The sequence below is a fragment of the Sturnira hondurensis genome, unplaced genomic scaffold (assembly GCF_014824575.4).
Source record: "Sturnira hondurensis isolate 20B ecotype Veracruz unplaced genomic scaffold, ASM1482457v3 Scaffold0006413, whole genome shotgun sequence".
Classification (NCBI taxonomy): Eukaryota; Metazoa; Chordata; class Mammalia; order Chiroptera; family Phyllostomidae; genus Sturnira; species Sturnira hondurensis.
Window position 1 is genome coordinate 38,109,016 of NW_028079044.1, and position 144,179 is coordinate 38,253,194.

The 144,179-nt window shown below is 41.7% G+C and overlaps 2 protein-coding genes across 2 annotated transcripts; one reads left to right on the forward strand and one right to left on the reverse strand.

Moving 5' to 3' along the window:
* Positions 1 to 27,171: 27,171 nt before the first annotated feature.
* On the reverse strand, positions 27,172 to 104,620 carry EIF3H (eukaryotic translation initiation factor 3 subunit H). Its single transcript, XM_037048428.1, has 8 exons — positions 104,460 to 104,620; positions 91,675 to 91,831; positions 39,504 to 39,671; positions 37,982 to 38,081; positions 36,584 to 36,733; positions 31,042 to 31,162; positions 28,764 to 28,896; positions 27,172 to 27,396 (listed from the first exon to the last, which is right to left on the reverse strand). The coding sequence occupies exons 1-8, from the start codon at positions 104,589 to 104,591 to the stop codon at positions 27,299 to 27,301; spliced, it is 1,059 nt and encodes a 352-aa protein (XP_036904323.1). The 5' UTR covers positions 104,592 to 104,620; the 3' UTR covers positions 27,172 to 27,298.
* Positions 104,621 to 124,709: 20,089 nt separating this feature from the next.
* UTP23 (UTP23 small subunit processome component) lies at positions 124,710 to 130,692 on the forward strand. The gene is made up of 3 exons (XM_037048429.1): positions 124,710 to 125,005; positions 128,609 to 128,783; positions 130,153 to 130,692. The coding sequence occupies exons 1-3, from the start codon at positions 124,818 to 124,820 to the stop codon at positions 130,534 to 130,536; spliced, it is 747 nt and encodes a 248-aa protein (XP_036904324.1). The 5' UTR covers positions 124,710 to 124,817; the 3' UTR covers positions 130,537 to 130,692.
* The last annotated feature ends 13,487 nt before the right edge of the window (positions 130,693 to 144,179 follow it).

The window sequence follows — 144,179 nt, forward strand, 5'->3', positions numbered from 1 at the left end:
TCCAGCAAAGCAGAGTAAAACTTAAGAGGAATTCACAGAAAAATGAAAAGCTGTTTCAGACCCCGTAGAAAGACAAACAGTATTATTTTTGCAGAAATTTAAATCTATATTTTCGCAGATGAGCTTAAGATCCATCTAGGATTCAGTGAAAGGGATCAAAGGGATTAAGAGACATGGGGAGATGAGAAAAAAAAGTAATGGATGTCCCAGGAGTGAACAGAAAGAGAACTCGAATATGGTACAATGCTAGTAAAGCTTCCCTGATACGGAGAAAGGCCTGACTTTGAATATCAAAATGACCTGCAGCTTATAAGGGGGGAAAAAAAGAGCAGATTGCCGGAGAAAAGTCCTGAGGTTAAAAAGTAAAGAACAGATCATACAAGAATCTAGGAAGAAAAAGCATATTTTCACATTGGAACAACACATCAAAATGCTCTTCGCTATCTGTTTTACAATACTGAATGCCAGAATACTATGAACAAAAATAATTAAAACAACTTAAGTGCACATGAATAGGGAATCAGCCAAGTAAAAATTGTATATCCACATGATAAAACGCCTTGTGACTGTTAAAGAAATAATACAACTTATCGCATTAAACAAAGATAGAATAAATAAGTAATGTTGAGGATTCCGAGGTCCTAGTGTTTAGATGAATTGTGTCTAACCATGCATTGTTCTATTAAAAATTTAAACTGAGAATTTAAAAATAGAGTTTATTAATTGGTTTTAAACTAATAATGATGAGCCCCTTATGTGTTAAATAAACAACATACTTTTATAAAAAATAACTATATTTTCTGAAACAAAAAGGTAGTGGAAAGCATGGAATTGTTTTACATGGAGGCAAACCTCTTCATTATTTGGCTAAACAGCAAACAACTAGATTCTCAACTCTGCTTCTGCATTTAATCTGCTACAGTAGCCACTTCATATCAGCATTTGGAAAACTCCTTTGGAAATGCATGAGACAATGAGACATCACCAAGGCCTGGACAAGGTCTCAGAGACCCCCAGGGGTCCCAGGACCACGCTTTGAGAATTGCTGTTCCAGCAACACAGACCGCCTGTGACTGACTGCGCACAGCAACGGGCCGTTCACAAGCCTGGGAGTCACCCCTCCCAGCCCCCAATCCTTCGGTAGTGAATTTATGCTTTTAAGACACGGACATGGCTTCTTGCAGAAAGTCTCTCCCAGGCCATGCAGGCTGCGAGATGCTCGTCCTCTGGCTTCTGGGACCACATCCTGGCTCTCACTGACTTGCTCTCACCACCAACCCACCACATGGTGAGTTAGTTGCCTGAGGTTGAAAGTCATGTGCTGCTCCTCTTGGTGGCCCCACAGGAGTGGTGGGCTATAAACATTTACTGAATGTAAAGTAAATGAGTCCCTCCTTCTGGCAATACGAGCATCGGCATGAGGGCACAGCACACAGGGAGCCAGGTAGGCAGTGCCTGCTGGTACAGGGGCCTCTTTCCATCCAGCCCAGTCCCCATCTCAGACCCTTACAACTTCCTGGGGCGCACACGCGCAACCTGCGGGGTTTCTGGCTCCGCAGAATGCCGCGCAGTCACTGAGTAGCAGAAATGCTGGAGCCTCCGAGTCTTGCCGGGTGCTCTGTCGTGCCCTGTGGGTCGCATGTGAGGCGAGAGTCCACAGCACACAACCCGTGTTCATGTCCTCCATCTGCCCTACGGCCCTGACCAGAGGGAGCAAGCACAGAAACGTATGGAGATTCAGTGATGAGGATTAGCCACGTGCCTGCAGTTGGGCTTTGCCGAAGGTCTCACTTTGTACAATTTTCTAGAAAAATGTCAGTGAGCTTCACCAGCGATCCTGTTGACTCGCCCCTAAACAAGCATGGAAAAGACAGGCAACGCGGTTGCTCTGATTCCATGGCTTGTATCTAGGGCCATGCCTATCAGCTTCAATGATTGGGTCTCTCCCCGTCAAAGGGCACCTTGATTGCTCCAACTGCCATGCCAGTTTCTACACAAAGACGTATCTATCTTGCCTACCTGCCTATAAAAACACTGAATTGGGCCCTGGTTGCTATAGCTCTGTGAACTGAGTCCTGGCCTGTGAACCAAAGGGTCACTGGTTCAATTCCCAGTCAGGGCACATGCCTGAGTTGCAGGCCAGTTCCCAGCAGGTGACGCACAAGAGGCAACCATACATTGATATTTCTCTCTCTCTGTCCTTCCCTTTCACTCTAAAGATAAATAAATAAAAAACCTTTTAAAAAATCCTTTAAAAATAAATAAATAAGAAAAATAATAAAATCTTAAAAAAATAAAAACACACGTCATTGTCTGCGTTCCCTTTCTAGTAGGGTCGATCCACTTCTAAAAACCGCATTTTCTCATCTGCCCAGTGAATTAACTGGATTAGAAATCCGTCAGCTCTCTTCTGAATTCAACACCTTGGATCCCATAGCTCCCGTCCTGTTATGTATGACCACAGGGTTAGTGACATCCTAGGAGACAGTGCCCCCAGAGGAGTGATAGCTCAGAGGAGGAATCGCATTGCGATCCATCCCCGGATCCCATCTGGGACGGTGTGTTCCGAAACCCACCAGTTGCTGTGTCAGCTTCCCGAGTCCCCAGCCACTGAGGTGGCAGCTCCCCAGATGGGCTGCGTCTGTAGTGCTGTTCAGGAAGTCACTCCGAAGGCTCAGCCCACTCTTCCAGCCACCTAAGAATTTTATGAGCACCTCATTCCCTTTCTGATTAAAAATAGCCGGAGTGGTTTGTGTCAGCTGCGACATAGGCCTGCCTGATAATAGAAAACATTCAGAGGCATCAATGGTTCAGCCAAAGTCTCATCTCTGAGTTGAACTGGTTGGCAAGGCTGGGACTGTTCTTTCGATACTAGTCCTTCGTTGGGAGCCCACTCGGCTCCATCTGCACAGGACTGGAAAGAGGGAATTGCGTTTAGACCAAGGAAAGGGCTTATGTTTGGGGTGTGGCTCGATGTCCAAGCCTTCCTCCCACCTCCTCCTCTCATGTAATGTTCTTGGCTAAGAAAGCAGTCACACAGGAAAAAATGTGTCAAATAAGCAAAATTATCCTTCTTTTAAAAGCAGAACAAATCCCTAACACTCCCATGAAGTGGAATTCTAAGATGACTTGGGGGAGAGCGTGAGGTTTAGGCTTCTCCCCATTCCAACTGAGACGGTGAGACCTGTGAGCAGACCCCAAGCTTCTGGCACAAGCAGCCACATGGATGCGGACGGTCAGCTTTCAACAGGGGAGAGCCAACTGAGAGAACACGGAGCACGAGTTCCATCCATGTCTCAGGCTCTAACTGCCCAGATCAGTGTCTGTCTCTCGTGTCAGGGTCTGGGAAAGGAAGCGAGAAAATGGAAAGCAATGGAAGGACAGGCAGAACTCCTCACTCCCTTGGGCAGAGGTGAAGCTATGGGCAGGAGGGCCTCAGCATTCCCCTGCCCCCCACAGAAAGTAGGGCTGATGGGAAGCTCCAGGTCTGAGGGCCCAGGGGTTCTGGACAGCCATGAGGGGACCGTGTCCTGAAGAACTGGAAAAAGATTTGAGGGGAGAAGGGTTAACAGAAAAACGTGGGACATCGCAGAGGTCCCTTGGGCCCCTTCACCATCTTGCTCAGGGTCTTTCAGAACCCAGAGCCTGTACATCTGCATGTAAGGCCTAGGTGAGCATCTTGTCCAGATGGATGTTGAGAGATACAAAACTCTTATGCCTCCTGCTGGGCCAGCTTGGCTCCACGCCCTTCTAAGTGACACTTGTTAATAAGTTGACATTCATCTTACTCTGGTGAGTTTATTTTATCACAGACTCACTGAGGAAGGGAAAAAACATTACAACTTACCACAATAAAGTAAATTATCTCAAGATAAATGACAATGTTGGAAGGGAAACCACTTAAGGGACTCAGAACGGTCAGAAGCAAACAGTTTCTAGACAATTCACTGTTGAAGGTTATGCCTTATGTCACCCAAAAGGGGTTTCCCCTCGATTTAAAGTCTGATCTCGAGGAAAGATTTATTGTCATCTTATTTCCAACCCCCACACCCCCATTTTAAGTTCATGAGCCATCAGCCTGGAATTCTTCGTAAGTTATTTAGGAGTGAGAAGTTGCTAGTTTTTAAGAAACGCTTGTGGTACCTTTTCTGCAATGTTAATATCCTTATTACGAATCAGATTATAATGCCCTTGAGTAGGAACCAAATCACCTTCTACCTGCCTCCCCAGATTTACTCTCTAATGTTTTCCGCCTGGCCCTCTGGCCCTAGAAACTGAGCTGTGAAGACACAGAATAAGCTCTCTTGCCTGTGGCTTCTGGTTGGAGGTGGCACAGAGAGAACTGACCAGGATTGGGGGAGGGAGGAGTTGGGCTGGGGGCATGGAGTCCCCCAGACGTTAAGTGCTCTGTACTCCAGGGTGACCATACCCCTGATGCAGAATCGCAGCTTGGGCAGAGCAGACCACCCCTCACAGCACTGTCTCCCGGTCCCAGTTGCCACTCCCTCCCTGTCATAGACTGTACCATTAGCTCCAAGGCAGAGTACAGCCCCCACCCCACTGACTGCGGACTTGGCCATTGGACTTACTCTGGTGCATGGACCCCAAGCAGCTGTGACGTTCGTCTCAGCAGAGCAGGCGCCGTGTATGGGCCCTTGCACAGTCTGGCTCTGCCCTCTGCTGTGAGAAGAGCATGTCCCCACCTGAGACTGGGGTAGCCTGGGCTCTCAGACGACCTAGCCAAGCCAGCCAAGCAAAGCTCAGCGCCACGGAGCCCAACTGAATCCAGTGGGACCCAGAAGATTCCAGCAGAACCACAGCCAGCCTCCAACCTTTGGGTAACATGCCCAAGAAATGAGTGTTTGTTTGTTTGCTGAGAATGATGCAAAGCCTAAGGAAAGGGCTTAGATTTGGGGCAAGACTTAATGCTCAAATCTCCCTCCTAAGCACTTCTTCTCCTGTAAGGTTCTTGGCTAAGGAAGTAGTCACACAGGAAAAAAATAAAATAAAATAAAAATATCATTCCTTTAGAAGCAGAACCAACCCCTAACACTCCCACAAAGTGGAACTCTAAGATAACTTGGGGAGGAGCATGAAGTTTAGGCTTCTCCCCATTCCAACCGAGATGGTGAGATGCATGTGAGCAGGCCCCAAGCTTCTGGGCTGAGGCGCCACATGGATGAGGATGGCCAGCCTGTAGCGGGACCCTTGGATGTCGTTACCACATGGTCGTTTGGTATCACAGCAAAAGTCAACTGCTACACACTTACTGACCCTTCGGACCTAGGGGTATCACGGGCATCTACTGCTCCTAGGTTCTGCTGTAACCCTGTGGTTTCCCCACATCCTTCCCAAGGCTTTACAAACAGTTTCTTTACTCAAGACCCCTCAATTTACCCAATATGGTGATGTCACCCCTTTCTGGTTGAAATGCTGACTACACACGTCATCCTTGGAGCTGAGACTTAGAAAGCTGCAAAGAGGCTTGAAATAACATTTTCCAAACTCTAAGAACAGATCGTAATAAAGAAAAAGAAGGGTGGGAGGGAGGAGGAAAAGAAGGAGGAATAAAAAGAGAAGGTGATAAAGGAGGAAAGAGAAGAAGGAGAAGAGAAGGAGGAGGAGAAATGATGGAGGAAAGAAAGGAGAGCTGCAGGAAGGGGGGTGGGGGGAGGAGAAAGCGGCCGTCGAGGGTTTGTTCAGACACTGCGCGGAGAACTTGAAGGGAGTCTCAGTGTATGATAAATCCTAGAGCGGACCAAGGGTCTACATTCAGGTTGAGGTGGTTTTGAACCCTGACTTTACCACTGACGACCTTGTCACATGTCACCTTGGCAGGCTTCCTAACCATTCCGAGTCTTCATTTCCCCATCAGTAAAAATGTGGGTGATAACGCCCACACATACAACTGGAGGGGGCGTCTCAATGAGATGACAGAGGTAGAGGCCCTCGCTCTGTGTCCGGAGCTCCATAAACACCCATCCCACCTCCCTAAGTGCAACCCCAACACACAAACACGTGTGCACACGCCCACAAGTACACCTCCCACCTCTCATCACGTCTCCCCATTCCCTGAGGGCCCACTGTCCCCGTCCTGTCTGAATGAGCAGCGTTGACACCGTCCCCCGCTCTTCCCAGCACCTCTCCACTCTCTCCCCTGTTGTCCTTCTCCTTCACCAGCACCCGCCGCCCCAGACGCACACCCAGACATTCATCTGCCCTCCGACCCCTTCCCTTCCTCCCTCCTCCAGCACCGAGAGCGTCCAGCTCCTTGCCTGCATCTGTGATCATCAATGAGATGCTGAGCACAGCAGGATTTTCAGAGCCCGAGCTTGGTGGCAGGGAGTTGAGGGTGACCCAGTGGCAATTGCAAGTATTTGGAGTGTGAAATAATGAAGATGCCGGTGAACAGCCCCCCTGAACCCCTTCCAAGGGTTTTGAGGAAAGTGCCTCTCCCTAGCCAGTGAGGCTTGTTCTTGAGTTGGAAGGCAGACGAGAGCCAGAGGTCCCCCCAGAGAGAGGCAGGCGGGGAGAGCACATCCTCAGACCTGCAGAAGGATTGTGACAACTTCCCAGTTACCATGGCAGCTGGACTAGAAACAATTACACAGGAGCTAAGCAGCAAAATCTTTAACGCGGTGGTAACCTTGAGGGCCTAGGTCTCTCCTCACCAGCAACAGTGGCCCCCGATCCTCATCACCATTCCCGAATGACCCCCCCCAACACCCTTCTCCCCCAAACCACAGGCCTTACTGCCCTATGGATGAGAAGGGACCCTGATCAAATACGCCAGAACCTTGACTCCATGCTCTGAAATCATAAGCACACTCAGTCCATGGCCTCATTCCTCTCTGTGCCCCATCCACAATCCAGGCATGTGGTTACGTAAATACCCAAGGAGACCACTCTGCAGACCGACCTTCATGTGGCTCCATGGATTAGAAGTTTCTCGAAGAGTGTTCGAGACTCTTCCAAAATGAAGCATTTTCTTTTTCAGCGCTTACTCAGTGCCAACACTGGGGACAAAGCAATGAAAACACAAGGCCCTGCTCTCAGGGAGTTTATAGTCCACGGGGAAGAAACACACACACACACAAACTCAGGCACTTTTAACAGTGATGCAAGCAAGGTTGTGTGTAGAGGCGAAAACGTTTATCACATGACAATTGTTTCATAAAATAATTTAGTGTAAATTAGCTTGTTAATGGTGGACATAATCAGTAAGTGGAATCAATACACCAGGCGCCCTCCTACCCTCCTACTGCAGGACCCGTGTACCTGCTGTTCCTCTGTCTGGAACACGCTTCCCCTGGTTACGTGTGTATGAGCCTCCTGTTGCTGCTATAACAAATTACCATTAAGCAGCTTAAACCCACAAAAACGTTCTCACCGTTCTGGAGGTCAGAGGTCTAGACGCAAGGCCTCCACAGAGTCATGTTCCTTCTGGAGCTTCAGAGGAGACGCCACCTCCTCACCTTCACCAGCTCCTAGAGGCCACATGTAACCCGCAACAGTTGGCTCTTCCTTGTCATTTCTCCATCATAGCCTTGCTCATCATTTCTTCTCCTACTGGCTCTGAACTTTTTATCTCCTTCTTATAAGGCTCCATGTGATGACGTTGGGTCCGCCAAGAAAATCTGATGTAATTGGCCCAGCTCAAACCTTGAATTTAATCACATCTGTAAGATTCCATTCCCATGTAAGGTCATTTGTCACAGGTTCTGGGGATCAGGATGTAAATATATTTTGTGTGGGGCATTATTCAGCCCATCACAGCCCTGAGGAGGCTCACCCCTGTTCTTAAATTCTCTGCTCAGATACCACAGAAGGCCCTCAAACAACAGGGGTTTGAAGTGCAGAGTTTTTCAATAAATATTATGAATGTATTTTCCTTATGATTTTCTTAATACATTTTTCCTCTAGCTTATATTATTGTAAGAAAACAGTATTTAATAAATATAACTTTATAAAACATGAGGGGACCCCCAAAATGGAATTGACTTATAAAAAATTGCATATTTGTTCTTACATGTTTAAACTCCAATCACCTTCAAAGTGCTCTCCATTTGCTGCAGTGCACCTACCATCCAAGATGCCTTTTCCCACTGCTCAGAACAGTGTCTGAACTCATTGATTTTGATGCCTTTTAGTGTGTCTGCCATTTTTTGTTTAACCTCTTCCACATTAGCAAAACATTTCCTTTTGAGGATATTTTTCACCCAGGGAAACAACAAAAAAAGTCACTCAGGGTGAGATCAGTTGAATAGAGAGGGTGGGGCATGGGGGTCATGCTGTTTTTGGCCTAAAACTGCTGAACTCTCAGCATGGTGTGGGCAGGTGTGCTCATAAATCACCCATCATGCAATGGGCAAACACGTTGAGTCTTCAAAAAAAATTCACTGAAACTGAATGCAGCCTCTCACAACAATGCCAGTTGGTCCACTGCCATAGAACATTCACCCAGCAGGGGGAGCCTGTACTACAAGGCGCCTGCCCTTCAGAAGATAATTCTGGGTTTTGCGGGGTCCCCCCTTGTATGTGTTAGTAGACTATTCATGTTATCGGTACGGCTCCAGGTCAAAAGAAGGCTATTGATAGTTAATTTGGGGGGAGTAAAAAGTTACACATGGACTTTCAACTGTGGGGGCAACCTGCACCCCCAACTCCACATTGTTCCATGGTCCACTGTCCTTACTTCTGAGGTCTTCTTGGCCAATCTGACATAAAATAGACCTATTGCTGTACCTCAGACACTCCTGTCTTCCTTACCCTGACTTATTTTTCTCCACTTTTCTTATATCCCCATCTGAAACACTATCACTTGTTTATTTATCGCCACCCACCCCCGCAACTGGAAGGCCAACTCCACAAAGGCAGGTACTTGGTTGGTTCTTCTGTCACCAGCGCCCAGAAACAGCCTAGTACTTAAAAATGAAAGACTCGAATCTGTAGATGAGGTGGCATTGATGATGAGAACACAGCTGGGCCAAGGGGTTGTAACGGGCAAGCAGGGTCGGTGGGGCAGGGCCCCAGGCAAAGAGAAAACACGAACCAGGCAAGAAACCAAAGAGAAAACATGAACGGTTAGTTCCAGAAACAGAGATTCAGTGTCAGGCCCCAGGTACATGCTTTGGGCTGTCCACCAGCATCCGTTCCCCCATTCCCTGCTAACAGAACCCCAGTTCTGAGCACATCCCCACCACTTACAGACAAATACCCAATATGACTCAGCACACACTGACCCCAAGCCTGGTTCCGTATCACATAGGTCTGGATCCCAGTAGGCCTCATTTCTCCAGTTCCCATGGTAGACGTTGGCTGGACCCATGGGAGGCCCTGATAGGAGACAGGGAGTGTTATGGGCTTAAATGTGTCCCCTTAAAATTCACAGTTGAAGCCCTCACCCCCAATGTGACCATATTTGAAGATACGGCCTTGAAGGAGGTAATACAGGTTAAATGAGGTCAAGAGGGCAGGATCCTGTTCTGACAGCATTGGCGTCCCTATAAGAAGAGAAAGAGATACTACATCCAGCCTCTCTCTCTCTCTCTCTCTACACACACACACACACACACACACACACACACAGCAAAGGCTCTGTGGAAAAGACACAGCAAGAAGGTGGCTACCTGCAAGCCAGGAAGAGAGGCCACACCAGGAACCAGCCCTGACCGCATCCTGATCTTAGACTTCCAGCTTCCAGGCTGCGGCGAGCAAATAAACGTGTGTCATTTGCGCTGCCTAGTCCACGGCCTTCTGTTATGACAGCCGGAGCCGACTAAGACAGTTTGGAAGGAGGAAAATAAAGCAAGACCATTTTTCTCCCTCCTTCCCTGACTCAGAAAGCTCTGTGTTGTCAGCGGCTCTGGCTGGACAGGCCTGTGTGGCCCCTGCTTCTGCCAGGTAACAGAAGCCCTGCCTGTGACCTCAGTCCCTCCACCTGTGCCTTTCTGCTCGCTGACCTCTGGGCGGCCCCAGCGGTGGGTGGCTTCTCAGCTCTTCTTCACCTGCCTGACCAAGTCCCTGCATTCCGCCCCTTCTGCTTTAAAAACTCACAGGGGTTTTGTCCTGGCAGGGTGGGTCGGAGCTCCAGCCCCATGCAACAAGTTTGCAGGTTCGATCCCTTGTCAGGGCACATATAAGAATCAACTAATGAATGCACAATGAAGCACCAAATCAGTGTCTCTCTCTCCCCCTCCTTCTCCCTCTCCCCACTCTCTCTCACCCTCTCGTCAATAAGTAAGCATTTTAAAATTTAAAAATAAAAAACCTCACAAGCGATTTTCTGTTCGGACCCTGCTTGACACCTCCCGGGGCACATAAGGTGTGTGGGAAGGAAGCATCACCTGAAGGGCAGTGAAGGGCCTCGCCAGGGCCAGCTCCCAAACGCCCTTGCCCGTCAGGTTGCAGGGGGCAGTGGGAGCCAACACGCAGGCCTTCGCAGCAGCGGGAGGGCCCCTTTCAGAGTCCGTTTCAGAAAGATCGGGGCATGAAAGGCATCTGCCTGCAGCACCTGGAAAATTATCCTGCGCCGTTTATTATTCTCACACGGGTTCTCTAATGCTGTGCAGACAATGCCTAAGACTTTTCTCTCCCCAAAAGAAGGAGGAGAGAGACAATCGCTCGAACCAAAGGTGAGGGTGCCCCCCCCAATCGCTCGAACCAAAGGTGAGGGTGCCCCCCCCAATTGCTCGAACCAAAGGTGAGGGTGCCCCCCCCGCCCCCCCCAGCCTGTCTGGGTCCAGGCACGCTGCCCCCTAAATCCTGTCGAAACCACAGTTTGCAGGGTGGGGTGTGTTCCGGAAACCCCAGCGACCTCTCATCTACCCCGCTTCCCTTTGTAAGCCCCTGAGATTCTCGTGCTGGGAAGCCAAGAACACGGGGGCTGAAGAATGCAAGCCAGAAACACCCCAGTCAGCACGTTGAATACAGAACGTCGTCTGGGTTCCAAGGAGTGTCATGTGGGCGATACAGCGAAGGCCAGCCAGTGGCTGGGACTCAAAGGGCCAGCAGCTTGGGCTGCGCAGTCACAATGGACAAGCAGAGGTCTAGTCGCTCCTCGTCACGCTTCTGCAAAACTTCTCTGCTTTCGTCTCTTTATTTTCAATCGGTTTGCTTTTCTCCCTCTCTTTCTTCTTCCCTTTCTTTTTCAATAAAAAAAAAGAAATTCTTGGAAACATCCTCTGCCAGTCACTGTCAGCGGCTCCTCAGGCCCCGGCGGAGCTGCGGCAGATGCGCAGTGAGATGCAGACTTGCCGCTGAGCGCGGAGGGGGCCTGGGCGGGAGCGCGCCTCTCTGCAGAAAGAGCAGCTCCAACGCTCGATGCGAACACAGCCGAAGACAAATCTAATCTAATAAGCATCGTTCCTCAGGCACACGGATGGGCGAAAACAGAATGGAACGCTTCATCACGCAGAACTGATTCCTTTTAAGTAATATTAGAAACGTTATTCTCCTCCAAGAGCCGGCCGCTGAGGATTTATACATATTGCTAATATATTGAAGGCAGAAGAGGAAAAGGCAACAGAGTCCAGCAGGGGCAAGGGAGCTAAATAGAAACAGACAGTGTCAGAGCTAAAGGTGGGAGCCTCCTGTCTCCAGAGGCCAGGAATCATCTGAGATGCGAATGACAGGTGTCCTTGCTTATTCAGGTCAGGGGCCCTTCTGGGGGCCAGTGGAGGGGGGTTGTTAGGTGAAAGGAAACAGGTTTTAAGGACACTGATATATTTTAAAAATCAGCTAAGGTGTCTAGGGTTTAAGAAAAGCCACGGATTTCAGAAAAGGGCTCATAGGAAATTCAGAAGCTCGCTCTCTCTCCTGGCCCCTCTGACTCAGCAACCCCCTGCAAGAATCTGTTTGTCTCTGCATTAGTCAGTGTGCAGGGGCGGGTCTCGGCCTCCCCCGTGGCCTGCAGGGAGCTGCCCGCACACACTGCAGACTCAGCAGGGTACCTGGCTGGGAGGCACGGGGCTGGGTGGACGGGACATAAGCAGCTGCAAGCTTAGATTCTTACTGTCAGTCTCCGAACATTAAAGTGACATACGGTGTCCTTGAGGTACACTCGCAGGACTAATTTTATAGCCTGTTTGGTGTTTCATCATTTTTTAATGCAGTGCAGATGATTGGGACCGCTCCTCCACACGGAGAGGCCCTTGGTATCCATGACTGATAAAGTCTTCATCAATAAGGCCAGCATTTCCCAATTTTCCTCAAGGAACAGATTAATCCAGACTTCCTTGATATTTTAAGCACAAGGGCTCAATTGGATCTTCTTCGAGTGTATACTTGAGGGAGTTAGGGGCGGGTGTGTTTGTTTTCTCATGGGGAAAAGTGCATCCACGGAATTTCAAAGAACAGAAATGATCCCTTTTTAAGGACCCAGAATTTCTATATTTCTATGGCAATTTGTCAGACGTCAACCCTGCTGTGTCTCCTCTCCCTCTCTCTTCCTCTCCTTCTCCTTCTTCCTCTCCTCCTCTTCCTCCTCCTTCTGTTTCTCTCTTAAATGGCCCTAACTCCAGCCTCCCACTTTCTCTGGAATACTCCTCCAGCCCATCTTCACCTGGCCAACTCTGGCCTGTCTTTCTAACCTCAGCCCCAGGAAACCCCTTCCTCCAGGAAGGCTTCCCAACCTCCCCTACTAGCAGGCTCTCCGCACTACCACCTCCTGGCCTCCTGTACTTCTGCACGGCTCTAATCACAATAGCAGAGCACTGATTACCTAGGCGATGATTTGTTTCAAGCCCTTCCAGACTGAAAACTCCCTGAAGGCAGAGTGGCAGCCCCGAAACTGTGCTGCTTGGGTCCCCAGCTGCAGGGAGGGTCAGTGGCAACGGGGCCCAGCTGCTGTGCTCTGCATCCACGACCGTGTGGTGCCAAGGCCCTTCCTTCCCATGGGCTGTTCCCAGCCACTGAGTGAGGACCAGCACTGACTGATGCCACTCCTGCCAGTGGGGACTTCTGCCGAGCTCCCTCACATCAGGATAAAACTTTCTTAGCACTGGGCTGCAGCCTGAGACTCTGGTTGCCCAACGCTCCATCCTGCCCCCTCCCCTTCCCCGGGTCATCTGAAGGCCCTCCCCAGCCCTCCAGCTCCCTTGCCATTTTTCTCTCAAAGGGCATCTGCTTCCCTGAGGACCCAGAGGATGCACACTGGTAGAGGCAGTAATTCTTGTTTATTCCCCGCTGTTTGCCCAGGGCTTGCATAAGGCCCCCATGCAGAACAGGGGCTCAAAGGATATGCAAAAAATGAATAAAGGCAGGCATGGTGAAGACCGGGTAAGAGAGTATGGATGAATCAGAGCAAATCCAACTCATCCTGTGGGACCAACTCCAGAGACGTGTCCCGCCCACAGAATCTATACCAATCCCCTTGCTCAGAGCCTCTTCACTGTAAGAGTGACCACACTGACGGTGGCAGAAAAAACTTGTTCTCAACACCAGCATCAGCATAGTCACCTTTATCAAGCCCCTCCCAAGTGTTAGCTATTGACGACACAATCTGTAAACATCAATTTGTTAAATTCTCACAGCAGCAGAAGGCTAGTCTTACACCCATTTTACAGATCAGAAAGTTGAGGCTTAATAAATCAGGACAAGCTTAAGTTGTGCTGTGGTGACAAACAGCCCCCCCAAACCTTAGCGGCTGAAAACTATTCTACATAAGTTCAAGTCCTGTTCCTGACATCCTGTGCCTCCTTCTCACCTTCCAAAGAAGGAGTGAATAAACCTCGGAACAGTTCCAGGTGCTGCGTTCGGCCTCCGCATCCTGAGGTGGTGAGATTCTGCTTAGCTTGGACCTCATGTCACTTGGGGACTTCATCTATGACTCACATGGTGGAGACGAGCTTCAGGGACCTGTGGTCACAGCGACAGACCTGCTCTTGTGCTGGCACTTGGCTCTCACCCGTCCCAGCAAACCCTGGTCAGCTGGCCTTCCAGGTGCAGCGTTAAGCCCACTCGCTAACCATCCTTGCCCGTGTTGGAAGCCGGCCTTCGACCCTCGTGAACACACGGCACTTGAGTATGTTTAGTCCCGATGTTATTGCTGCGACCGTGTCCACACGCCCCCAGCTCTGGGCCTGCTGTTTCAGCCAGGCAGCTAGAAAAGAGCCTATTTTTATTTCTGATTACCTCTTTTTTAAAGGAAAATAAATACTCAAATCTTCTTTTGATTAACATGAAAATCACCCAGTCTCCCAATAAGCTTTAGAATGACGGGTGATCCCAAGTGTCAAGGAAATTTGACTGAGTGTCACTCTTGGTAGTTCACTTTCAGCAAGTGCCAAGAGGGGCAAATTTCAAAGCCGACAGATTCTCTTTTTTAGTTCCCCAGCTACAAAATTAAACCATACTATTAAACAAGCATAATATTCAAACAACACCTAACACTCCCACTATCCGAAACCCCTGGGCCTTTTGGGAGGTTCTGATCAGCCCCCCTGGTTGGTGACCACTGCCACAGACTGGGAAGAAGGGATAAGATATTTTGCTCCAACTCCAGATGTGGCTGGTAAAAATGAAAGTGAGAAATGATATTATGGGATCCATTCCTACACAGGAATCCATTTGGGTTCCAGGATGTTCCTCCGCTGAGAGACCACCTCAGTACGGGCCACTTACAGGACAGAGGAAACCAGCCGGCGAAAGGCAGGGGGGAGACCGTTTCCACGCTGTCCCTCTCGTCTCTAACACGTGCAGCCTCCGCCTCACAGCAGATGCTGCCAAAGCCTTCGCCCTGACCCAACATCTGGTTTCTTGATTTAAGCCTCTCCTTTGTCAGAACGGGTTCTCTCCCAGAAGGATCCCGAGGCCCTCTAATACTTCTTAAGCCTAATTGGAGTCGGGGTCCTGAGAAGTCTCGGGCGCTCTGGAGAGTCAGGCAGTCCCAGGGAGGAGGCCCTAGGACCTGCCAGTTGTGTTGGCCAGAGTCCTGCAGCCAGCGAGCTGTGATCGGAGCCAATCCCATTACCACTTTCAGTACCTCAGTTTCCCCACCCATAAAACTTACCTCTGGGACTTGGGAGTCTTAATGAGCATTGGCCGTTCTTGGAAAAATTAACCAGGTGCCGGAAACATCTGTGGCTGGAAGCGGTGCCTGCTGTATAAACAGAATGTAGCATTCTTCCAAGAGTGTAGCAAACGCTCAAATACCAACAGAGCCTGACTTCATCCTAAGTCCTGTGCAGTCAGCATCTGCGGAAAAGTCCCTCTCTTCTCCTCTGGGCTAGCTTGGATTTAAACTCACTTTCTCATTTCCTTTGCTCTGTTCTACTCAGGACAAAGGGTTTTCTGTAGAAAGTGGAGGGATCGATAATCGTATAGCACCGCTTTTCATGTAAATCATGTAACAATGCTCCAAAAATAAATGCCCCCAAGAGAATGTATGAGCCATATGGTCCAGGGCGCTGTCTTGTTCATCGCTGTGCCCCCAAAGTACTGAACCACTGGGGATGCTGAGACGGAATGTGGTGAACGAAAGAGAAAAAGAACAGGTAATAGCCCTTGGAAAGTAATACTATTTGAGCGGGAATCCCCCCAAAACCCAGAATTTTTAATAAAAATTGTGTATTTTTCTTAAAAAATCGTATTTAAACTCCAGTCACCTTCAAAGTACTCTCCATCGGATACAATACACCAATTGAGATGTTTTTCCCTCTGCTCAAAACGGTTTTTGGACTCATCAGTTTTGATGCCTTTAGTGCTTCCATCACTTTTTGTTTTGCTTTGTTTCACCTCTTCCACATTGGCAAAACTGTTTCCCTTTGAGAAATTTTTTCAGCTTGGAAACAACAACAAAAAAAAGGTCACTCAGGGCAAGATGGAAAGAATAGGCAGGATTGGGGGTGGGAACCAGGGGCCATGCTGGTTTTGGTCAAAAACTGATGGACACTGCCCTGGCTGGTGTAGCTCAGTGGATTGAGCGCGGGCCTGTGAACCAGAGGATCGCGGTTCGATTCCCAGTCCAGGCACATGCCTGGGTTGCAGGCCAATTCCCAGGAGGGGACGCATGAGAGGCAACCATACATTGATATTTCTCTCCCTCTCTCCTTCCCTTCCCCTCCAAAGATAAATAAATAAAATCTAAAAAAAAATGATGGACACTCAGTGTGGTATGGGCAAGTGCACTCACGAAATCACCCACCATGCAATGGGCAAACATGTTGAGTCTTCAAAAAACTTTTACTGAAAAGCTGAAGGCAGCCTCTCACAACGCCAGCTGGTGCACTGATACAGACGGGTTCCTAGAATAGTCACCTAGTGGGGGAACCTGTACTGTAAGGGGCCTGCCCTTCAGAAGATAATTCCGGTCTTCTGGGGGGTGGTCCTCCCTCATATGTGTGTATAGGTTTGTGTTTTGTTTTAATTATCCTCATGTGAGGACATCTTCTTAACAACCCCAGAAAGAGGTAGAGAAAGAAACATTAATTCAAGAGAGAAGCACCAACCGGCTGTCTCCCACACATGCCTGGACTGTGAATTGAACCCACAACCTAGACACGTGCCTCAATCAGTAATTGAACCTGCAACCTTTCAGTCATGAGACGATGCTCCAACCAACCGAGCCACACCAGCCAGGGTGGCATAGGTTTTAGACTGCTTTAAAACACCTTCTTCCCAGGATGGGTGTAGCTGAGTGGATTGAGCGCAGGCCTGTGAACCAAAGGATTGCGGTTTGATTCCCACTCAGGGCACATGCCTGGGTTGAAGGCCAGTTCCTAGCAGGGGACGCATGAGAGGCAACCATACAATATTTCTCTCCCTCTCTCCTTCCCTTCCCCTCTAAATAAATAATAATTAAAGAAAAACACCTTCTTCCATGTTGTTCTCAGTTCAAGTTTATTAGGGCAGAAAATACCAAGTCCCTTGATAAACTGGTAAGGCCTGAAGTCAACTTAGTGAAGATCTGGAAACACAACCTAGATCTCCAAATACCCAGTTCACTCTTCTCACCTCTACAGCTTGCTGCTTTCTTCATCTAAAGAGTCAAAAAACTACAGCTGGGGGCCAAATCCAGACCATTCATTGCCTGCTTCTTATAAATAAAGATTTATTGGCACACAGTCACACCCATTCCTTTACACATTGTCTCTGACTGCTTTCCCACTACAAGGGCATAGTCGAACAGTTGCCGTAGGGACCATTACAGCACACGTATAATTGGTACTGTATGTGAAGTTGGTAGTCAAGGCCTCGTTTATTGCAAATTTTCTTCTGAAATAATATACTATCTAGCTTTTTATAGAAAAAGTCCCACTGACCCCTGCTTTCTAACCCCCTCAGGAATCCACATCCGTCCTGGATCTATTGCTGGAGACACAGCCCTGTGGTCACGCGGTCTTGGTCACGCAGCCTACACAGCCCCCCACGTCATGAACACTTGTTCCTGTGAGCGCAACAGAGCTCTGCTGACATGACCCTTCCGACAGCCCTACGAGGTATGCACTGCTGTGCACATACATAGTGTGCTGAATTGGGTGGAGCCCTATAAACTCGCTAAGTGGCATCTTTAGGTCAAACACTGGCAGTTGCATGTAGGTCGAGCTAATCCTGTTGTGTCCCCGGTAGAAAAGGAGGTGACAGGAGCAACAGGCCCACAGGCGTGCCCGGAAGGGAAAGCGCTCAGACACCAGCCTGCTCTGTGCAGAGCAGAGCCACTAACTCGGACCACGTCTGAAAACATCGCACGTCACTGTGTGCATTAAAAGTTGTGCAACTTTTGAAGAAAATGCTGTTTCAGCAAGACTTTCTCTAATTTATCTGACCAGAAGAGGTCTGGGTTTGGGGTTCCCCCCCCTCAAGTAGCACCTATGAATATCACACAAAACCCGTCTTCTCTGAGAACATTTTTGGGAAGCCCCTGCATTCCCTCCATCCCCTTCATAGAGCCTGCCACTGGGACCCTGGCTGCAGCCTCCCGCTGCCTCCCCAGGACGCCCACACAACGCTCGGGCACGTCCAGCTTGAGCCGCCTGCCCCTTGCTCCCCCGGCACATGGAGCTCCACGTTCTTGAAAATAACCCGAGAAGTTCGTGCTGTTGCTGCGGGCTGTCCCATTGATAGAGATACTAAAGTGCTGTCTTTGCGTGGCATTGGATGTTCACATAATACACTGCAACCATCCCATACCTCCCATTTCTAATGCAAATAAGCATCCCCTTTCTTCAAAACTGCTCATTCTCCCTCTAAGTCCAAATTTGTCCTAGGATTTAGGTCCCAAACCATTTGTGGCCTTTTTTCCAATGGCAGTGTCCTAAATCTGAAGCTGCCTTTTAGTCTGGGTCAGTTGAGCAGTGTGGTGAATACTTAGCCTGTTTCCCCACCTTTTCATAAAAAAAAAAGATTAATTGCTACTATATGTAAAGCTTACAGTCAGGGCCTCATTTATTGCAAGTGTTCTTCAGAAATAATGTAAGCCCACAACTTGTCATAAGCATCCCCCCCCGCCCACTCCTAAAATATTAACTTGGGAAGGAGGTTAGAAATCCATCATAACCAATGACAGACACCGTGCGCAAAAATAGCAAGCCTCAAATTTAACATTTTATTGCCATATTTCGAAACAACTGGTTAGGCAGCTGCAACTGTTATCTTCCAATTACTTCTCACTTTTCCAGAGTTTTAAATGCAAGCTGTAACAAATTAAATCTCAATTTCTATATGCGTACTTTTACAAAGAAGACAATTTCAGAAAACTGCAAAAAAAAAAAAAAAAAGAAAGAAAGAAAAAAGAAAGCAGGAAAAACAGTTGAAGTAGAGAGGGAGAAAGAAAGAAGAGAGCTCCGTCCTCAGTGCCTCCAAAAAGCTTCCCCCAGCAGCCCACGCGGTCTCCATTGGGAGCGGGCTCTACCTAGGAAACTCTGCACTTCGCTAACAATGTGCTTCTCCTTGCCAACCGTATAAAAGCGCTCAAGAAGAAATCCAGTCACCGCATGCTGAACCTCTTTCCTGCTCTGGTGTGACCCGCTACCAGTGGCACTCAGTCTCTCAACAGATTTGAAGGCTCATCTTTTGGAGACACCTGTTTGGACAGAACTGCACGGGATTCTGACCGAGGAAGAGACAGAGGAGAACAGTGGCTATTGTTCTCCGACATCAGCTTCTTTTCACCCTCAGTGACGGGGTTGGTGTTTCGCAGTTACATTTTTACTGGAAAACATAATATATCGTTGGATCTTCTTTTTTCTTTCTTCGGGTTTTAATCTGACCCCGTGCCTCTAGTTATTTGCCAGTATAGGTAGGAGGCAGACTGCCAGGACCTGACGGAGACTTCAGACCAGAACGCACGCCCCTGAGGCTTGGCTCAGTGCAGGGCTGTGACGAGGCGCACGCTGGCGGCCCACGGCGGCAGTCCGAGGCCCTGCTGTCTCCAGGTGGGAGGTGGCCGCTGCAACCAGCAGACAGACAAAGCCCTGCTACCATCTCAGGCCCCCTGTGCACCTGGTTTGAAATGCTGGCGCCTCCCAAAGGGAAGGCATCTGGGCACCTGCCTCTAAGGCTCCTCCTGCGAACAAGGCTGTATAGGAAGCTTTCCGGATCTATCTTTTCCGCCCCCCTTCCTTTTCTCCCTACCTCCTCTTCCAGCCCCATTGGCCTCCAAAACCCTCTTCCTCGAGGCACGGAATTACTATGTTTTGCTCTGTCTGGAATCCCCGTCCTCCACAATCTGACCTATTACCCTTAACTTCTAATAGAGGCGGCTACTCTAAAATAATTTATGGCAATATGTGTCCCAGAATCATCTCAGGCAAATGAAAAAATGAAACAAAACTCCCCAGGTTACTGACCCGAGGCCAGATTCAGGAACCACTGTTCCCGAGCAACCCTGAGCCAGCATCAGAGGACCTGAAGCGTGGGGGGGAGCACAGGTGGTTGGGCTACACACCCCCAAGGCTCCCGAGACCCTTCACCAGCCAGCCAGAGAATCTGCATTTCCGACAAGCTCACCAGATGCTCCCCGGGGGGCCTCACTTGGAGAGGCACAGCCGTTGGGTCAGGATTTCCGACCCTTTCATTCCCAGTGCTTGTCTACTGAATAACCACCAGGAGGTGCTGTGATGCTAATACAGTTACGGAAGAAACCCAGAAAGATCCCCATTTTGAAAGTCCGTGATTCCATTTTCATCCCCCCGTGATGCTCCATCTGCCAGCAAAATCCCACCTGCAAGTTCAACATAGAAAGACTCAGAAGTGCTGAACCAACAGGGCAAGTAACACTCAATTCTTTTGAGGCAAAACGCCACTCTTCTTGGTTGGCTGTTTGGCTTTTCTTCCTAGAAGCAGGCATCTAGTTCATGAGAGCATCAGAAGAGTCATCTTTTTTCCAGTGGGCTTTAAATCAGGAGCACTGGGTGCTGCTAACAGGCATCCAAAATCCATGCAGGATGTGCATGGCCAGCCTCGAACCTCTCTCGGCAGAGCCCCTGACGACTGCTCCAGTCTGCTGACACAAGACCGGAGACTGTCCTCTCAGATTTGCCACCTTGGGGCTTCATCAAAATGCAAAATCAACACCTTCCCTTTCTCCCCCCCCCCTGCCCCAGATGATTTCTGAATTCCTATACATTCCTGAATTCACAGAGCACGCGCAGAGTAACGTGAACATCACAAGGGAAAATGCCTTTGTTCCTGAGAAACTGCTACAGTTCCCTGTCGCCTGTGGGTTTGGCGGAGGGAGGGAATGGACTCCACACACCATGTCATTGCAGGTGTAGGAGCAGAGACACGGGCGAGCTTTCCAAAGGGTCCTGTCAGGAGGCGCTCTGACCGCCCCCCACCCCACACCTCTCTTCATCTATTCTTTTCCAAGTGCTGATTTGTACTTTCATAAAACTGACATCTGCATCTCTAAAGAAATAACTTCCCTGTCAAAAGAATCTAGCTTAATTTTGTTGGCTTGTTTTCTTCCCAAACCAAATTTAGAACACCCCGCCACCTGTTCGCAGCACCAAGCTCCAGCAAAGCAGCGGAAGGTCTCCTCCGGCATCCACGTTCCCAGCTGGAACCGTCAGGGTGATGACGGGGAGACGCAAGGGGTTTCTCACTCGCCCCTAATTCCTTGTTCCTTCTGGAGTGTGGGAAACCTCTGTGCCCCTAGCACGACGGGGCCCACTCCGCAATGCCACACCGCACCAGGGAGCAGCAAGCGTCTCACGAACAGGGAGGCTCAGTGTGTGAGGGGCGACATTCAAACTCTTGGAAGAAATGCTGACTGTACACCTGAAACTCATACAAAATAATACGGAATGTGGACTGTAACTGAGAAAGAAAAAAGAAATACTGAGACACACAATTCTACGAGGAAGAGTAGATGACCTGGGCTATTTTGGAAATGCCCGACTCCATGATCCGTGGATGGGTGTCCACGGGGGGCCAGGAGGTAAGACAAGGCCCCCTCCCGCTTTAAAGTCTGTTACCATAATTGCAATGGGACCTGTATCCTCCCATGCTCTCTTCGGGCCGCACCTTCTCAAACCTCCTGAGGCCCAATAGCTAATATGCCTTGGCACCCGCATGCGTTGGACCTGGGATTTTTGAAAGCAACAGAAACCAGCCCCAAGTTGCTGAAGGAAAAAAAAAAGGCCGGGCGAGTAGTGTTAAGATTCAAACGTGCTCTTGTGAGACCCAAGGGCGGGAGTACAAACGAGGCTCAGAATGGGACCGGACATGGAAAATCCAGGGGTGGGGAAACCGAAAGCACTCTTTCCCATCTGCTGGTCTGGGCTTCAGGCCTGTGTCACAGAGGGATTAACAGGAGGTTAGCTACATTCTCAGGGAATCCCTTCATCCCAATTCTTGTTCATCAGAACAGGGTTACCAATGGTGCAAGGCTCACATCGTGGTCCAATGATAAACAGCAACACTGGGAACTCACCACTGGGATCCTGTGCATTTAAGGGGCCGGGTAAATGAGGGGTGAATCAGTCTTAGGAATTGGTTGGGGTCGGGGGGAGAATGAAATCATCACAGAAGCTACCACACGAAGAGGAAGCTATCTTGAAACACAAACTACTTTCCTCGACTTGCGTTGAGAAGGAGGTCATGCCACATGCTGGAACTCCAGACCCGACCTCCAGTTGGTCCTGCCTCCTAGGAGTGTTGGTGTTTCAGTCACAGTGTTTTTTGTTTTCTAATCTTCACTTGATGAAATTTTACCACTGATTTCAAAGAGGAAGGGGGAGAGAGAAACACTGATGTGAGAAACACTGATCAGCCGCCTCCCATTGGCACCCGAGACCAGGAGTCACACCCCGGATGTTTGGGCGTACAGGGGTACCCTCCGACCAACCGCGCCACCTGGCCAGGGCACGGTGTGTTTGAATTCGGGTCACCTTCCCCGAGCAGCAGTTCTCCCTCCTTTGGTGCTGTCAGCGCCAGGCACTTCGGCTTCACACCACCTTTTGTGCCCCCTTCCCATTCCAAGTAAGAAAACAGGCAAGTACTTTGTGCACTATAAGATACTATGCTCCTAGATTGTTTTCAAATGCAATGTCATTAGTCTATTCAGTTCCTTCTCCAAGTATCAGAATCTTTCACCTCCATCATAGGGGTCTCCCTCGGCAGGTACAGAACGTCAGAGACTACAAGCCAAACAATAGCACTTGTCCATTAAGACCAGGCGGGACATTGTCCGTAGGAAGCACGTGCATTTTGTATGTCTTTGGGCCCATTGCCTCCGGAGAGCACATCTCCGTTACAGCGCAGTGGGCTAGGACTGGAACCGCCAGCTGCAGTTCCTCTCTGTACCTCATCAGAGGCCGAGTTTCCCTTTAATGCACGCACATGAAGACCTTTCATTAGCAATAATGGGAACTGCACCCATCAGAGACAAAAACAGACCCTCACCACTGTGACCTAGATGAGGTTACTGGGACACTTGCCTGCCTGGTAGGCGAGTTATGACATGCAGAGATGCATGGTGACATGGGGGGGAGGGGGATTAAAATCTTCATGACTGCTTAAAAAAAATGAAATGCAATTTAAACACCTCAAAATGGAGGCAGCCAGGAATCACAGGCAGATTGACTCTAGGAATGCATTCAGCAAATGAAAGCCAAATGACAAGATAAACAAAGGTGGGGAAAGACTACCCAGGGGATCAGACAAAATAAGAACCATCTCCAACCCACACAGTGCAACCCTGCAAGGGGCTGCAGTCCAAGAAGAAAAAGGAAAGGCCATTTACCCTGGGAGGCAGTAAACACTGTGGAAAGTTAAACAAATTCTCTGCCTCCACGTCCACAAGGGAAAGTGGAAGCAGCCAGACATGGCTGTGCCCTGTAGAGGGGTCAACGAAGCAAAATATTAGAGAAGGAAATGAAGGGACACCTGAGTTTATGCCTCCGGGTTGACACAAAAGCCAGAAGCAGTCTCTTCCCACCTCAGTCAACTCAGTATTCCGCGATGCTTGGAAATGGGCCACCCTGCATTGTCACGGGTCTCGAAGAAATGGCCGAGACCTCACTTTGGTCCTAATGTGAAACCAGTCCTTTCTGGATGAAAAGAGAAAGTCGTCTTACCTTTCTTTATAGTACAGGGTCAGTGGGTGGAACTTGCTTATACTTTTTCTTTTTTGGAGGTGACAAGAATGCACATGGAAAGAACTGAAATATTGAAAAGGACTTCCAGCAAGTCCCAGAGGAAGCCTGGATCCAGCACCCCACCCACTAACCCTGCAGCTCGTGAAGGCCCCAGGGAATGCGGAAGTTAGACACGAGGCTGCATCCATCTTTGGTAGACTGTGACTGATCCAAGCGGAGAATCGGAAATGGGTGCCTCACTCACAGTGGTAAGAAAATGCAACTGACCTGAACATCAATCCTGCAGAATCAAATTGTGATCACACGCTGTAAGGGCTTCACAGCCTCTGAGAACAAGGACACAGGTCAGGAAGCACCAGGAATAGACTAACCCCTACAGAATTATCCACACTCCCAATGTGGGGGGGTGGCCTTGGAAACCATTTCTGAATCCAGAGACTGAACCCCCCCAAATCACTGAGGCTTCAGAACAGCCATTCTGGGTTCTGCCAGTAGCCCTGGAAGCAAGCAGGCTTAAGGTGCATTACAGGGAATGTCATCTATGTAAGAGGAAGCTCAAAGCAATGGGGACGAGGCCACACCTGTCTGCTCCAATGAGCCCTTAACTTCCCAGAAGCTCTGGCTCTGCATCTATTCACGCCCTGTCCCTGTAACTGGGGCATCCGTCCCAACGCTGTTCCACTCTATCCAATAGAGTTACACACTCAAGCGAGCTCTAAGGACTCCAGCGCAGCCTCAGGCTGTGGGACACACAAACACCCACGCCTTCTCCCTCCCCTTTGTAATATGTGGTAGGCACAGGTCTCCATTCCTCCCTTCATTACTTACCTACTAACCACTGTCACCCCTCCCACACATCCCAAGTAAGGGAGGATGCTCTGTTGAAACAGACCAAGTCACTCTGCAAGGCACTGACGACCTGATCGTGCTCTCCACTCGAGTCACCTGCTTAAAACAAGCCCTGCAGAGGCACTCGGGCTGGCCCCAGTAGAGCAGTGCTAGCCCTTTAAGCACCCTTGCCCCATTTCTCTGATGGAACAATGACAGCAAAGGACGCCCGGTGAGAACAGAACAACTACTGATAAACGGTGTATTATATATACATTTAACTCGAATAAGAAATGTTTACTATACAAATGTTTACAACTCAAGAAAGTATTTCATAACATCCTGATATCCACATGAGTTCAATGCCAGCACAATTTAAAAGTGAAGCTGACATAGGTGTTCTGAAGAATGCTATAAAAACATAGCAAACAGCCCCGGCTGGTGTAGCTCAGTGGATTGAGTACGGGCCTGCGAACCAAAGGATTGCGGTTCGATTCCCAGTCAGGGCACATGCCTGGGTTGCAGGCCAGTTCCCAGCAGGGGACGCACGAGAGGCACCCATACATTGATAATTCTCTCCCTCTCTTCGTCCCTTCCCCTCTAAAGATAAATAAATAAAATCTTAAAAAAAACATAGCAAACAATGTAGTAACATTTTAAAAGACACTACATATGAAATATTTAAATGCTGTAAATGAGAAATCACAATAATCACCATTAATTAGGGTAACAATAGATAACCACATTTCAATTTCCCAGCTTTCAAACATGGGAGTTACTTTACCTCAATGTTAAAAGAATAAGGTATTTTGGGCAGTCGATAGAGTCATGCCCTCAGGTCTTTTTAATTAAGAATAATGCCATTTTCAAGACCTTATAAAGCTTTATCAACTATGGGGTTAATGGCAAGTATTTTTACTTCCTTGGTTCATAATTTTCCACTAGATTAACACACTGAGATTTGTTTGTTCTTGGGTAAGTGAATAATTTATTAGACCTGTACTCAGTTTATGAGCTTTTCTCATTTCACCCTGAAGAAACCACAAATATTTATAGAAGATGAACCAAATGCATTTGTTCCTGAGGGTGTCAGAATGCAGACCTCCAATCCAACACGGAACAGACTCCCCGACACTGCACGCCGTGAAGGCTGAACTCCCCCGGCTTGGTTTCCCCAACCATGCTTCCCGCCACCGTACCGCCTCACTCAAACGCTACCAAAATCTCCTGCCGGGGCCACTCCCGTGTTGCTCTGTGTTACGGGTATCTGAACAATTGTATGGAATTTACACCAACAAAATCATGCCTTAAAAAACCGTAACTGGATTTATTAAATTAACCTTACACCGTGAGGAAAACAGAAATTAGGCTTATGTTTGAACTTATTTTCCTTCATTTCGCTGTTGCGTGCTTTGTTCCACTCTGCACGTACTTCCAAACCCAGGGATGAGAATGCAGGGGAAGGAGTCAGCAGAGAACACGGGTACAGGGCAGGCATGTGGCCAGTTTGTTTATCAACAACCACCTCTGCGGGACACAGTCGTGCTCAAGCAAGACATCACTACAGGTGACAGAGCAAATCAATGTACCCTTTCTCAAAGACAATCTGGCAGTACAGGTTAGAAGCTGTCGATTTTTAAATACCCTTTGACTAGTTAAACCCCCTTCTGGGAATTTATCCTAGAAAACTAATTACTCATGTGAGCAAGTATTTAGATTCTAGAATGATCAAGGACCTGAGCTTTTTAAAAGCAAAACCCTGCTACTCACCCCAGACATACACTGGACAGACAGTATCTACCCAGTGCCTGCTGTGTACCAACCACTGTGCTCTGTGTTTTACCTCACCCCCCTGCACTTCTAACACTCACACCTCCCCCTGGTGTTAACACACTGTCTCCTCTTCTCCTCTCACCCAGATGAGGAGTGTGAGGTTAAGCAACTGGCCTAAGGACAGACTGGAGGGAGAGGAGCCAGGTGTCAACCCGGCTGCCCGATCCCAGACCCCACAATGGAGCCTCTGAAACAGTGTTGTTGGGAAAAGGCTTCTCAGCCCTTCTTACCCTTCACTGGTCCCCCCCCCACTCCCCGATCGTCCTCCTGCCAGTGTGAACCTTCGAGGTGAAAACTGCCCGAGTATCGCAGGCACACCTCCCCCCGCAGGCAGACCTGACCTGGGCAGGACTCAAAGTAGTGGGATCTTCGATGACCTTTCAAATACAAATCACTAGTTTTTTCCAATATACCACTGTCCTCTCAAACCTTTTTTCTTCATTCAATAAGTAGCAGAACTTTATTTCATGGCATGAGAAAGATAAACATGAAATCCTAAAATTTAAAAATACACATAGAATGAATTTCATTTTCATACAAAACATAGCCCTTTGGTAAAGTGATTTATTTTGTCAAGTTCCTATGCCCTGTGACCTATGGGCATGAGGACTGGTCAACCATCGCCTGAAATGACACCAAGGCGGACCCCCTGGAAGCACCCGGGGCGACCGCAGGCCTGGGGAGCAGGGGGGCCTGGACAAGCTGTGCAGCCTGGGCTTCCCGGGGCACCTGAGCGGTGAGGTGCTAGAACCAGAGTGGGTGCCAGGACCTCCGGGTCAGGAGTCGGCAGGAGCAGCACCGAACTGTGCGTGGGTGAGAAGTGGCACCTCAGACGTGGCGAAGGTGCTGAACCCTGGAGGCCTGAGCTCTGGTGAGGATGTTTCCTCTTTTGGAAGTGAGAGGTAGAAGGGAAGCAAAAATAAGCAGCTAGATATAATATGTCTCAAACCGAATGAGTAAGCAGTCAAGACTGTTTTATTTATATATATTTTATTATCGGCTAGAAAGACTTCAATGTACAAACGTATTACTTCCAAGATTGCCCCAATGTGCTCCTGCAAGTCCGTGTGAACTCCTTCTCCGGAAGCTTCCTTTCCTTAGTTGTTGTACTCCTGCAGAGCCTGGGCCATGAAGAGCTTGCCGAGGTTTTGGGCCGTGAATTCCTTGATATTCTGGCAGTAAGTATTAATTTGGCCTGTGTGTTTGGGAAAGTGAAAGAGGGAGTTATAACGTTCCACAAATTACCCAATGACCCAGAACACTGATCTCACAAGAAATCAACGTAATACAGACCCACCGGCACCCTGAGTTAAAAGGATGTAGGAATCCACTCTGCTTTTCCATTTGGGGTAATAAGATTAGACGTTAAGCTACATTCCACTCTTGGCTACATAGCGAAGGAAAACTATAACTTCTAAAAAAGGTGTCAGCATTCAAGAACATTCTGACTGTCGATCAAAATGTACTGACCGCACGCTCGGCCGAACGGTGCACGAGGTGCAGGGCAGCACCAGCAGCCCTCAGCGGGCAGGAAGGACCGCAGCCCGCCCGCCACGGGCCCGGAGGTTTTCAGTCTGTGCCCAGGAAGCACCAAGGGCCCCTCCCCTCCTCAGAGTTGCGAGGGAGCCGGAGCAGAGTCCGCGGGAAGGGAGGACTGCGCCACTGCTTTTAAGTCTCATGCCTAAAGATCTAATCTGCTGCAACAGTCATGTGTTTTTGAAAGCATGAGAAACACAATTCTGTTTGCACCGGACCTTATGTAAGGAATGTGTCTCGGCTTTCCAAATTTAATTTACACTTGTTATAGAAAGCCTTACGGAACTTAGATTGTTCTCCCACCCTAAAAAAAAAATCAATAGAATCGTACCAATAGAAATCGTGGAAGATCAGATTGTCTTTGAATAGGATTTTTCACTCTAATAAATGCCTCAGAGACAACTGGCTGAATCAAACAGCATTTAACAACATTTACAGAGAAATAAGGTACTTACAGTTAATAAGATCGTGAATGAATGTTACATATTTGGAATCGAGTCCTAGTGTAGGAAATAAAATCTCTACCACTCAAAGGAGGTGTTAAATGTTAAGCATCTCCAGAGAAAGTCGACCCGGAATTACATTCATGTTGCTACAATTTAAGGGAAACACTTTTCCACTAAGTCCGAAAAGTCAGTTCCGCACACACAGACTTGTGCTCAGGGCTGTGCTAGAACGTAACAAATAAACGGTGTCCGCTAAAGGACCTTCTGCACTATGAGACGGCAAAACTTTTCTTACTCTCCATGAAAGACAACAAATAAAACCTCCCCATTTCAGAACGTTTATGACGCCATCTCAAAACTGTTTATACAAACACACAGTGACGCACCGAAAGGACCTTGAAAACAACACAGCCTGACAAATCCTAAGTTCTGAAGTGACAGGAACCAGACTCAAATTCGCCATGCAACCATTTTAAATGCACTGACTTTTATGACGTACGTGTTCTGTTCTTTCCACTGTCTCACCGCCGCCTGCTTTCTAAAGAACAGAAGAAACCATGTTCTGCACTGCGAACAGTACCTGCGATGAGCAGGGAATCCATCCTGGCCGGGGCCTGGAGCGGTTTGAAGAGTTTGGACAGATCCTCCTCGGGCAGCGGGGGCTCTCCCCGACTCTGGCGCTGCATGTTTTCCTGCTGGCGGCGCTGCTGATACTAAAATTCAGAGGGAACGTGATGTGGTTATTTGTCTCCGATGAGAAAAAAAGAACTCTCTCACTTAGGCAACCGGCAAAACCCCACTGCTCTGGACTCCCATCTGTTTTACAAAGGGTAGCCCTCGGTTCCCCTTGCTCCTAAGAGGCTGCACGTTGCAACAGAAAACTCCTCTGTTGTAAACGTCAGTGTCACTCCGAGCTCTAAGGGTCTGTAACTAATGATTCGGAAAAACAAAACTGGTTATGTGAGAAACAGGAGGCTTGAAAGTCAAAGCAGCTCTGGATTAATTAGTGAGTGTGGAGGAGTAACTTTACCATTTCTTACAATGGGGTCAATGACAACATGACAAGTACGAGTCATCTCTACTTTAATAACTCAATAACGAACTGCCACCAGGAGGAATTCTCTCCATTCTATCCCTACTGACCAATATAACAACAAGACTGATGAGGTCATTATCACATTATTCAAACATCATCATCACTATTATTATTACACAGATATCATCTGTGCTTTAGGTCAACAGCTAAGAGTAAGTATTACTAGCTCAGATAATGCTGCTCAACTTTCCAACACTGGATTGTCATGATTCTTTGGAGAGAAGGCAGGGATATACATAAAGGTACAGATCAGCGGGCCCCGACCTTTACAGCACCAGGGACCTGTCTGCAGAAGACGGGGTGAGTGGCGGCATGGGGACGGGAGGCGGAAATGCAAGGCTTCACCCCCTGGCCAGTCCTTCACCTCCTGCTGTGCAGCCTGGTTCCTAACAGGCCAGGGACTAACTTGGGTGGCAGAGGATGCCTAATACAGACAACCTACAAATGTACAGAGGACATAACATCCCACACAGAGTCTTAAAAGGTCAGGTAATGAGAAGCTGAAGTGGGCAGCACAAACTTTAAGTTCTTGGGGGTCAGTTCTATGAAACCAGGGGAAATGCCAGTTCTTCCTCAAGTAGAGGAGTAACCTGCTTTGCAAAGATTCCTATGCTAACATGGGTTATGGGTAAGAAAGAATAAACATCAAATGCAAAATTTTAAGGTACATTAGAATTCCGAAGAAACAGCTGAAGACTGGTTCCCAGACTCGACTGTCCGACGGGGGACACATTTTCAGTGTGACACCCAGGGCTGAGTCCTTTAACCAAAGGGGGGACCAGCAGAAGAATGCAAACAAGCAGGGTTCGGGTCTTTCTGCCCCAGCTCATCCGAGATTTCCACCATCACCACCTTTACCACCATTTTCTCCGTTAAAATACTTTATAGATTTATATGTGTGTTTATAATTCTAAGTATGGTAAAAACAAAGTATTTTAAATTTCATTAAATAAATGAACATTGATATTAAAAAAATTAATACCACATTCTAAACACCACTTAATTCTACTGTTAACAACACCTAATGAAAAGTATATTTTAACGAACACAAAGTAGTCATACACACATTTTCACATATGGACACTTTAAGCAGTATAGCCACAGTATCTCTTTAGGGAGATGACACATCTACGAATCAAATGTTAAGAACATTTCGGAGCAATATAGCCCAGGGAAAATAATACCCCAGGGAATTGTGAAAATCATGTGGCCTTCAGGCAACACTAATAAAGAAAAGGTTAAACAGCTACAGCAGTGTATGTGCACATAGCATATTCAGGTAACTCTAGGGTTTTTATCTGTATTATACCATCTATTTCACAGCAGTTGGTCTATTATCTCCTATCAAAATTGCTTGCTCTTAATCACAACTGCTCAGTTTTGTAAATGAACTGAAGATTGCTAACTATGCTGCAATGAGCCACCACCAGACCAATTACAGTTAGTGAAGAAATGAGCCGCGACACTCCAGAATTCCTCTGCCTCTGATGTTCGCAATAAATGCAACTCTTATTTGCATAACCTTGGCACTACAATCTGAGCTTAGCATAGTGGCTCTCTTTAAGCAAGGTATTTTTAAGCATTTGTTGTAAGCAATATATCAGAAACACACTCCACAAAGATAATCTTTTAAAATATGACAGAGTTAACTAGCTAAAAGTCAGTGCTTTATCAAAGATAATTTAGACCATTTTGAAGATGACTCCTGAAGCATCACACTTACAAATGAATTCTGTTTGTTGAAGTTTTCCATAATACCAACCTGGTGTTTCTGCTGCTGCTGTTTACTCATGTTCCTCATGTATGTGTTGTATTTAAGTATGTCTTGGCTCATTTCATCCACTCTGTCCATCAGCAACTGCAGTGTCTTTCCCAAATGATTGCTGAAACGTAAATATACTGACACGTCACATTTTAAAGTTACAGTTTTGCCACTGCTCTGGAAGAGTTCCGAGGTGTTAAACTGATCTGCCATTTGCGAAACGAGTAGGAAGGCATGTGCACATAAAAGCAAGGGTAGAGGAACGGCTGAGGCGGCTAGTTATTCAACCTTCCGCATCCGAAATAGCTCAGTTTCTTCTCGTCAGAGCATATGCATGTCAGGGTGGAACTGTTCAATGTGCCTGGCAGAATATCTACAGGTCCATTTATTTTCTTTACAACCAAGGTTAACCTAAGGTCAGTACTTCTGAGCCCCTTTCCTTGGCATTCCCTCCCCAAACGGTGCTCCACAACCTTTAAACCAGTAGCCACGGAAAGGAGAGACCATGCAAACAGACTGAGACTTCTGGCACACGATGTTTCTACCCAACAGGTTTTCAAAGAGCAACAACAGCAAATGCAAAGCCGAATGAGAGGGCTTCTCTGCTCGTGCCCTTCCTAGAATCTGTGGTATAACTGTTCCTACTTCTTTTCCTCTCCAGAAATTTCTACTGCAGCTCATTTACCAAAACCTTGTAACATGATGCTAACGCACATCACCTTACGTACATCATTAATGTACTAGCTAGAAAATGACTGGCATATTCACTGATTTCTGCTTGCAACGCTCTCCCACGACATGGTAAGGCCCGCTACTGCACGTGTGCTGTAAATCCACTAGCTGACAGAGTACTCTCCTTCACTCATTTCAAGACCCAGCATCAGTGCTGGCAAACGGAGACAACAGTGAAAGAGACATTCATGGTCTCTGTCTCCACTGAGCTTACAAGTGATTCGGGTGGGAAGACAGAAAAGGGGAAGTGGAGACACTTACATCGAATGGCAGCAAAGTCTCTTTAGGGAGACGAGGGGCTGAAAGCAAAGGCTGAGAAGCAGCAGCCTGGGAGAGCGCGAACCAGACAGACAGGAAGAGAGGGCGTGGCTGGAGCACAGCACCAGGTCAGGGAGGTCGGACAGCACACATGGGAAGCCCTTCGCTGCGCCACGCGACACCCAGCAACACTGAACGAGACCCCTCAACTTCGGGTGAACTGCACCCTGGGGTTCTACATATCTGTCACTGGTTTGGCCTTAAATTTTAAAATGACCACTCTGGCTGCTTTGCACAGAACAGACTGGAGAGCAGAACCAGGAAATCCAGTGGGAGTCTATTGAGGCCTGTGGGCAAGGATGCACGGAAATCGGGGCGCTCTCACGTTGCGGTGGGGTGAAAAAACGGTGTGGCCACTGTGAAAACCACCTGGCGGCTCCTCAAAAAGTTAAACACAGACTTACTGGAGGACCCAGCAAATCCACTCCTCAGCACATACTCCGGAGAAATGAAAACATGCTCACCCCAAACCCTTTACGTGGATGTTAACAGCTGCATGATTCAAACAGCCAAAAAGTAGAAAAAACCCAAATGTCCTTCGAAGGATGAACGAATAAAACACGCTGCATCCACACAACAGAATACTACCAAGTCATAAGAAGTGTGCAGTGTGGACACATGAGCGAAACTTCAAGTAACACTGCACTAAGCGGAAGAAGTCAGATGTAGAAGGCCTCTTACCACACGGTTCTGTTTATACAAAATGTCCAGAACAGGCAATCCACACGCACAGAAAGCAACCCTTGCGGGCCAGCGGACGCAGGATGGAGGAGTGGCTGGTTCATGAGTGGGGGTTTCTGTTCAGGGCGATGAAAACATTCTGGAACTAGTGGTGATTGTTGCACAACATTGCAAGTTCATTAAAAGCCAGTAAGTTGTACCTTTTAAAATGGTGGGTTTTATTCTTTGTATAAAATTCTACTAAAAATTCTGACTATTTGAACAGGATAAAATAAAGCAAAAGGTGAAAGAAAATGGACAATGATGCATGAGGTCAAAAGATGTTCTTTCTTTAACTTTGATTTTTAAGATGAGAGAGTCTTAAACAAGTTTAAATGTCCTTCTTAAGAGATGCATGTTCAAGTCTCTCCGGGTTAAGAGTCATATCTGCAATTTTCTTTCAAATAATTCAGGGGGAAAGTATGTGGCTGGCTGGTTTGTTTTTATGTGTGTAGAGAACAGGTGCAAATGTGGCCAGATACACCACTGGTAAATCTAGGTAACAGGGTTATGGGGTGTTCACTGATTACCCTTTCAATTTTCCTTAAGAGGAGAACATTTTCAAGATTTTCTAAAACTGGGAAAAATAAGGCAATAAATAGAGTAGGAAAGAACCCGTAGAGAGAGGAACTGAAGACACGGGAGGAGGAAGGGCAGGAAGGCAGGGATGGGAGTGAGTGGCCGAAGGGGAGACCCTGGTCCTTTCGTTCTGACCAGTGGAAGAACTGAGGCCCTAAAAATGATATTAAATGTAAGAAGTGCCATAATTAACGACATGATTCGTTGTTAACTAAGTCATTCAGGCCTTTAAGTGTAACAGGAATTCAGAGAAGGGAACAGACCAGCATCAATCCTGGGACCAGGTGACCGGGGTGGTGAGACGGAGGAGCACAGTGACAGTGGAGAAAAAGCCCTGAAGGTGAGGTACAGTAGTTTGCGGAGAAAGACCCGGCAGCTGTTCCCAGAGCTTGCAGACTGGAGGCCGACTACACTGACTTGAGTAATGAGAGAGGCACTAGAACAGACTCACCCTCTCCACCAAAGAAGTCTTCAGAGTAGTAATATTATGTACTATATAGTATTATGTATTAAAGTACTGGTATCATACATGCAATTATAGTGAAGAACACAAAAAAGCACAGGCAGCATGAATTTTAAACATTTTGTAACATGGGTTTATATAATTATAATGCTCTTCAGAAATACAGCCAATAAGAAATACTAAAAAACAAAACAAAACAAAACAAAACCCAGACTCAAAAATCTGCACAATAGTCTTTGTAAGGCAAAAGGAATTAACAGTAACACATAACTATTTCACAGATACCAGGAAATCACGGGTCCATGACCAAGGGCAATTTTATGGGGGTCTTTTCAGTACCAGTTCAACCAGAAAACTTGAACAGGGAGTTACTGTTAGGAGTTTCGGTAAAACTGCCTTTTTGTTTATCCCCACGGAGACAAAAGCAGCGAACACAGACACCTTACCCAGATGCCAACCATGACCTGCAGTGACAAGCTGGCTCTGGCTATGGTGTCAATTTATCCTTATTATCCTCCTATGCCTGTCCTCCTATGATGCCCGCCCTTAGTTTGTTTTTTTTTTTTTTAAAGAGGAAATAATTGTTCTTCCATGTGTGAAAAGCTAAAGGCTTATGAGGCTTATGTAACACATTTATAAAAAAATTAATAAAAGTTGTTATAAAATAGCTATTACCAGAACTTTCATCTAATAAAATAAAAAATTAGAACTTTTTAAATGAAGGGACTGTTGCATGTTTTATTCACAGCACAGACAAATTTATCAGGTAAATCAAAAAACTGGTAACCACATATGGGTTGTGAAAAAAAAAAAAAGCAAGACCAAACAAAATGTTTAAGGAGCTGCTTAAGAATGATTTCTGATGTGGTTTCTTAAAAGAAAATTTCATGGCAACTGGCATGATTAATGGTATAAAATAAAATCTGAAGTGAACAAAGCTTTAAAACTGTATCATCAGTGTGGGCCAGTGTTACGAGTCCATGAGCAGAAGCGCTGCTTCGAGGCTGCTTCATGGTTCCTCCCAAAGGGGGCACCACTGTGCCCTTCAAGCAATTTCAGATGAAAAAGCAAAGGGCCTCACCTCCTATCCAGCACACGAACACAGGAAAACTAAAATACACCATTTGTCTCCACCTGAGTAGCTATGGCGAATTAGGAACATTTTCTTAGCTATTAAAACTGATGCCCTGGACAGACAGACACCATGCACCAGCTCACTGCCGGCGTTAACGCACAGAAGGGCTATGTGTGTTTCGTGCGCTCCATAAAGGAAGCTTGGGAAAAGGTGAAGACATAAATTATGTAAGCAAAACCTTTCACGTAGTAAATTTAAAATTATTATATAACTATATATTTAATTCATCAAATTGTAACTTCGCATGGCTGAGAAAGGTTCTTAGTTCAAACCTTTAAATACAGGTGTGCCAAGTGGGTTTGTAAAAGCAATAAAAAAAATATGACCTTCTAAAAGAGACAAATTAAAGGATTATTATGAATATATGCTTGCAGTCAAACAGCACATTCTTTAGTGCCAAATTAGCCTTGCAGCCTGGCTGTCTCACGCACGTCGCTCACTACCCAGTTCCCTTCTCCTCCTCCTGGGAAGACTTTCTGGGCCTCTGTGGTGCACTCACGCAGCGAGAGGGGCATTTCAACCACGGTTCTGGCCATCCCAGGGCACGGAAAAGACACCCGGCTCTCTGGTCCCACAGTCCTAGCCATCCTGAGCATGCAGAAGACACCCGGCTCTCTGATCCTTCTGGGTTTATCCATCTTGTTTTATGGCAAAGAATGTTGTATCATTCTGTTATACAAGCTTCCATCTGGGATAACTAGAAATTTGATTAAGTAATTGAGCTTCTGTTCCAAACTCATTCCTTAAGGAAACAATGTTTCCTTCAGCCATTCAACAAAAGCATACTGATTGCTTACCTATTCTGTCCATTTAATTTCACTTTATGGGTGTGTTAGCCTTCACCCACCACACCACACTCACTACTATCAAGCTTAAAGGGCTTCGAAGAAGAGCTATATGTAGGAATCCGTTCACTTTTCTGTTAAGAGAATAATGAGGGGAAAAGAAACAGTAACTCCATAAAGGAAACAATTTGTTTTGGAACACTTCGGTGAGCGTTTTACCAACGTAATAAATAATCTTAGCAACCAGACGCGCCGAAGCAGCCACGGCAGAGCACGTTATGTCACCACTGTCTAAGACCGCAAAGGGCAGTGCCAGGTCCCCCAAATTCTAATTTCAGTTGGAAATTCAAACTGGAAGCTTTCTGCTAACAAGGTCTGCATCTGAGCTAGGTAGGACCAGTACCACCAGTAAAACAAAAAAGGTATTTTTGTTTTTCTCCCGAGCATTATTAAATACCCAGATATAAAATACCATAAGCCTCTGAGGGCAGTGAACAATAAATAACGCCGGGCCAAATGAACAAAACCTCCCCCACGGGCATTTACCTTGTCAGAGCAAAAATGATACAGCAAAAGCAGCAGAGGAGCCTGCTGTATTCAGAAGCTCATTGGTATTCACATACTGTTTCGCTTCAGCACTTTGGCGGTTCTCCTGGGCAGGGCAAGGACTACATGTTGTTGTTACAGGTCTTAGTAACCTCAAAACGCGCTTAAGTAATTTTCTTCTTGTTTCATAGGTTAGAGTCAAAGTACCAGAATCTTTTGCAGAAAGTGATAAAAAGGGACTTTTCATTAGGCAGGGCCCCTTACCTGCTAGCAAGACTGAGCAATTCATGTTTATCTGCTACAGCTGACTTCTTCTCAAGCTCCCACATTAGGACGTTGATCAGATGTGAATTTTTAATTACAATCGGCACTTCTTCAAACATGTGCTCAAAGGTGATACTTCCCTTTTTCAATCTGTGAAGTGTGTTAAAAATAATTTAGCCTGGTGGTCAGAAATAAATGTTAAATTGACTATTTCATACATTTGCCCCTAATTACAGGCCCTCCCCAGGATCTCTGTTTTATTAGTACTCTCTAAAAAAGGGAGAGAGTAAGTTTTACAGTCAAGCATAACTGGAGTAATGTGAATAACAAAAATGATCTGCATTTGAGCTATAAGCCAAGAAGATAAGATTCCAGGCAAAAGAAACTTTTTTCTTTGTAATCAAGTAACCTCCAAATTCCACTGATAATACAATGTAAATGTCATAGGAAGTCATGCTATACAACCTATATTAAAAACATTTAAAATAAATAGCTAGAAAAGAGAAATACTCAAGTTCTTGGAAAGTCATTTTAAAAGCCCACTGAACTGAAGATATTAACAACTAGCAGACTGCCACCCAGACTACCCCACATCCAATGCTTCAGAACACGACAAGAATGCAGCTTCCCATGGCTTAGTTTTAACTACCATACCCAGAAATTCTTCATGTTTTCTTGTTAAGTTCTTGAAAAAGAACTTTAAAACATTTTCTTTTTATATTCTTTGCACCTTAATTTATTTCAGGAGTCAAATGGAAAACCAGCAATGAAATTTCTGTCTGTCCTTCGTGAAGTCAAAGCCACTAACATTAATAAGGAAAAAAAAACCCTAAAATGAACAGAAAATGAAAAAGTTCTGAGTATTTCTTAAAATTTCTAATGGCAATATTCCAATGCCATTGTGTAAGATCACAAAACAGCTTTATTGATTTCCTGCATATTTGTCACCCAAAAATCCCCAGTAAGACGCATCCTTCTGAACCCTAAAATGTTTATACACCACCCCAACCCCACCCGCAGCCACGAAACAAGAGCTCGGGAAGTAAGACACAAAGCTCACAACTGGACTGACCCGGAGTTCACAGGCTTAGAGCCGCTGATCATTCATTCCATCTCCCTTTATTTAATCATTTCATTCTCCAAACCCAGTAGCTAATTAATTCCTACTCCAACTGAACTCACCCTTAGTGAGAACAACAGATGAGACAGTCCATAAAGAATAGTTTAAGCACGGAAAGGGAGAAATCAGTGGCACTCGGCCATGCAGGAAACTTCTACCGTCCACATGGCAAAAGCATTACCACACCACCGAGGATTCAATAAATGTGGCAAACTAAAATCTTTAAAGAAAAACACTCAGCCCTTTACTGTATGCCTTATAGGCCCCCAAACACTTACGCTTCAGGAGAAAAATCCTTCTCTTTACAAACTTCCATCAGTTTAGGAGTCAGTCTGTATGCCTTTAGTGAGAGAGACCCTTGGGCAGTTTTTATGGGATCTCAAATAAGAAAGAGAGAAAGTAATTACTAAGAATTCTGTCACTGCCAGGGCTTGAATGACATTGGTTCTAGGCACATTCTATTATTTAGCATACTGCCTTTGCAAAATGAAGATCAAAATAAACATTCAGAACACAATTTGAAGCAGATTCAAACCAGTGTAGCAAACAGAAGTGAATATGGAAGAATCCATTATTCTATTTATAACAGGTAGAATAACTTCCTGAGCTAGAACCAGTAATACTGGTTCAAGGAAAACACTGATGAAATTAAATATTAAAATTCACTGGGTATTGACTGACATGGTTCTTCAGTTAACTAATTTTAGTGAATAGACTCACAAAATTTATCCATACTGATATGCACTGTTCAAATTTCTTAGTTGAAGCAGATTTTTAAAAACACACACACTAAACTCAAAGTGCTATCACAAAAATGTCTTTAGTTTTAGAGAAACTCATTTTGTTGAAACTAACTGCTCCAACAGTCCACGAGTAAGGGAGCTTAGCACTCGCCACACGGTAACGGCTCAGGCATGCCAATATTCGCCTAAAACCTGTGTTAACATTCATGTTGTCTGAAACTTAACACAGTGAAACTTTTAGCAATAGGTGATAAAATGAAAACCAAAATAGATTGAAACAAGTGGAAAATTCATCAAGGTCTGATGATGCAATGTTTCCAGCCAATATAAGTACACTTTAACAACTTGTTCTTTACTGTAATCCAATTGTTAACATACTGAAACAATTTGGGGGCAGCTCATAAGATTGATCGTATTCATTAGTATTTTTTCTGACAGATACTCAGGACGTTACATTTACTTCTCAGCTGGAAACTATATGCAAGTCTGCCAGATATGGCAAACTGTGAGTGTTTGGGGAGGGGGAGGCTATAAAGCTGTTAAATTGCCTACAGTTCTGATACAGCACAGAACATCTGGTCTGGAGAGCTTGAGGAAACACCATTAAATGGGCCGAAAAGAAAAAAATCTTTGTGCTAAGAAACAGTCCAGGTTTTGTACGCTGCTGTCAGAGGTATAAAAAAATCTTGGCACGCTGTGTTATGATTGGTCAGTCACGTACAGAGCCAGACACTCTAGCAAGCGGGGTTTGTTAGACATCTGGTCCAGTTCCACCAGCCCTTTCAAATGAGGGAGGGGAGATGGAGGAATAAAAATGAAGCAGCTACTCCAGCATTCCAAAATGTACACATCAGGGCTCTGATAGCAAGAAAAATAAACAGAAAGAAGGAAACCCTGTCTAGACTTAGCTGCTGCTGAGGCTGCTGCAGAAACAGGATTGGTATTTACTTGAGAAGGCCTGCCAGGCAGCTCTTAGAGGCAAAAAGACAGAAAGCAAAAATAGTAGTAGTGATGATATTAAGGGAAGAGAAGAATAATAAAGGAAACTCCTACAAACCGTAAATGAGAACAACAGATTCTTCAATGGCGTGCTGGTAACTGAACTGGGAGTCCAGGAGTGCCCGGGTGATGAACGAGCCGTAGTACGTGGACTGGTACCAGCCCACATGGAGATGGTCAATGTTGACATGGCGAAGGCTCCGCATCATTTCCATCTGATATTGAACTGGACGATGGGGAGGTGGGGGATAAAAAAGAAGCTACTGAATAATGGTGCTTAATATTAAAAAAAATCTTTTTCAGAAATAAATTTCTACACAACTATTTATTAGCTGAAGGGAACAGGTTTCCAGATTTAAAAATCAGTTCACATAAAAAGAAAATAAAATTAAGCTTTCAAATCATTTCAAATCACTAGGGCTTTCCTTTATTAGTGAAAAAAAACATTTTGTAGAAAAGGTATTAAAAACATAATAATAATGCCTGTGCTAACACAAGGAATTATTTATTAAATGTAGTTTCTGCTTCCATTTTTAAAACCTTAAAAGTAGTATACATTTAAGGAAAAAATTGTGTAATCACTAATCTGGTGGCTGTAAGAAATTTCATTTGAATTAAAAAGTGAGAATTATTATCAATGTCTTCTTCAACAAAGCTTTTAGAACTGAAAAGTTAAAGCCATTAAGAAAACTAATAGGGAAACAATTAAATACCACATTATTTAAGTGTGAGCACGATACAAGATGTAGCTGATTTAAAATATAAGAATTCATTTTTGCCTTCATCTGGTGCCCCCTGGTGCATAGCTAAATTTAAAAAAGAATTATTTTTTCTTGTTTTTGTGCTGCCTTCTGTTAAGCACTAAACATTTTTTATTAGAAGAGTTGTATTTTAACCTCCATGTACGGGATGAAAAGGTTGGACAACTTTTGCTTTTATCAAATTAATGACTACAATGTATATTATAAACTTAAAGTAGCATTACTGGGGAAATAGGTGCAAGCCGGCAATAAATAAGACATTACAAGACCAATTTAGCCCAAGAATGAATAGGAAATACAGAAGAAAATTTTATAGTCAACATAATAAATATCCAAGCTATTTCTATTATAATAAATGCATAAATAACTATACTAAATGAATATATTTGCTTAACTAAAAATCTAACCATTTCATTTTTAAAGCACAACCAAGTTTTAACAAAAGTCAAGTTCTGTGTTTGCCATTTCCTTGACTACGGCACCCGAGTTTCACAAAGCAAACAAAGTTCAGGGTCGTGAAGTGTAAAAGAACCTCCCTTTGATGGACACGGTCTGATTTTTCAACACTTGTTACTAGGCAAAGAAGTTATAAGTCTGCTTATTCCAAGGAAGATTCTAGTTCTCATGATAAAAAATGGCAGCCAACTCATTAACTACTCAAGAAGTTATGTTTTTAAAAATGTTTTCCTTTTATATACAATACAGTGGTCTCAAGAAGCAGCACAATAAAATTAATGTGATAATCTTCCATCAATTATCTTTTATCTTAAATTTTTGTGTCCCTGGCATGTGAGACCTTCTTCCCAGCTAGTTTCATGGGTCCTTATCAGTCATATAAATTTAAGACAGAATCACGGCTGTCACCTCTTACTGCTTAAAAGTTCCATAATTCTTTGAAAATAACGTAAAATCACTAATATGGCTAATAAAATTAAATCAAATTTAACTTACAAACAAAAAGTTTTAGTATGACAAGTGGAGGAAGAATCAAATTTACCATTTTTAAAAGAATAGGGAAGAGATGGGGAAAGGACACCAAGCAACTGACAGCACCAACATGATTTCATAGGAAAATTTTTAAATAGTCGATACATCCAAAACACACGAGTCAGCGACAGCAGAAGCCGAGGTTAGATTCTGCTAACTCGCAACAGCAGAAAAGACTTGGACTCGGGAGACGTAGGTGCTGGTGCCAGCTCAGATTTCTCCCGTGTGGAACCTTGCTGGTCCAGTTAATGACCCTTCTCTGATGCTTAGTTTTCCTATCTCCAAAAAGACACGAGAGCTCACCGCAGTCGAAATACTACTACTCCGTATCGTCCATCAGATGTGCTAGTTATAAGTAACGGTTTTTTTAATAAACTAAACCAGGGCCTCCAGCATGCATTAATACTTAAAAACAAAAACAACAAAAAACAAAAACCTTTCTTTAGAAAAGATTCCGTAATTTTACTAAGCCTCCCCTCAAGCAGCCTCAATACAATAGATTTTATTATAGCATTTTCAGGATGCAGGAGGTAAAAAAAAAAAAGAAAGAAACAACCCTGTATAATCAATAGGAAACCCCCAAATTCCTTCTTCATCCCGAGTCTTACCTACCTTACAGCCCCCTACATAAGGATAAAAACGGAAGTGAGGCGTTTCTCTCAGGCAGGGAAGTAAATAAGGGGTAGGAGGCCTGTCACCCTGTGGAGTTACCTACCACTGGGGGCAGGGACACAGAGATGGAGCGATGGGGCTTCTGTATTATTGGGGTCGAAGCGGGCACTTCCATTTTCTTCTTCAGCTTAGAAAATCATGACACAGATTTTGCAAGGCTTTAATAAAAATTTATTTTTAAGATAAGAGTTTTCATATGACCTACATATAATAGATGAATATACAATTTTAAGGGTTAAGATCAAGGAGAGGCAAATGAACAAAATTGCTTTTGAAACTCTGCAATGCACTGGAATTTCACTATTACACACAAAAAACATACATGCTGGGGTCTCTCCTATGTGAAATTTCTAGACATTCACTGTCTTGAGTCGAACTTACCACCCCAATTAAAACAAATTTTTTTAAAAAAACACAACCTAAAAAAAGTAAGGTAGAATAATGATCCCTGGGAGCCACCACACAGACTGCAGTGACCTGTGAAAAGATAAGGGTCGGGGCTCAGCTCTGCAGCACAGTTGGGGTGCACTGAAGCCTGGTCCCCTCCAGGACTGCTCATATGAGGCTCCCATAATTGCATGATTTGAAGAGGTCATTTTGATTCAATAGAACTCTGAAAAAGTGATTGTTTTCTATTATGTACAAGCCAAGGAACAAGAAACACCTCACAAACAGCAGAGTGAACAGCTTCCTCTCCAAACTTTCGGGTGTGTGTCCCTTGGTGTCCTTGTCTCCCTTGACCCACACAGGTTTTCCTCTCTTCAACCCAAGCTTTCAAAAGACACAAAATCGAAACCCTGCAAAAGCATCCTAGTAACCAACCCTACGGAGAGCTAAGAAATGGGGTGCACACTGTCTCACTAAACCGCCTCAGAGCTGGCTTCCAGGCAGCCACCATTAATCAGCAGATCTGAGTCACCACACCTCGTTATACAACCCCCCCTCCCCTCCACCCCACCTACAGAGGAGACCAGGAAAAAAAAATCATGAAATGGTAACATGCCACTAAATGTTGCACAAAAAAAGTAAGTAAAGGTTATTACTTGGTGAGCAGTGCTGGAGGGGACTGCTGGGTCCCAGCCCACAGGCTCTGGGCAAGTGCAAGCCAGAACTATTTTCCTTCCCTGGCCAGGCCAGCCTCACCTTCCCCGCTGGAGTTGGGCTGGAGCTGGGCTGGAGCTGAAACCCAAGGAGGTAAAAGATGGCTAGACACAGACTCCTACCTAGGGAGTGCCTCACACTTCGGAACAAAGAGAACCACTTCAAAAGAAACAAAAGGAAAAAAAAATGAGACTCTTTGATTTGAAGTGCCCTGACTCCTGTTGCTGAGTTAACACAAATCAATGAAGTAGGAAACAAGCACTCACAGGCAACTTTGTAAAACTGGTCCAGGGTTAGACACACTTTCATTTTCGTCCTAAAGTTCTCTTATTTAACAGAAACCCAAGCAGCAATTTCAGCCAATGATAGTCACTTCTGAGTGAACGGCTACATAATCCCGGGGAATTTCCCAAAGACAAATAGCGAGGGGAAAAAGTTTTTGGGGGGGAAAACTCTTCTAAAGTTTATGATCATATTCAACAGAAGGGCTCACAATTGTGTGGTGAAAAGTTTAGGCAGGAAGCTTTTGAACATTCTTAGTCTCAAAAGCTAACATTCTATCAAAGGAGAAACAGTACACAGCTAACGGATTTCAAAGACAAACTGGTAGTTATTCCTAAGCCAACTCAAACTCCTAATACAAAAGCTACACATACATGTAACTGAGGTGGAGTTACAAAAATCGGGAGGATTATAAAAACAAGCTGGAGTTTTATCAATCTCTTCTACCCCTACAACTGTCTTCATTGGTTAGTCCTCTTCCCAGCAAAGAGCCTGGTTTACACTAAGTAAGAGTTTGTACTCTGGCACCCGTGTATCCATACTCACTTTTTCCAGAGAGCCATTTTGCAAACAGTACATTCTGAATTGCCCAGAGCTAAAACTGCCCAATGACTATTCCTTTCAAAAGTCCACACTTGTTGGACGTTCTCTTGTTTTATCTCAAATATGAAAACAATGACAATAATATGTTGTCTTATATTTAAATTCTGTATCTGGAGTTACACTGCCAAAAACCCACATGGGCATTTGAGACTCGAGTTCTCCTGAAGGTCCGTGGGAAGGACAGTAGATCAGAAGCTTTTCGGTACAAGTAGAATAACTAGCTAGCATTATTTTCACCTTCAGTTCTTCACCATCATTTAAAAAATTATCTTCTTGATTTCATTATTTTAATTGAGCCCTCATGATATACAATTTCTCAATGGGAAAAAAAACCAAAACCCAAAATTGCCACAGTTAGTTAGACGGGATGAGCAGAAAGGAGAAAGTTTAAGCTCTGGTGTAGTCTACAACTCCAGCTCTGACAGATTAAGGGGGGAAAGTGTTGTGCAGATATCTTACTAGGGAACCTTTCAAGGACAAAATAACCTAATTTAAACTTTAAAAATTTAACGGGTCTATTGTCTTAGTGACTTAAATTGTACCAAATCCAAATAATTTCAAAATGTTACGAAATTATGTTTAAAAATATCTACAGATGGGTGGAGCTGAGCACCAAGAAAGAAACGACCACTTGGTGAGCACATACGTCAGGACATGCCCCCCGCCCCCCCCCCAGCGGTCTGCGCATGTCATCTGACTTCATTCCACACCAAGACTCTAACGAGCTAATCACGATATCAACACCCTTTCAGCAAAGCAGCTTACCATGGCTGGTACTCGTAAAGTGGTAGGACTGAATCTGACGTTAGACTGTCTGACTCCAAAGCCCAGGCAACCACCCATTTATTAAATTTCATCTCTTCTAACTGGGCAAGTGTAAATTATCTCTGAATGAATAAAGGGTAAGACACAGATACAACAGGATTCCATAATTTCTGGGTTTTCAGAAACCACAGCATGTGCCTGTTTGAGCACTAAACTAACCAAAAACTTAGCACTCTAGTTAGATTTTAAGTGATAAAACTACCTAAGATTTTTACATGTCAAAGTCCATAACTACCATAAATACATAATCAAACTCCTAAAACACTGCACTCTATGTTACTATTTGAAACTTATGCCGAGGCTACTTTGTCACCAAGAACAGGACCAGATCCACAATAACCTGCACAACCACATCCAGTAAAGGAACAGAGACCAGGCTTACTACACACGTCCTCTGCAGCGAAGAAATAAATTAAGACCAATCAAGAGATGGTTTTAAAAACAAGCAAACAAAACTCCACAACTCTGAAACAAATCAGTAATTTTCACGAACAGCACTGGAAAGGAAAATACATCAAAATTCCCTATCTGTTCTGGCACGAGGGCTAACTTATCTGCATGGCTGTTAGGAAAATAATTACAAGCCTCTTCCCCGGCAGCACCAAGGGACACCAGTGAGCACTGGAAGGCTGGGGACTCTGAAGGTTCTGCTCCATTATTTAACAAGACGAACTATCCTGTGCTTTTCTCTCCGTATCAGATTTTCTGCCAAGTCGCACATACGTTTCAGGCAGTGTTCAAAGCTAGTAGCAGATGTAGACTTAGGCAAACAGAATGTGCATTTGGAAAAAGAGTTAAATAAGAGTCTTCTTTGAGTGGAGAGAACAATGGAATATACACATTTCATAAAACTCCCATATTTTCTTCACCTAGTCCATATCACACATCACCCTTTTTTTTTCAACTAGCACATCTGTTAAGGCTGCCCCTGTGACTGCCTACAAAGTATGGTAACAGTTCAATTTTTCACAATAAAGTGTCCAATATACTTTCTACTCTACCTAGCAACTAACCCGTTCCATTTAAATAGGAGTAAAAGTACTGTCTTTCTTAATAAAATATTCTTTAAATAGTTCCTTTGTCTTAGGTGATTTAATTTCTCCTTTAAAGTATTTATAAATACTTACAAATAATCTCTTCTGAATACCACGCTGGAAAGAAGGGAATGGCGGGGAGGTGTCGCTCCATCTTTGAAACCTTGTAAGAGTTTTAAAAACTATTGCAAATCAGGTTTTTTGAGGTTTTAATGTGTCTGGAGAAGTCTTCTATGAAATAAACTGGATTCTTCACATAAAATAACAAAACAACATGTACAAACTATAATAGATTCATATTATCTTCTTACTCAAATCATGAAAACCACTCAAGAGATCCAAGGATTTATGGTAGTAAATCCTATTAAGATCCTGTTAGGAGATCCATTCAAGAAAACAATAACGACTTTTTGGAAGTGCTGTTTGCAGTGAACAAACTGGGGGAAAGCCCTGGATTGAAATCATTTACTGAGTACCACCTCTGCCAGAAACCTGGCAACATCTGAGTGACATCACCTTTGATATGACTGACCAATCAGCTGGTGGTAGGTAGTTAACACATTTATATTTCTGAACCTTAATCCCCTCACCTAGAAAGTGGTGGTTTCAACTTCCAATCATATGATGACAATTTTTTAAAAACTGACCTCCAGTCCACATGGTTCTTTGCTTAATGAGTATTTTCAGAGGAAGTCCCACAGGTACCATGCTCTGTAAAAGTTCACACAGACTTTTGATCAATTCCACCCTCCGCACCTGCTACTTGGGTGTCTTCTCCCTCAGTGGGGGGCGCTGAATCATCAGTCCTGAGCACTTCTCCCACACTGAGCTCACACAGTCATTTACCTACTCAGTAGCTCTCCAATTTGTTCCCTCCAAGGCAAAAATCACTTGGAATGTTTCTAAAAATGTACTGGCATGGATTGATAAGATGCTGAGAAAGAAAAGCAGAACATAGAACTATAAATCATAAAACACCCATAAGTAAACAACCTGGTTTGTTCTCTGCTTCTAAGGAGGAAGACTGGAAAGAAATACGCTAAAATGCTAGGGGCAATAGTTCTCCAGGGAGTGAAATTACAGATGATTTCTGTTTTCTTACTTATTCTTACCCTCGTTTTTCATGGTATTTTTTTTCTGGCAAAAGAATTGTGCAATCCATGTAATATCAAAAAAGGCCATACACACATACTGAATTTCCACTGCTGAACAACATGCCTACATTTAACATGGTCACCAAATAATCTGGGTACCAGTGCTCCTAAATCATGGAAGCAGGGGATGGGAGAGGGTACCAGACTACCCAGAATCTGAAGCATCCAACCTGATCTGAAAACCATTTACTAGAGACTGAATTGTGACTCACCCCAAATATGTTAAAGGCCTAAGCCCCCAATATACCGGCCTTTAAATGGGGACTTTGGAAAGAATTAGGTTTTGAAGAGGTCTTAAGGGTGGGGCCCTCAAAATGGAATTAGTGCCCTTACAAGCAGAGACTAGGCAGTCTCCTTCCTCTCTCGCTCTCCCACAGGCAGTGCTGAGCACTCATGAAGATACAGTAAGAAGGTGGCTGTCTGCAACCCAAGGAGACAACCCTCACCAGACACCAAACCCACTGGGACCTTGACCTTGGGTTTCCAGTCTCCAATATTGTGCGAAATAAATCCCTACTGTTTAAACCACCCAGTCTATGGTATTTTGTTATGGCAGGCCAAGCCAACTAAGATACCATCTTTATCACACAGGACTTGTATAACCTACTACAAATTATCCTGGCCTAGGTCTCCTCTGTTGTAAAGTGGGAGAGAGAACAGTATCTACTTCGTAGGTAGTTAAGATTTTATAAAAATCATTCATAAGAGCCTGGTACACTGACTAACCCCAAGGAGAGCTCGACAGGCTTTCACCATCACCTATTTTTCGAAAATGCTATTTTTAATCCAGATTATGGTAGTTATCTGGGTCAAAGGAGAGGTTTTTGGAGAACTGGGCTTGACAACATTGTCCTCAACTGTGGTGTAAACTCAGCCCCTTTTCCATCTCCAGATTGGGGCGAGGAAAAATCAGGAAAACAGAGATTAGAAATCATGTATGTGACTTAAAAAGATTTATGGATTTGTAATATCTACTTCATGAAACAGAGTTCACATGCACAAATATGATCAAGAACAATCCACCATGGAAAGGGATTACAAAAGGAAAAAACAATTCTTAGGGAAAAAAACTATAAGCTAATTATATTCAGTATAATAAAGAACAGATTCAATAAAGAAAGAGACAAGCTACACAAATTAGATTTTGAGAAAAGGTAACCCTGGGTGTTCTATGATTACTGTGTATATAATGATATAATTTCTAGTGCTATATAAGTTTCTATCTCCTGATTCCATTTATAACTCTTCCAAAGAGAGGAAGTAAGTTTCCTACCCCTCCCCAACAGGTAACTGTAAAAACAGCACTGAGAACGGGTGAGGGAGGGAAGGAGGAGTAAAGAGTTGTGCCAGCTTAGCCAGGAGACTGAGTAAAGGTTATCGGAACTACAGCCCATCCAAGTGACACAGCTACACTCGGACGCAGCAGACTGCTTTAGAATGCTCCCTTCACTGCTAAGTGAAATGATCCACTCTGGCACCTCAAATATCCAGACAGTTTCCCTTCCCTTCAAGTATCAGGACAATTTGGATTAGAAGATCAGAATTAAAGATGCTACTATACAAAGACAGCCTCAAGGACATGATCTTTTAAGAGTCTCCTTAACTGCAACCTCAATAAGGGAAAGCCAGCAAGAATTAAAAATGACAGAAGTTATAGTAAAGATTAGGAAGGGCAAACAATTTCCTGTGGAGTATTGAAGTCAGAGAAACACAAGTACCGACAACCACATTCTGCACTCACCTCTCTTGTCCCTACCTCTCCTTTCCCTACGTGCTCTGCTTCGTCCAAACGTACTTTTATAGGACAGAATTCGAGTACCATACTGAGGAAATAATCGAGCAGAAACCCTCTGAGCAACCACAATGAACCTGAGGCTAGACAGCCCATGGCTTGTCTTTAACAAGGCCATGTTTCCTTTCCCATTGCAATCCCCGTTTTCCCAAGACCATGTGCCTACATACCTGTGGACAGGGGACCCAAGGCCTTCACCAGATTCTCAAAGCACCTCCAGACCCAAGAGAGTAACAGTTGCTGAGATGCGGCTGAGAACCAGCCAAATGTGGTCCCGGCTCTCACAGAACTTCCATTCCTCTGTCGGTATGTGACGGAGAAGGGGAAGAGGCTAAGCATGAGTCAGCAATCAATTCGGTTCCATGGCAGCCAAACACCACCATCGAGAACAGCGAGAATGGCAGGCCAAAGGTCCACAGAAAACCCCAGCTCCCAACAGAATGCTACTTTTAGCCCTGTCCTACCCAGGCCAGAAGGTCCATCATGGGGAAAGTGAGACAAAGGCTTCATGTAAACTGTGATCAAAACTACTAATGCCCAAGGTGGACAAGAGAACATGCATACCCTCACCCACAAGGTGGCATGACTGGAGCTAATTAAGTCTTGCTAATTAAGCAAGACCGTTCTAAAGTCTGGAGTGACGATCCTTATTGGGCAGTGGTTTTCAACCTTTTTCATCTCATGGCACATATAAACTAATTACTAAAATTCAGCAGTACACCACAAAATATTGAGTTCGCCAAAACTCAAAATACTGGGTTTGTTTTTTCCTGTAAGACAGCTCTAGTACCTCTTAGTTGTCTTTAACTTCATTCCAAACCATTTTATTAGATTGTATTGTGACAGATGCCGTATCAGCATGCATTGAAAAAAACATCAAAATTGGTAAAATTTTGTGTAGCCATTTTACCACTGAACATGGAAAGAAATATGCAACATTTTGGCATATTATGCTTTATTTCAAGAAAGGTAAAAATGCAATTGAAACACAAGAAAAGATCTGCACAGTGTATGGAGAAGATGCTGTGACGGATCGAACACGTCAAAAATGGGTGGCAAAGTTTTGTGCTAGAGATTTCTCGCTGCACCATGCTCCACCATCAGGCAGACCAGCTGAAGTGGAGAGCAATCAAATAAAGACCTTAATTGAGAACAATCAACGTTATACACCATGTGGGAGATAGCTGACATATTCAAAATATCCAAATCAATAAAGTTACTGGTGAAAATGAAAAATGTGTCTAATATTTATTTTATGGTAAAAAAACTAAACAGACTTTTTGGCCAACCCAATATATATTTATTTTTTGCCAATCTCCAAAAATAGGTATAATGAATTTTGATTCATTCACACCAGACAGCTATTGTTGTGTTGGCTGTTGTCATTTTTTTATCTGATAATCTAAGGGAAAAGAGGTCAGTGCACCTACTAAATAGTCAAGTATTGCATGTTTTAAATTTTTTTTGCGGCACACCAGTCGAAAACTGCTGTAATAGAGATAACTCTTCTCCATTCATGGAAAAGTTGGTTTCTAGCAGAAATGTTACATTATAAACTTACACTCGGCACAATGGACTCTGCTGTTACAACGCACCTTGCAGGTACAAGCTCTACAGTCATATGCTAAAAACCAACCTCAAGTAACTCGGTAATGTTATCTTTTGAAGATGTTACAGAGACCTCTAGAACCTATGTGTCTGTCTAGTAAGTTGTCATTAAGTAATCTGAAGCTCCTGAAGATGCTTTTCTGTAGAGAGCTTCTTGGATTAGGGAGAGAGATGAAATACGGTGTATTGGGGGGGTATAAATCATTGAAATCAAGAAAATTACTCCAGAAAGATGTTGGAAGGCTACAAAACAGGCCAAATAATTTCCTTCCGCAATTGGCAGGCAGGATCCTGCCAGATGTTTGAAATAAAATTAACCTCTATGGGCTACGCTGACAGAAATAAAAATAAACTGCACAACTATAAATAAATAAATAATTTAGGGAAGCATTAATAAGTGTCTAGGGAAGGGCTATCTCTGTCTTACTTTGAACTTCTTTGTCTTCCCCACCTTATTCCCACCAAAAAATTTGCCCTGTGCCGCAATGTCCACAGATACTAGGCCAGCAACGTATGCCAAAGATTTTTAAAATGAGCCAAAGGCCGACCAAACAATACCTGCTTGAAAAGCTAAGTTGAATCAGAGCATTTGCAATGTTTTAAGGCATTGTCAAACCAGGTAGTATCACCTTAAGAACAGCAAAACCATCCTTTATCCCCAAAGGATAGCTATACATTCCTTGCAGAAAAGAGTACAGCTCTCAGTTAGATGAGAGGCAATACAAATGGTTTACATACGCTTCCTCCTTATATTCTGAAGAAGAAAAATCTTCCCCACAAGAAACAGCAAATTCATACACTCACCCTTTCATATATATTCACACGACAAGTATTTATTCCAAGCTGTAATGTGCCAGACTTTTAGGTGCTGTCCAGCATGGGGCAATGAAGACAGAAAAGGTTCCTGCAGCTGACATTCTAATAAACAGGGGCAGACAGGACACACAGGGTGACACTCCCGACTGTACCCAAACACGTAATGTTCCTGCAGGAAAGATCTGTGTAGTCCCATACAGCTTTCGGGCCTTTACAGTGAACAAACTACCTCTGTTAGTAACAACCAGGAAATCAAGCTCCAAAGTCAAAGGCCGGTTTCTTACCCTGCGAAATAGTACAGTGGAGGAGAACAGCTGCAGGGGAGAAAACAGCAGAGTTGAACCGCACTTTTGGCTTTGCCAGGAACTATACAGTAAAGCAGAAGAAACCCTCCAAATAACCAAATGTCCCTTAAAACAACAGCTTTAAATTTATCTCAAGTAAAAGTGATTTCATGTAAATGTTTATCACAAAGTGATGGAGATAACAGTAACAGTCAAATGGTAAAGATAACTCTTGAGAGAAATCAGACGTTTTGAAAGAATTAGAGCAGGGACCAGATAAAAATCCTCCAGAAATAAAATTCCATGGTTTTCTTTTGTTAAGCTTTAAAATTTGCATCAATTATCTCTATTGTGCCTTCAGGTGCTAATATTCTATATGAATAAGTGAATACAGTCAGTTTCACTAAAAATGTGGTCTAGAAACCCTAACAGTAAGAGTGGCAGGCAGCAGGAACGAGGATCGCAGTTTAAGAAGGGATGAAAGTTCTAGGCTAAGGAGATGTGGGTTCCCCACAAAGGAAACAGGCCCCAGGCTAACCCTGAAGGAGGAGGGGGAGGCTGGTGAGAGGTCATCAGCTTTTCCTCCCAGCACTCCAATTTTATTTCAGCCAGGCATTGGCACACAGTCTCCCAAACTTCTCATCTACAGATCGTTTAATGGACACTGGACACCCATGATAAAGTTTTAAAAAGTTATCCTAATTTTAATGGTACAAATAAAAGTTTTAGTAAATTAAAAATAAAACAGAGCAGATTATACCTCTGACAGATGATGGACATTATTTTAACGTACAGCCTGTAGATGAAGGACTTGGACCACAGGCTGTGTAGCTGGGAGGTTTCTTTTCTCGCTCCACTTCTACTAAGTCAGACGCTCCTTACTCAAGCTCCTAGTCACAAGGAAGAGCATCAAGCACTTTGCTACTGTCAGATGATCTCACATACAGGATGACAGAGACTCCAAAATAAGGGAGACTGCTCATTAGGTCTCTGTCCAAGGAAACACTGCACTTAAAAACGAACATTTCAATGGGGGAAATTCTGGGGACTGGATTCTAGCCCTTGCTTTCATCACACTCTGGTGCTACTCCTGTCCCACTGCAGTATTTGATGTCATGGGGACACCTGACTCATCCCCATGCCATAACTTCCAAGTTAAAAGCTGCAATATTCTCATACACAAGGCTTACCGTAAAGCTACTCAGGGCACTACGTTGAGCTAAAACACGCCACGTTAGCAAACTATTTTACTGGCACCAACTGGCTTCTAAAGGAGGTACGCAGATGTGATGCCTTCCCCGTGCCCCAGACACACGCAGGCACCTTTCTCCTCACGGGCAGCGCGGCAGAGCAGGCTGCTCAACCTCCCGCCACACACGTCTCCTTGGGCGTATTTGAAAGGTAAGTACTCAGATACTGACATTTTAATTTTATTATTTTCACAATTTCTTTTGGCAGTAAGTAAGATTAGAAAGCATGATAGCATTATTTCAAGTCTCAACTCCGCTGAGCATAATAAAAAATGGGGGGCTGGCAATTTCGATTAGAAGAGACCATGCATTAAAAGCCCACCCCAACTTCATCGATGTGCAGGTGCAAAAACAGGAGGGGAGTGGAGAATTCTAGAGCCAAGGACACTAAACAGTGGGCAAGTGGCCGCTGCAGCTCCAGCGCCCCATCTCACCAAAAATGCAACTGGACTCGATCAGTACCGATCCCAACACACTTTTTCCAGCACTTATGACGGCTCACAAAATAATCATTTTTGTTTTAAGAAATAATTCATTTGTCCTGGAAAAACTTTATTGATATGCCCAGAAAGTGCCACTGTAGCTTATTTTTAAAATCACAGGAATGTTGATGGCATTATGCCACCATTTCACAAAGTTTCATAAATAACCAAAAACTTTGGGACCAGCAGTAAATGACTCAAGAAGTCAGTAAAATCTATTTCCCAGTATTTATCACAGTAATTCCCAGTTACACTTTTCCTTTCTATTGCTTGTGTGAATCATCACATTCCTAGATTCTCATTCCCGGCACATACAGACCCACAATCCATTTAGGCCACGGTTGCTCAACCTGGGCTCTATTAACACTGTGGGCCAGAAAATTCTTTGTCGCAGGAGGCTGCCCAGCAGAATGCTCCCCAGCACCCTGGCCTCCACCCACCAGACGCCAGCAGCACACTCCCAACTGGTGACAATAAAAAATGTCTCCAAACACTGCCCAGTGTCCTGGGAGCAAACCCCAACTCTCCTCAGGACACTGACTTAGGTGCCTGAGGCCTGTTTAACTGCTACTTTGATACTGTCCTGAGACACAGTGATTATGTTACTAATTTTTATGATTGAATTTAACCACTTTCCTCCATGTCTTTGAGACAGGAATTCAACACAAGAATGATGACAAACCCAACTTCAAAACAAAAAAGCAATTGATGTAATCAAAACAAAATACCCTAGTAAACTCTATTACCCGAGACACAGTGACCAACTCACTATGCTCTACACCACAGCCTCTGAGAACCCAACCGTTATTAAGAGAATACCTGGGGGTGGTGAACACACAGTGCAATACACAGGTGATGTGTTTTAAACTCGTATGCCTCAAACCGATGTAATTTTATTAGCCAATGTCATCCCCAATGCACTCAATAAAAAGGAAAAAGTCAACCAAATGAGATAACAATAAATAAATAAGTCTTCTAGGAAAGTCATATCAATCATAATCTTAATATATAAAATGTCCATGAACACAATGGTTTCAATGCTTCAAATCTGAGGGTAGATAAGTGAAAAGTTTTAAAATGTTCATTTTGAGATTTAACTTAAAAAATTCACTACTATCTAAGTGTGATATAGCCCAGGAACAGGTGGAACTTTTGAAAGGATTAGAAAAACCAGTAACAGATACATGTGCAATTGAGAGTCTGAAGTTGAGGACTAATTATAGCAATTATAGCATCTCACCGATTTCTCTCTTGCTGTACTACTTACTGATTACAGAAAGGACAGGAGGTGGGTAGACCACAAGCCCGAGTCGTACATTAATTAATACAGCTGTGTGTGTATGTGTATATATATGTATGTATGTATGTATGTATGTATGTGTGTGTGTGTGTATGGCAGCAACAGAAAAGCTAGACATGCACTACTCACCTTCCAGGTCTCAGCTTGGAAGTATCTTCTTTCTGGAAACTTTCTAGATTACCTGAGTTCAGGTTTAAGTGGCCCAACTCTGAGCGCCATACTGCCGCTGTCCTAAGACCATCCCACAAAGCTGTGACTGCCCTGTTATGTCCACATTTCCCCAATGAAGCCACTGGGCCCCCAGCACCAAGTAAACTGCCTGGCACAAGTAGGTGCTTTAAGTAACCTTGTTTGAAAAAGGATTCAGATGAATTCTGTAACAGCTCTTCTTACGGTATGCAAAATGAATAATAACAGAGGCGAATTGATCCAGAGTAACATCAAGGAAACTCTGAAACAGTGTGGAACACTGCAGAGATTCTGGGTTATTGGGGACCTCAGCGAGCACTGTGTAAGACCAACTCTCTGGGTTTAGAAAGATGGACTTGACATCACATAGCTAATTTTACTTATGTCCCTTTTGGAAGAAAACACTGTAGAAAAATAAACATAACATTTGCAATTATTTTTTTAAGATTTTATTTATTTATCTTTAGAGGGGAAGGGAAGGAGAGAGGGAGAGAAATACCAATGTATGCTTGCTTCTCATGCATCCCCTGCTGGGAACTGGCCTGCAACCCAGGCATGTGCCCTGACTGGGAATTGAACCGCGATCCTGTGGCTCGCAGGCCCGCGCTCAATCCACTGAGCTACGCCAGCCAGGGCTGCAATTATTTTTAAAGGGAGGATTTTGTTCCATCGGGCTTCTTCAAATAAGCCACCCATAATTCAACAGTATTTGTAATCAAATGAATTTGGACTAAAATAAGTAATTTTCAACTGAAAAATGTGTAACAACAACAAAAATGCCACAGATCATTAAGATGTGGTTTAATCATAGGATGGCATTATGTCCCAGGGTGGCTGGATCCCAGTTTACACTTGTCCTGATGTCCCACACGATCTGGCATTGGTTTGAGACCGAAGTGTCCCAGTGTGTATGACAAAGTAGGGCCTGTATATGGCCACACTCAAATGGTACTCCAGTACATTACTAAAAGCAATAACCTTTAAGAAAAATGCTGGCACTAAGAATAGCTTCCACCGATTGAGTACATATTATACTTTAATCAGTAAGTCAGATGCTCCCCACATTTCATGTACAAGGTAGACAGTTAAGCGGCCATTACAACCCAAAGGTAGACGTTCCCAGCTACCAAGCTCACATTCTTTGCAATACACCATAAAAATGCTCATGGCCGTAACTCTGCTTCCTTTGCTAGAAATGAGCAAGAAGGTTAAAATTCAAAATTTAAGGGAACAAAAACAAGTTATGTTTTTAAGTGGGCATTAAAATTGTTTATAACAAAAAATGAGAAACTACCTAATTTAACAGCGGCACATTCACACCAGAAGTTTATGGCACCCCTTCAACAACAGTGGGTGGTAATCATTCAGCAACACAGTAACACAATATGAAACAGAGACAATTTTATAGCTTATTTTAAAAACTTAGAAGAAAAAACACCAAATTATTAACCATCATTGTGTTAAAGACACAAGACGGATAATTTTTCCTCTTTTCCAAATTCTCTGCAATATTGTTCTAATAATTTTTTATAATCTAAAAATCACTTTGAAAAAACTTAGCAAGGGTTAAAAGTTCAAATAGAGTACATTCTGTTCTTCAATTCATAACAAAACTCACATGCTCACAAAAGCGATCGTTAAGTTTAAAGATATAGATAAGACAGGGAGAGAAAAGGCAAGAGAGATGCAAGAATCTGTGAGCTCGGTAACAAGAATTCCAAGAGGTAAACCAGATGCCCCTATGCAACTGCAGCAGAGGGTCCGGGAGACAGAAATTTGCGACGTCAAAGGCTACATTCTGATCAAAGAGCATAAAAGTTGGGCCCACTGGCTGCAGAACGGTCCCTTACATGGAAGGGACCAAGCCACACTAAGCTCTCAGCAAAACTCAAAATCAGCTGAAGGCTACTGAGTAATAAGAAAATACAGGAAAGGTGAGAAGACTGCTTTCTCAAGCATTTCCCTGGGAAACTGGGAGGCTGATAACCAGGTCAAAACACAGAGGTCAAAAACCTAATTTAAGTGTGTCATTTGAGTCTGCAAATAGTTACCAAAAATAAGTAGTAAATATCTATTTTTTTTATTTAACTGCCACCATGTCTTTTTCTCCAAGCATATATATATATATATATATACGCTCCCTCCCCTCCCCAGAGGTGCATGCTCTGGTGAGCTCATGATAGGTAAAAAGTAAAAATTATTCTAAGTGATTGGTCTATACCTAATAAATTTATCTTTCCTAGAAAATTAAAATGAAATTTTATTAAGGAGATGCCGAGTGGTGTGAAAACACTTTGGCAGTACATGTTGGGGGGGGCACGCGTGTGGAGGTGGGTAAAAGTCTCACCTTCCAATTGCCTGTTACTTCTCTTGAACAACCTAACCAGAGGATAGGTTGCAATATAAAACTGAAATGCTGCAATATATTGTTTGCTGTGGCTGTGACACACGAACTTTGCCATAGAGACCTCTGCTTAGATGATAATCATCAGACACTAAATTATGACATTAAGTGCCTATTTAGAGAAAATCAACTAAACTTACATAAATGTTTAAGGTCGAAACATCTCTAAGTACTTACCATCTACTAAACAATAACATTTTACAGATGGCATCATAAACAAAAATCTCAACAGATATCTGATGTCCTATCAGGTATAAGAGCAGTCAGAGTCCTACCCCACATACACTGAGCAGAACACCTTTTCCTATTGCAATGCCCTATGTAATGAATTTGCCTCCTTAATATATCCAATTTTCACTTGTATATTACTGTTTGAGCTGCCATAGCATTATACCATACACTGGGTGCCTTAAGCAAGAAAAATGTCTTTTCTCACAGTTACGGAGGCTGGGAAGCCCAAGATCAAAGTGCTGGCTCATTTGGTTCCTGGTGAGAGCTCTCTTCCTGGCCTACATGCCTTTTTCCTGTGTCTTCACATAAAGGAGAAAAGAGGGTACAAGCCCTCTGGTAGCTCTTCCTCCAAGGACACCAATCCTATGGGACCAGGGCCCCACAAGCATGCTTTCATCTAACCCCAGTTCCCTCCCAAAGACCCCAAGTACCAACACACTAGGGTTAGGGCTTTAACATATGGACTCTGGAGGGACACAAACGTTCAGTCCACAACAACTTCTATTTAACTTTCTCAATTTGGCAAGGGTGTGCGTGCACAGGGATCAATGATAGATGACATAAGCTAAAAATGTTTACATAGATTACAAATTATTTTCATTAAAAAACGATCATGCCAGTATTCAGAGAAAGGACTGTAAGAAAACAATACCAAAGTTGGGCAAATGCAAAACAGTTAATCTCTGGTTATCACAAAGATGCTTGCTTTGTAAATGCTAACATCAATCACATCAGCACTGAGTGATTTAGACAATCCATGCAGGTTACATATATTGCATTTTTTTATTTTAACTATCTTTATTTCTTCTTTTAAGCCACAAGGTAACTCATAATAGCCTACACTTATTATTAGCTTACATACTTCATATGTACTCATGACAATCCTCCCAACAGTCCTATGATGTGGATACCGTTACTACCTCCATTTTACAAACAAAGAAGATGTGAGAACTGTCCACTACAGTAATATCATTTTAAAATGAAGAGTTTAAAAGGAGAAAAATAACACCTGTCTCTAATAATTCCCTCTCTGGACACAGAACTAATCACAAACCTGCAGCCTTTCGTTTGATAACTAATAAAAAGAGCTTGTCTTTATTCTGTGTGTTAGTCTCAAAGAGAAGTATTTATTTATGCTACAGTCACTGAAAAGAGCCACAATGGAGCTGAAGAAAAAAAGATCAAGTTTCCACCACTGGAAGGCCTGCAGACATGAGGGCTTTTCCAAAAACACTTTATTCAAAATAGGAAGAATACAGAGTGATCTTCCAAAATGCATCCACTATTAAACTGTTCTTGCTGGACAGCCCTAAAGTGAAGATGGAGAATAAACACAAACAAAGCAAAGTTCCCAAACAAAAAGACACCGTGATTCTTCCCCTTCTTCATTTATGGCACATTTTAAAATCACTAAGCAGCTATTCTACTCCTAGTGTTCCAAAGAAACACGATGATGCCTTTTTCTTTAGATACTACGACTGTGCTTTCAAAGCAATAGTCCTTAATACCACATAAAACTGCTAGATCATTATTGATGGGAAGGAAAAACACAGAAATTTGGAGTATCATGAAATCTCTTCCAGACTCAGAATTATGACTAGTGCTAAAAAATCAAAGATTGGAGGAAACAGATAAGAAAATAATTCTTTTGAACTATAAGCATACACTACAGGAAGTATGCATAGCATAAAACAACACTGCATTTTACAGTGTTTATATATCAACATCCTGCAGATGTTATGATTAAGAATATCTACAATTTGTTCAATTATGAAATGTTTTAAATCGTCAAATTAGCAAGAAGCTCATAGCTGCTTCAAATGCTTTTTTGGAAAAAGCATGTAAATCATAAATATTTGTTGCATAATCAACAAAGAATACAACTAGTGTTTATTTCATAAGAGGCACTTCTTGAAATAATTGTATTTCCCAAACTTTTTAATACAGAATGTAGACACAATATCAAATAAAAAGATTTATAAATGTAAGCATAGCAACCGTATTCAATATTATGCAAATCACCCAGCCTTTGAGGTTATAAAAGATTGTGCCCTTTCTCTCTCTCATTTATAAACAATGATAGTATGTCTAAAATAAACTTCCAATTCTGATTTTTTATAGTGTTTGAAACAAGAAACTAACCAGAAGTTTGCCCTGAAGAGAAATGGAACATCTGGTGGAATGTGTAACATGCTTCAGGATCACATCCGCTGCTAAGGTTAGCATTCCAGTGTGATAGCTGTAATCTCCACACTAAGTGGTGAGGCAGAACAGAGTGAAAAGGTACTGGACACACATCTTCGTCAGCCACCGAGTGCTTTCTCTCTCTCAGCACTGTGCTAACATCGGGGCCTCACAGAGAACAGTTGGAGAACTGTTTCTGTATTAAGTACACACTTGGGTTCCAATCACATACCTATTCAACAGACTGCTTTCTACCACGTGGTGTTGGCCTGATTACATCCCTCCCCCAAGTATATTAATCAAGAGAGGATGTACATTATTTCTTGCCTGTAATTTATCAATCTCTCTTATTTTTCAAATCACCAATAAGACAATTTGGGGTAGAATGAAGAAAAAAGGAAAACAGAGAAAGTACAGATGACCACAAAAGACAGCTTTATTAACTCAAAATGAAGCTGCTTTCATAGGCACACCACGCTCAACAGCCTTTCTCCTCCGTTTGCTTTTAACTTTCAATTCTCCGCTATGAAGAGCAACAAGAAAATTCCATGCTTACAGCAGTATAAATTGCCTTACATTTGTCACACTATTAAAAGCCCCTACTGTGCCATGAAAGGTTCCCAAACAAGGAAAGATCTGCACAGCAGGAGAGGAACCCACTTACATTTTCTAACAGCTGTGAAGGATCAGTTCCCTAGAGTAACAGAAATCAACTGCAAACTGAAAAGTGTTTAGAAATAAAATGTTTCCATCACCTCACACTATCAGCTACTTCCATTAGTACCCATGAAAGAGACACTGGACTTTACCAAGCATGTTACTACAATAAACTTTACTGACAGTAAAAAAGAGAATACTATTACAGACTAGTCCTGCTATTAAACACAGGAAGTCATCAATGAAAAGAATGAATACTTGATTTCCCATTTCTGCCTCTTCACTACTGGATGAAACAACTTAATCACAAAAGCCTTAGGGGATAGTTTACGAAAGTTATTTATGAAACTTATTTTGGATTCCATATTCAGAATTAAAACCATATTACTTAAATATAAAACACTTATCATCACATCAGGAATTTACTTCATACCAAGTTCAAAGTCAATGATAGGCTCTATGGAGTTAATTTCATATGTCTGTGCTGATTCTGTGGATATCTTTACTACCTACTAATCAGAAAGGACAAATAGAGCCTACCTATCCTGGAAAATGAAAGATGAGTGACCAAATGGGCTCACATCATCCACATCACCTGAAAAATAGGAAGATGTAGAAAGATATTCAGTCATTACCTAGTGAGTCCCAACTCCAGTTCCAGATGATCTCTGCCAGCATTTCCTAAGCACCTATGCCTATTTTTAGCACCGAAGCAGGAGCTCACAGCCGGCCTTGACTTAAGACTCACTCAGTTCTTACTTCCAGCAGGTCACAGCAGGTAAGAAAGCCCCATGGTAGGTAGCAATACCATACAATCAAGTCAACAGAGGACAGGGTGCAGAAGAGCCACAAAGGGGACAACGGGGACTGGCATTAGAAAAAGCTTAAAAAAGGGTCAAAATCTGTGCTAGGTTTTGAGGATGGGTAAGAGCTCACCAGACTGAAAAAGTGAGAGCAATATTCTGGCCTGAGGAAACCACTATGCAAAGTGTGAGATGGAATTTTCAGGAAACTCTTTTTTTCCTAAAGAGCACTTCTTTAATAAAAAAGAGAAAGAGATTTTATTTATTTATCTTTAGAGGAGAAGGAGAGAAATATCAATGTATGGTTGCAACCCAGGCATGTGCCCTGACTGGGAATCGAACTGCGATCCTTTGGTTCACAGGCCCACACTCAATCCACTGAGCTACACCAGCCAAGGCAAGGAACTCTTAATAGCAATCTCACACTACATAATGTGTACAGGAGAATGAACAAGAAAAACAGGCAGAAACACAGGCCTGAGCCAAGTCTCAAAGGGCCTCAGGCCAGGGAGACCTGAGGTTTTAGGTCAGGGAGTGGCACTCTCAGACTTCTGTTTTAAGGCATCTCTTTGCAGTATATGATGGACTAAAAAGGAAAACACTTGGGCAACAAAACCTGGAGGCTACTGCTGTAAGAAACTACTGAGTAAATCAGGCAAGAGATGATAATGAAAACCTGAAGTTAATGTGAACAGACTGCCCAGTTAACATGAAACATGGAAAATGCTCAATAACTTTACATGTCACCTTTAAAAGGGGCTCATATAAAAAACTAAGCATACAATCAAGAACACATCAAAAACCGAAAAGGCATTTAGGTTTATACCGTATTACAAAAAGGATACAGCAAAAACGATTTCAATGAATAAGAATCAACAAAGTTTGCACATACAAGGGAAGGGCTAGAAATCCACATCCTGCCGGTCCCAACCTTGGAGCTCCAGCACGAGAGACACAAGTCACAGACATAGTAAAATTCACAAATCTACTGTGAAGCCTGCAAGTTTACAAATAAACAACGGCTAAAATTTGTAATTACATTACTTTGTTAATATATCACCTAAAGACAAATAAATGAAGGAATTCAAGAGAAACTGACAGAGCCATTTGATAGGATTTATAAAGTGTTTTCTACAGCTGTAACTTTTTTTAGAAGGGCCAGGAGACATTTATTCAATCGGGAGCATTTTTACAGGGCTTTAAAACTGCATCGCTTCCCAAGTGTTTACCATGGCTGCTTTCATTTCTGAATAATCCTCAAATCTATTGAAAACCACCTAAATTTTAAAAACTTCTTAACGATGAGGGCTGCTAAGTTATTTACGTACTTCGCGATTCCTTCTGAACATACCTTTAATAGAAATTCAGTCACAGGAGAAATCATTTATTCAAATAAGAAACCCAAGACATTAATCTAGAATGAATCAGGTCTGGCTACTGCCCACATATACTTAGAATATAAGCTACGGGTAGTTAAAAATATGTACTTAAAAAGGTCAAGAGACACATTCTGACGACAGCTTAAACAAAACACAGCAACATGTTACTAGTCAATGCAAAATAACAGAACATAAAGATAAATACCATTATTTAGCCAGCCCAATTTAACACAGAATTTTCCTGATTTTTATCTATATGATATTCACATTACTGGGGAAAAGTAAAGAAATACTAGAATACCAAGGGGAACGTTCCAAAAACCATGCAACAAGCAACTACTGTCCAGCTCACCACAAACATTAGTAGTGAAATGTCTTCTTTTAAGTACTAGCTCTAAAAACAGAATAGCATCTAATCTCTCTGGTATTCAAACCTTAAATAAGGGTTGTGTAAATGGCCAATTTTAGCATACAAAATGTTCTGACATGTGCAGCACTTTTAAAAAGCTAGAAATTTCACACAAAATTGGAAATAACCCAAATGCCCACTGAGGAGGGAACAAATACCATGTGAAAATATTCACACAATTGAATGAAGCAAAATAAATAAATAAATAAATAAATAGAAATTTTAAAAACCTGCAAGGGAAGAACCTCACAAATACAATGCTGAGCAAAAGCAACAAAACATAAAAATGCATACATATTCTGTCAGTATATTTACTAAACTCGTATTGCATACAAACATAGCTGGTAAAACTATAAAAAATTAAGCTTCAAAAAAGCCAGAATATTATTAGTCACTGCAAGAGGGTCCACAGACGTGATTAGGCAGAACACTCCGGAAGGTCGGCTGGTGCTACCCACATCCTATTTCTCGACCAAAGCAGTGGTCACATGGAGGCTCGCTTCGCAATTATTCATCAAACTGTATTTGTTTTATGTACTGCTCCTGTAAATATACTTTACAATAAAGATGTTTTTAAATGGGATAGGGGAAGCAATACTTTCTAAAATGAGGCAAAAAGCTCAGAATTAATGAGTATCTAGGTTTTAAAAATTACGGTGTAAATAGTTGAGTCGCTTTGCAAAAGTCAGGCAGTTCCTCGCATGATCACACACAAAGTTCCCGCCTGACCCAGCAACTCCTCCCTAAGAGAAAAGAAAACCTAGTGTCTACACAAACTTGTACCCAGATGTTTACAGCAGCATTATTCATTTCAGCCAAATGCCCATCAACTGGTAATGGATAAACCAAATATTGTAGCATGTATTAGAATTTCACCCCCTGCTAGGGCTGAGTAATAGCCCACAACATAACAAGGGATCAAGAGTTCTGATACATGCTCCAACATGCGAGTGGACGAACTCTGAAAACATGAAGGAGCTAAGCCAAACAAACACAAATGGACAGACACTGTACAGTCCTACATACGGGAGGTACGCAGGGAAAAAGTCCAACTCACAGAGACAGAAGACGAGAGCACAGGGGCTGGGTGGGAAAAGGAAGGAGAGGTCACTGCTCACTAGGCACAAAGTTTCTGTGTGGAGTGATGAGAGACTTTGGACACAGCAGTAATGGGTGTACAACATAAAGATTATAATTAATGCTACTTAATTATACATTAAAATTGTTAAAATAAAAGATTTCACTGTATTTTACCATAATAAAAAATATGTATACCAAAAAGAATAAAGTACTGATACACGTTACAATATGAATCTTGAAAACATTATGCTAAGTGAAAATAGTCAAACATAAGAGACTATACAATATACAGTTCCACTCATGTGTAATGTACAAAAAAACTCGATGCAAACAAAAAGTTGATTAGTGGTGGCTTAAAGCTAAAGGTGGAGACTGGGAGACAGGACGTGACAGTTAGAATCACAGAGTTTATGAGGTGATGAAAATATTCTAAACGACTATAGAGATGGTTGTACATATCTGTGGATATACTAAAAACCACCAAGGTGTACACTTTAAATAAGTTACATGGCATAGGAATTAAATTTCAATAAAGTTGTTAAAATATAGCAATGTGTAAAATCCATCAATACAAGTGAAAGCAATTTTCCTTATCTATTTAGAAGTAATGATGCAGCCCTGGCTGGTGTAGCTCAGTGGATTGAGCGCGGGCCTGCGAACCAAACAACCGCGGTTGATTCCCAGTCAGGGCACGTGCCTGGGTTGCGGGCCAGTTCCCGTGGGGGACGCACCAGAGGCAACCATACATTGATATTTCTCTCCCTCTCTCCTTTCCTTCCCCTGTAAAAATAAATAAATAAATAAAATCTTTGGAAAAAATATAATGTCGATGGTGGAACAATCCAATTTTATTTGTAAACGAACACACATTTCTGAATTAAACAAACAGGTCCATCACCAGAATGCAGGAGCAATTTACATTCTTTCATCCAACAATTAATTACAATGGGTATTTTTTAGAACAATGAGCAATTGGGCCCAAAGAACATAAGTGTCACACCAAAGAGCTGAGTAATAGTTTCTATATGAGTTAATCAGTGACACACAGTTCTAAAACCAATGTATTTTTATTACAGAAATCAAGAATTCTACAAACTGTGTATATACTTATTAATAAATGGCCCTATCACACTGAAAGTCAGATTTCCTGTATTTTAATTAAACTAGTGTGCATAACATGAAAGGCATCCACAGAACACACATCGCTTATTCCACAAAACCCACGGGGTCTGTTATCTAGCGATGGTGCCATATCCACTCCTCCCACACATGGTAATATATTCTTCTCTGTAATAATCACTACCACTTCAATATCTGCTTAAAATCATGTCCATGTTCACCATTATTATTAAAAGTCAGATGTACCTATTCTTAGAAGACGTTCAACCCCAGATCCTACTCTACACTAGCCCCCATTTATTCTTTTGCTTCCTACCATTTGGCCTTAAGCAAAAGCAAAGAGCTGCCCCGTAACCACTGAAGTCACTAACTCTATTACAGAAAACACAGCAACCAAATAAGGACCCATACAATTAAAAAGCACTTGTTGGGAAAGGGGGAAGGGAGGAGTCCGGGAAGAGCCACACAAGAAGTTTAAATGGAATTTCTAACCTGAGCTGAGGCAGCGGACTGAAAGGCTGCTGCAGCGGACATGGTTAAGCCCAGGACAGGGAGTTCCGGATTTACTAATCACTAATCATCCTCCAACGGTGCTGTTACACTAGTTTGGTCCTAACCACCATTTTTAGGCTGACTTACATTGTGATCTAACTATAACCTACGTCTAATCTAATTAGACGTATTACAGCAAATACTAAAAGACTGGTTCTGTTCTCTACACTCATTTTAAATAAAAACACCAGGTAGAAAATGCTTGAAGTATATTTGCTAAATTAAGCAAGTGAATAAGAAATCTATTATTCTCAACAATTTTTAATTGCATCAGCCCCTGATCTGGCTGTTTTAGGTTGCTGTATTTTCAGTAATAAAGGCTCTAATTAAAGGTTCTGATTAGCGAATAAAATGTGAAAGCAACATGAACAAATATCATGGCTAAATCCTTAGTAATTTTTACAAAAATTAGTGATGGTTTTGTGTCTCTGAGGACACACTGAACCCCACTGATTATTATTCAGGTAAACTTCGTTGTTAAACTTTGTTCCCCAGGATTCTTAGATCAAATAATTGCCTAGTGCAAACACAGTTCACTACATACCAAGATTGATGACAACTCCTAATGAGAACAAACGCTGGTCAAAAGACTAAGCTAGGCCACATTAAAGAACTTTCCTTTTCCCTTTATAAATATCCCATTTGAACATCGCATGCATGATACACATAAATACCATAATACACATAAATAGTTCGAAAAGTGCTGCAAATAGTGGACTGTCAGTTCAAGACCCAAATGCCACCTTTTGGTTTTAACTCACTCCCCCATTTCCTACAAACCTAGTTTTTGGCAAGGGGGAAGGTGTGCTTAAAAACTCCCAGGGTCACTCCTGATACAGGTACTCTCAAGTGTTCTTTCTATTGTTTAACTTGTCCTAAATAATCTCGCATTTCCTATCCGATACACTACATTCTTTAATCATTTCAATAGTGTCTCAAAACACTGCCACCAGGTAGCCCTATTAAAATATATACATTTTTAAAAAGTCTACCAAAACAATGTCCTTCTAATTAAAAATGAGGACACAGTTTCTATTTTGAATTGGAAAGTTTGGTAGATTAGACACAATTATTTTATATCATAACTCTTGCAATAGAGTTTTTCTAATAGCTAGAGAAACCACTTAGGAACAACTCCCTCTCCTCAGTGTTCACTGTTTTGGGCGGGCAGGTAAGGTCTTGCTTTCTGGACTAACAGCCTCCTCTGAAATCTCCCCAGGATCCCGCTCTGGCGCCACTTTCTTCACCTGCCAAATCGAACTAACCTAACAGACTAGAGGGACAGGCAGAGAATGACACACCCACCGTTTTCCAATCCCTCTGACTCACTCGGTCCGGCAGAAGGTCAGCAGGATTCCAACAATACAAAGTGAACTCCACCTGGGGCAAAGAATGGCTCACTTTGAAAAGACTCACCCCAAGTTCCTCTTAATGGCAAAGTCTCGGTATATTAAAAAAGATTATTATATTGTATAAAACATCTTTTCAGGACCTTGATTATGCAAAAAAAAGGCTTCAATACAGTAAGGAGCAATTAAATTTGCTATAAATCTAGATTTACAGAGAAAAGACCACCTACCTTATAAGTAAATATTGTTTTAAAATCTAATCTCACTGAAACTTAGGCAAAGGATCTGGAGAATGCTTTTTGGTGCAGTCCTAAGAATTAAGACAGAGTTCCACCAGTACAATTCAGAAGCACTAAGAAAAAGTAAAATCTGTCCCTCAAAAAAGAAACCATTTTCTTGCCGCTACCATTGTATTTTCATTCTATATTGTGACGCTGAGACTCTATTTAATGGAACTACTGTCCATAACAACATGTTTAATGAGCTCATTCTCCAAGGTAAAATATTAACACAGTAGAGCGGTCCCCGGCTTGTCCATAGTTTCAGTGACCCATGATCAACCACAGTCCAAAACTTCTGAACAATCCATAAGTTTTGAATTGTGTGCCATTCTGCGTAGTATGATGAAACCTCAAGCCATCCCACTCCATCCTGCCTGGGACACAGACCAGCCCTTGGTCCAGCACACCCGGGCTGTACACCCTGCCTGCCCTCTAGTTTCCCCCTTGGTTATGTAGGAGAATGAGCTGGGAGACAGAGAGTGAAAGAGAGCAAGAGAGAGACAAACACCACATTGACTGACCTAAGTATTATTACAGTACATTGTTGTAACTGTTCTATTTCCTCATTATTCTTAATCTCTTATCATGCCTAATTTATAAACTGAACTTCATCACAGTTGTGTGTGTACAGGGTTGGTGTTAATCTGTGGTTTCCGGGGCGGCCACTGGGGGCCTTGGAACGTGTCCCCCACAGATGAAGGGGACTACTCCAGTACAATATCAAATTTAAGACAACAGCAGGTCTTTGGTGGTTCTTACAGTCTGCTATATCTTTTTAATACAACCCAAGTTCTTCTATCTGCACAAAGTTAACTTTATCTTTATGTCGACATCGTAATTTTTGCTTACCTCTTTCTATGTGGGAATAGTGAAATTAACATATATTCCAAAGTAACTTTGTAAAAATTTCACTTTTTCCCTTTCTTTCAGTTACAGTTTACATTCAATATTATTTTGTATTAGTGGTTTCAAGTGTACAGCATAGTGGTTAGTAAAGAGGTTTCTTAAGCACCAAATGTTTAAATACTCAAAGTTCACATTCAGAAAAGCATAAAAAAACCCCAAAAATGTTATTTGTCCTAAATACCAGATAAGTTTTTGGACTTCAAGTAACAATAATGCAAGAATGCATTAGGATATCAAAATACTAAATATGGCTATGTTACATAACCAAAGACAGCTAAAGTATAACAAAAAACACAGTAAATTTGTGGAAATGGTATTTTTAATCTTGTAACTACATTAGCATCATTTATATCAGCTCATTTTAGAAACTGCTTGTTCATGAATTTAACAGCTTTATAGAACAGCCTAAGAGTAAGGGGTGGCTGTTTCAGACCCATTTTTTCAAAATTAAACCAAGTTTTAACCATTTTTCAAATGGCATCACCCACAACATTATAATAAACAGAGAATCACATTGCTATGTTGATAACTCACCCATTGATAACTGATCTTCTAGGTCAGTTCATTAAATGATTACACATTTTGAACTCAAGTTAGATTAATGACATCTGTGAATGTTGAGTCCATTGTAGTGCAGTTTAAAAGAAAAAAAATATTTTTACATAATTTATTTTCTCTACTGGACCTCTCTTCTCAAGACACAGGCTCAAAATAAAGAGGTTCAACCACCAAGCGGCAAGTTAATTTATGCTGATGACAGACACTCAGCAGTAACTTACCAAGGAAATGACCTGCACACATTAACCTCTGAGTAGGTCAATATAAAATTATTGGCCCATATATATAAGTTCTTTATAACCTTCCCCGAAGTAACACATACCTATGTTTCAAAACTTCAGTACATGTGAGTGAAAACAAGGTCCCTCTCACCCCTGTACCCCTCACACAGACGTCACCACTCTCTCCAGTTTCTGCACCTGCCCTTTAAAAGGCAGTCTATGCATACACAAGCATATTACACAGAAAGACACATAAGCTCAAAATTTTCAACACAAACGGTAGCGCTTCCTTAACAATAAGTCTGGGAGATTTTCCACAACTGTTCACACAGAGTTCTTCCTATTTCTGGGTAGATGGATGGCATCCCACTGAATGGACGTACGATGTGTTAATCATTCTCCTACTGGTGGGCATTAATATTGTTCCATCTTTTCGCACTACATGCTGCTGCGGTGCTCTCGTTTGTATAGCGCTTCACATATGTGTAGGGAGACACATACATCAAATTCCTTTAAGTATAATTTCAAAGTATAGAATTGTGAGCACACATTTCCATTTTTGATATTGCTAAGTTTCTCTTCATTCTGTTTGTTCCAATTTAAACACCCATCAGCAATGTATGAATGTGCCTGTTTTTCCTACACAGTGCCTGTCAAATTCAGTGTGCTATAAAACTTTTTAATCTTTGCAAATCCAAAGGGTGCAAACTGGTATCCTGTTATAATTTTACATCGCATTTCTTTTCTGATGAATATAGTCAAGCATCTTTCTGCACGTCGAACCCCTATTTGTGAACTGTCTGAGCCACCTCTGTTTGGCCCATTGTTTGGCCCATGGTCTATTTGTTTTCTTCCTCCCCATCCCCATTTATTTCGTAAAAATGATTGATACAATTTTAAAAACTATTTCCTGATTTGCACATATTTTCTTTCACTTTGCCACAGACATTTTTATTTTTACTGTCTGAATTATCATCTATTTATGTTATGTCTCTGGGTTCTGTGTCATACACAGAAAGTCTTACCTAATCTAAGACTGTGCATTAAATAATTCACTCATATCTTCTTTTGGTTCTTTCAAGATTTTTGTTAGTTTTGTTTTCTCACATTGAAATACCTGACCTGTATGTAAATTATTTTACATTATTTACATCATTACATTAAACTATTTACATTATTAAATGCTCGACCAGCTGACGGGGACACTGCAAAACGACACGGCTACCCTGAACAGAATCCAACTGATTGGACAGGAGATGAAAGGAGTGTCAAATAAATAATGGTAATAACTATAATATCCCACTGAATAGAAGAAGAAACCATGAGAATACATAGATACAAAGATACATGATTAAATTGATAATTTTAAAAAAAGAATGCTTACAAAATATCCCTCCCCCAAAACCTAGGAATTGATTCCTGCCTGACACTAGTCAAAGTTTTTTTAGATCTAATATAATTATGAATAATGATTAAGACTTGACAGAAGATAAGTGTATTTCACATCTGCATAAAGGATATTCCAGCATACAATATGAATTATTTCTTGAAATAATGTGCTATTTCTACCTAAAATACAGAGTTCAAACACTAGGTCTTCAGAATACTTATGATATAGTTTATTTTTGTTAGCATGATACTGAATTTCTATTATATACTCATATATTTCACCGATGCTTACCCTTCTTGAGAAAAAAATTCAAAATACTTTGTGAGGGTAAAACTGATAAAGTATAACTATGACTACAAAATATATGAGGTAGAACAACCTTGCTCCAAAAACAGAATGAAAAGCACAGAAACCAATTTCTCTAAGGAAACAAAATAAAACAAAAACAGTACATGCAGCCCACCACAAAAGGCTGGCCCAAGCGAGCCCACCCACTACCCGGGCACGCACATGCAGCGAGGACACTGAGGCAGTGGCCCAGCGGCGGCTCTCCGAGGGGCTGCAGAGCACCCTGAAGCAGCGATTTGCGACCTTCTTCATCTCCTGGCACACACCAGAGTCATTACTACCATTCGGTGGCACACCAAAAAAAAAGTATTTTTGCTGATCTGACAAAAAAAAAAACAGGTATACTTTTCATTCATTCAAGCCAGACAGTTATTGTTGTGTTGCTGTTGTCATTTTTTGATTTGACAGCTTAAGGGAAAAGGGGCCAGTGCATTGCATGCTTTAAAAATTCTTGTGGCACACCGGCTGAAAATCACTGCTCTAAAGGAAATACTGGGCCTGGATAAAAGTTGGTTTTTGGCTTTTTTTTTTTAAGAAGGCAAAAGAGAAGACATTTTTAGGTTTTTAGAAATTATATATTTTTAAATGCGTGCCTATTTGCACACATAAAGGATACTGAAGACCTACTGTTGCCCTCACGGACCCAAATGCTGGCGGTTGCTGGCTTTCCACTTCCAGTGTTGCTGCACTAGCAATACACAAACACCTTCCTGCAGACTAGAAACAAAGTGAAGTGCAGGCCACCAGTGAGCTTAAGAATTAAAACGAGTTGGCAGGATGACTACAACCTTTCCTCTGTACTCAAGTCACTGTCCCTAGTCTTTAAAGCCACTACTACAAAGAGGTGTGGTTCCCACCGCGCTAGTTACAAACTCATTTTTTTACCCTCCTTACTGGAAACCTCTAGCTGAGCCGGTCCCCCTCACACAGAAATTAGTAACGGTTTATGTTTCTTCCCTCAGGGCCTAAACCTTTATTTGATCCTATTAAATATCATGCTATTTTAAAATCTTCTAAATTTTGACTCGCTCTGATTCACTGAATTATACAATGCAAATTAGTCTACTCAATAAGGCTTGAACTTGAAATTCGATAAGCATAATTTCAACTGATTAAGTTAAATTACGCTGTAGTAGAAGATAAGACTCTATACATTTCATTTGCCTCCAGACATCCAATGAACCCAAAATGTACTGAAAATTGTGCTTTTGCAAAAAATAACAATTTCTACCATTCGTTGTTTACTACGAGTCAGGCATTGCCTTTATGTTTTATACATACATTTTAACTTAATTCCCAAAACAACCCTAAAGGGTAAATGTACTATCACAGTGAACATCAGATCAGATTCAAATACAGTAAATCTGTCTAACTCCAGAGCCTATGTCTCCAGTACTACTCCTGAGGGCCATTGCCATGGCTACTAGACAGCTATGATTTCACATGCAAAACAATTTTAATAGTAGTTATTTTTACCATAGCTTTAACAAGTTGATCAATTCGATATAAATCTGACATGGTTGATTATTCAAAGAAGTAAACACACTGCATTTAAAATGAGTTTAAGCCAAAATTTTTCAGATCAAGTCCAGTTAGCTGCCACTCACTGATGCAAATCACCCCTCTACTCAGAAGACATCAAATTTCCCGTATCTACCCCTTCTCTTCATTCCCATTACCAACTCTGTCTGGTCTTCCTGCAATCTAATGACATTTTCATAATACTCACAAAAATCCTTCATAGTTGCCCGCTGTCAATGGAATAAAGGCCAAACTCTTGAACAAAATGGCCACAACTAATATACATACATTGTGTTAATTGTCTCCCTTCTACAAAAGAGGAAACTGAGGTGAAAAGACTAACTCTGACATTTTCAGCACCTTTGGTCATGAAGTAGACTTGACTCCAGAACCTCTCCCTACCAGCAGCCTCTTTCCCCACGTGGGGAGTCCCACTCTCTCAAACAGCTCCTGCTTTTTTAATGCTGCCAATACCTCAGTCTCGTCATTTTCAGTCTTTTTCTGAGAGATAAAATGGCAGTGTCAACAGCAGGAGCTCATCTTAGCAAGGGAGAAGTGGGTCTGTTAAGAACTTATATGCATTAATTTTACACACAAATATATATGTATGTATATGTACACATGCATGCAAATACACACACAGGTGTGTATGCCTAAACTGAATTATAGGCCCACCATTCTTAAGCCACCCAACTACAGCATTTTATGAATTACAACAAAATATGGCTTTGATGATACTCATTTCGATTTCCATCTAGTCACAGCTCAATTTGCCAACAATTTTTGTCATCAGTAAAACACTCAACATTTGACTCCTCTAAGCTCAAAGTCTTTTTCCTTCAATCTCACAAAGTAGTTAAACGAACATGGAGGTGCTCTGAATCTTCTCTTTTAAGGGCAAGGGCCCTTAAGATCATGGCAAATGACAATGTATATATATTTTAAATACAAATAATGAAATAAAAAAAGGCAGGGTATTTTAAGTCTCCAGCAGCCACGGACAACCTGGCACTACAGCAAGAACTGCTGACTTGCCCAGGAAAAGAACAGGGGAGGAAATTCACTTTGGAGGGCTAGTGGCAGCTGAAACAAAAGATTAAAACCCAACTATCAATCTCGCAAAGTCTTCAAGTTCTTCTTAAAATTTCCTCACCTTTTAGCTACTACTTAGCAAGAGAGTCAAAGGTCAACTGCAAGCATGGCTCACTGTTCTTGTTTCTAGTGGATCAACCAACATCTTTAAAAGGGAAGGGGAGGGGAGGAGGAGGGGAGGGAAAGATTTTACACAATTACAAGGAAAGCCAGAAAAGCATCCATAAGTAAAATGGGCATCCAACATGGAGGTTAACTTTAGCACACTTAGGGTTCAGAGCGTTCCATTTTTAATGCAACACAGCTAGGTTACACGTAACACTGGCACTTTTAAACACCTTTTTGAGAACTGGGAAGGGATTTTCTATCACTGCTAATTTACTTGGAAATTATATGCTTTCCCAAGTTAAGTCCACCCTTCCAAATATAAAGCATGCTCAAAATATTTAACCAGCTATCTTTAATCATAAAATAAGGCTTCTGGTCTAAATTTATTTTGTTGAAATCCTTTATTCTAATCATTCTTCCTTCAAAGCTGAGAAAAAATACTTTTTCTAAACATTGTGTTAAAATCAGGAAAGAATATATCCACTAATCACAAAAAAAACCACAAAAATTTTGGTCACTTTATTCAAACAGTGTTAATACCATTTCACAACCCACTGGATCAAGTTTAACTACATTAATTTTGTATGAAATTCACAAACTTTTTTTCAGTTGTAGCCATTCAACAAATATTTTTAGGGCCCTGGCTGGCGTAGCTCAGTGGATTGAGCGCGGGCTTGCGAACCAGACGATCGCGGTTCGATTCCCAGTCAGGGCACATGCCTGGGTTGCAAACCGGTTCCTTGCAGGCCAACTACCAGCAGGGGATGCACAAAAGGCAACCATACATTGATGTTTCTCTCCCTCTCTCCTTCCCCTCTAAAAATAAATAAATAAATAAATAAAAATAAAACCTCCTTTCAAAAAAAAAAAAAAGAATTCTGCCTGGCTAAGGTTTAAAAAAAAACAAAAAACACAAATATTTTTATTGAGCCTCTACCATATGCCACTGTTCTTCTCCATACAATCTTCTACACACAAGAAAATAACAAATTAGCCTTACCCCCTGAGCTCAAAGAGCACCTAGTCTAGTGAAAGTGAATAGTACTTGAAAAGGTAACTTAAATATAGTCTGACAGTCCTCAAAATAATTAATTACTAAGTTGTTTTTCCAAATATCTCCAGAAATTCTTAGATACTCCTCCCACCAGACGGTGCAACATCGGGTGGGGGAGTGCACAGGCCGCCCCAGCTCAGGAGCGGCCTGCGCACTTGGCTCTCCTCTACTCCTAGCTCTTCACACAGCGAGCTCTTTCCTATCCTGGAGACAACAGGACTTGAACAACAGTAAAAAAATGTGGGGGGTAAAAAAAGGATGTAACTTAGCTCCTCTCCTCTTAAGTACGGGCTGGACTTAGGAACTCACTTCTGGGGAAAAACAGTGACTCTTAATGTGGAGAAACCTGGAAGTCACTCCCTAAACCAAGGGAACAAGGTTAGTACCACCAGCACTAAAGCATGGTGACATAATGTGATGAGGAGGACACTTTATTTATACTCTTTCCCCAAATCCATAACCTCAATGTCATCATAAGAAAACATCAGACAAGCCTGAATTGAAAATGGACAAAATAAGAATACTTTCCGAAGTGTCAATGTCAGGAAAACAAGGGTAAGACACAGATTGCAAGAACCTAAAGAGACCGTGACAACTAAATTCAACATGGTATCTTGAACTGGACCCTAGAACACAAGAAGAACATGAGTGAGCAAACTGGAGAAATCTAAATAAACTCTGGAGTTTAATTATGGTATTATACGAATTATTAGTTTTGACAAATACTGTAGTTATACATAAGGTGCCAATACAAGGGAAGCTGGATGAAAGGGTATACAAGAACTCTCTGCCTCTTCCATAAATCTAAAATTGTTTCAAATTAAGGGATTTAAATATACAGAGTCTGATAAGTACCACTGGGGAATGAGCACATGACCCCTGAAGGCAGCAGCCAGGGCTGGTCCCTGGGCCACGCTGTAGGAGGCAGGGGTGAGTCTGAGGACAACTTCTGGAGTCCTGAAACAGAAGGAGCTCATCAGCAAGGAGCGAGGAGGAAGACGGAGAGAACAGGATCACCCGCTATCCAGGAACAAGACAGACCGTGGTTTGGGAGGGAAACAAGTTATATGTAGTACAGTTGACACTTTTCTTAGCAATGTCAAGAGATAAGCTCAGAGAGAGAAGCAGGAACACCTATCTCCAAGATGCAGCTCAAATCCCACCAGTTCAACCTAGTGTGTAAGTGTCTTCTCTTCTGAAATTATCTCCTATACCAGCCATTTGGCTATAACCACTCACTGCTGGGAACAACAGTACAACAGCACTTACTTCGTAAGTGCCCGCAAGGATTAAAGGAACGCATGCTAAGTGCTCAGCGCAGTGTTTGGCACATCGCGAGTGTTCGATAAATGTGAGCAATTACAACTGCAGCTGTAATGTTGCCATGACCAGTACAGTAACATTAAGGACAGTGGCGGCCTTAATGCCTTCCAAGGCTTTTACTTTCCAAAGACCTTTTCCAGTTAAAAAGACAGAGGAATAAGAAAGTTTGTTACTGCTATGGTCTTACTATTAATAACTAAAATCTCTACCTTACTGATAATAAGCTCTTCCTATTCAGTCGCTGTTCTATGCCATACACAGAAGAGGTCAGTCCACAAACATGAAGAGGTCTGTGGAGCCAATACTCAATTGCATACAAGGGTAACCGAATAAATGTCCCTAAAATTTCATTCACTATGTTTCTTCCTATTTTCTTAACGTTAATAATTTAAAAGCTGAAATGTTTCAAATATCCAAAGAGAACACAGAAGCTATTTAGGCTATTTTAAACTAAATTATTTCAATGATTTTTCTTCATCTCTTAAATAATCTCATAGATTGCATATCAATATATAGCTGCTGTATGCATAGCATATTCTATGACAGTGGTCACACGTAAAATCCCAGAATTTCTTTATGCAAAAGCACTTTGCAGTGGAAACCAACTCCGCCAGGGACACTGTGCAGTATCACACCTGGGAAAGCTCACCGCCGGACCAAGTATCCCCGACACTGAAATGCTGACAAGCTGCAACGAATGTTCTCAACATCTGATTCATGCCCTGCCAGAGATGGATCCGAATCCACCTGTAAAATTTAGAAACCGAAAAGCATGCCCAAGGTGATACAGTATGTAAGTGAAGAGAAAATTTATCTAATCCGTGTGAAAACTTATATATAAAAATTTAATAAAAAATAAAGATGCTAGAAAAATTTATTTATGAAGCTTATCTAGTAGCGTGGATAAACCTTCCTGTAAAAACACTATTACCAACCAATCCAATCACCAAGCTCACTTTCCATAAATAGTTCAAATGCAACATCAAGAAGAAAAGTCCTGATGAAGTCACAGAATTATAAAGAACATGAAAGTCAGCATTCAACTAGGTTACTACATGTAACTTAAAACCCTTCAGTTCTGTAGTCTCTTGCTGCTTTGATGCATAAAAAGTCAATAAATAGTCAACTGTGATACGGCTATGAACGACACAGCCCCTTAATTGCTCCTTTAGCAGGATTTATTCAGAAAGACCAGCTTTCTGCAAGTTGCTCAATAATGCCAAGCTCATTCCCATCTCAAGAGCGGCCTGTGCACTTGGCTTTCCTCTACTCCTAGCTCTTCCCACAGCCAGCTCTTTCCTATCCTCACTCTAACTAAATTCACTCTATCCTTCTGCTGAATTTGGGGGAGGAGTGACCCCCCCAAAAAAACTGGAATGGTATTCTGGAGGGTGGAACCCTTGTAGTACAAGCTTCCCCCACAAGGCAGTACTCAAGGAGCCCATCTGTATCACCGTACCAGCCAGCATCGTTGTGAGGGCTGCATTCGGCTTCAGTGAATTTTTTTGAAGACTCTTTCAATGCATTTGCCCATTTCACCATGGGTGATTTATAAGCACATCTGCCCCATCACACTGAGTGTTCAGGAATTTTTGACAAAAAAAGGCATGACCCCCACGCCCATGCCCCCATTCACCCAATCTCCCACCAAGCTATTTTTTATTTCCCCAGATGAAAAAAGTCTTCATAGGGAAACATTTTGCTGACGTGGAAGAGGCAAAACAAAAAATAGCAGAAGCCACTTTTTGGCATCAAAATTGGTGAGTTCAAAAACTATTTTGAGCAGCGGGAAAAAGATCTTGACAGGTGTCTTGAATCAAATAGGGAGTACTCTACAGGTGACTGAAGTTGAAGCATGTAAGAACAGACACACCATTTTTAAGAAAAAAATTCCAGCCCTGGCTGGTGTAGCTCAGTGGATTGAGCACGGGCCTGCGAACCAGAAGATCGCGGTTCGATTCCCCGTCAGGGCACATGCCTGGGTTGCAGGCCAGTTCCAAACAGGGGCCAGTTCCCAGCAGGGGATGCACCAAAAGCAACCATACATTGATATTTCTCTCCTTCTCTCCTTCCCTTCCCTTCTAAAGATAAATAAATAAAATAAGAAGATTACTTTAAAAAAAATAAATAAATAAACTCCAGGTTCTTTGGGTCCCCCTCATATACCTCCACACCAGAGCCTCTCGGACAGAACCTGCTGAAGACGGGCAGCGCCCGCGAGAGCACTTCCACAGCACTCAGCACACGGGGTTAACACTCCGTTTCACGGTCTACTGTCTCTTTCCTCCATCCTTCATCATGGTATCCACCAACACGTGGCAGAGTTCCTGAGACAGCTGGGAAAGACTTGTTACATGAGATAATTGACTCCGAAAAGTTGCAGAAACTCTCCTTAAGACAGGGCCAACAGTCTAAAGCATCCCATCCCACAAATGGACTGTTATGCTGGAGGAGTCGAGCACATTTCCAGAGAAGAAAGATTCTCTCTCTTAAGGAAGCCCTGAAAATACCTGTTCACATCTTTACCACATTGACTATTCAAATAATATATGTAATTCCAAAATGGCCCAAGCAGCTCGCTGACTTAAAATCTTGAATATTTAATTATTTTAGTAAAGCTGGTATCATCATGAGTGCAGGAATCCCTCCGGTGGCTATCAACAGCTTGCATTGTCTATACCCATCTGCTCTACCATACCTGCCATTATCACAGGACAGGAGTGCTTTGGAAACGATATAGGAAAGAACTGACTAACAGAAGTTTAATTCTTCCAGATTATGTCAGATATTAAAGTGACTTGATACATGAAGTCAAACCCTCAAAATGCGTGTATCCCCTTGAACTCAACTTGGTGACATTTTTTCCACCTCTCTCTCTAGCACTCTCCTTCTCATTCTCATTGCAAGGATCCACCGTTTATTAAAACCCTCATTATCCATCTGTTTTTCCTGCCACTAGCCACAAAATACTGACTTTATACTGCCACATCTTGACTGGGGAACTAGAATCACTCACAACTGCTTCCAGTCTAAGCTTCTTTTCCAAGCACTCAAAGTATTCCGTAATCTGACCCTATTACTATTATTACTCCAGACTATTCCCCTGCACCAAGTCTTTGTTCTAATTGTCAGACCCTCCCATTTTTCTACGCTGTACATCACATGCCTGTTCCTGAATCCATGTCTCTGCCTTTTACAGGAGTTCGTATCTCCTCAGTCAATGAGTCACATACTCTAAAACTTGCAAGTACTACAACCCTATATTACAAAATCAAGAATATTTCAAACTCTTCGTACACAATCTTTCTGGTGTTCAAGTCTTTTCCTATTTTTAATACTCCTCTCCTTTGTCTTATCAGGGAAAACAAAAAGGCTGTGGTCCCTTTCCTACATTCCTTTCACTGCCAAGGGCAAATCGGATTACTAAAAAGCCACCTGAAATTAGCCTTTAAGCAGGCTTAAAAGATACACTGGGACATGAAACTTCAAGCCAAATTACAACAGCTATGGGAGTACTCAAAAGTCAAAACAGAAAATTAATGCGCACATGAATAAATGTATGCATAAACATTTACATGTAAATAGTCAATACAGCTTTAATGATTGTTATTATTATGCTAATAGTAATGTAATATCTTCAATTAGTAAATCTCCCCTGCCCTCCCTTTACTAGTCAAAATGAAAATTTATCCTCCCAAGCCAAAACATTTGCTTAAATACATAACAAGGATATCATTGAATACCTGTAAAAAACTACTATAGGAAAGAAAATTAGTAGAAGTCTGTTGATTGTAATGTCTAAAAATTTCATTCATCTACTTTAGACTAACTAAAGTTTAAAATTTCAAGTTCAAAGACAAAGTGGGACAATTTATCAAACAAATTAAATTCCATGATTAGTATAATTCATTCATTATGAGTGAAGTACTTAAAAATCTTTCCATAAATTGTCAAAGATGTTCATCAAAACCACTTAATACCAGTTAAAAGGAAACTGATAGCAGTTCTACATTCTCTAAACATGAAATATATATTTTAAATGCAAATATCTGTATCAAGCATTAATTAATTGGATTATAGCAAACATCCTTATAGTTCTTCACTACCACATGATCAACAAAAGTGTAATTATGATCCAAGCAAAAACTGAAGAGATCAGATGAACTTGATACTCAACTGCTATACTTTCAAAGTTCTTAATTTTATGTTTAACAGATTTTCTCGTTGAGTGGGTTTCTTAGCTGTAAACTTGTACCTCTGTAGAACTTTTGGCTTGACCAGAGCCTTTTTAAAAAATCTTTGTGGTGAAAGAAATTATGATCTCAGTCACAAAGATGACAAGAAAACTCAGCAATTTAAACAGACATGACTTGAAATAATGTTGTGATCAAAGTATCAAGCAGCCTAATGAAACCCAGGTGGCTCTGGCTTATCATACATGGTACTCATTACCACAACCGCACTATTTAATCTACTTCCTGGTGTCAACAAAAACTTCCTGTTATTAATTCCCCCGAGTTACAGATCTGCTTCAGTTACTTAAGTTTTCTGATAAGACTACTCGTCGTCCAAAAGAAATTTCACGTAGAGAGTAGGTCTCACTTTCAGTGTTTCAGAGCTGGAGCCACGGTTGGTAAGACCACAGACGCCACAGTGGCTCTGCATTACCAGTCACCTATACAAGGTTATGTTACTTCCTAAGGAGGCAGCAGATGACTCGCGGTTAACACAGGTTTATACGGGCTCACATGTTTACCTCAAAAAGGTAGCCATACGCACACAAAAAGAACTATTTTACAAGTTATAAACCACTGATTCCAGTGAGAAGTATCCAGAGACAAAGGTCCACGGGTTCAATTTCTGTCGGTCCTTTCCTCCTACTCACACACAACTTCTCCATCATATGGTTCCCTGTTAGTTACAACTTGTTTGAAGATTTCAAAGCAATTTTCCCATCTACAGCTTTTACTGACTTTTAAACAAGTACTTAAATGTTTCTCAGGAAACTTGCTTTATATCATAATTTGCTTCCAAAAAGATTCCATTCAGACAAAGTAAAAACACTGATATTAAATCTACCTCAATAACAGTGCCCAACACTGAAGCAGCACTGTTTATATCAAAGAGAGAGAGGTAAGATAAGGGAAGCACCATCACGGTCACTGCTCCTGGATTTCCAGGCTGGTCTCAGCCACGGGTACCGTGAGGTCCGAAAAGCTGAACTGTAAGAGGTGTGTGTCCTGCACACCTCCAGGCTACAGAGCTGGCTGCACTGCTTCCAAAGGAACGACTGCTCCGCGTCCCACGAGTGGCACCCAGTGTTCAGACTGCTTACAACTAAGTAACAGACCCACTTCCTTTCCCGGCTCTCGTCGATCACTCTGCTTGTGCAGATGGCAGTCCCAGCAGATTGGAAGCACTGCACAACATAGCACTCAGCCATACTGTGTAAAGAAGGAAATTCGCATGACAGCTTTTATCAGTATCGTCTGTTTAAGTCATCTGCCTACAGAGCCTTCCCGTGTCATCAATCAGACACTGATTTCTTCAGTCAAATTAAATCATCTATTCAAACTGTTCGTAATTGAATTCAGTGCCATTTTACAAGAATATATTTCTCCTCCCTGAACTTACCCAGAACAATCTGTATGTCCAATTAGTTTCTTTATTCCACGTAACAAAGTACTTAAGGCTGTGTGAACGTGTGACATTTAAATGGATTTAGAGTATCTGAACTGACTATATATACTCAACCACTACAAGTTGTCTGTTGACCTGAAGACTAAAATCGTCCTTCATTTTTATTTAGTACCTGGTATATACATACATACACAGTAACTTAAATGTTTCAGCAGTCCAGTGTTAAACTCAACAACCAGTTAATTCCAGCTGTGCTTATAGTAGATGATACCACCAAAAAGGAGCCTGAAAAGTAAACGCACTGTGCCTGCAAGGCCCAAAGGCACCTGTATCATTCAGTGATTCTGACAAAATACTGGGGTCACTGACAGCCCTTCTAAATGGTGGTGAATTACATAGTAGATGGTATGTTGGGGTTTCTAGTTCAAGGTCTGCCACTAATTTTAGACTTGGGCCTTTTTGGGCCTCAGTCTCCCACCTGCTGAAAGAATTACAGGAGTTCCTATTACAGGAGTTTCCTGTTGTGGTCTACTCCACAACAGTGAAAACTGGGCCTGGAGAGACACACCGTTACAATCACTAAATTTTACTGACTAAATTTCTTTCCTTTGATGCCGTTCATACTCATCTGTGATTGATTTTAGGAATTTTCTCAACTATGAGCTATCATGGTGCGTGTGTGCACACAACATGTCCACATATGTAGAATTGGCTACTATAATTTTTTTATCAGATTGCCCAGTTTGAGGAGACAGTTTTGAAAAAATATACATCTGGATTGTGACGGAACGTCAGAGTCTCACTGTCAGCCACGTCAGATACTTTCTAAAGAGCAGGGAAGTGACCCAGATATGGCTTACAGTGATGTTTACAGCCCATGCGAGGTCTGTATCCTTCCATTCCTCATCTTATCACCAGAGAACATGGTTAATACCCATCAAGATAGTTCATCACCATGCTTCACACAGCCTTCCACTCTCTCCTACTACCGAATCCTCTTCATGTTGTATCTGCATTTTCAGGGTAAGAGTAGTGGGTGGGGGTGGTTAAGAAGAGCAGAGAAAGGAGAAATTTTCAAATTAAGCAGAAATAAATACCAAAAGAATTTTGGTAATACAACTTTTAAGTCTGAGTACATTTACTTACGAATTCAATTACTGACAGAGAAACTTTAAACCTTGGGAGTAACTGCCAAATGAGCTAAAAAATAAAAACAAAATATTGCTAATACAAAAAAGAAAACATGAATTTATAATTTTCTGAAACAAAATTATTTTATAAAACAATGAAATCACTGTGAATTGCAAACTGAGAGGCAGACATTTGCAGATACCCATTTATAGCACCAAGTCACTCTCCAAACACACAACAGTATGTTCTAGACACTTTCTCCTGACCAGCAGCATAATCTCCCTTTATCCTACTGGACTGACTTCACCAACATAATGTGCTCACAAGACTTCCTATGCTTCTAGTCAAACACACTGCTGGAACAGCTGAGTGTTTAAATGCGAACCCTTCAGAAAATGGCCACAGCAGACACGGGCACGCAATGGCCGGTGGAAACGCCTGGCAGGCAGTTCCCAGAGAACTACTACCCTGGTAAATGAGTAACAAGGGAATACAGAAAGAAATGAACAAAAGTGAGAGCAGATGACCCTGGCAGCTGCAGTGGCCAGCAGACACTGGTATTTGCGGAGTGGGGGCCGCTGCGGCCATGGCTGTGGTTGGGAAGGGCGAGCCCCAAGTGCACGGAGCCCGTGGAGCCTGGCGAGGACCCGCTGAAGGCTCTTCCAGCCACTGCCACCGGCTGTGGGGTCATGAACCTGCCACCAACGATGCCCCCACAAGGTCGTCACCTACCCACTTCTACAAAACAGAAACAAGACAGGTAATTTTCTGCAAAGAGCACTGAAATAATTCTGTGATCCTCCCACCAAACAAGCAAGGAAGGGCTTCTGTATATTAAGGGTCCGTAGGCTAAGGATGTTAGAGAAAACAAAGGATGAATGTGAACGGGGTGAGGTGGGGGAGGATGCAGGCTTGTGTTATAAACCTACACCACTACAGCGTTATTACATCAAAATAAATACTGCTTTTGTTTTCAAATATATCATCTAAAATACAGTCAAGAAAATGGCTAATAAAAAAGGCAACAAGAAATCCTCATGGTGAAAAAAGAGATAAAGGTACGAAAACACCACTCTGAAACTAATAGGTAAAGCACGAAGAGTAATCTCAAACAGATAAAGGCTTCAAGAGGTATAAAAACTTCACCTAGTGAGATGAACATAAAACAAAGAGACGCTTCATCAGCATGACTGAGGCACCACTCTCTTAATGTAAAGGGCAGTTTGAAAAACTCAGCATTGGCACCACAAACATCGTGTCTAATTATAACGACTCTACCCATCTCCAAAGCTTACAGATTAGGTGATATATTTAACTGTGGCATGAAGCTGGGTAGCACTTCTGAGTAAGACAGGAAGCAAGCCTGATGTGTTACGACAATTTTTGAAAAACAAAAACAAAAAAACAGAAACAGAAAAGATCTCTGGTCACACACTGTAACTGTAACTTTTTGGCATTTTAATTAGTACCAAAACAGTCCGTTTTTAATGGTTATTACTTTAAAGTTTAGAAGTAAATTCAAGTATGTACACCTAACGTTGGCTGCTGTTGTTGTTCAACAGACAATGTTTATTTAATTAAAACATAAACCACTGGGAATAGTAATTTAAGGATTACATTTTTAGACTTGGGAAACTTAGGAATTTTAAATACTATTTAAGTACTATATCCACCTGTAATTTTCAAATCTTAAAGTATTACTTTAAGTCTGCACAGAATTTGAACAGGTTTTACTTGGCTTCTCGCCAAACCATAGCACTTACACTGTAGGGACCAAGGGAGGGACAGTGTAAAGCACTTTAATTTCTTTAAGCAGAAAAATCTTCTACCTTGACCACATTTTCAGTAGTATATCCTTCCATGCACAAGAGCTTCTCAACTCATTTAAAAAGAAAAAACAGAAACCTAAACTTTAAAACATGAAGTAAACACAAAAATATTTTTTAAGCTTTCGAAATGAAGCTACACTTTGTTCCCACTCTTATATTTAAAATCTTGAGACACCCAAACTGAAAAAACAAAAAAGGCATAAAAACACCAGAGTTCATGCTTCACATTTGGATTTTACTTCCTGTATTACAATCACCTTAGTAAACCCAAACTGAACAGATAAAGAAAGTTTAAGGTTTTTAAGTTAGTTTCAAATCACAAACCATAGGTATTCTGAGTGATCAAAATAATTTAAGCAAGCAAAATCTAAAATTCTTTGCCTTGAATAGTTAATAATAACTCATTAAATGTAAATAGTTTAATGTTTTAAAAATACTACCATAAACCACAAAGGGATCAGTTCCCGGGAGAATTACATCATAATTCAATGCATAGATTTTCTCTAGTTACCTAACAAATGTTTCATTTAAAATAAACTATGCATGAAATATTGTATTAAATATTTGAAAGTTATGAAATACTTTTAAATGTTTACTAAGTATTTAAATAGAGCTAATACAGCCTTTGGGTCCCAAGTGCATACAAGCATGTCGTAAAATGAGTGTCGGCAATCCTTTCAAACCAAAGAGCCCAGAGAACAACTTCTCTACTGGATACAAAATCGGCAACAAAATTTGAAAAATTCTGTCAAGAAACATAATTATCTCTGAACAATAACAAGGACAAGTTGAATCTATATTACAAAGTTTGTTCTTTATTTCTAGAGATGTTTGGGTTATTTATAAGGCTGTAGAAACATGAATTAGACATAACTCACAAGACAAAACTTCTTTAAAAAATTACTTTAAAAGGCAACTGGCACCCACCTAGGACACCAAACCTCACCCTCCCCCACCCCCAAAGAGTGCCCCCCCAAGAGGAATTAGTAGCTCATAACTGGGTGTTCGCATTTTTTCCGTCACTCTAGACTTACATCAATTCTTTTTCACAATTCTTTATTTACACATTTGTCTCTCCCACTTAAAATCTTTGAAAGCAGTAACTAGGATTTATCTTTGTATCTTTCCCACCACCCACTCAATGTAATTTGCTGGATAAAAGCTGAAATGAATCACTGAGATTTTTTCCTGAGATATTTGAAACATTTTATCATACTTCACTAAACGATTTGAGGTCACAAAGTAAACATGCCCCTAACTCCTCCAATAAGTTTCAAATCACACCCCAAAACTGTCCAATTTATCCAGTATTTCTACTAAGAAAAGCTTTTTTAAAAAACGCAATGAAAGAAATGACTTTTAAAAAATAAATTTGTTAAATAGAACAAAACGCTCACTGACTACTCATACGGATAGAAGATAACACAAAAAAGTAAGTAAACATCACGTATGTCTTTTCACAAAACGTCCCCATCTGTCTAAAAAAATATGAGAAGCTTTCTCTACCGTGACTCAATGCTTCCTGAACCAAAAAGCATGGGCTGGGCTCCAGGCAGCTTTGCCCCGGGTGTGGCTGCAGGCAAACTCAGAAGAAATAGGAAAGGGGAGTCTTCAGGAAGCAAGTAAATGAAGCAGAGATTTTTTTCCAATTTAAAATACAGCTTCCTTATGTAGAAAGTATTGCAAATAATATGACTATACAAACCTACTCTCTGAACCCAGTTATACAAAAATAACACCTATGCTGTGAAAAATTTACGCTGAGTACATTTTATTTTAATTACATTTCGCCAATTCACATTTCAGCCTTTGAAAAACCTATTTAAGACTCTATACCACTGCTTTTCTTTAGGAAGCTTAATGATAAAATAATTGTGTAACAGTCTACAGTAGTATCTCTTGCTCTAACACCAAACGAGTAATAAAAAGAAAATAAACTTCAAGTTCCTGAAAACAAACAAACAAACAAAAAAGCCAAAAGCTATGTGTGTATCTACATCACTTCGATGTGTGGAATTATTTCAGTCATTACAAATGCTGCACACGTGAATACTATCTGAGTTCAGGCACCAATGCTGCCCTAACCACACTTTTCAGTGGTACAATGTGGTCTCTGTGCTTCATTTTGGAAAGAAACTTATTTGAAAGCCAAGGGTCATCCTTTGGACTGACTTAGAGAGAGCAAAATAAAAAATGTGTCCATTCCAAGTATGAAAATTATGGATTTGGCTCTGATGTAGAATAAAGTAGGCTTCTTGTATCACCTGCAATATTTAACTGATTTAGTCTGCTGAAAAACAAGACAGTGAGTTATTGGATCTGTGTTTAATTCAGTGCACTTTATAATATATTTAAGGAATTCAGTTGTATAAAATAGTATCTGAATCTTATCAGATGAAAATATTTTTTTCCTTTTTAGCAAGCCTTGGGTTGCATGTCTGAGAAAACAAATTAGTCTCCACTTCTCCTAAGCTTGGTAATAGTGCCCCCTAATGGGAATTTCAATATGAGCTTTTTACTCATTTTTTAAAGCCTGTATTTTGTAACATGAGCAAGTTTATTTCACACTCAACTAGAAAATGAATTCTGTAATATAAAAGGTAACAAGATTTAAACCACTCAAAGGAGTTATAACATGTTCAACAACAAAATGTAAATTCATGAGCAGACACAAACAAGAAAAACTTCCTGCCCCAAGTTTTCTTGGCTTTGACCATCCTATTTAACATATCTAAGGGAGCAGTATACAAATGTTGATCTTATAAAAATTATCCTTCAGCTTTGTTTTCAGTACTCAGAAAGTGAGCAAAGGGACATTATTCAGTCATACATATCCTTGTAAGAAGAGAACTAGGATTCCCATCCAAGTTTACTGGCCTCACAGCATTCATTACCTTTCCACGGTATCCGATCACAAGTCTGCAACCACGAATTAAATGCCTTTCTTCCCTCTTATCTGTAGACAGTTCCCCCAAATAGCAACAATTCAGTATGTGGGGGGGGGTTCTTCAAGGAAAAATGGACTTCAATGAAAGCAAATACCACCTATTCTTACACTTTCCAGATGCACCAATGAAACAAACATTCAGTAACATCAACATTTTCATTACAGTTCCCACAATGCATTCTGGACTCTGAGTCAATGCTAAGGGAAACATGCAGAAGAGATAAATAAACAAAAAGGTCACCAGTTTATCACGAAAATAAAAAATTGCCACCTTATTTTCAATCTTATGAGAGAGGAACAATAAGAAGAAAAAATCATATATAAAAAAGGGCTGGTCAAACTTTCTTTAAGTGCCAGACATTTACAAATTGAGGCTCGGTGCCCAGATGGCCTTGGTCACACCGCTGTAGCAGGAGTGCAGCCACTGAAAACACAGAACCGAATGGGCATGACAGTGTTCCAATAGAACCTGACAGGCAAAAGCAGGTCCACAAATTGTAACCTGCTGACCCTAATCTAAAACATCTCACTTTAGACCACAGATTGAAAACTTCTACTTCACATGAGACACAAAAACAAAAACAAATTTTTTTCATTTAAGCAAATTAAATTCATGATTAATAAAATTATGAAGTATTTGGTGAGTATTTACTTCCATAAGGGAGAAGGCAGAAAGAAAGATCCTTCCCTGAAGTCAGAGAGAGCTGGTGGGCCAGCTGGTGCCTGAAAGCCTTAAGAAGGCTGTCACCTCTTTGGGCCTCAGTCCCTCACCTGTAAAGTGGAGCCAGGGGATGTGCTTCCCTCACAGGGAGATGGGATTCAATGAGAAAATAAACATTAAGTGCTGGCCTGCTGCTTGCTCAACAACAATAAAAACCCTGAAAAATATTAGTTTGAGCAGGCATAAAATCATAGAAAGGCAGTAAGCAAAACAATGGGCCTTTAGTATAAATGCAAAATTATTCTAATACAGGATATACTTATGTAATAGAAAAATTTAGCTCTTATCTAGATTTGATATAAATCTAATACTGACTGCATACTAATGCTTATTCAGATAAATAAATGGATTAAGTGAGACAGCCTAAAATTCAAGATAACTACATAAAGCAATGAAGAAACAGATGGTGTTATCTTCAATCTTTCAAATATATAATAAGAAAAACGGCAAATCCTAACTCTGAGTAAGTCAAGAAAACAAATTTAGCCCTGGCTGGGTAGTTCAACTGGTTAGAGCCTCATCCCAATAGGCCAAGGTTGCAGGTTCAGTCCCTGGTCAGAACACATACAAGAAGCAACCAGTGAATGCATAAATAAATAGAATAACAAATCAATCTCCCCCATCTCTTAAAATCACTAAAAAAATTTAAAAATTTTTTAAATGTATTTACTTGTTTTACCCAAAAAGATGATTCTGGTCTGCAGGCCCGCACTCAATCCACTGAACTACACCAGCCAGGGCTCAAAAAGATGATTCTGGATACAAAAAAATGATGCCCTGCACTTAACACCCTTTAATCACTGGCTTCCCCTTCACTAAGTATCTAAAAGCAGCATCATATAGTAAGAAAACCATGAGATTTAGAACCAGGCAACCACCCACAAACTTCAATCCCTGTTCTCCAAATCCCAGTTAAGTGATAGCTATTTGTCTTACTGAGCATCAGGTTTCTAATCTGGAAAATTAAACATGTGCAAACTTCAACTGTGCAGAGTAACGACTGACTACAGGCAATGCACACGTAGTAGTTAGTACACAACACACAATGTCCAGCAATTTTTTATTGTTTAATGCTAAACTGACATTTCTTTTCAGTGTTGTTAAAACATTTTTAATGAGCTTCTTAAAGTACATGTTAATGAAACAGCATATTGGTCAATCACCTCAAGCTCACAAGAGAAGTTGGCTTTCAAAGTTCAAGATCTAAAATGAGTAATACATTTTGCTTTGTTCATCTACCATAATTTCAGCGAACATTGTTTCTTGCTCACATCCTAAACTGAGAGTTTTATAAAACAAAATTAATGACCTATGAAAACCGTGTGACAATATAAACTGCCCATGAATGGACTCTACGCCCAACTGCACCACTAACCTAGTAACTGAGACAAATTGCTTCCAGCAAACGGCTCTCCCGTTCCTCACTTGAAAACCGTGTTAACAATCCCTTGTCCATTCTCCTCCTCTTATAGCTCTGAAACGGTTACTACTGCAGTATAATTATCTCCAGGATCTGAGAAATACGGAATCAGAGATTTCCTAACACTGCCAGAGGGGACTACAGAGAAATCCCAGCCTTAATCCTACGGCATTACGGCAGGTCAGGTGAAATATCACTGTAGTTCAGAAAAAATGGTGAGCCTTTGGCCAGGTAAATTTTATGTTATGTGTTTTTATCACAATAAAAAGAAAGGAAAAAGACACATACTGCACAAAATACTCAAACGCTTAGAATGAAAACAGGCTTGGTGGCTGCTAGACGTATTACTTTAATGAAAAAATGATTTTTATAGACCTAGCTGCATTATCAAGGTACTAACCTTTCGCAAGAATATACTGTCTTATTATATGTTTAAGGTACTAAGAGAATGACATAAGTAACACTTTATCCAAGTTAAAAGTGATCAGTTAAAAGTTATATAGAAAATAAATGCCTAAAAGGAATTTTTTAAAAAAATTTACAATAGCATTTAACAGAGTAAACTATTTGAACATAAATTTAACCAAAGAGTCAAAAACACTTGTATACTGAAAACCACAAAACGCTGCTGGAAAGGGGTAAAAACACAAATAGAAAGACCTCCTGTGTTCATGGAGTGGGAGATTTAAAGTGTCCATGTTATCCAAAGTGAACTACAGAGTCCATACAATCCCTATCCAAATCCCAAAAATGTCTCTCTGTGGAAATAGAAAAAAAAATCCTATAATTAATATGGAATCTCACATGACCCTAAATAGCCAAAATAATCTTACGAAAGAAAATCACAGATGGAGGTCTCACACTTCTTGAATTCGAAACACAATACAAAGAAGCAGTAACCAATACCCTGTGGTACTAGTATAAAAGTCCTAAAAGAATATGTAGGACAGAAGCTTCAAAACACTGTTCTGACAATGATTTCTTAGATATTACACCAAAAGCAAAAATAGACAAGATGGATTACATCAAACTAAGAAGTTTCTACACCGCAAAGGAATCAATCAACGGACCGAAAAAACAATCTATGAAATAGGAGAAAGTAGTTGCAAACCATGTGGATGACAAGGGGTTAAGAGTCACAATATATAAAGAACTCATTCAACTCAACAATGACAATCCTAAGAAATGAGCAAAGAACTTGAATAGACATTTCTCCAAGTAAGTTATAAAAAATGGAAAATAACAAGTGTTCAAGAGAATGTAGAAAAATCAGAACCCTTAAGGACTGTTAGGGGAAAAGTTCTCAAAAAAAAAAAAATATATAGAACTAACATATGATCCAACAAACCCTATTTCTGGGTTTATAGCCAAGAATTGAAAGTGGGACCTTGAAGAGATATTTTCATCATTATTCGAAATAGCCAAGAGGTGGAAATAACCAACTGATACACGGATCAAAAAATGTGGCATATAGATACAATGGAATATAACTCAGGCTTTAAAAAAATCCTTTCATGTGTTATAACATGGATGAATCTTGAGAACATTAAGTGAAACAAGCCAGTCTCAAAAAGACAAACACCGCATGATTCAACATATACAAGGCATCTAAATAAGTAAAACTCAGAAACAGAACGTAGGGTGGTGGCTGCCAGAAGCTGGAGGAGCAGGAAAAGGGGAAAAGCTGGTCAAGGGACGTGGCGTTCCGGTTTTCGCATGACGAGAAAGTAGCAGAGATCTCTTGTCCAAGAACCCGCACACAGTCAACACTACTCCACCTCACGATTCAAAAAGGCCATGAAAGGAAGTTTTCTGTTATGTGTTTTTACCATAATAAACAAAATAAGATACACAGAAAATAACCTCTGAGATTTCAAACAAATAACATATTTTCAACTAAATTCTTCAAAAAAACCTTTTAATTATTGCTCTTGCCCTTCTTGAGTTGCAGAAAAATAAAATGCTTGAAAAGAATCTTCATTCTGAAGTAAGATAACTCTTCAAAAACATTAAGTCAGAATATCATAGAAGAAAACGTTAAGTCAAAATATCATAGAAGAAAATGGATGTTGGACACATAATTATGATCCCTGTCCTTCACAATGTAAGTTATTTGGCAAGCGGATTTCATAATGGGAAGGTTAACATTAATACAGCTCCTATCCAAATTACTCAAATGAGAATCACAAATTCCAAATTAGTGAAGGCCAAACTAATGCAGTTTTTTTATCTACATTCTCATGTCAGATAATTTTATAATTTTTTCAAGACACTCAGAAATCGAGTGACCTAGGTTAGCCTGATAGGCTCCCAGTAAGAGATAATCGAATGTTATGGTGAGAATTGTATTCATAATCCAACAGTACAGTACGGATTATGTTAATAACCACAGGTGTGCACCGTGAAGACACAAGTGAGCCGAGAAGCCTCACCCTCATCAAACTCGGCGTCATCCTCCGTGTGCTGGGGGAAGGGGAAGCAGTTGGTGATCTCCAGGCGGTCCTCCACGACCAGGCCCAAGAGCACCCCCTGGACCACCTCGGTCCCTTGTCCTTCCTCCTGATAATGCTTGATTATCTTCAACACCACCTAAAAAAAGAAAGAAGTGAGTTTACACACTGTGCTTATAGTTTACATTTCCTTTATTCCAAAGAAAAAATAAGTCCATCATTTACCAATGGGTTTCAAAACCCCACAAAATTGTATCACAGAACTAATTGAGTTTCCTACAAATCATTTTCTTTACCCTCACACAAACAGTAGAGCACGCACAGTGTAAGTGTACACGTGAAACACACAGTGTGAAGACACGCCAAAACATCCACGTACAGCACTCATGCCTTTCAGGTCAAGGCTCCCGACAGGTCTCAGGAGTTCTTCCAGTCCAATCAGCCAATAGCACCTCAACCTGAGGTTACTAGAGAAGTGACCCTGTCAACCTCTGTCTGCAGGAAGATAATCTCTTGACATAGTAGAACCATCAATAAGAGAAATAAAAGACTTCAATTATATAATGCCTGAAAGCAGAGCCGTTCCCCTGATGAGTCCCAACATCTCAAGATGGTTGGTGAACAGAGCACCTCATCAGTCAGAGGAAGCAACGGCAGGAGCGTGTACGAGAGGGATCTGACCAGCAACAGCGAACACAGAACCAAGACCCCAGCACTCCCTAATTTTTCTCAACCAGAAGGATGCACCAAGTAACCTCTGATGGAATAACCACCTCTTACATTGCTCTCTCCTTTAACTAACATTTTCATAAAAATGAGGTAACTACTGCAAGGCTGAATAGGCAATTATTTTAGAAGTTCACAGTAACAGAAATTATTAAGAAAAATTCCTACAACGTGTGGTTGTTAATATTCATAAAGTGCTTTGAATAGTGCTTGGCACATAGTATTTATTAAAAGTAATAATATGATTATTTAGTATAAGCTCATCGCTTGAAGACTAAAAGGTCAACATAGTCTAAAATATAATAAAAAGTTCTGAGGGAAAAAAGTCACGCAAAATGATAATTAGCATCTTAATGACCACTGTTTCATTTAAACAAATACATAATTGATAAAAATTAATCATCAATAACCAGTTAATGAAATAACAACAGGTTACAACTATTGAACATTATGTGCCAGGCAATATTCTAATTATTTTATATGTATTATTGAATCATGTAATTCTCACAATTACTTTAAGAGAATGATATTACTATATTCTTTTTTACAAATAAGAATACTGAAGCAGGGAGAAATTAAATAAATAACTATGGGTCACACACCCAAGAAGCAGTGGAACCAAGATTTAAAGTCAAGCTCCGAAGCTTGTGTGCACACCTTAAAAACAGGGAGATGACATTCATATCAGTAACTCAATGGGTAAGCCAACGGGCTAGTAACAGATGCTACTAACGGATGTCTTGGTTCTCTTTTGTCTTCGCTGTTGCTGGTCAGATCCCTCGCGTACAGGCTTCTGTGGTTGCTTCCTCTGACTGATGAGGTGCTCTGTTCACCATGTATCAATTTGGTTAGTAACAAATTAATACATGTCTATAAACACAAATACCTCAAGTTTATAATAGTCTTAGTGATGAATACTTTACCCAAAAATGATTTCACACCCAAAATCCAGACCTCATAAAGACAACAAGTAGTTAGCAGGGAAAAGGGCTTCATGGGAAAGACCACCAACTGATGAGCCTGGCAACCCTTCAGTACTATGAAATGCCAAGAAAGTGCACAAACCATACACGTTGCTGTATCAGAGACCTCTCCATTTCTTGAAACATACAAAAGGGAACAGTCACTGAGGTATGGGTATGAGTTCCAGCCTCCAGCATCTCCTACCTGAGCCCTTGGGAAGGCTATTTATTCCTCCTGAGTATTAGGTTGCTAATTTGCAAAATGGAGCTACATCATGGCATTGTTGATATTACTGAAAATAAGGCGATGTACAGTAAATACTTTGCACAGGGTGTACCACATAGTAAATGCTCAATTAATGATCACAGTATTGACTTTGTCGATAAAAAGAAAGCAAAACTGTTTAATTCTTATTCAACTTACCTCTTTGCCAAGGACAATTACTTTCACACTTAAAAAACAGAAGAAACATGAGTAAGAAAGGATAAACAAAACTAATAAAGAATTATTACAAAGACATCTACCAACTCGTGTAATGTTGCTTAGGTTCCTGGATACTTAACTCTAATGATGGAATCACTGAACCACCATTAAAATCAAAGTAAATGACGGATGCTAGAAAACAAATGAACTTAGTGTAGAAATTCTACAAAATTTCAGACAAAACCTAAAAATGACTCCTAAACAGCTGACTCCCAGGTGTGCACAAAGGAGTACCGATGACTAGGACATAGCATAGCTTCAGGAAAATGCCAGGTGCCCCCAAAACCTTATTTTATTTTAAAAAAAAGGAAAAAATTTGTTATAGTAAAAGAATCAAATTACCATTGTTTAACATTGCCTCACTCTAATAACTAAAATGAATGTTAAAGACATTGGGGGAGGGGACAATGTAACCAAACAGCGCAGCAGCCGGACAGGCCGCCCACAAGGCCAATGCAATCCCACCAGCACCGACAGCAGTGCAGGGCTCCCAGAGAAATTCTCCCACTTTGCAGCTGGGATGACTCAGTTCTCTACCACAGCCTAAGGGACTTCACCAGGAACAGCACCCAACTGAGAGATGGGAAAAGCACAGAAGTCTACCTACCTGGTGAGGACGATCAACGTGAGTGAGTACACACAGAACAGGATAATTAGACGAGAGAAAGATTAAAACCCTGTGACAAGGCCAGTTCAAGGAATTAAAATCTCTCTCCAGAGAGAGTCCATCACAAAGCACTTTCCCAAGAGCGAGGCACTGGAGGATGTGTCTTACTTAGAAAGGCAAACTTAGGACCAGAGGTGATGGTTTCAGGAAAGAAGTTTTCAGTTTTCAGGATGAATTCTCATGGGCTGGGTGGAGGAGGGCAAAGGGAGGAAAACTGGGACAACAGAAACAGAGTAACAACAGAAAATATTTTTTAAAGGGATGAATTCTCTCTAGCATTTACAGCTGTCCAAAACAGAAAGCCTTCAGGAATGGCTTGATGATGATTAAAATAATTTCAAACTAGAATATGTAAGATGTAGCCATTTTAATATAATCTGATGGGATAAAGCATTCAGGAAAAAATATTTTTTGTCAAAACTAAGCTGACTCATTCTTCATTTTGACATTTTATGGCCTTCCTACTTCCTACGTACACATTAAAATCTCAATTCTTTTGTTGAAAAATAATGTTGTAGAACTACATTAGAAACTTGAGAGTACATGTCAAAAGGAAATTCCTGATCAACTAATTGACACACAGGGCTTTTGATATTCTAAATAACCAGGAATCTACTATATACATTAAAACATTCCACGCGGGCCCTGGCTGGCGTAGCTCAGTGGATTGAGCACAGGCCTGCGAACCAGAGGCTCTCGGTTCAATTCCCAGTCAGGGCACATGCCTGGGTTGCAGGCCAGTTCCTTGCAGGCCAACTCCCAGCAGGGGACGCACGAAAGGCAACCATACATTGATGTCTCTCTCCCTCTCTCCTTCCCCTCTAAAGATAAATAAATAAATAAAATTAAAAAATACGTTCCATGCATTATTGGTATTTCTAAGTGATAAAATCAATGTTTTGCTCATGAAAAGATATTTTACATCTACAACACCTACCCTAGGTACTGGCACATAAAAGATACCCATAATCCATCTGCTGATGGACGGTAAACTTTTACCAATCACTTATGATATGTTAAGCACCCCTCTAAGTACATGCAATGACTCGATTAACTCTTGTAACTACTCTGTGAAATCAGTAATATTACTTCCCCTTTTATTTGACATATGAGGAAACAGGTAATCTGACACAGATTAAATCAGAAAGGTGGGATCTGACTTTGACTCCACAGCACTGCACAGTAACCAAGGAACTTCAGATGCCCCCTATGTTTCCGACAACAAGGCTACAGCAGACAGAACGCAGTGGCAGCAGGTCTGACAGAAACCCCTGAAAGTAGGCTGCAGAAGCAGGCAGGTGTTCCGTGTCCAATCACTGGGGGAGGGACCAAGGCCAGACCGCAGAGATCAGTGCTGGAGGTCAAATTTTTCTGCCCTGATCATGGGAAGTCAAGTAGCATCAACAGGAAACCTTCGTTAGTTGCAAGAATGCAATACACCTTTTAATCACCAGCATTATTCTCACAAGCCACAAGATAGGAATGTTCCACCGCAAAAGTCCCATTTTTTGTTGTGCTGGTTTCTCCCTCCAACCAATCACATCTTCTCCGTCTATAAAACTGTGCTGAGCCCTGGCTGGTGTAGCTCAGTGGACTGAGCGCGGGCCTGCGAACCAAAGGATCGCGGTTTGATTCCCAGTCGGGGCACATGCCTGGGTTGCAGGTCAGTTCCCAGCAGGGGACGCAAGAGAGGCAACCATACATTGATGTTTCTCTCCCTCTCTCCTTCCCTTCCCCCTCTAAAGATAAATAAATAAAATCTTTAAAAAATTGAGTATTTTGTGATCACAATAGTCTTTTAGACACGGTTCCCTTAAAGGTTTAAACTCTGATTATAGGAAGATGCTATTAGCTAAAATAGGTATGAAAATCATTTATTATATGCTTCTTGGGGTATCAGTGATGAAGAACTCACCTTCTTCCAGTCCATGACAGACCAGTATTTTAGTAAAAATCAGAAACAAACAAGCCCCAAGATCACACTCTCGGCCATGACAGCAGCATCAAACTGCTGTAAGTTTCTACATGCTGCACCTCCATCCTGAGCTCACCTCGTGCAGACCAGTAACGGTCCCTGACCCAAAGCCCACAGGCTGGGTGACCCTGGTTCACAGAACTTGTAACATAAGCAGGTAGACAGTTTCCTCCCAACTGCAGTAGTTGACCATTCAGATCTCATAGTCGAACACTTCTGAATTTATGTTACTGACAGGAAGTCTCTCCAAATTATCTCGATAGATTACTAACTCAGTAGGTGTGAGCACCAACACCACGGTTTTCTCTATGACCCCTTACTGCTTCTACATGAAAGGCATGCTGGTAGGCTGGAGTCAGACCACCGTTCTGTCTGGATTTTATTCTGAACATTGTCCTATTATGGGAATAAAAGCAAACTAATTTCAGCAGGAAGCGTCCACTTTAAGCCAGAAGCTCCATAAAACAGAGGTAAAACAGTGAATTACTGACCCGTGAGTGAGCCCACCTGAAGCCCCAACATTCAAACCTGGATTTGCTATTTTCCACTTGTCAAGAACACTACAACTCTACAATTAAAATTTGTAAAAAAAAAATAATGTTCAAGTGAGAGAGAGAACTTTAGTAAAAGCTTAAGATTAATCCCAATGAGTATATACACAAATATCAATCTCTGGTCTGTACAACACAAAATCCCATAGCACTTGTTGAGAGGCCGGGTACAGGGACCCAAAAGAAAGTCTGAGTGCCAGCTCCGTGGCCCTGGGTGAGTCGCCCTACATATCCTCACCTCTCCTACGCCTGTGGAGACCAGTCCGTACTCACTACAGCGTTACCGCAAATCAGCACATCCAAAGTACCTAGCGCACAGTGCGTACCGACTCCTCAGTAAATGTTAGCTTCTCAGTAGACAGTTACAACTGCTATCATCACAGAGAACACTCGACCTCATCTCACTCACTCAGCCATTCGTCTACCCCACAACCACTTACCGAGCGGCGAGAACAGGCAAGGTGCCCTCGTGGCACTGAGACCTGCCTCCCCGCAAACTCAGCGTCTACTCCTCAGACGATGTAACTTAATTAAAGACTTATTAAAAATCAACCACCCGACACCAAACTTTTACTTTTGTTGAAGATTGTCAGTCATACAGGCCTAGAGCTATCTCTCATTACAGCCAGAGGGTTTCAAGACAAGATTTTTTAAATATGTATTCAAAAGTCAAGTGAGAGTAACAGATTTGTGTACATGTGTATGTTTACACATATGTACATGTATGCATATGCATATGTCTATGTATGTATGCATGCAAGTCTCCTTAAAAACATCATTATCCTTTCCACTTCAGGAGTTGCTCAAAGGTCTGAGATGGAAAGACAGCCCCAACTTCACCAGCGGCCGGCCCGCCGGGAGCAGGCAGGACCCTCGACTCCCAGCAGGCTTGACTCCAGTTTTATGGATCAGGGAGGGCGGGTCCACAGCCTGAACTTCTCACAGCGGTCCCCATCAAAGATCAGCTCTCACTGCAAAATTTTAGTCTCAAAGGAACTGCAGCGCCACAGAGCCCCCCGCCCACCTTAGCATATTCTGTACAACCGGTACCTAGACTTTCATTGAATTCTGGCATTTTTCAATGACTGATCTATGAACTTGGCAGCTTTCCTATTTGGTTAAGCCTAGATCATTTCTTCTAACACTGAACACAGAAGGTAGTTATTGTGAAATGTAAATTTGAAAAGCAGAGAGCAGCATTAGTCTTAACTGTAACATATTTTATGGCTCAAATGGGATGGGGTTCCATTTCATAACTGACTACGTCAAATAATAAACAGGACTTAAATCGCTGCTGTTGGGTTTTGACATGAAAGAATTTTAAGTGACCTAAATAGGGAAAAAAGATATTTTGCCACTGACACATATGGGGTTAGTTACAGCGCTCCAATACCCTTAATCAATATCACCTCTACAGCTTTTCAGTTAAAGATCATATTTCATTACTTTTGTCTTGGATCTAATAGTCACTGATGGGCCACAATTTTAAACTTAAATCAACTAATAATTACTGGTAAAGGGGGGAAAAAGGCAATGCAGCCACAAGAAATTCACCAAAAATAGCACTGCCTTCATCACAAAAATTAGTCATGAGAAAGTACAATGATGCAATCAAACATACAAATGTATAATTGCAATTACATGTTAATTGATAGTAATATGTAATTCAATAACATTAAGTTTTTACTTTACCAACTCAACATGCAATCTGCCAATTTTCCCACATGCACCTGGAAGGTAATTTTTCTAAAATAAAATGCATGATAAACAGGCTTAAACTGCAACAAAATTTCTTTCCTTTCTCATACCAAACAAAACACTTCAAAACTATTGTTAGCTAGCTGTCTTCTTCCTAACTCGGAGAGCCGGCACTCCAAGAACTCAGGCAGTTCCAGGTGGAAGGGGCAGGGAGGTGTGCCCATCCTCTGCTTCTTGTCTGTGGACCACCAAGATCTGGCAGCCCTCAACCACGGCACCCCTGCCTCCGGCCAGCCCTCCCCCCCACTCTGGCATACTTTGGGGAGTGCGGCCCACAGGGTCAGCCCCACCCCTCCTATATAATTTTTAGGTTTTTTTCACTTAAAACATACCTACACACTCACCACACCTCTCCAGAAACACATGAATTCTGGAGAGCAAACTCAGAGACACACAGCAACTACAAAAATGAATACTTCCATCGAACTCCTTAGTAGGAAACCAAAAAATCTGGTCAGAAATCCAAAATCTTTGTGAAATTAGTAGTTTACATATATTTGCAAGTACTACTTTAAAAAAACACTAACATAAAATGTACCACCTTAAGAATCTGCGTGCACAGTTCAGTAGTATCAGGCACATACTACTGTGCAGCAGATCTCAAGAACTTTCCTCCCACGAAACCGAAACTCTGTAGCAGACCCACCCAGAAGCCCCCATTCCCTCCCCCAGGCTTTGACAACCACTGCTCTACTTTCCATCTCTGAATTTGACTTCTTTTGCTATCGCATTAGTGGTCATATTACAGTATTCTTTTTTTTAAGATCTCTCTTTGCAACTTTCAAATATGCTTTACAATACTGACTAGACGTACTTATTTCATAACTTGGAAGTTTGCACCTTTGACTTCCTCCACTCATGTGGCCCATACACACCCCACCCCTCCAAAATAGCAGCAGCATGGCCAACTGCCCGTAAGATCTTGCCCTGGCTAATGTGGATCAGCAGACTGAGCGCCGGCCTAAAAGGCCACTGGGTCAATTCCTGGTCAGGGCACATGCCTAGGTTGTGAATCAGGTCCCCATTAAAGAGCGTGCAAGAGGCAACCAGTGGATTCCTCTCCTTCTCTTTGCTCCTCCTTTCCCATCTCTCTAAAAATACATAAAATCTTTTTAAAAAATTAAAATTAAAAATAGGTCTTAAGGTGTTTTGAGGGTTTCTGCTTCCGTAACAGGAGGCATGCTTGCTAAAACATGCCTGGAAGGGAACATCAAAGGGCAGCCATGGCCGCCTCTGGGAAAATGTTGGTTGAAGGTGGGGAGGAGAGCGAGTCTTTTTCACTACACTCTCTTTTTTGCCTTTTGATTTGTGTAGCATGAGTATCTCCTGTAATGGCTGTGTTTAATTAAATTGTTTAATAAATTAAAAGGGTTTCTGCTTGCCAGTGTAAAAAGTATATACCACGGAAATTGCAGGAGGTGATTGCTCGCCTTCTTTCTCCTGAAGAGGCTGCTGGGGTCTGAGACAGGCCACCCACAAAGACCCCACAACGGGATATTGATTACCCTGCATTAAGGTCACCTGATGAGCAGTGGGTGCCGTAAGAGCACCTTAACACCCCTGCCCCCGCCAGTCTCCTCGAGCGCAGGAAATAAATCTCCCTGTGAAGGGTGCCCTCCCTGCTCCGGGACCACTGAGAGGCAGCCTCATCACAAGAGCTGACGGATCCAGAGCCAGAGTGCGCCTACAAACACTTCACCAATTTACTAGCCGAGCCCAAACTCTGTTTAGATCCCTCACTAATGAATACCCAGACTTTGATTAGATTCTTTCTACTGAGCACTAACCTTCTTGTCTGGTCAATTCTTCACAAATGTGTTGTCTATAAAATACTAAAAGATGTCAGGTTCAATTACCTCTCTGAGCCTCATTTTATGATCAGAGCATCCTACTGTGATTTTCCCGTGCACAGGTATTAAGTTGGTTTTTCTGCAATTTCCGTTGTCTTGTGTCGATTTCATTGTTTTATTATTAGTCCACCTCCAGGAACTAAAAGAGAGGGAGGAATTCTTGCCCTCTCAACAAGGTCCTTCAAAGCAAAACTGAACATGAGGCATTTCTGCACAAAATATAGGAGTTTTCTTCTATCCAAAAGGAAAAAAGTCTTGTTTCTGTTTTAAAGACTACCCTTAAACCAAACTTGGAAACAGCATCTACAGGCCATCATTTGGAGGCTAAAAACAAATGGTAAAGAGGATCTTAAAAGTCAGAGATCGATGTAGACCACAGAGGTCTACATTAATATGTAGACCTTAAATGTCTTCTTAAACATTAATATGCTATAAATCACCTGATACACTAGGCAGGAGAGGGGCCTGAGATTCTAGGCTACTGCATTTCTACATTTCTAACAAGCTATCAAGGCCAATTCTGCTTGTCTTGCTGGTTCATGGATCATACTTCCTAAGTATCAAAAGTAAGATTCAAACTGCAGAACAGAATGGGTTTTACGTAATAAGTTCAACAGGAAGCATTAGCCTGATTTTTTTATTTAAAATATTTTATTTATTTATTCTTAGAGACAGGAGAAGGGAAGGAGAAAGTGGGAGAGAAACATCAATGTGTGGTTGCCTCTCACATATCCCCTACTGGGGACTTGGCCTGCAACCCAGGCATGTGCCCTGACGGGGAATCAAACCAGTGACCCTTTGCTTCACAGGCCCGCGCTCAATCCACTGAGCTACACCAGCCAGGGCCTGATTTTTGTCTAGGAACAATGAAACCACCTGCCTACAATGAAAATCCGCTCCTCCATTCCAAAAGGATATACAGCACTGGTTCTAGGCAGGGTATAGCAAAAGACACACTGGCCAGTCGCATGGAATGGACAATTAAAAGGCGACTGAGAGGTACCATTGTCACACAAGGAAAACAGCCATGTAATTGTCCATTAACAGTCAGACAAAGAAATGTTTGTTTTATCCATACAATGAAATGCTATGTAGTAATGCACAAATTACAACTGCTCACTCTAGAATGGACTAATCTCAATCATGGTGTGAGATATATATATATATATAATAATAATAATAATTATTCAAGACAGGAGAACATACTATGTCTTACTTCGTTCATATTTATTAATATAAATAAGGCAAAACTAAAACTGTTTAGGAATACTCTGTATGGTGAAGCTATAAAAAAACAAGAAATTAATGAATCAAAGATTACAATGGTGATAACAGGGTGGGGAGAAAGGAGGGGAGAAAAGGATGAAACAGGAAGGGCCTTCAGAGATATCTGTAATGTTCTATACCTCAAGCTGAACGGCAGGTGACTGGATGTGTATTTTGTGACTATGTAAATTATGTATTATAGACACCATTTTGAATGTATGGCATTTTGATTTTTTTTACACTTCTTTGTTAATGTTAACAATGATCTTTTCAAAAAACTAAGACTGGAAACTGGTGGCGCCAGATTCTGATAGTGGAAGACTGCTAATACTGACAATTTTTAACCTCGGACTTCAAGAGGGAAAAAATGGGGATTAAGTCTGCAACACAGAGTGCTAAGTAAAGAGACAGATCTGAACATTCAAATATGGGAAACTCTCGAAAATATTAAGATGTTAAGGAAAAGGAAATGTTAAAGAAACAGAGGAACTGATGAATAGGACCAAATGTAGGGAAGAAAAGGTTCAAGAACACAAGAAGAAAAATTGGCCTTGGCCACTATCAAGGTCCCAGGAACAAATGTGGTTAAACGTCAGGCTTACCAAATATATTGTTCTGTGTGGCTAGAATTACAGTTCCTAGGAAACTTGGAAATACCAGAAATTAAACCTAAAGACAAAAGCAAGGACAACATCCGGTGAACCTTGAATTCACTGAAAACATTTTAGAAAGACAGTTACCAAGATTTGAACTTTCACATTACGTGAAAGTTTTAATAACAGTATGAAGAATAGACTAAAGAAGGTTAAGACAACAACTCAAGATACCATTAAAATAACTTATTAAAGATTATTAGGATGTGAACTAGGAGTAGTATAAAAATAAAATGAGATATTTTATTCATTCATTCATTTCTTCTACTGATCTCAGTTAGCAGGTTCAGTATGAGGAGTAAGAAGTGAAAAAGCATAGTCCCTGCCTGCCCTCAGTAGCTAGCATTCTGGTGGAGGAAACAAGACCCCCTCCCCGCCCCAAAAAAGCTATGAAGGAAATACAGAGTAGTGTGATGGAGAGTGATGGGTTTTAACAGGGTTCTCAGGCAAGGCCTTTCTTGAGATGGTGTTATTTAAGTCAAGAGGGAGGAATACTTGAGAGACTACTTCAGTCAGGAAAAGAGAACTGAAAGGTCGCCGTGACTGGAGCCTAGAAGAAAGTATGAGGTGTGTTTGCAGCAAGAGACAAGAGGAGCAGGACCCTGAAGACTGTGGTAAGAAGTCTGCATTTTAAGTGGATATGATCGGGGAACCTGGATGAAAAGTGAGTGAATCTGATATATTTTGGAGGTGGAATCAACAGGATTTGCTGAGGGACTGGATGTTGGGGAAGAAATATAGGTTAATGCCTACATTTCTGATTTATTTAAATGGGTATATGGTAATTCCATTTACTAAAATGGGAGAGACTAAAGTAATACCAATGAGCAGGAGAGATGAAAGAAATCACTAGTTTTATTTTGTACACATTCAACTTGAAATGCCTATGCAAACAGTGACAGTGAAGGGAGTGACACTCCCTGACAGTGACAAGGAGCTGGGTATTCAAGAGTGGCATTCGAGAATCAAGTCTGGCAAGAAATATAAATCCAGGAGTTATCAGAATATAAATAATAATTAGAGCCAAAAGAGGGGACCTGAAAGAGAGTTTACTACTATAACTATTGACAAATAACAACAGCGGCAGCTAAGAGGAAATGGAAACTTACTGTGCCCCAGATACTGTACTAGCTATCAAAACACATTCTGCCAATTTTAAACCTCGACTCAACTCAGATGGGGAAAATAAGGTACAAAGAGATAGGTAACTTGTCCAGTGTCATTCGGCTAACCAGAGGTGAGATTCAAATCCAAGCAGTCTGGCTCCAAACGTGTGATTCTAACTAGTCCTGTTACACTATGTCAAGCAGAGACCAGGTATTAGGAATTCTAAACCCGAATCCTGAGGCACTCCTGACACTCACAGATGTGTAAAGCAGCAGCCAAAACAAAAGATGTTTATTCCAATTACGCGGTTTCAGGTAAAGCACAAAAGTGGGTACAAAGTGTATCTCCACCTGGGGAGTTAGAGATGCCACATCCCAGCAGCAAAGCAATAAAGTTTACCTTACTCTCTCTCCCCTTCCAAAAGCTTTAAAGTCCCAGATCCTTCCCGACACCTCGGTCACCTACTTAGCTCCCAGAAAATTCTTTCTGCAAATCCGCTCTCCCAAGCATCTCAAAACAAGACCCCGAGAACCTGTCCCACCCTTACCTTCGGTCCCCTTTCTCAGCCCTCAATTTCCCCGTCAGATGAAGGGGAAGGCTGGTGCTTCTCCAGAACAAGACGTGGAGATGCAAAAGGCGGATTTTCGAAGAAAACCTTGGCTCAGCCTCATCCAGCCCAGAGGGGAGGCTGCTGAGAAGCGCTTCTGCCGGGCCCGGGCTGGGTACTACGCTCCCCACGTGGACCCCGGGAGACGGCACCGCACTCACCAGGCCATCTATCTGTACTTGCTTCACAGCCGAATCTCCGGACCCGCCTTTGCCTTTGCCTTTTCCTGCCGCACCGGTGTTGGAGCTAGAAGACGTGGTGCCCGAGCCGGTGCCTTCCTTGCGGGACGCCATCTTTCCAGTGGGACAGGAAGAAAGAGAAATGTGAGTAATCGGAAACGGAAATACAAGCTTCCCGTGACGTCATGCTCGGTGCGACGTTCGAGGGGTGGAGCGGGGAGCGAAGGCTGGCGTAGGCCCCGCCTCCCGTCTTCTTTCCAGCCTCACCTACCCGGGTGGAGTCGTCTGCGTGTCGAGGCTTCCCCGTAGGAAGCTTTAAGAAAAAAGTAGGGTCTTAAAAATGTTTTCCGTTTTCCGTTTAGTCTCCGTTAGGCTGTTGGTCATAATAACATTACAATTCACTTCTGATTTTTTGGTTAATCCTAATTCCCAACCTCGCAAACTGTGAAGAGTTTCACTAAACCCCGTTCCGCTTATTAGGAAACAGACGTGATTTATCCAGCCTCATTCTGTTAATTATTGGTGGGTGACTGGTGTCGCATTTTGTCTTATGTAATTGTAGATAGCTGTCTCTAACCACTTATGCAGAAATTAATTAAAACATGGGAACTTTTTTCAGAATTAGCAGAACTAACTGCCCTTTGCTGCTATAGGTTTCGTTAAGATTAACATAAGGACCAAAAAGTTATTTTATGCAAAATATTGAAGTACGATGCAGGATATATTCCCTAGTGATGCTTACTTAAGTTCGAAATACACATCTCAAGTCTTTAAAAAAAATACTTGACATCTTTAGAAAACCATCTTAGGTAAGGAATTTAAAACCTTTCTCTGCTTCCAAATACATTTTGCGTATTCCTTACTTTTGAAATATTTACTCATTCAATGAATACGTAGGCAAAACTGAAGTGATTATATCAGTGAAGGATATATTCCCTGCTCTGAAGTTTTTCGTTGTGGTGTTACAATCTGGAATAGAAACTTTACACCTGAAAAATTCATTTATACATTGAAAAATTTACACATGACATTTGTAAAATGTCATGTGTAAATGAAAATACTTACACATTGAAAAATTCATTTATTCAATGTAAAATGATACATACATTTCAGCCTTAAAAAGAAAAGGAAGTCTGATAAATGCTACGATATGGATGAATCTTTAAAAATGCTAAGTGAAATAAGCCAGACACAAAACAACAAATACTGTAGGGTTCCATCTACATTAAGTACCTCGGGTAGTCAGGTTTACAGGGAAAGGAGATAGTGGTGACCAGGACCTGGAAAGAGGGAGGAAGGGGGAGTTCTTATTTAATTGGTGGAGAGTTTCAGTGTGAGACGATAGAAAAGTGGTGATGTTTGCACAAAAATGAGAGCATATTTAATGGCACTGATTGTACACTTTAAAGGGGCTTAGATGTTAGAGTTTACATTTTTGCCACAATAAAAAAAAAGTAAACTGGAACAAAATATGAACAGAGTCTTAATGAACTGTGGAACTATAAGAAAAACGTAACAATCCAGTCACAGAAATCATAGAAGAGAAAGAGAGCAGGGGTTAAAATGTATTCGAAATAATGACTGAAAACTTTCAGAATACTAGGGGCAAAGTAAAAATCTACGTATTTAAGAAGTTTGAGTGAATCCAAATTGGATACATCCAAAGAAATTCACACCAAGACATATCAGGGTCAAACTTCTAAAAGCCAAAGAAAAAATCTTGAAAGCAACAAGAACCAGTGTCTTACTTAAAAGAGAAAAATGATTAGAGTTAAAGTAGATTTCTCATCAGAAACCAGAGACCAGAAGGAAATTGCAAAATATTTTTCAACTGCTGAAATAAAAGAATTTCCAACCCAGAAACGTATATTCAGCGAAACTACAACTAAGGAATTAAAAAGAAATCAAAACATTTCTGAATTTAAAAAAAAAATAAGAGAACTGTCACAGCAGTTCTACCCTAAAAGAATGACTAAAAGTAGTTCTCAAAAAAGGAAATTAAAAAAAAAACAATAAAAAAGAACCTTGGAACATTATTAAGGAAGAAGAACACAGTAAACAAAAATTTAGGCAATTACATGTTCCTTCTTCTCTTGGATTTCCTACATTATTTTTCAGGGTTAAAGCAAAAATTAGGAAAGCAAGAAAGTCAACCACTGTTATAATTATTCTATTTGCTTTAAGTGAAGTAGATCTGGTATCAGAAATACTTAATAAAAAACAGTCTATTAACACAACTTTCATAATTTAATGTCAAACCTTAGATGATTGATCTACCTGGCCATGCAGGTAACTTATGTGTGAAAAAATGCGCTCGTCAAAGATGTATTGAAAGACTTCACCACAGGTCCTCATTTATATTGTATAGTTCTACGCAACTACTGCGGCTGCTAGCAATTCACGAAAGAAATAAAGTCAGTGATGACTCTGACTTAAAATTTTTAGAGCAGGTTTATATATAACACTGTCCGTATTTATATAGGTTGCATATTGAACAAAGTTCATGAGTGTTATGATTATTACTTTAGGTTTTAATATATGCTTTCTGAACCAGGATTGAAATTTTTAAGCAAAATTTGCTGGAATGGCCACTATATCCCCCCTCCCAAAGAGAGGAATTGAGTTTTGGGGACTGAATTAGGAGAAAAATCCTTCACTATGTTTGCTTGGAAAGGAAGCATAATCTAAAATTTGATTTTAAAGAGCCATGACTTGGGGTGATGTTATTTTTACTGGGGACAACTAGAACTGAATTAGGTAGACATGTTTTAACTCAGGTTTTACTTTTAAGGCTTTCAGATCGCAACTTGGGAGACCAGGTGCTTTGGATGATTCACACAAAGATGAAGAGTCATATATAAACCATAAAACCCTTTATAAGAAATAATCTATTTAAAAGTAATTATATGAGCTAAACTTGTAAAAGTATATCAAAACTTGAATATACTCGTAAAACAAAAATTAAATACCTATACTGCCCCTTTTCTTTGTTTCTGATCACAGCAAACCAAAATGCAACGTGTTCAAGAGAAAGATCTGAGTTTGTTGTGTCCTCACTTCTAAATATGAAATGTACTTCTTCTCTCCTTTTATCATACAAGGTTGGAGTATTTAAGAGGATTGTTAGAGTTGAGTCAAAGAATTGAAAATGGAGAAAAAGAGGCAAGAAAACAGAGACACTGGGTTTCAAGGGAGTTGGGAAGGCTGGTTTTGGTAGATGGTCTCTGATCTGATTTGCTGCTCTTCAGATACGCTCACCATCCCGTGTACCCTGGTCTGTAATTCCAGGGGGCTGACATTTAAGGGCTTTACCAACCAGTGGCTCTTACTCTGTGTCTTCAGGTTGGGTTTGGCTAATGTTAACTGCCAACAGGACTTTAGAAGACAGGAGGAAAGGAAGGTAAGGGTATTTACCTCCAGGAACCCCCCAGACTTGAGGCTGGCAGTGGCTGCCATTTGTCCATTCAAGGTCACAGTTCTTGCTAGATGGCCTTCTAGTTCAAGGACAGGATATTCTAGGTTGCAGTCTCTATGCCCCTTCTAGTGGTGTTAACAATACTGGGTTAACAGGTTGCTAGAACAGTTGTTAGGTTCAGAGTACTTTATCTTCTCTTGCTTTCCCTCCATTCCTTACACATTTTAGTATGTAGTCTCTTCATTAAATGTAATTCCCTCACTTTTTTCAAGTATGTCATTAATTTTCAGCCAGGACTCTGACTGATACATTGGTAGTGGAGAAGGGGAGAAACTTTAGGGTAGTATTAGGATGTGATAATCTGCTAGAGAGAGAGGATAAGAAAGTATTCAAATCTTTTTACACCATTCTGTGAATGTAACATGATTCCTTCACGTAAGTGACCCTAATAACTTCTTAAACTGCCTTATTATTTGTGGCTGGGTTCCTGTTTCTTTGCATGCACATCCAAGATAGGACATGGCTATGAGATAGATGCCTAGGATTTACATGACTAGATAAGACTACTAGATCTATGTGGATGGCTTGTATTATATTGAGACACTTTTCTTATAGAATAAGGATCATCCCAACCCAGTGTACCTGCTAAGTTTTTCTTGAAAGTCAGTATTTACTATAATATGAAATTTGTTTTTACTGTCAGGACAATATTATTTGACTTTTTAATATTTTTTCATTCTCGAACAAAAATTGGGGAAGTACAATAATTCCTTCAAGAACTAATGATTCAGTTCATATTATTACATTTAGATTCATAATGAGATTTTACATGTTTAAGCATCAGTCTGAAAGTGGACATAAAACAGGTGAATGTGGTTTGCCCATCACTGTAACAGTTTATATAGCTGAGAATTCATATCTCAATTAGTATTTTCTCTCTCACCAGAATCTACTACATTCTGGCGACAAATAGGACAGGTGGAGTTATCAGAAAGCCAGCGATCAATGCAGTGGACATGAAATTCATGGGAGCAAGGGAGGATGCGAAGCTGGCTGCCTTCTCTGTACTCTGTGATGCAAATGCTACACTCATTTAATACATCATTTTTAACAGAAGATCTTATAGCCAAGTTGTCAATCTGGGCTTCACTGAGTCCAGTAGGGTGGTCAACATCACCTTCATCACTGCTTTCAAACACTGTGAGAGGTTCTGAACTTTCATCACTGGAGCTGGAACTGGACATTGGACTAGAAGCAGAACTAGACGTGAAACTGATGTCTGAACTAGAAATCATCATGAAAGGTGGGTAGTAATCCCAGCTACTAACTGAATTGGAACTTGAACCCCTACTACCATGAGAACTGTCGCTTCCACTGGATGACGTGTTTGAACTTGGAGGTGAAAAACTAGACTCTGAATCACTGTCACTGTCCAGAAGGCTTCTTGAGTCACTAAAATCTGCGGGGCTTAACATGTTTGGAATTGCACCAGATGTTGTATCATTTAAACTGGTATTTAAAGTCCTATAAATAGGAATCCTGAAGGTACTGATATAAGCGCTCACATCTCCCTGTTCATAATGTGAAAACACGTCTCTAAATCCCTCTTGCTCAGTTTCTAAAGTGATGGTATGATTTGGTGTCTCAGATGGTATTTGATCTCTTCTAGTCACACTTTCTCTCTCAGAATATGCTACAGGATGAACTCGTCCTGTTCCAGAATAGAAGGCTGTGGTTGGATTCATCTGTCTCAGGTGACAAGATTGACCCTCGCTGGTTGTGTCTGGAGAAGATTCTCCTTGTATGGCATCCCTTGTTTCAGAATTTGCAAAAACAACCCGTTTTTGCAATCCACATGTGGGTATTTGCTGTCTCGATGTTTCATGGTGCTGAGTTCTAGAAAATCTCTCAGTCTCATGTACCATAGGCTGCTCAAAAGTCAGAGATGATGCACTGTGATGGAGCCTTGGCAAAAGTTCACCCAGCGACTGTGCAGGTGACTTGCTTTCAGTACTCACTCTGGTTCTGCTCTGGTCTTGGCTTCTGCTTCTTGTTGTTTGCTGACCTCTAGTAGGTGGGACTTCCAGTAATGCTCTAGTTCTACATTGCTCTGATCTAGGTGGTCTTGTAAATCTTGGCTCAGACTGTGGACATTCTACTTGTCTTTGGCCTCTTTTCACATTTCCTCCTGTGGGAAGCCTTGTAGATGGTGTGTCCACTTCCCTTGCACTTGGACCCTCATTGGGAAAGTTGACATTGATTTCTGAACTGGATCTGAAGTCACTGGGTGGCTTGAACTGGCTCACGTCCCTCCCATGTTGGTGTTCTCTTTGCCCAGTTTTCCCATTTCCAGTTCGTGTGGCAGAGTTAGGCTGGTCCGTCGCAGAGCCACTCCTCAGAAAATACGGGCTGTGCTGCGGTCTCTGCGGATGCAGCAGGCCGAGTGAACGTGGGAGGGGCGTGCTTTCAGGTCTGGCCCTGGTTCTGCTCTGGTCTGGGCTTCTGCTTCTTTCTCTTTTCTGACCTCTGGTAGGTGGGACTTCCAGAGATGCTCCAGTTCTACTTTGCTCTGATCTAGGTGTTCTTGTAAATCTTGGCTCCGACTGTGGACATTCTGCTTGTCTTTGGCCTCTTTTCACATTTCCTCCTGTGGGAAGCCTTGTAGATGGTGTGTACTCTTCCCTTACACTTGGACCCTCATTGGGAAAGTTGACATTGATTTCTGAACTGGATCTGAAGTCACTGGGTGGCTTGAACTGGCTCACGTCCCTCCCATGTTGGTGTTCTCTTTGCCCAGTTTTCCCATTTCCAGTTCGTTTGGCAGAGTTAAGCTGGTCCGTCGCAGAGCCACTCCTCAGAAAATACGGGCTGTGCTGCGGTCTCTGCGGATGCAGCAGGCCGAGTGAACGTGGGAGGGGCGTGCTTTCAGGTCTGGCCCTGGTTCTGCTCTGGTCTGGGCTTCTGCTTCTTTCTCTTTTCTGACCTCTGGTAGGTGGGACTTCCAGTGATGCTCCAGTTCTACTTTGCTCTGATCTAGGTGGTCTTGTAAATCTTGGCTCCGACTGTGGACATTCTACTTGTCTTTGGCCTTTTTTCACATTTCCTCTTGTGGGAAGCCTTGTAGATGGTGTGTCCACTTCCCTTGCACTTGGACCCTCATTGGGAAAGTTGACATTGATTTCTGAACTGGATCTGAAATCACTCGGTAGATTAACCTGGCTCACTTCCCTCCTAGGTGGTTGTTCCCTTTGCCCAGCTGTCACACGTTCAGTTGGTTCAAATGACATCAGCCAGTCTAGTAAAGAGTCACTGCTAGATGCATCATCTTCACGGTCTCCTTCATCTGTTAACCAAAAAGGGAGACACTCAGAAAGGACCTAACAAGATCATAGCCATCATAAAGTAGTACTCTGAACCTTTGTTTCAAAAACAAACAAAAGTCATAAAAAACACTCCAATTTTAAAAAAATATTTCACACTTGTAGAGTTAATATTTTGTAAACTATGCTGTAAATTGACAGGTAAAGGCAAGAATGTTTCAGTTTCATCTGAAAAGAAAGATAGTCCTAGATAAATTTAAAGAATTGGTTTTTTAAAGCAATCTGGAGGACGTTTATTTTTAATATTGCATCAAATACACAGCCCCTCGTACCACTGTGAGAGGAGTGTCACGACACTGCTCACTCCACTGTCAAAATTTCCTAGTGCCATTAAACAAGGTGAACACCAGTTGGGATTCAGTGTCTGTTCTTTTACTTCACTTTACATTATTGTGTAATTCTCATTAGTCTATGATATCACTTCTAAGCTTTTGACCTCTAGAGCTTTCCATAATATACAAAGTCGTTTTAAAATACAAAACTATTATGGCCATTAGCCAAATATAAAGTAGGTTTACAGGTTTAAAAGTATTGGAATACTTCTTAATGTTACCAAGATTTTGAATTGTCATAAAATTGAGAGTTAGATCAGATGAACAGACTGAACCTAGCACAGTACATATAATGCCATTTTGAAGAACCAGACTATTTTAGTGTCTTCCTCATTACACAGTAAAACTCTCTACCTCACACTGGGAGAGAGGCCCCAGACCTGCGGTGAGAGCAGGGTTTCTCAGCCTTAACACTACTGATATTTTGCACTGTGTAGTTCTTTGTTGTGGGGCTATCCTGTGCATTATGGGATGTTTGGCAGCATTCCTAGCCTCTGCCCACTGGATGCGAGTAGTGCCCATCCCCGTCTGTGACTACCCAAGACATATGTAGACATGTCAAGTGCCCACCATTGAGGGCTATGTGATGAGAATATGAAACGTGTATTTTTGCTGGTGAGGAAATCATGTGCCTATAAAGGAAAAACTAATTTAGGAAGAAGGGGGAACTTTTAACTGAGGTGTAAAACCAAGAAAAATATCAATAATTATTTCACCCGGTTTCTAAATTAAAATAACCCACATGTGAGTCAGGAAAAAAATGTACCTTGACATTCTCACCAAAAGCAAGTAATGCCAGTTATTTTTTAATGATAAGGTACTTGGCACCAAATTCATTTCTGCCCTCTGTATGATCTCTTGCTGACTTTTTCTGTTACGAAGTTCCTTAACCATCCTCTCATTCCCCCCCACCCTCCAAGCAGAGTTTACATATACCTGTACTTTCATCTGAGTTTTCCTCTAGGTTTTCTTTACTGGGTAGACGTCTTCTACACAACTCTTCACCTGGGTTGCCTAGCAAATCGTTATCCCTCATAGGCTTGTAATCGTCTTTACTCGGGTTATTCACAAATTGATAGAAATCTTCTTCCTGAACTGCTTGGTCCATCTGACTTCTGCCCTGGGCCTCAGATTCATCTCCTTCACTTCCAGAGTCTGAGTTTTCCATCCTGATGAGCAAGTGGAAAATTATCTGACTTTTACAAAATGGTGTTGATACACAAACTAGTACTTTCTGCTTCCCTGTCAGGATACAACTCCTGTTTCTCTAAACTCTCAAGCTGCTGCAATTCTGCAGCTTCTGATGAGACAACTGGAGACACCTGCCTTTATACCAGACTTCTAGTCATCATTGCCCAGGCAACCATGATTACCCCATTGTTACCAAATTGGGACAGCATTCAGGTTAGAATTCATTTCATTTCAAATCAGCAAATACTGACAAAGGCTTATCACCTCCTTTAACCCAAGTGAGCCTGTTGTCGGCCTTTCAGAGACTTTTTCAGGCTCTGATACTAGTTATCAGCGCTCAGGGTCTAGTTATTTGCATGTTAAATTACAGAACCCAAGTGCAGCTAGTTAACATTATGTATGACTGCCTTATTCAAAATGTCCTGTCAAAGTCACCCTAGTTAAATGCAACAGTTCTCATTTTCAGGTGCCCAGGGACCTCTGTCTTTTCTCCCCATAATTTCATAAATCACAGACACTCACTTAAAAAGCCCACGATTTTTTATCATTCTCTAGGGCCACAACAGAATCTGTTTAATTGGGCCCTTTCCCTGATATAATAGCTTCAGCTTGCATTGTACAATTCTTCAAGCTTCTGTTTAAAAAAGTAAAGAAAATTAATGCATCAATTACAAGTTTGGCAGGTTTTCTCCCACCCAGAGAATCCCTTAAGGAATTCTCCATAAATACATCCTGTTGCATTTTTGTTTTTCTTTCTCATATTATAAATATTACCTAACCAGAACTAGCCAGAACATCACAGGCACTTTTGAAACAAGACCCATAACAGTTATTTTGCCTAACATAATGAGTGCTGACTTTGCTGATTTTATTCCATATATGTCAGTGCAGCCAGGATGAATTGGTAAAAATGATGCTCATTTGCAATCCTATCTGAAAGAGGCCTCTAAAATTTTCTCAACTCTTTAATATTACCAAGTGCCACTTAACACTTGCTTGGAAATCCTTTATTCAAGTTGCTTATGTAAAGACAAGATCTGGCTGCTAAATTTGAGACATTAGTTCATTTGACTTAATAATTAACTCATCCAACATAAACTGAGTCGGTTACTGCCCTAGCCACTAGAGATATATTAAATGTTGCAGCAGTCTGTACTCTCAAGTAATTCACACTCCTAGTAAGGTAAACATTACATAGAAACTATCATAATACAATATATTATATGTTGTAATAGATGTATATATGTAGTATTGTGTAAGTGTGAGAACTGTGTGATGATTATTTAATGGGAGTTGGGAAATGTTTCACAGAGACATTACACTTAAATCTGAATCATCAGTAGATGAGTGAATAAAAAAGACGTGGTGCATTTACATGATGGAATGCTAGGTGGCTATAAAAAAGAAGGAACTCTTACCCTTCGCAACAGCATGGATATGGACCTGGAGAATATTATACTAAGCAAAATAAGCCAGTCAGAGAAAGAAAAATACCATATGATCTCACTCATATTGGGGATCTAATGAACAAAATAAAACCAGAGGCATGAATACATGGAACAAACTGACAGAGCTCAGAGGGAAGGTGGGCGGGGTGACTGGAAAAGACTAGCCAGAGAACATATATGCACATACACATACACTAACTCAGCAGTGTGCCGAAGGCTGGGTGGGGAGTAGCGTCAGGGGCTGGGTGGATGGCAGCAAGGTGGGGAAAGTGGGGGACAGCTGTAATAGAGTCAACAATAAACTTTTTAAATAAATATACCTGTATCTTTAAATATTATTACGAGTTCCTAAGAAGGAAAGAAGCAGGTAGGTATGTGTTGGTAAAAAGAGACTATGTCAGACAGAAAGAACAGACTTAAAAAGACCTTGGCAACCACGCCACAAGATTTAGGCAACCATGGCTGCATTTTGGGATTAGAGTGGAAATGTGAAATTAATCCCAGGAGGAATAATTGACACAGAGTATAAATTGAGTTTTGATTTTTTTCTGCAAGAAATAGGACACCGGTTAAGATATTGTGTTAATTTTTTTTTAGAAAAAAGCAGTGGATTTTGCTTTTGCCTGCTTAGCATCCACCTAACATACTTATGATAATAGCGCCCTGATTTTCCCTGGGAAAAAACCATTGTTCTATCTTAGTCCACTAGGTTTAGATATAACTGAATTCACTGTCAAGGATAAAGGAAAGGCCGCACGATGCAGCCATGTCCAATGAACATATCTCAAATTGCTGGCTATGGTATGTTTTAAGCATGGGCATGTTGCCAAAATTAAATTTAAGAGTTAAATTTGAGAAGTCAACAGAAACTACTGAAAATGAGAAATTATTTTCAACTGTGTTTGCTAAGCTGGTGAGATAAAAACCTAAAGATGCCTGTGGCTATCTTGTGTACATGAGAATGAAGAAAATCAACCTAAAGAGAGGAAAATAATGCTGGAGAGAGCGCCAGATACATGAGGAAAAAAATTGAAAAATACGTGAAGATAGTTGTGCTGTAGTATTTTTAGTTCTGTAAACCAGTGTATTTCATTTTGTTAAATGTAAGCTGGTGAAGGATTTCTGTTGCTTGTAATTGTGAGGACCCTAATAATTGCAACAGGAGAGTGATATGATCAGTCATCTTCTCTGATACCAGAAAGTAATTTTCAATAAATTTTGCATAAAGACTCATTGGTTATGGTCTACTCTATAAAATTAACATTTTATATATATAATAAAAAAGCAAAAATTATAACAGTATTCAATGTGGTTTTAAACGTATGTAGATATGTAGAAATTTTTAAACAATCATACTATTAAAAAGAACTGGTTAAGGGGCCTATAGAAAGGTAAGGTTTCTATACTTAGCTCAAACTGGTAAAATGAACTAGACAGTAAACTAATAAGTCACTCAAATCTAATAAAACACCTAGAAAAACACCAAAATAAGTTATTCAAATCTAATACAGCACTGAGGAATCCACTATAATAAAGCTTTACTTACAAAGGGTACACAAAAAAGCACCCTAGGTAAAGCGATATGAAAATTTAAAGAGTATTCAATAGTCACAAAATACATTAAAAAGAAAACAGAAATAAAAGGATAGAAAAAAGCAAATAAAATAACAGTCTTAAGCCTTAATATATCAATAATTATATTAAATATTCTAAATATATCAATTAAAAGACTAATATTAGTTGAATGGATAAAAATGACCAAACCACAGGCTGTCTAAAAGAAAGTCACTTAAACTGTAATGATGAAGGCATAACGAAAGTAAAATGATGGAAAAATATATCATGCCAACATTAATCAAAGGAAAGCAGGAATGGGCATATTAATATCAGATAAAGGAGAATTCAAAGCAAAGAAAATCACCAGAGATAGAAGGAGGCATTTTATAATGATAAACTAGTCAATTACCAAGAAACATCTAACAATTCTAAATGTGCATGCCCCAGCAACAAAGTTGAATTTATGTGAAGAAAAGTTCATAAAACTCAAAGGATAAATAAACGAAGCCACAATCATAGTTGGAAACATCCATTTCCCTCCCTCAACAGTTGGCAGAACAACTAGAAAGAAAATCAACAGGATATAAAGGAGCTAAGCAACAACATCGATGATCAGTAGGCTCGAATCAACATTTATAAACCACTTCACCCAACAACAGAATACACATTCTTCTTAAATGCCCATGGAATACATAGATCATACCCTGAGCCATCAACAAACTTCAAATCTCCAGTCACAATGGATTCAAAATATAAGTCAAAACATAAAGGTAACAACAGAATTTCCAAATACCTGGAAATTAAACAACATACTTGTACTAACCCATGATCAAACGGGAAGCCTTCACGGAAATTAAAAAATGCATGGACAAACACACACTGACCCAAATGTGAAAATATAAAACATGTATGGGACACAGCTACATCAGGGCTGAGAGGAAGTTTATAGCTAAATACAAACATTACAGAAAGGGAAATGTCTCAAATCAATAACTTGAGCTCCCTCTTGAAGATCCAGAAAAAATGAGAGCAAAATAAACCTAAAATAGGAGCAGAATATATTAAATAATCTAAATAATGAACTAAAATAATAGATTAAAGCACAGTACTGAATATATTCAATCACCCAAAGAATGTTGGTCACAACCAGTAAGCTGCACTCTGCCCCGCCAACCCCACAAAAGGCAGTTTGGTATTGTGGGTATGCAGTTAATGGATAAAATCAATTTTCCCTGTTTCCCAACAATATATTCTTCATACTCTCTGTCACAGAATCTAAAGTTTGGTGTTTCTTTAAACATTCTTCTATATTTGTTGGAAATACTTCAAGTTTAGTTAGAGGCGAGAAGAGAGAGACGGTGAGGGCCTTTGCAAAGCAAGCTGTGGGCCCTGCCCGTGGGTAAGTCCCGCATGGGGACAGGAAGCAAAGGAGAGCCTGCCGTACCCAATGGGAAGCAATGAAATAAATCAACAGTCTGACTAGTTCTGCTTTTGTGGCGCAGTAACTCTACCCACTAGGAAAACACAGCCCAGCGAGTGTCAGACTGTGGCCGCCCCACACTTAGAACCAGCCAGTACTGGCGCAGCTTTTTTTTTTTTTCTTTTGCTTGGCTAAGACTTACCAAAATCTCTTTTAATGCAATAAAATGAAAGAGTCAAGACACAAAAGATGAGCCAAAGGATTTCTTAAAATGTCACTCTACTCCTATTTGGTATTCAGTTGAGCCAAAGGATTTTTTTAAAATGTCAATTGATTCCCGTTCAGTTGTTGCCTGCTTCCAGACCTCTCTGGAAGGCAAGGTTCCTTTGAACATCTGACAGTCTCTCAGCAGTATGTAGATAAACACAGAACGCTGCCACTCTGAGCTCCCAGCCGGCCTCCACGGGACCAGCTTCACATCTGTTCCAGACCTGGTGTGACGGAAAAGGAGGGAAGGCAATCTCACCTTTCTATTCACTGTTCCTCTGGGTAGTAACCACATTCATGCATATGACTGAGTAGAACTACCCCTTGGCATATGACCGAGGGGTGGTTCTACTCTAGTACCCATTAGAAACAAAGGAAGCAAGAAAGCACCTTTTCAATAAAGGTGATGAGCAAGAGATTCTGGAAGGGATACATGGCTTTACCTCTTGTGTGTTGATTATTTTCTAGGAAAGGAACACAGATCTTTTTTTCTATCGAGAAGGAGATATTGTTGTGTGATGTTCATTGTATCTTCCAAAACATTGGATTAGTCCCTCTTTCTTTAGGGGTTCACAAGATAACAAGATAAAGGATTCACAAGGGTACAAAGAGAAGCAGGGAGTAGAACCCCCAACACTACTCAGTCATGAGAAGGAGATCAGAAACTTCTGCTCTGTGGAAATGGGAGGAAGTGGTAATAACTTTCCCATCTCCCTCTCCCCAAGAAATATATGGTGCCATCCTACTGAGCCAGGTTTAACACAAAAAAATTAAACAGAAGCAGGGCCAGAAGAAACAACATATAAATACGGCAAAAGTAAAGTTCTGGATTCAGTTACTATGCTCTTTAGAAGTCCATAAATATTCATTTGACCAAAGAAAATTATCTGGCTTAAAACACTAAACACGTTGCTTAGTATATAACTAGAGAGGAAAAAGACGCCTTTGGGAGACAGATGAAAGCAGCTAATTGCCACAGCTCCTGGTGCGCCCGGTCTCTGCCCAAGGTTATGGAGGATAAAACGACAGCATACACAGAATGTCTTACTTTTCTTTAAAACAGGTACTATACAGGTAATGCTGCCATTTGAAAGTACATTCTGTTTGTCTAGATTTAACAAATATTCCACTAGTTAATATGCTTCGGGCTACAAGGAACAAAAAAGTTAAAAAGAACAATGTATAAATGATTTTAAACAGGAAATGGGTGTACTCTACCACACAACTAAATGCTAGAGGGGCCGTACTCCAAATAAAGCAGCACAGAGACTCCGGTTCCAGGCCTTTATGATTCTCTTGACGTTGTCTTCTGCAAAGTTTTGGTTCTGTCCACAGACTGACTCCCCCACGATCTCAAAATACCTGCCTGTAGCAAAGGACACAATGCACCTTTTTAAAAATAATGTTCTTGTAAAAACAAGAAAACCTCTCCCCAAACCATGGGAAACAAAGTATTTCTCTTCAGTCCAACTGGGACCAACTTAAGGCATATGCCCCTTCTGTGTACTTACGGAGAGTGAGACTGTGTGAGGTTACACTTGGAAGGGCTAAGTGATTTGTTCGGTGTTATGAAAGGAACAATAGGGAGGGTGAAAAGAGAACCAATAACAATAAAAATATTCACACAGATGACATAGCATGTGAATATTTTCTATGTTTGCTAAAATAATGATTTTAAAAATGACATTTGACCTCTTCATCCCAGTCTTTTGATTTATGACTTACAACTAATGTTAAAACATACTGATCTTGCATTGAAAACATTTGTACGGATTATAAGAGTGACTTTTATTTTGTATAACATCGTGAAATTAATAACCCATAGTGGTGGAATTCAATTATAAATTCAAGACTTTGAAATAATATTCTATTGGATTATTAAAAGCCTGTTTAAGTTCTTGCCACCAGGAGTTCAGTTTCTGCTTTAAAGTCCTCCTGCTGCTTAAAAATATATTCATAACCATGAGTGAAAGGGTTGTCTTCAACATTTTGTTCAATGTAAATAAAGTGTTTTTAGAAAATCCTTTTAATGCCATAATATGACATAATTTCCAATTTTTAAACTCCTTTAAGTAATAGCAATAATATTTGCTTACCTAGAGTAATTTTATGAGAATTCATTAATCTTCTAAAATGCTTTGATAGGTCAAAATGAAAGGCCCCCAAACAGTATGACCATCTCCACCAGTTTCAATTAATATTTAATTACATTTCAAATGGCAGTTTGTTAAGCATCAAACCTGTTGCACGTTGCTGCCGCTATTTAATTTTTTGCTCTTTTCCCCCAGTTGTTACCACTTTAATTAATACCTTTAGCGTGTGTAAATCCCAATGGAGAGCACTATTGTTCTCAGTGCGATTTCATTCAAATAAACTGTTATGGCAAGAACATTTGCTAGTCTGATCTCACAGCCATCTGACAACCATCACCTGATAACCAGTGGTGGGCACTTCTCCATACTGACTGGCTTGGAAATATATTTTTGACAAAAAACATCACTTGAAACTTTTTCCCTGGTTTCTCCTTTGTCATTTACCCTGTAGTAAGAGCCGCAATAGCAGCCGGACCAACAGAAAATCTTGCTCGCGTTCTGTAATTGACAACTGGGCTGTCACTAATTACACTGATATTTCCTTGATGTTTCTTTTGCCCAAGCAGCTGGGGTTCTTCATATTTAACTAACATTTCTCAACCAGAGATACATCATACTGACTTACACAGATCAAATCAAGTTATTTATACTTTCAAAAGAAACAAATGTTGAGATAGCTTCTAGAGTATATAAAAAGGATTTAGTTTATTTTACTTTAAGAAAGTATTCTATCTGTCACAGAAAACTTGGAAACTAGGGTTTTGAACCTGTTCAAAAAAAGGGAATTGTACTGGCAAACACTCGCCAACTCAAAGTTTCATCAAAGACATCTGTCAGTATAAAATTCTCTAATTCTGGCAAGTAGTGTTAGCTTTTATCTATTAGGATTGGATTTGACTGTATATAAAGGAAAAGTAATGCTTAAATGTAGGTTTATCCTTGGTAAAAAGCAAAAAAGCCCTGTTCTGGTGCATGATGTTGACAATGGGGAGGCTATGTGTGGGAAGGCAGGGGATATATGGGGGATCTCTGTATCTTCCTCTCAATTTTGTTGTAAACTTAACATGCCTCTTTTAAACAAAACACCTCAAAATGGATAGAAACTTAAAATTATATTTTTAAAACCAAAGTAGAAATTTATTTGTGTTCTCATGTAAAACGAGTCCAGAGGTAGAAAGTCTGCATTTGGATCTGTTTCATTGTAACAAACGCCCCACACTCCTTTGACCTGCTTTGCCATCTTAGTCTATGGTCTCCAATCTCAAGACTGCCCCATGGTATAAAATGGGCTGCTGTGTTCCATTCATCACATCCAAATTTCAGGGAGTAGAAAGGAAGGAGGTAGGAAAAAGTCAGAAGTGCCCATGACCAAGCCAAGTCAGCCTCCTTTAAGCAGCCATTCCAGAAGTGCCCTGTAACCCTTATACCTTCATAGCCATGGCTATTACTTCATCATAAGACTATACTTACCTGCACAGAATGCTGGAGAATAGATTCTCTTTTTCTGGGCACATTACTGTCCAGAATAAAATCAGAATAAAATTCTGATAAAATCCAGAATAAAATTCTGTTACTAAACAGAAGAGAAGCGATATGGGGTAGCAATTCACAGTCTGTACCACATTTTTTGTGTGGTGCTTTTACATTAAATTTCATGCAGCCACTAAAAATAATGAATGAGAGCTATGCTAATTGACTTGGGGTGGTGGGCTGGGAAGGATTTCCCCAGGGATTATTGAGTGAAAAAAAGAAAAATGCATAAAAGTGATAAAATATGGTTCTATTTTTTAATAACACAGAATGACATAAATCTGTACATATAAATGCAAATATATATGCGAATGATAAATAGTTGACTCTTGAACAACACAGGTTTGAACTGTGTGGATACACATATGTGGATTTTTTTCAATAAATATATAGTCAGCCTTCTTTATCCCCAGGTTTCAAATTCCCAAACTCAACCAACTGTGAATTAAAACCAGTGCTTTCCATCTGCATTTGGAAATCCATGGAAATGAAAAGCCAACCCTTATACGTCACTGTATATAAAGGACTTGAGCATCTGTGGATTTTGGTTCCTGGAGATGGGGAGTCCCCTGCAGATACCAATGGACAACCATGGTTAAGCTTTGGGGAGTGAGAGGTATAAACAGATATTCAACTGTGTGGGAGTCGACACCCTTAACACCAGTTATTCAAGGGTCAACTGTGTAAATAAATGAATAAGGAAGGATTTCAGGATACATAGTCCGTTGTCAACTGTCATATCTGGGCAAGGGGAAAGGAGATGAATATCTTTGTGTTCTTCCCAAGTTTCACTTGTTATAATAGGCACGTGTTATTTTTGTAATTTGAAAACAGAAAAGTTTTTTTAAATGTAGCAGTTTCCAAATCAAAACTTCAAAACACCTTACATTACATATAAAAATTAACAGTGAGTCCATGATGAAGTTTTTCCTAGGGGATCTTAGCAAATAACTTAATAAGCCCTCAGTACAAACCGGTTTACCAAAGTTGTTTTAAAAGATTTATTTACAGAATTTTTTTATTTAGAGAGCACGTTAGCTAGGTAACATTAGGAAGAATATTGTATTTTTTGATCTGATAAATATTAATAAATGTTTATAAATATTTAAATATAATGTAAGGCAGAATGCTAGCACAATATATATCTTTGCTGAATTACATGGTATTTAGCATTTATGAAATTAAACAACCTTTAGGAATTAAATTAAATATTTGCTTCTTTAATGACATTTAGACCATGAAACTGTCATGAAAAAGTCTTTTGGGGGAATTATTCACACATTACAAGAAAAAATCATTCTCATGTCAACTTGGCTTCATCAAAATTTCATAAAGAAAACCTCCGATATCACGTACAACAACATCATATTATGTTCTATTTGACTCTTAATAAAAAAGAATATTAAGAGTGTGAAAAAATGAAGACACATAAATCAATCCCCTGCCTACTTAGATGTCCGTTTGGCATGACCAATGTCTGTTGCAGTGACCTGAGGTAAAGACTAGCAGCTGTCAGTGCTGAGACATTATTGATCCTGCACTGTAAGGTCAAAAATGTATCAACGACTATTAAATTTTTAATAACAGTATAATAATTTCAACATAAAATCTCAGATTTAAACTACACGCAAATATGTCATGCAATAATGGCAATATTTGGCTTCTGCCTTGGCTGTAGTCTTACCAGGTCATTTGGCATCAGGCCCAAAACTGTTCAGTGGGCCACTGATTAAAAATGTTGCATCGTATAACCAGTGATGCTTTACAATGTTTCTTCAGAAACACTAAGATACACAGTAATGACTCGGGGAGATTGTAATAAATGTCACTTCCTCACTAAATGGTATCCCTCTCCTTCACATCCCTCTGACACGTTCTGAGTCAGAAACGGCCATCATAAACAAGCCCACCAAGATCTTTCTCTGTCGCAGGACCATGTTTTGAGAAGCAGGGCTATAATAGAAAACTGTGAGTTAAACTTGATCTTCACTTGTCTAAAGTGTCTTCATGTTTGCAAAATAAGGGTCAGGCATGCAAATGGGACTATCATGAACAAGGAGCTTGAAAAATTATGCTGTAGTTTAGTAAATTTTTAAAAAACTAGAATATGACTCCAATTCTTAGTCCTGGACTGCATTTTGCTTATTAGTGAAATGTGGCCAACTTGATGGAGCTAGTAGATAAATCTGTGAGCCTATTTTTATAAACGTTTTAGCTGTTTTGCAAGGCTAGAGTGGCGAATTTCTCTCCCTGTGGTGGGTGTACAGTCAGAGTAGGGGTGGGGGGTTGGCAAACATGGGTTGTGAGGATTCAAATTGGAAAAGAGAAAGTAAGTATACTGAAGAACCATGAGCCCAATCCTACAATAAATGTACGGCTTTCAATTCCTAACTCTATTTTCTGTTAAATGAAAGCAATCATCCAAGTAATGTTGTGCTGGGACTCAGGACATTCTAGAACATCTTAGTTCCAATTTCATAAATCTGTATCTTCAAATAAAACCCCCAAGTGCAAATAACACATCTCTAACACTTTGTAAATCATTTTTCTGTGTTGGTTCCTTCTCCCAATCTTTAGCCAAAACTAGATCTGGGACACATTCCAGGTCAGGACAAAACTGCAAAATTCCATACTCCCCATTTTTTGGTTCTTTTGCCTTGAATTGAAGCGGATACTTGGCAATTAGTCCCTGGGGAACTCAAAATTTCCTGATTCCCTCTCTTCATTAATCAAGTTGACCAAATAGTTTCTAAACTTTCCGTCCGTGTTGTACCTTCCTGTTAACTAACCCCGGATGTAGCCTTCCTGCCTCAGGAACTATAGACGGACGTAAAAAGGGTTCTTAAAAGCAATCCTCTCCTGCCAACCTACTTGACAATTTGGAAGCTGAACCTAGCTTTCTGGGGGTCTTGTTCAAAGTCAAGTGGCTTGGGTTAGGGGCAGAACTAAGGCAAGGATTCTGACTCAGAAGACGAAGCTCTTGGGAGGTCCACCCCAAATGCCCCGGGTAATTAGGGATGGCCTCAAGGAGCGGGGAGAGGCAAAGCAGGACTCTGCCCTGGCACCTGGCTCCTAGGTTGCGGGCAGTTTCTGTGGGGGGCGGTGAGCAACAACATTGGAACTTAAGGCTGGCGACTTAGATTCCAGAACCACGTGCTCTTTGTAAAGGTACTTAACATTTAACTTCTTTATAGGAAGGTAACCAGTACAAACCTGTGCAGTCACAGCTGTCCAATATACTTTGATCCCTTTCCTTCCCTCACTTGGGAATTAAAATCATTAAAGGGACGAACGTGGGGCAAATTACCTAGAATAGTGCCTGTAACGAGTTAAGGCTTAAAATTATCAGTGATTATCACCACACGGTCAACCTTTAAAAGGCTAACTGCTCGCTCGCTAAAGCGCTAAACGCAGTCCAAAAATTCTTCAATCTAGCTCGTAACTGCGCAGCTAAGCACCCCGCGACTTTCCGGCCTAGGCGCAAGCCCCGCCCCCCAGGGCACGCCCCTTAAAGCGCAAGCACTGTCGTGAGGCGCGCGCCCGTCCGGGTGTGAGGTAAACAGAGGGCGGACCCAGGAGGTGGCGCGTTTGCTTCCGGGGTAAAGGAGTTTCATTTCCGGGAGGAGCCGGCTACGCTGGTAGCTGGCAGTGAAGGAAGTTGTTTGAGGCCTTTCGCGGTCCCGGGCCTTGGTCCGGGGAAGCCAGGCATGAAGATCACGAGGCAGAAACATGCGAAGAAGCACCTCGGCTTCTTCCGCAACAATTTCGGCGTCCGCGAGCCGTACCAGATCCTGCTAGACGGCACCTTCTGCCAGGCGGCGCTGCGGGGCCGCATCCAGTTGCGGGAGCAGCTGCCCCGCTACCTCATGGCGGAGACACAGCTGTGCACCACCAGGTGGGCCCTCGCGGCGCGGGGGGCAGCGGGTGTCGTGGAGAAGAGGCCACCCCGGTGAGCCCACGAGGAGTTGCCAGTTGCGGGTGGTTCTCGGGAGGGCAAGGGGGTAATACGCACAATGCAGGCCGGGAGTACAGTACAGTGCCCTGAAATAGGCACGTGTCCTTAGCCTTGCGATTAAGACCACGTGCTTTGTAGTCCGACTTGACTTTGAGGCTTGGTCTCGGTCGTACTAGCTCTGTTATCTCGGGCAAGTGTTTTAAACTCTCTGAGCATTGGGTTTATCATCTGTCAGAAGAGAGGCTTTTGTATCATAACTTAAGGTCGCCGGAGTATCAGGTGAGTAAGTACGGTGGATGTGGAGCAGCAGGTGGGCACCTGAAACCCACCCCTTTTAAATGGTGGTGATTTGCATGCCTTTTCCGAATTTACGTTGAAAAACTTCAAGCTTCACGACTGCCCTGTGAGTTAACATCTTGCATTCCCAAAAAGATGCGTCGGGGCTGGAGATGACGCCTTTGCCCAAGGCCATTCGTGTCTTACTCATCTGCCAAGCACAGCCGTGACCACTGAGGGCAGCGTGGTGAACGGGACTAGCTCCCGGCCCTCGTGCCCGAGAACGTGCACGTGTCCGCCTCCAGTCGGCGGGCTCTGTCCCCGGGGCGAGTGTCCCGGTGGCCCCTTGTGGGAAGGGAAGGGAGAGGTGGGGGTCGTGGGGTTTCGTGGAGGACGGAACTTTGGAGGCCAGTTACAGGTCAGTTCTGAGGGTCAGGAGTATTTGGAGTGACAAGAGAGAGGTGAGTGACGTCCCTTGTGAGGCGCGAAGGTGGGGTTGTGAAGTGGCTGGGCGTGAGATGAGGGCCCAGAGTGTCATTGAGGATGAAGCGGGAGAAAAGGTAAATTGAGGCTAGATCATGAAGAACCATTATGTTAAAATTTCTTGTTCATTGTAGAATATTACTTTTAAAATATACTTGAAAAAAGAAAGGGTGAACCATAATGCCACCCCAGTGAGGAGCCACTGTTGACGTGCGCTGTGTCGCGCATGGGTGCACATAGAAACACGAGGATGGAGGATGTGCTCCTGCCTGCACACGGCGTCGCTGGCCCGCTCTTCCCACGGAACACAGCTCCCCGTAGTCACAACTATGCTGTGCACAACTACCCTAGTGCACAGCGCCCCGTAGTCACAACTTCGCAAGCAGTGCCCCACTCGGGTGACAGATGCCCCCAAGTGCCCCATCCCCGTAATGTTCAGGGCTCCCAGCCAAGTCCTTGGATAGCCTGTGCCCCCCAGCTGGTTGCTTCTGGCTGTAAGCAGCTTGTCCGTTTATCCCTGTGCACCCTAGAAATGTGAAGATTTTTAATATGGTGCTATAATATTAAAAAAGTTGAGAAGTACCGCAGAAAATGCTATTCTACAGCATTTGTCCCAGAACAATTCATTTTAACTTCTCGCATATTTCATACCTACACAAAAGTAGAATGTTATAATGGACTGTATGGCACCCAGCTGTACAGTTATCAACGTGGGAAACCAGGTTTCATGCATCCTTCCCCCTCCTTGTTGATGGTTTATTTTAAATCATATTCTGCCAATTCTTGGTGTGTATCATTAAGAGACAAAGAAGGCTTTTTAAAGTCTGAGTTCAAACAAGGTACATAAGTTACTCTCGTTTCCATGGCTTTTAAGCCTTTTTTAAAACTATAAGAGAGAGAGAGTTCTCTCTCCCTTGTTTGAAATTTGCTACTTGTTTTTTAAGAAATCAGATCACGTGTTTCTCTGTACAATTTATTTGCTGCCACTAATAGATCTCAAAAGTTTACTCATATTCAGGTTTTAAGAAATGTGGAGTTTTCATGATTTGAGGAAGTAGAGCAGCAGAATGTTATCAGACATAAAATCTTTTAGAGAAAAATAACTACAAAAGTGTGAGGGGCATGTTGGAGAAATGAGAGTGAAGACAGGCAGGCCTGTTTTGTGATGGTCCACTCTAGAAATAATGTGATCCTGAAACTGGGATAGGGAAGCCAGAAACCCAGGGGCTTCCCCAAGGAGGCATTACTGAGATAGGCACCAGCAGCTAAGGTAGGGCTAACAGGCGGTGGGATGGGGTCAGGGTGAGGAATGAAAGGTCAGTTAGGGTTTCTGATTTCTACCCAGGGTGTCTGGGAAGAAAAGAGTTCGCAGAGCAAGCCCTGGAGGAAAGGAGTTTGGTTTTAGGCTTGGCGAATGAAAAACTGGTGGCAGGACATCCATAGGAATTATGTGATAGATAATTTGGGCCTGGAACTCAAAATAGAGGTCAAAACTGGTGATGGTAAAAAGCAAAATCTCAAAAAAACAAAAACTAATGGGGTGATAAAGGGAGTCTGGTGAGGGCTGGCCCAGTTGACCCAGTAGTTCATTCTCATCCTCTCTCTCTCTCTCAATGGAAGAAGGGCTAGAAACTTATTTAAATAGTAATATGTGACTCCTCCACAAGAGGTGCAGATTGGGGATTATTTTGCAACAACCCGATGACTTGAGAATTTTTACTTTTCTGAGTTGAGGATATTTTGAAGGTGGACCATTTCGTACTTGAAGTACAAGTACATAGCACTGTGGTTGGCAAGGCTTCTCTTGTCGAACTATTGGGTAGGCCAAAGTCCGTTTAGTTTTTTTCCATAAAATAAAAGATACATTTTTTATTTGCACCAATAATTTTGTTGATTTGGATATTTTGAGTATGTCAGCTGTCTCCTGCTATTGGCTTCTAGTGAGTACAGGCCAGGGGTGCTGCTAAACATCTTTCAGGGCATAAGACAGCCCCACAGCAAAGAATTTTTTTTGGCTAAAATAGTAGTACCAAGAAACCACAAACGACTTTTGACACATTTGATCAGTCACAGCACCTTCTCCATACACTACACAAGCCTTTAAATGTCAATTGCATTTTGACCATTCTTGAAATAATAAAGCATAATATGCTGAAAATGTTACGTATCTTCTTCCTTCATTATATAAATGGCTCTACAAAAATTCACCAATTTTGGTAAGTTTTTTTCAATGCACACTGATATGACAGCTGCCACAATACAATCTAACAAAATTGTTCTGAATGAAGTTAAAGACAACTAAGCACTCCTAGAGCCATCATACAGAAAAAAAGCATAAAGGACTTTTTGGCCAACCCAGTATTTGGATTCACATTTCAGCTTTATCATTTATTAATTTAAATTTGGGCATATTACTTGAAATCTCTCAGAATGAGGTGCTCTGAAATAAGCATAATTTTAAAGTAAGCTACCCAACTTTGTAGGACTGTTTTGAGATTAAGCAAGAATTCACATAAAGATTAATTAGCATGCTGCCTGGCACATAACATAAGCACTCAGTAAATTTTAACTTGTTTTTTTTTATTCTTTCTACTTGGTGTATGAATTTTCCAGGTCTTTAAAGAGTGAGTGGCTACTATATGATTTCTGCCTACCAAAGTCAAATTATATTGGTATAGCTTTAGTTTTTAAAAATATGAGTATTATTTTTATACTTGGCTTTATGTGAATAATTGATATGTCTCTATTATAATCATGAACTGCTAATAACACTTTCTTTTTCAGGTGTGTGTTAAAAGAGTTAGAAACATTGGGAAAGGACTTATATGGGGCAAAACTGATTGCACAAAAATGCCAGGTTCGAAATTGTTCCCATTTCAAGAATGCGGTGAGTGGGTCAGAATGTCTACTTTCCATGGTTGAAGACGGAAATCCTCATCATTATTTTGTGGCATCGCAGGTGATACTCCTTTTAAAACCAGAGCCAATTCTAATCATTTCTACTCATACTTTATATGGAGCTATTTATAATTAGAAAAATTTAGTGGAGGTGGTTACAGTGTATCAGCTTTATTAAAATACCAGCTTATAAGTTAATTTGAAATCAGTAAAAGTAGCTGTCATTAGATAATTGGAGAACCGTAAGCACATTGATTTTCTTAATTACTGGTTTCCTTTTTTAAAATAAAAACATTGATATAGAGATGTGATGATATGTTTTGGGGTTCTTGAAGGGAAAATAAGTAGAGCAAAGATTCTGCACTCTATTTTCATAAATGTGTTTTCCTGTTCCTGCATTTCATACTCTTTTTCAAAAAGTCATGTTTCCTATTATTTGAGATTGTACCACCAACATCGAACTGTTTCAGGCTTTTCAAAAGACCTGGAGGCAGGGGAAAAGAGACTCTCATTGGTGATATTAATGAAGGAATTCACTTTTATACAGATTTGCTTGAATATGCTTTCAGAACTATAAAATTACGTAATTAGAGGCAAAGCTGAATCTAGAGTCTGAGTCAGCTGATTCCTACCTTATTTCTATTACCTCAACCTCTGTGAACATTCTTGACCCGCTCTGGAGCATCTTAGAGCACAGGCACCATGTTTATCTTTGCATTGGTTTGTAATTCGTGGTCCCAGAACAGTGATATTCAACCAGTGCAGTACCTGACTATTTGGTCAGGGGCACTGATCTCTTTTCCCCTTGGATTGTCAAATTAAAGAAAATGACCGTAGCCCAAACAACAATGGCCATCCAGTGTGAATGCCTTGTCTTGAAGCATAAATATATAGGTTATATAATAAGAGTTGCAAGTTATCGGTCATGTTGCATAATAAAGTTGCATCTGATTGGTTAATTTTGGTACCAGAAATCCTTATGTACAAGTATAGGCATCTGATTTTTTTACTAGTCACTTTGGAGCAAAAAGGGTAGGAATTACTGGGAGGAGGAGCAAATCAATCAAAATTATACCCTTATTTGGGGGGGGGTCAGAGCAGCAGTAAATATATTTTTGGTGCACCACAGCATTTTAGTGACTACTTTAGTGTGGCATGAGATGAAAAAGGCTGAAAATCACTATCCTAGAGTATTGATAAGTCCAGTTCACATTGCTAACACTTAACTATTTGTGCTCAATCTTTATGTTTCTCTTCCTTTATTATAAAATGTATTGTACTCCCACTGGTGAGACATTCTAATTTGAAAAATAACACCTGTGATCTCTTCTGTTTTTAATATAACTCTCTTGACGTCTCAGAAACCTATCTAAGGCATCTCATTTAATTGACATACTTGAACTAAATAATTCTGTTTTTCTTTTTAACAGGATCAGAATTTGTCTATGAAAGTAAAGAAAAGGCCCGGAGTTCCTCTTATGTTTGTTATTCAGAACACTATAGTCTTGGACAAACCTTCTCCCAAAACAGTTGCCTTCGTTAAAGCAGTCGGGTCAGGTCAGCTTGTCTCAGTTCATGAGAAGCAGAGTATCAAGCAACTCAAAGAGGAACAGGGTTTAGTGACAAACCCTGACCAGAGAAGAAGAAAAAAGCGTAAGAAAGTAAGTGGGCCCAATCCTCTTAGCTGTTTGAAGAAAAGGAAAAAAGCACAGGATACAAACCCATCTGCCCCTGAAAAGAAAAGAAAAAGAAAAAGAATCCGGAACAGGTCAACCTCAAAAGTACTTTCTGAAAAGGAGACTGCAGAAGGATAAGCATCCTTTGGATACTTTGAAAGACATTCAAATGTGAAAAGTACATTTCTTTTTAAAATGAAGTATTTAGGATTAGAAAAATCTTATTTTTGTAAATGGATATTGGTCCATTGTCTTTGCATAAAATTATTTATAAATAAAAAACAAAACAGTTAAGGGGTTTAGGAGGTTGTTTTTGGAGATTGTGCATGGATGTCAAACTATTGTCTCCTTGTGTCTCATCACCATTCCACCTGGCAACATTGCATGGAAATAGTTTAAATAGTCAAATAGTGTCAAAAGGCTTGGTGCAAAAAAAAAAAAAAGATGTCTCTCACATTCACAGAGGAAACTTCCTTCAACTTATGCAGAGTTATCTATAATTTATATTTCCAAATGATACGAATATGCTGCGCCCTTTTGATCCATCCATTATTGACTTCCCACCAGAAAGAATGGAAGTGTTGCTTATGTTGCTCAACCATTTTCCAATATATTGATACATCCTAAATTCAGTATTTTTATGACTATAAACCTTAGAATCTTCTGAACCAAGTAGCATGCTGTGATTGAATTTTTTACACTATTTTTTTGTTATTCCAGAAGTTTGTAATGTCCCAATTTAGTATCTGACTTGATCTTACCACATAATTTAATAATTCTGTAAAGGATCTCAAAAGTACAGTTTTCCTTATGATAGTATCAGGTCATTTCTTACCCCTGGAGATACTTCTGGAGCCTTCTGTCTTCTAACGTGGAAAGGTTTTCTGCTGAGTATGTTGCTCAGCTGTCACCCGGGTACTCCTTGCCCTTATCCAGAGATCTACTTTTTCACTTGTTTTTCCTAGATTCTTCATTTTACTGTTGCTTGGTTTTCTCTCCTCTCATGAAGCAAAGAGTGTGTAGGAAGTACATTTTTTTTTGAGGCTCAACCAGTATGTCTGCCCTCATATTTGTTGGACTGATAGTCTAGCAAGATAAAGAATTCTTGGTTGGAAATCATTCCATTCATTTTCCTTGGAGAACTTAATTGTGAGAGGCAACCAATTGATGTTTCTCTCCTTTCTTCCCTTCCCCTTTCTCTAGAAGTAGATAAATGTATTTTGTAAAAAATAAGAGTTATCCCCTGTTATTTATCAGTTTCACCCAAGAGAAATGAAAACTTGTGTCCACACAAAATTCATGTATTCATAATACCAAAATGTGGAGACACCCCAAATGTCCATTAACTGATGAAATTATATACCAAATGTGGTATAGCATATGATGGAATATTATTTGGCAATAAAAAGAAATGAACTCAATATGTCTCTACACCATGGATAAGCCTTGAAAACATGCTAAGTGAAATAAAATAGTCACAAGTGATCATGTATGATTCCATTTTACAAGAAATGTCCAAAGTGGGCAAATAGAGACAGAAAGTAGGTTAATGTATATCTAAGATGGGGGGGCCGGGGGGAAGAGGTGTAGGGTTTCCAGGGTAATAAAAAATTTCTCAAGTTTGTTGGGGTGATGGACATACAACAATGAGAACGTATAAGACCATTTAATTTGTATACTTTAAATGGGTGAATTGTATTAGCTATCTCAAGTTGTTTTTAGAAAGTATTACACAGTAGGTATACAATACATACTCGAATTATTCATGTAACCAAGGAGATTGAACAAAACTAATGTGTCATTTAGAAGTATTTTAATGGCAGCCTAAAGAAGAAAATATGCAACTGGTTCCAATTTCTTTAAAGGAAAAAATTACAAGTTAGTTGGGTGCTGTGGTTTCATTCCTTTTTCTCCTACGAATTAATTCCAAAAAGATCTTACCAGCTCACTGTCCACTCCCTGCTGAGGTCTGGAAGACACCATCTGTTCTCTTTAGCTTCCAAAATGTTGCAAATTGTCTAAACCTCCCCACAGGTAGTAAATGCTGAAAGGGTAAAATTTCCAAATGTTCATCACTTGGCATAACTATTTGCAATGATGTTTTGTTTGACTTGATGTTAATCAAAATGATAATTCCTATGTAATCTCATCTCCAAAAATGGAATTAATGCATGCAAGTCTTTTATGTGGTAGGTAATGCAAGCAGGTGCTGTTTAGCTATGTGAAAAAATAAAGTTCATACTGAATGTTAGAGACTCCTCCACATTGAGAAAGAGCAGGGACTCGAAGCTCAAGGAACGGCATGGGTTGTAGAAGATCCATCCATGTGTTAGCGCCTACTATCCACCTTTGCAGCCCCTTAGAATGGGGGCTGCAAAAACCCCAGAGAGCTGGGCAGGGAGGCAGCAGCCTAGTCACGACAGCCTCTGGGGTTTTATGTCTCATCAGCATTCCTGAAACAACACATTTAGATACTGAGAGCTGTCATTGGGCTTTTCTTTGGGTCAAGTTCAAAGATCTCGTTTTATTTCACCCTTGTTTTCTAGTAGTGCTTGATGTCATTTCTGGCACCTAGGTGCTCAGTAAGTGTTGAGTGAGTAAACGAAGTGAGCAGGATGAAATGGACTCTGTCATTATCATGTATTATCACCTGTGTCACAGGGTCTCCAACCTTCCTCATAGGACTGTCACTATCAGTTTCTTTTATGTATGACAAAATAGGGGCCATCTACCTTTGCCTGCCCATACAGCACATGTGTCGCTCAAAACTATTTCTTGAACATTCAGGCATTTGAAAGTAACCACCAGTTAGGGGGGAAAGAGAATTGTACATTTCGGCAAAAGGGAAATACATAGGAAGCTGACAAAATACCATGTATCCTTGTGACTGAATGCAGGTCAGACTGCCTGCTTCTATAACCAATACTTGACAGGCAGGTACTGATGTAAAGGAAAGTGGTTTATTTGCAGATGCCAGCCATCTGGAAGAAGGAGTCATGTCTCAAAGCCCATCCCTACCTCTCAGTGGAGGCAGAAGTTTTTATAAGGAGGAGAGGGGAACAGAACAAGGAAATCAAGGGGAGGGATTGTCAAGTTCTCTACGTGCAGACGAGCACAGTCTATTCCAATAAGGCAAGTGATGGTCCGGTGCACAGCATCCGGGTTTAATCATACTGACTTCACGTCCTCCTGGCTCCAGAGTTGAAGGTCAGCAAATCTCTCAGAGCTGGGATGCTGGAAGGTCAGGGTCTATATCTTTAGAAGTTACTGTAGTTCCTAGGATTCTTATACAAACATGGTGTTCATCTACAACCTACATATTAGTCAGAGTCCACACTTACAGAAACAATGTCAAAGGAATGGTGGGGTGGCCTACAATTTCCCACTGTTTCAATTTTCTACTGTTACATCCTAACTGAAATATTGTTAACATTGTCTGCCTCCACGGGTTATTTACTACCTCACTCATCATTCTCTTTTATGAGTTATTCTGATGCGGGTTATCTGAATATGCATAAGTGTGTATGGAGAAAGAGGAGAGAGATTGCATGCATGTACACTCTGTTGCCCATGAGATACATTGTTTTTAGAACAAGTGTAGTTACAATACAAGGCAACCTACTGGGATTCCCCATCAACTCTGAAGCTGTTTCCCAGAGGCCATTGCTAATCCCCAGAGGACAGAGATACACTGTGTCTTTCCTTCCTATCTCCAGAAATAGGTGATCATAAGAGAGCCATTATCTGACCACGTTTGAAGGCGCTATGAGATTCAGTGTCACTCTATGTCATTGTCCTTTGTGCTGGTAGACATCCTGCTCTAACATCCTGAGACAACACCTCCTCCTCCCCCATTATCTCACTGCGATGAGAAATTACTTTAGTTTTTCTGGATGTAACATCCTGCCTGAATATGTCTGGTCCCTATCACGTTCTAGCTAAGCAACACTTTAGACCTCCTGAGATTTTCCTGTGACTTTGGTAAAATGACAAAAGATGGAGAAGCAAGTGAGTCTGCTGCAGCTGATAAAGGAAAACAAGAAGTCAGAACCACGTCTGCTTACAACCAGTTTGAGAAGCAGAAGCCTGTGGCACAGTGGTCCTTGGCCCTCACTGTGCACCAGAACCACGGGGGAGAGGGAAAAGGCAGATGCCCAAACCCCACCTGAGAGACTCAGATTTTTTCCGTCTGGCGTGGGGTCCAGGCATTTTGTAATGTAAGTGCTCCCCGGGTTTTTCTAATGTGCAGCCAGACTGAGAACCTCTGAGACAGAAAAGCCCTGGGTCTGGGAGGCAGGCGGTTTCAGGTGCAAATAACCACCTGGGACTTCTCTCAGCCTCAGTTTTCTTAGGGGTCAATAGGGTTAATTGTAGATAAGACAGTGTCTGGCACTTAGCACATGTTCAATAAATGGCCTTCAGACTAGGGTGGAATACAATGCGGCCGTTAAAACAAATGTTGGAAGGGCTCCTTAGTTCTCTAAGAAAGTAAGTGATACCTTAGCCTCATTTGCTCCCCTCCTTCTTCCCACTACCATTGCCAGCTTCTGCAGGTACATACCAGGGCCATATCCTCCTCTCTAAGGACATTACGATTCAGAGCAGCCTTTCTCAACTGTTGCTGGCAAACTTGTCTCTGTTGTGGTCTTTCAGGAAAACCAAATAAGAATCCCTAAGGGAGGTATCTGGCCTTCTGAATATTTAAAAATCTCCTCCCTTGATTCTAATACGAAGTCAGAGTTCTAAAGCACTTAATGAAATAGTGGACCTCAAACTTGGGGATGCATAAAAATCATCAGGAGATTTTTATTAAAATTCAAGATTTCTGGGTCTTGCATTCAGAGTCTGATCCCCTAAGTCTGGGTAGGGGCCCAGAACTTACGTTCTAAAAAAAAAGCCTCAGAGCCCAGGGCCAGCCAGTGTCAGCTGGGAGCTTCAGGAAGGCAAATTGGTGAGCCTTACCCTTAACTAATCAGAAACTCTTCCGGCTGAGGCTGAGGAACCTCTGTTTCAATGAGCTCTCCAGGTGGTCCAGGTGGTTCTCGGGAATTTGGGAACCTTGCATCTAGGTTGGAACAGAATGCTACAGCAAGACAGAAGGCAGCACCAGAAATCCGGGACCCCCCCCCCCCCACCACCATGTCAAAGGCCTGAAGGCAGAGCCTGAAAAGCCACCCGGAGCAGTAGAAGGGAAAGTGGGCCCTCCAGGGAAATGCAGGTCCTTTACCAAAAGGAGAGGAATGAATGGCAGAAAAAAGCATGGCTGTCCTACAGACGTGGAGGGAATATGGCGTGTTAGCACCATTTCTGAGGATGAAATAAAATGACACATGTAAAAGTGTTTCTCAGTCTCTAGCACAAAAGTATGTATTTGGTGAATTGTATGATTTAAAAAAAATTAAAGTAGAACATTGTGGCACTCAGAATAATAGTTTAGGTAATATAACCTATATGTTTCTGGTGTTGAAAATGAATAAAGGAATTTATGTGATACAGACAAACTTTATGTAATGCTTCATGAAGCAGAAGGTCTCCATCGGAGAACTGTATAATGGGGTGAGGGCAGAAAGCTTTTGTAGAATAAAGAAGAGGAAGGGAGAGGAAGATAGAAAATGTGTGATCGGCTGGGGCCACAGAGTCAACTTTTCTTGAAATGAGAAGGAAGCAGGAAAGAAGGAGGCAGCCCAGAGCTGACCATGTGGTCCTGCACTGGCCGCCTGGATGGACCTCGTTTCTGGTTAGTTAGAGTGTTTACAGGGGTGTGAAGGCTGTGCAAGTTTCGGTTTGCTGACCAGGTACCCCAGCCTGGCCCTGGCTCTGTCTTGGGCCTAGAAATGCATTTCAACGTTGGGTTTTATGTTTATGACTATGGTTCATCGCAATGACTTTTTGAGTATGGAATGAGTTAGGGGCCAATTGCGTTTTCTGTACAGATACAGCCCAGTGTCACAGCTGCCTTTTAAGAAAAGACTTTCCTTCCTCATGAAACTCACTTGGCCCCTCTTTTCACACTTTGACCACTCGTCGAAGGCTGGGCCTTTTTTTCTCATACTCTGTGGTATCTGAATTAAGTAGGCTTTGGTTCAGCTCTGAAAACCAGGGAGGCAAATGATGGCGACTTGAACAAGTGTACCTACTGGTGTTCCTAAAATACAAACCATCCCCAGACTCACTGGCTGACGTCGGTAGTCCTTCACAACTGTTCGCTGAGCTTTGGTTGATCTAAACCGGCTCCACCAGGTACTTCTCAGGGGTTGGTACCCGAGCAGCTCTGCTTCTCCCGGAGCCCTGTGGTGTGACCAGGACGGCCCCTGTCCACCTCGGCTTGCGGTGGGGGCTGGGTTAGCCAGAGTCCTCCTTCTAGTAAAGCAAGGGGTGAAAAATAGGAAGCAGCAATGCCGGAGGCCTCAGGAGGCCCAAGCTCAGAGCTGTTGGTTTTTTCTACCCATGAAGAAGTCACACTGGCCGAGCCCAAGTCAGGGGTGGGGAGCACACTCTGCCCATGATGAGGCCCTGGGAAAGATGGAGACACGGTGAGGAGTGAAGACTCGGGGGCAACTGTTCTGTCTACCACACGCAGTTAGGAATTTATTCCGCTCCTGTGAAAGCCCGGACGCAGGCGGCCCGGGGCTGGCGTGGGCCACAGCATTCTCAGGAACTCGGGCTGCGCCTGTTTCACTGCTCGCCGTGCAGGGCGTTGCTGTTCCAGCTCACGGATGGGCGAAGGTGCCCTCTCTGACTCTAGCCAGGAGGTAGGAGGGAGGGACGAGTAGAAAGGAAGTGAAGGGCACATGCTGATTCTCATTTAAAAGCGGGTCTTAGGAGTTGCCACATGATACTTCCACCGCGTGTGCCCTCAGCTGGTTGCAAGGGAGACTGAAAATATAATCTTTATGCCACTTAGACGCAAACTTGGGTAAATCGGCAGATCTGTTACGAACAAAGAAGAGGAAAGTGGGTAATGGGAACAAGAAAAGTGATGATTTGTGTATATGGCCTCGTGCAGAGTATGGGTTCAATAAATATTGCTTTTATTTAAAATTTTTACATGCTATAAGACAGTGGTTATTATTTCTATGGGAAAAGAGTAGTTGTTCTTAATAATAATATAATAATAATTTTTTTTAATTTAGCAATTCAGATTATTTAGCATTTTAAGTGCTTCTTTCAGGTCCCACAATTACAACTAAGAAAATTTTTTGGTATAAATAGCAGTATTCTCTCTACATCTCTAGCCTTGACTCATTGGCCACAATAGCACAGGGTAGAGCAAAAGTAGGTTTACAGTCGTTCCCTAATATGATAAATAATAATACAAGAATAAGCTGTTTTATGTATTCTACTGTAAACCTATTTTTGCCCTACCCTGTATTTGAATAAAGAGAATAAAACTGAAAATGTGAAACCACAATGAGGCGCCTCTAGTGACACCTACTTAAATGGTTAAATTAAAGGGACAGGCATGGCAAGGATGCAGAGCAATGGGGACTCTCAAATGTCGCTGGTAGAAATGCAATACGAGAAACAAACTATTTTGGAAAACAGTTTGGCTTGCAAAGTTAAACATGCTTTGAGGATAAGACCCGGTAGTCTCACTCTGAAGTATTTCCTGAAGAGAAATACTGACCTATACCCATCCCCACGGAAATCTGTAAGCGAATATCTGTAGCATCTTTATTCAGTCACTAAACACAGAAACATGTTGCCCCCTCTGCAGGAGCGTGGATGAGCAAATTCTGTTACATCCCAACCATGGAATACTACTCAGCCACAAAAATAAACGAATTTCTGATACATGCAGCAAAATGAACTAATCTCAAAATAACCGTGCTAAGTGAAGAAACTAAAATCTAAAGGTTGTAAACTAACTATGCGACTTCATTCGTGTGACACTCTCAGAAAGGTGAGACTCTGGGGACAGAAAGTGATTGGTGGCTGAGGGGGGCAGGGAGTGAGTGCAGGAGACCCGTGTGAACGGTACCAGGGAACGTGCAGGGGAGAGAGAAACCATCTTCGTCTTGAGTGTGGCAGTGACTGTGCACTTGAATTCAGAAAATTGTGTGTATCAATTACATCTCCATAAGCCTGATTAAAAATTCTCTCTTACAAAAAAAGGCAACATTAAAAAATGATTCTGATGTAAAGTGCTGTTTGAATTTTTTTTTTTTTTTAGATTAAGGAAACTGCAAAGCCAGTTATTTCTGAAATCAAAGACTCATTTACAGCATAGAATTAAATCTAGCTGCCGAGAGTGAATACTATTACGTTTTCCATTCTGGTTCAATGTCTGCAGTTGCTCACTGTGAAACACACGAATCCATTTAGGAGAACGCCTCTCTCTCTGGGCATCGTCTGGGGAGGGTGGCTCCGTTTTGGTCCCCGGGGTCCCCAGGGGCTGAAAGGAATCAGTTTTGTGATGTCAAGTGGCATATCCTGGAGCCATGGAAATGGTACAAGAAAATTCTGTAATTGCTCTGTTCTGGTAAAAGATTAATAATAGCTCTCTCACAGATTTAAGATACAGTCCTTTGCTTTCATTACCACCCGGGCTTACTGTATACTAGAACTGAAGATTTTCCTGAAGGAGGGCTGAGGAAACTATGGAGTAAAGAAATAGATCCTACTGAGGGGGACAAGAGGTGACAGGGTGGGCTGAGGGGATGGACAGGGTACGGGAGGGTGTGACATGTGGACAGACATGGTCAGGGCCACCTCGGGTGCCTTAGAAGTCACACAGCTTGTGAAGAAGAGGTAGTTCTACAACTGAACGTGAGCAAAGCACTGAAGTGTGGACGTTTCCAGAGTGGACAGAGGGGTGCAGCTGTGGACCAGGCCGGTTTGATGGAGGAGGCAGGGGCGGGGGTCAGCCCTGCGAGTCCCCGTGGGTCGGCACCTCCACGGACCTGCAGGCAGCGGAGAGCCCTTGTGGGAAGTCGTCCGGTGATGTCTGAACCTTGAATACATCACGTTGGTAGCTCTGAGCAGTGGGTGTGAGCGCTTGTGTAGAGGAAGAGACGGGGTGAAGAGTGGAGATTTCTCGCCCACTTAGGGACTGTCACTGTCGTCCAGGTGAGGGATGATCTTGAGTGTGGCCTGAAATGAGAGGCAGTGGCCAAAAGGATGGGGAGGGACAATTTTGAGAGAGATGTAGTAATGCCCTCGGGATAAGGTTCTGAGAAAGATGTAGAACCTAGAATAAGGTTCATTATTAAAAAAAAATATTCCTTCAAAAGTTGTATTAATCAGCTGGCCCCAGGTTACTTCTCCAACTTCATCTGTCGGCCCTGGCTTTGTGTTTCCGACCCTTGCAGCCTGCCTTAGGTCTTTTCATTGGTTCCATTCTCAGGAAGGACCTCTAGGAAGGGCCAGAAAAGGGGGTCCAGCAACCTGTTTAAGTTTATGGGGAAAAGACCTAGAGTTGGGGTGCCAGTCATTCCTTTGTCAGGTGCCACTTCTGGGGGTGGGGCTCGCAGTGAGAGAGTGGGTGACTGCATCACACACTCTCTCACTGCGTGGGTAGAGTGTGGGTATTAGCAGGACAAGGTCGAAAAGACCAGTCAGTAAAACACAAACGAATCGGGAAAAGGGCATCCATTATATGTTCCAAATTCCCACAATAGGTGGGGATTTGGATTGGCATAAAATGGTATTAACAGAGCATCATGTTACTACAAAGTTAAAGAAGTGACTGGAACCCCAGGATGCTGCTGCATTGGGCGCCACCTGGTGGCATACGTCTGTTCTGTGTTAGCATCTCTTGGATGGCTGATTTACCATCCGAACTGGTACAGTTTTGTGTGAGATAAATGCTAAACTAGACCAATACTAGGGTGACATGTATAAACCAGGATGGTCCCAGGCTCTCTGGAGCATGGTCACCCTAACTCCGGGTTCTGTATGTGTCTGCCTGAGACTTTCAGGAATCTCTCCTTAGCTTGGTCCTTGGTCTGGTTCTGAAACATGGGACCAGGGTCATGAGGACCCATCCTCTGCATCCTCATCACCTGAGATGGGTGGTGCCATTTTTTCTACTTTACCTTCCCTTCCATCCCTCCATCACCACCCAAAAGATAGGAACATGAGCCTGACCTTTCAGGGTGAGCAGAAAGCAAGATCAATGACCATTTGCATTATATCCAAATTGTCATCATTGGGCTTGTATTTTACTATATTTATGGATAATCAAGAAAAATAGCAGGAAATTGCAGATGGTGGCAAAAATAATCATCTTGTTTGTATGTCTCTATATCTTAAAGTATCCTGTGTGGAGCTCCTCCAGTTCCTGCCTTATAGTGTCCTCTGTATCATTCTCTGTCAGTAGACTCTGAGCCCCAGGGGGATGAGGGCCACATCTCGTTTACCTTGGTCTCATTCCTTCTTATCAGAGTTCCAGGGTCTTGTCAGGCGTTCTTCAATTAAACTGATGTCTAACACCAAGTTAAGCTGCTATTCAACTCAGAGTTAAAGAATTATTTCCGTGGACAACTTACCCACATTTATTTGCACCCATGAAATAGTCAGTGGTAGACCCTAATGCACTCTGTGAGTGTGAAACTATTTAATCCACTGCTTTTCTTGTTAGTGGTCATAACAGATAAACAGTGCCACGCCCACCCTCACAAGGGCATGGGGTTTGTTTTCCAGTGGTACTTAGCTCCTGAGGAGCCAGCAAGAGATATGAGCTGTTATGATTTGCCAGGCGGCCTCACAGCTAAAACTGGGGTTTTTGTGACACCTTTCACAACACCAGGCAGTGGGGGTGTGCTGGTCAGTGTTTAGCAGTCAGGGCCCCTGCAGTGGGGAGGCTGTTTTGCTGGGCCTGCCAATGTTATTGTGGCATAAATACTCCCACTATGACTGAGTCTCAACTCCCAATGGGGTGTCACCAAACAGGGCGCTGGGAAGAGAAGCGAACAACTGATGAAGTAGATGCATTCCTCACCTGGGCCTGAGCTCAGGTCTCCTTTTGGTATTTATTCATCCAATGTATTAACTGAGCACCTACTGCATTGGTTCTTAGATACACCAGAGAACAAACGAGACAAAGATCCCTATGTTTGTGGGACTTAACTTCTTTTGGAGAGGTAGAGACAGAAGATGAACAGAAAACATATTTAACAAATAAATTATGTAATATACTAGAAGGTGACGAATGCTACAAAAATATAAATAGGTATACAAGGGAGATTGAGGATGGAGGGGAGGCTGTCATTTTTAATGGGATGGTCAGACTGGTCTGGGAAGACGACACTGGAGCAAGGTTTGAAGGAGATGGAGAAGCAAGACTCCTGCATGGCTAGGACAGGAGTGTTCTGGGCAGAGGAGACAGCCAGTGCAAGGCTCCAAGGTGGGAGGCTACTTGGCTTGCTCAAGGAACTGCTGGGAAGGCAGTGTGGTAAGTGAGAGGGAGGGAGAAGGTGAGGGGGAGGAGAGAGAGACTGGCTGACTCTGGGTAGAAGGAGAGGTCACAGGAGAGAGCGCTGGCATAAAAAGGGGGAGGACAGACTTCACAGGATATTATGAGGACTCTGGATTCCACTCAGAGGAAATGGAGAGCCTTTCAGGCAGAGCAGACGGTGACATCATTTGATTTAGGTGTTAAAAACATGGCCTTTATTTTTAAAAAGTATTGCCCCGGCTTCCATGTTGAGAACAGACTCTAGCTGGGGGACCGCTTTGGACGTGGTGAGAAGGAGTCTTTCTCTGGATGCACGCGGAAGGCAGAGCCAAGAATGACTGCTCACCAATCAAATGTGGGGTTGCACTCGTTTGCTAGGGTTGCCATACAAAAGTGCTGCAAACTGGGTGGTTTAAAGCACCAGAAATGCATTGGCTCCGAGTTCTGGAGACTGGAAGTCTGAAATCAAGGTGTGGCAGGGCCATGCTCCCTCTGAAACATGTCAGAGAGTGTCCTTCCTTGCCTCTTCCTAGCTTCTGATGGTCCGCCAGCAATCCTTGGCGTTCCTTGGCTCACAGCTACAGCCCTCCATCATCACCCGGAGCTCTTCCCTCCTGTGCCTGTGTCTCTTTTCTTCTTGTAAAGACACCGTTCATATTGGATTAAGGGCCCACCCTGCTCCAGTATGACCTCACCTTAATTTAATTACATCTACAGGGACCGCATTTCCAAGTAATGCCACATTCGGAGGTGCGGGGAACCAGGGTTTCAGCACACCTTTCTGTGGGCCATGATTCAACCCAGAACAGGGTGGAGTTCACCATGACTCTAACGTTTTGCCTGAGCCGCTGGCAGGATAGAGTTGCCATCAGGCAAAGTGATGAGGAAGCAGGTTTCTGGGGGAAGATCAGGATTTCCAAAGAACGGCACGTCACACCCACGTGAATACAGAAACTAAATTCTTATAAATGTGTATGGATTAAGGCAAAATAACCCCGAAAGTGACTTCTCTCATAAGAAAACCATGTTATAGATTCTAAAAATTTATTCAGCCCTCTGAATACAAACGTTTAAATTATTTAAGTTAATAGGAAGTTAAAAATACTGCATTTCAGCCCTGGCTGGTGTGGCTCAGTGGACTGAGTACTGGCATATGAACCAAGGGATCACTGGTTCAATTCCCAGTCAGGGTTGCAGGCCGGGTCCCCAGTAGGGGGCACTCTAGAGGAAACCCCACACTGATGTTTCTCTCCCTCTCTTTCTCCTTCCCTTCCCCTCTCTCTAAAAAATTAAATAAAATCTTTTTTAAAAATTGCATTTTAGTTTTGTCAGGAACTTTTTTTTTTTTTGCAAATTCACCTTTAGTACACACGTAGTTTGGGTGCTGGGGAGGAAAAGCTCTTTGAAAACCTACAAAGCTTTCTGATCTCTTTAGAAAGGCAGGGATGGTTCTTCGGGGATGAGTCTAAGCAAACATTTACCTCGTTATGTAAATCAGATGTAGGCACCTGAGCCATTATAACACTTCAGTTGAGACGCACTGTGCCTCCTCACACAACCGAAAGAACAACAAATTTAAAAACAAAAAACAACCAGAAGTGACAGAAAATCAAACTGTCTGGAAATCCGACAAACAAGGACTTAAAGAAAAAGCATTCTTACCTTTAACGGGAACCTAAACACCAAAACAAGCACACAAGCAAAATATAACCAAAGACACTGAAATAGAGAACAGGCTGACAGTGTCCAGAGGGGAGAGGGGAGGGAATTTTAGGGGAGTTTCAGGGGAAAAGGGGAAGGGTTTATAGGAACAAGTATAAAAGACACATGGACTAAAACTAGGGGGGGGCTGGAAATGGGGGGAGGGCTGGGGGTGGTCTGGGATGGGAGTAAAAGACAGAAAACTGTACTTGAACAATAATTAAAATAAAAACATTAAAAATAAAAAAAGGACGAAACATTTATCTAGACCCACAGGAAGGACAGAGATGGGCAGCTGGGTAAAGAGGACTCACAGCAAGGCAGTGGCTGGAGGACCAGGGCAGGCAAGACTGGGGCTGGTGGACCGGGCAGTCCCACATTCATGTGCAGATAAACCGGGAGGAACAACTGGGGAGCGAGACAGACCACGCAACCCAAGGTCCCAGCAGGGATGATAAAGCTCAAACCACTGATTTAAAACACCTTTGGGGGTTGAGGCAGCAGTGGGAGGAACTCCCAGCCTCACGGGAGAGCTCACTGGAGAGACCCACAGGGTCCTAGAATGTACACAAGCCCACCCACCTGAGAATCAGCACCAGAAGGGCCCAATTTGCTTGTGGGAAGCAGAAGTGACTAAAATCTGGCAGAGAATGGAGCCAGAAGGACTGTTCCCTCTCAGACC

What these genes read in the sequence shown, in the direction of transcription:
- EIF3H (XM_037048428.1), bottom strand. Translation starts at nt 104,591, where the DNA reads ATGGCGTCCCGCAAGGAAGGCACCGGCTCGGGCACCACGTCTTCTAGC. An exon ending in AAGGATTTTTCTCCTGAAGC is followed by an intron (nt 36,734 to 37,981) that starts GTAAGTGTTTGG and finishes CACACTTCACAG; the next exon opens with ATTGAAAAAGGGAAGTATCA. An exon ending in AGCAGCAGCAGAAACACCAG is followed by an intron (nt 28,897 to 31,041) that starts GTTGGTATTATG and finishes TCTGAATTTTAG; the next exon opens with TATCAGCAGCGCCGCCAGCA.
- UTP23 (XM_037048429.1), top strand. Translation starts at nt 124,818, where the DNA reads ATGAAGATCACGAGGCAGAAACATGCGAAGAAGCACCTCGGCTTCTTC. An exon ending in ACACAGCTGTGCACCACCAG is followed by an intron (nt 125,006 to 128,608) that starts GTGGGCCCTCGC and finishes TTTCTTTTTCAG; the next exon opens with GTGTGTGTTAAAAGAGTTAG. An exon ending in ATTATTTTGTGGCATCGCAG is followed by an intron (nt 128,784 to 130,152) that starts GTGATACTCCTT and finishes TCTTTTTAACAG; the next exon opens with GATCAGAATTTGTCTATGAA.